Source organism: Phyllobates terribilis, unplaced genomic scaffold (assembly GCF_046119375.1).
Source record: "Phyllobates terribilis strain yellow unplaced genomic scaffold, ASM4611937v1 Scaffold_2__4_contigs__length_985480577, whole genome shotgun sequence".
Classification (NCBI taxonomy): Eukaryota; Metazoa; Chordata; class Amphibia; order Anura; family Dendrobatidae; genus Phyllobates; species Phyllobates terribilis.
The window spans coordinates 355,675,657-355,791,565 of NW_027362762.1; the positions used below are offsets into that span (position 1 = coordinate 355,675,657).

The following is a 115,909-nucleotide window of genomic DNA, read 5'->3' on the forward strand; positions in this document are numbered from 1 at the left end:
ATGTGGTACCGCTGTAAACGTACTGACCCGAAGAATAAAGCTACCTCATCAATTTTACCACACGCGGAACAGAATAAAAAATAAAAAAAAAAAACAATTCCTGAATTGTTGGTTTTTGTTTATTCTGCCTCCCAAAAATCAGAATAGAAAGCGATCAAAAAATGTCACGTGCCTGAAAATGGCACCAATAACAACGTCAAGTCATCCCGCAAAAAATGAGCCGTCACATGACTGTCTGCCAAAGTCTGGAAAAATTATAGCTCTCAAAATATGGCGAAGCAAAAACTAGATTTTACAAAAAATGCGTCTTTTAGTGTGTGACAGCTGTCAGTCATAAAAACCCCATATGATTCTGGCATTGCTGTAATCACACCGACCTGAAGAATAAAGTCGTCTAATCACTTATACCGCACAAGGAACGGCGTCAAAAATAAACTCTTGGGTTAGGATTGGGCTAGGGTTAGGGCTGGGTTTGGGGCTAGGGTTGTGCTGGGGCTAGGGTTGTGCTGGGGCTAGGGTTGTGCTGGGGCTAGGGTTGTGCTAGGGCTAGGGTTGTGCTATGGTTAGGGTTGTGCTAGGGTTAGGGCTGGGGTTGGGATTTTTTTCAAAAGTAAGAAAAAAAGATGACGATATGGCGACTAGTGTTGAGCGCAAGTGCTCGCTACTTGAGTTTGCATCGGGTGCTCTGGTATGCATTGAGTATCGTGGGTATTTGAGTGACATGCTCGAGTCTCTGCCCCATATGCTTCGTGGCCAAAAAAACTTTACGGGGATTGCCTGCCATGCACGAGCGATCCCCGCATGTTTTTTTTTGGGTGTCTAATAACCGTGAAACATGCGGAGCAGGGACTCGAGCATGTCACTCGAGCACACGCTGTACATGGTGCATACCTGAGTACCCGATGCAAACTCAAGTAGCGAGCACTTGCGCTCAAGAATAATGACAACTTATTCAATATGATGACCTAATGTAAACAAATTCTGTGCCGTACCTCTGGGTTCAAAATGTTCACTATACACCTTAATAAAATCCTTGAGGGGTATAGTTTCCAAAATGGGGACACTTGTGGGGGAGCTCCACTGTTTAGTCACATCACGGGCTCTCCAAACGCGACATGGTGTCCGCTAACAAATTGAATGGAAAATCGGCTCAAATTGTTAGCTGACGCCATGTTGCGTTTGGAGAGCCCCTGTGTGCCCAAACATTGGAGCTCCCCCACAAGTGACCCCATTTTGGAAACTAGACCCCCCAAGGCACCTATCTAGATGCATAGTGAGCACTTGGAACCCCCAGGTGCTTCACAAATTGATTCGTAAAAATGAAAAAGTGAAAAAAAAAACACTTTTTCATTTTTATGAATCAATTTGTGAAGCACCTGGGGTTCCAGGTGCTCACTATGAATCTAGATAGGTGCCTTGGGGGGTCTAGTTTCCAAAATGGGGTCACTTGTGGGGGAGCTCCAATGTTTGGGCACACAGGGACTTTCCAAATGCAACATGATATCCGCTAACAAATTGTCGGCTCAAATTGTTAGCGGACACCATGTTGCGTTTGGAGAGCCCCTGTGTGCCCAAACTTTGGAGCTCCCCCACAAGTGACCCCATTTTGGAAACTAGACCCCCCAAGGCACCTATCTAGATTCATAGTGAGCACTTGGAACCCCAGGTGCTTCACAAATTGATTCATAAAAATGAAAAAGTGTTTTTTTTTTCACTTTTTCATTTTTACGAATCAATTTGTGAAGCACCTGGGGGTTCCAAGTGCTCACTATGCATCTAGATAGGTGCCTTGGGGGGTCTAGTTTCCAAAATGGGGTCACTTGTGGGAGAGCTCTAAAGTTTGGGCACACAGGGGCTCTCCAAACGCAACATGGTGTCCGCTAACAATTTGAGCAGACATTTTGTTAGCGGATATCATGATGCATTTGGAGAGTCCCTGTGTGCCCAAACATTGGAGCTCCCCCACAAGTGACCCCATTTTGGAAACTAGACCCCCCAAGGCAACTATCTAGATTCATAGTGAGCACTTGGAACCCCAGGTGCTTCACAAATTGATTCATAAAAATGAAAAAGTGGGTTTTTTTTCACTTTTTCATTTTTACGAATCAATTTGTGAAGCACCTGGGGGTTCCAAGTGCTCACTACGCATCTAGAAAGGTGCCTTGGGGGGTCTAGTTTCCAAAATGGGGTCACTTGTGGGGGAGCTCCAAACTTTGGGCACAGAGGGGCTCTCCAAGCGCAACGTGGTGTCCGCTAACAATTTGAGCCGATTTTCCATTCAATTTGTTAGCGGATACCATGTTGCATTTGGAGAGTCCCTGTGTGCCCAAACATTGGAGCTCCCCCACAAGTGACCCCATTTTGGAAACTAGACCCCCCAAGGCACCTATCTAGATGCATAGTGAGCACTTGGAACCCCAGGTGCTTCACAAATTGATTCATAAAAATGAAAAAGTGTTTTTTTTTTCACTTTTTCATTTTTACGAATCAATTTGTGAAGCACCTGGGGGTTCCAAGTGCTCACTATGCATCTAGAAAGGTGCCTTGGGGGGTCTAGTTTCAAAAATGGGGTCACTTGTGGGGGAGCTCCAAACTTTGGGCACAGAGGGGCTCTCCAAACGCAACGTGGTGTCCGCTAACAATTTGAGCCGATTTTCCATTCAATTTGTTAGCGGATACCATGTTGCATTTGGAGAGTCCCTGTGTGCCCAAACATTGGAGCTCCCCCACAAGTGACCCCATTTTGGAAACTAGACCCCCCAAGGCACCTATCTAGATGCATAGTGAGCACTTGGAACCCCAGGTGCTTCACAAATTGATTCATAAAAATGAAAAAGTGTTTTTTTTTTCACTTTTTCATTTTTACGAATCAATTTGTGAAGCACCTGGGGGTTCCAAGTGCTCACTATGCATCTAGAAAGGTGCCTTGGGGGGTCTAGTTTCAAAATGGGGTCACTTGTGGGGGAGCTCCAAACTTTGGGCACAGAGGGGCTCTCCAAACGCAACGTGGTGTCCGCTAACAATTTGAGCCGATTTTCCATTCAATTTGTTAGCGGATACCATGTTGCATTTGGAGAGTCCCTGTGTGCCCAAACATTGGAGCTCCCCCACAAGTGACCCCATTTTGGAAACTAGACCCCCCAAGGCACCTATCTAGATGCATAGTGAGCACTTGGAACCCCAGGTGCTTCACAAATTGATTCATAAAAATGAAAAAGTGTTTTTTTTTTCACTTTTTCATTTTTACGAATCAATTTGTGAAGCACCTGGGGGTTCCAAGTGCTCACTATGCATCTAGAAAGGTGCCTTGGGGGGTCTAGTTTCAAAAATGGGGTCACTTGTGGGGGAGCTCCAAACTTTGGGCACAGAGGGGCTCTCCAAACGCAACGTGGTGTCCGCTAACAATTTGAGCCGATTTTCCATTCAATTTGTTAGCGGATACCATGTTGCATTTGGAGAGTCCCTGTGTGCCCAAACATTGGAGCTCCCCCACAAGTGACCCCATTTTGGAAACTAGACCCCCCAAGGCACCTATCTAGATGCATAGTGAGCACTTGGAACCCCCAGGTGCTTCACAAATTGATTCGTAAAAATGAAAAAGTGTTTTTTTTTTCACTTTTTCATTTTTACGAATCAATTTGTGAAGCACCTGGGGGTTCCAAGTGCTCACTATGCATCTAGAAAGGTGCCTTGGGGGGTCTAGTTTCCAAAATGGGGTCACTTGTGGGGGAGCTCCAAAGTTTGGGCACACAGGGGCTCTCCAAACACAACATAGCGTCCGCTAATTATTCAAGCAAATTTTACAATCAAAAAGTCAAATGGCGCTCCTTCCCTTCCGAGCCCTGCCGTGCGCCCAAACAGTGTTTTTTCCCCAAATATTGGGTATCTTCGTGCCCAGGGGAAATTGCACAACAAATTTTGGGGTCCATTTTTTCTTGTTACCCCTGTGAAAATAAAAAAAATTGGGTCTAAAGTAACATTTTTGTGAAAAAAGTTAAATGTTCATTTTTTTTCTTCCACATTCAAAAAATTCCTGTGAAGCACCTGAAGGGTTAATAAAGTTCTTGAATGTGGTTTTGAGCACCTTGAGGAGTGCAGTTTTTAGAATGGTGTCACTTTTGGGTATTTTCTGTCATAAAGACCTCTCAAAGTGACTTCAAATGTGATGTGGTCCCTAAAAAAATGGTTTTGTAAATTTTGTTGGAAAAATGAGAAATCGCTGGTCAACTTTTAACCCTTATAGCTCCCTAACAAAAAAAAATTTTGCTTCCAAAATTGTGCTGATGTAAAGTAGACATGTGGGAAATGTTATTTATTAACTCTTTTGTGTGACATATCTCTCTGATTTCAGGGCTTAAAAATTCAAATTTTGAAAATTGCAAAATTTTCTAAATTTTTGCCAAATTTCCATTTTTTTCACAAATAAACGCAAGTGATATCGAAGAAATTTTTCCACAATCATGAAGTACAATATGTCACGAAAAAACAATCTCAGAATCAGGGGGATCCGTTGAAGCGTTCCAGAGTAATTACCTCATAAAGTGACAGTGGTCAGAATTGTAAAAATTGGCTTGGTCATTAACGTACAAACCACCCTCGGGGCTTAAGGGGTTAAAGATTCAATAATAACAGGGTCTGTACCACACAACTGGCGTATAGCAAATGTGGTGCCAATATTCAAAAAGAGGACAAAAACTGAACTTGGCAATTATAGACCAGTAAGCTTAACCTCTACTGTGGGTAAAATCCTGGAGGGTTTCCTAAGAGATGCTATACTAGAGTATCTGAAGAAGAATAACTTCATGACCCAATATCAACATGGGTTTACGAGGGACCGTTCATGTCAAACTAATCTGATCAGTTTTTATGAGGAGGCAAGTCCTGGACTGGACCAAGGAAATGCAGTGGATGTTGTGTATATGGACTTTTCAAAAGCTTTTGATACGGTTCCACACAAAAGGTTGATACATAAAATGAGAACAATGGGGATAGGGGAAAATATATGTATGTGGGTTAAGAATTGGCTCAGTGATAGGAAACAAAGGGTGGTTATTAATGGAAAGCACTCAGACTGGGTCTCAGTTAACAGTGAGGTACCACAGGAGTCAGTATTGGGCCCCCTTCTTTTTAACATATTTGTTAATGACCTTGTAGGGGGCATACAGAGTAATATTTCAATATTTGCAGATGACACTAAACTCTGCAGGGTAATCAATACAGAGGAGGACAATTTTATATCACAGGAGGATCTATGTAAACTAGAAGCTTGGGCTGATAAATGGCAAATGAGCTTTAATGGGGATAAATGTAAGGTAATGCACTTGGGCTGAGGAAATAAAATGTATAATTATATGCTTAATTGTAAAACACTGGGCAAAACTGTAACTGAAAACACCTGGGAGTATTGGTGGACGACAAGCTCACGTTTAGTGGCCAGTGTCAGGCAGCTGCTGCAAAGGCAAAAAAAATAATGGGATGCATTAATAGAGGCATAGATGCTCATGAGGAGAACATAATTTTACCTCTATACAAGTCATTAGTGCGACCACACTTAGAATACTGTGTACAGTTTTGGTCTCCGGTGTATAAGAAAGACATAGCTGAACTAGAGCGAGTGCAGAGAAGAGCGACCAAGGTTATTAGAGGACTGGGGGGTCTACAATACCAAGACAGGTTATTACACTTGGGGTTATTTACTGTGGAAAAAAGAAGGCTTAGGGGTGATCTTATTACTATGTACAAGTATATGAGGGGACAGTACAAAGACCTGTCTACTGATCTTTTTACTCTGAGGCCAGAGACAGGGACAAGGGGGCATCTTCTACGTCTGGAGGAAAGAAGGTTTAATCATAATCACAGACAGGGATTCTTTACTGTAAGAGCAGTGAGACTATGGAACTCTCTGCCGCATGATGTTGTAATGAGTGATTCACAATTAAAATTTAAGAAGGGCATGGATCCCTTTCTTGAAAAGTATAATATTACAGGTTATATATACTAGATTCCTTGATAGGGCGTTGATCCAGGGAACTAGTCTGATTGTCGTATGGAGTCGGGAAGGAATTTTTTTCCCCAATGTGGAGCTTAGTGTTGCCACATGGGTTTTTTTTGCCTTCCTCTGGATCAACATGTTAGGCTATGGGTTGAACTAGATGGACTTAGTCTTCCTTCAACCTTAAAAACTATGTTACTATGTTACTTCCTCTGAAATAGGCCTTTCCCCACCTTGACAATAAAATGACTCCACATTCCTTGAATGCCATTTTAAGAAATGTTTTCATACTGCTCAGGGATGAAAATGTGTTTCCTTGAAGAGTTTGTCCCACAAACAAAGTACATTTTAACCCCTTTCCAACATGGTACGTAATAGTACACACCACGTCGGCACCCCCTGTTCAGCGTGGGCTCCGGCGCTGAGCCCGCACTGAACCAGGCACATTTCAGCTGATTTATACATACTCTGACAACGGCATTTTACTCAAGCTTCCGGGAAGCGCGTCATAGGCTACGCCCATTGGTGACCCCGTCACGTGATCGTGAGTCATTGATGGATTGGCGTGACAACTCGAGGTCTGCAGCAGACCCCTGTGGTAGTCATGTCTCGATTGCTATGAGCGCCACCCAGTGGTCGGCGCTCATAGCAAGTGAGCATTTCTACATAGAGGCGATCTGCTGTAGTAGAGGTGATTGGACAGCTGCTGCTTCTAGTCTCCTATGCAGACTATTGAAGCTTGCAAAAAGTGTAAAAAAAATGTTTTTAAAAATATTTAAAAAAGTTAAAAAATCTAAAAGTTTAAATCACCCCCCTTTTGCCCCATTCAAAATAAAATAATAAAAAATAAACCCCACATACACAAATTTAGTATCGCCGTGTTCAGTATCGCCCGATCTATCAATATAAAAAAAGAATTAATCCGATCAGTAAACGACATAACGAGAAAAAAATTCCAAACACCAGAATTACATTTTTTTGGTCGCTACAACATTGCAATAAAATGCAATAACGTGCGATCAAAACATTGGATCTACCCCAAAATGGTATCAATAAAAACGTCAGCCCGGCACGCAAAAAATGAGCCATGACCTGGCCCAAGATCCTGAAAAATGGAGCCGCTACGGGTCTCGGAATGTGGCGTCATTTTTTTTTTTTTCCTAGCAAACTTTGGAATTTTTTCCACCACTTAAATAAAAAAGAACCTTTACATGTTTGGTGTCTACGAACTCGTAATGACCTGGAGAAAAATAATGGCAGGTCAGTTTTATCATTCAGTGAGCGTGGAAAAAAAACCAATTGTGGAATTACATTTTTTTTTTTGCAATTTCACAGCACTTGGAATTTTTTCCCATTTTCCAGTACACAATATGGTAAAACTAGTGATGGCGTTTAAAAGTACTTGTCCCACAGAAAATAAGCCCTCACATGGCCATATTGAACAAAAAATAAAAAAAGTTCTTGCTCTGGAATAAAGGGGAGCAAAAAACGAAAACGCAAAAACGGAAAATGCTCCGGTCATAAAGGGGTTAATGAATAGATCTTAGAATAAAAATTAATTACACAATTTGGTGTGTTAGTGTAACACAGGTGCCGGAGTACAACGCACATAGACACAAGGCGGAAACAGTCAAGGGTTGATTTAACCACTTTAAATATATAACAATGATTATGTAAGGGGGTTAGTAACAAGAGTAATAAATAGTGATGAGCGAGCACTAAAATGCTCGGGTACTCGTTGTTCGAGTCGAGCAAATTGGAATACTCGGGTGCTCGGTCCGAGTAATGAGCCCAATGTAAGTCTATGGGAAACTCAAACATTTTTCAGGCGGCTCCCCCTGCAGTCTGCAGAGGGCTTAAAAATTGCCCAAATCTATGGGAACAGTGTTCAAATGACATGGGAACAGCATGGGGAAGACCCCTGAAAGCATTTCTGACTCCCAGGTCAATGCTGTCAACAATGTTGTCAGAGGTATTACGCCATTTTTACGGACTCACAATAAAACATACAAAAACGAAACCAAAATGGATTTCACTGGGAAATATGTTAAGGAACATCCTTTCCAGGGTAATGACTTGTATATAATGCAAAATAAATATACAAAAACAAAAATGCTCCTTCACACCTTGGGCTATGTTCACACGTAGCATTTTTGATGCGTTTTTGCACTTTTGCATTGCTTTCAACCAAGACAAATGCATTCACCAGGAAATGTCATTTTAACATTTTAAATCTTAGCTGGCCATGTGGTGTGTGACACATCATCAGACACATCGTGTTTCATTTAGGATGGAGGGACTCTGAAAGTCACGAAGCATATTTTTATAGGGCCATCAGGCGGCCCTTACTATTCTTAAAGGGCCAGCAGTCAGCCCTCGCTATTGCTAGAGAGCCATCAGCCAGCTATGCTTTGTTGTTCCCATTATTAACGAGTGGGTCTCCTATACTGTTATTGGGTATGCAGTGACTGCAAGGGCTGCCAAAAATTTGGATGCAACCCAATACCCCCTTGAAGAGACATAGAGGAGGGTCTCAGTAAAAAAAAAAATCCTATTATAAAGGAGCAGATCTCCTATAGTGGTAATGCCCATTCTGTGACTGCAAGGGCTGCCAAAATTTTGGAAAAACCCCACTAACAATTTAAAGACAAATAGAGCTGGGCCACAGTAACGACATATTCCCAATAGAAAGGAGAGGGTATGATATACAGTTATAGGGTATGCAGTGAGTCCAACGGCTGCCAAAATTTAGGAAAAACTCCACTAACAATTTAAAGACACATAGAGGTGGGCCTCAGTAATGACATATTCCCATTAGAAAGGAGAGGGTCTCCCATACTGTTTGCCTATGCAGTGACTGCAATGACTGTCAAATATTTGGAGGCACTCCAATGCCCCTTGCAAGAGATGTAGAGGTCGGAGGGCCTCCTGAAAACAATGTTCCCATTGTTAGGAAGTGTGTCTCCCATACTGTTTGCCTATGCAGTGAAGCAACAGCTGCCAAAAATTTGGGGGAACTCCAATGCCCCTTGCAAGAGACGTAGAGGTCGGAGGGCCTCCTGAAAACAATGTTCCCATTATTATGAAGTGTGTCTCCCATACTGTTTGCCTATGCAGTGAAGCAACGGCTGCCAAAAATTTGGGGGAACTCCAATGCCCCTTGGAAGAGATGTAGAGGTCGGAGGGCCTCCTGAAAACAATGTTCCCATTATTAGGAAGTGTGTCTCCCATACTGTTTGCCTATGCAGTGAAGCAACAACTGCCAAAAATTTGGAGGAACTCCAATGCCCCTTGCAAGAGACGTAGAGGTCGGAGGGCCTCCTGAAAACAATGTTCCCATTATTATAAAGTGTGTCTCCCATACTGTTTGCCTATGCAGTGAAGCAACGGCTGCCAAAAATTTGGAGGAACTCCAATGCCCCTTGGAAGAGACGTAGAGGTCGGAGGGCCTCCTGAAAACAATGTTCCCATTATTAGGAAGTGTGTCTCCCATACTGTTTGCCTATGCAGTGAAGCAACAGCTGCCAAAAATTTAGAGGAACTCCAATGCCCCTTGGAAGAGACGTAGAGGTCGGAGGGCCTCCTGAAAACAATGTTCCCATTATTAGGAAGTGTGTCTCCCATACTGTTTGCCTATGCAGTGAAGCAACAACTGCCAAAAATTTGGAGGAACTCCAATGCCCCTTGCAAGAGACGTAGAGGTCGAAGGGCCTCCTGAAAACAATGTTCCCATTATTATGAAGTGTGTCTCCCATACTGTTTGCCTATGCAGTGAAGCAATTGCTGCCAAAAATTTGGAGGAACTCCAATGCCCCTTGCAAGAGACGTAGAGGTCAGAGGGCCTCCTGAAAACAATGCTCCCATTATTAGGAAGTGTGTCTCCCATACTGTTTGCCTATGCTGTGAACCAACAGCTACCAAAAATTTGGAGGAACTCCAATGTCCCTTGCAAGAGACGTAGATATGTTGATATGGTACATATGGTGGTAATATGGTGGTGGAGGATGAGGATGTGGAGAAGGAGGATGGAGGAGGAGGAAGACAAATAGACAAAATCAGGAAGTGTATACCCACATCTGGGCGTGAAGACAGAGGTGCATGGGAATAGTGTTAGACCTCAAAAAAAAAGACACTGTATTTGAATTTATGTTACGCAGCTATCATTCGGTGGTGTTGAGAAGTCTGGCCCAATCCAGCCCTTGTTCATTTTTGTAAGAGTCAGCCTGTCAGCATTTTCAGTTGACAGGCAGATGTGCCTATCGGTTATAATTCCACCAGCGGCACTAAAAACCCTGTCTGAAAAAACGCTAGCGGCAGGCCAGGACCTCCACGGCGTAGAGAGCCAATTCATGCCACGTGTCCAGCTTGGATATCCAATAATTAAAAGGCACAGAGGAATCACGGAGGACATTGGTACGGTCAGCAAGGTACTATCTTCCAAAACTTTTCCCTCTTTGTGAGAGTACCCTGCGCCTCAGGGCCTGTGCAATGGGGGGGGTCTGAAAAAACTGTCCCAGGACTTTGACAATGTTCCTCTGCCTCCGCTGGATTGCATTTGTGTCTTTCTCGCCTGTACTTCTTGGATGTCGAACGAACTATGACCTCTGCCGCCAGCGTTTTCAGATGGGAATTTTTTTAATAATTCCGCAACAAGGGCATTCTGGTACTGCCCCATTTTATTAGGCCTGTCCAGCGTGGGAATAAGAGACAGAAAGTTTTCTTTGTAGCGTGGGTCTAGAAGTGTCACCCAACTGTCACCCAAAATTTGGATAATGCTCAACCATGTGTGCCAGACTGCAAAGAGGCAAGACTTCTGTGTCCTCTCCAAGAGGACGACTGACCATGCTCTCCTCCTCCTCCTCCTCTCTGTCCTCTGGCCATCCACGCTGAACAGACGGTATGACAGTTGTGCAGGTAGTACCGTCTATAGCGCAGGAAACTAGCTCCTGTTCTTCCTCCTCCTCCTCTTCCTCATTGTCACCCAATTCCACGTTGGGATGAGATGAACTTGGGCTGTGTGGAATCACCCTGTATGGTTCCTTGCTCCATCTCAACGTGCTCTGCCTGCAATGTATCCTCTTTAATTGTGAGCAGAGAGTGTTTCAGAAGACAGAGAAGCAGGATGGTGACCTTAATTATGGCGTCATTGCCACTCACCATCTTGGTGGAGTCCTCAAAGTTTTGGAGGATGGTACATATGTCTGACATCCATATCCACTCCTGAGGTCTTATGTGTGGAGTCTGAACTGAATACCGACAGCCTTGTTGATGCTGGTAGTCAACAACTGCCCTCTTTTGCTCACAAATCCTTCCGAACATCTACAATGTAGAGTTCCAACGCGTGGGGACATCGCAGATCAGTCGGTGATCTGGAAGCTGCAAATGCTGCTGAAGCATGTCAACGGCGGCGGAAGATGTAGTTGACTTTCTAAAATGGGCACACAGGCGGTGTACTTTGACAAGCAGATCGGACAGATCCGGGTAGGGTTTTAGAAACTGCTGAACCATGAGGTTAAGCACATGGGCCAGGCATGGTACATGTGTGAGCTCGCCTCGCCTCAGAGCCGCCATCAGGTTCCGGCCATTGTCACACGCGACCATTCCTGGCTGTAGGGTCAGCGGTGTCAGCCACAGATCTGCCTGCTCTTTCAGAGCTGTCCACAACTCTCCAGCATTGTGCGGTTTGTCACCTAAGCATATTAGCTTCAGCACAGCCTGTTGCCGCTTGGCCGAGGCAGTGCTGCAGTGCTTCCAGCTTGCGACTGATGTGGTCATTTTGGAGATGGAGGCTGAAGAGGAGGAGGTGCAGGAGCTGTAGAATGTGGGGGCAACCCTGATTGACCCAGGGCCCGCAATCCTCGGCGTCGGGAGGACGTGTTCCATCCCAAGGTCCGACTTGGTCCCAGCTTCCACTTTATTAACCCAGTGTGCCGTCAGCGAGATGTACCGTCCCTGCCCACAAGCACTTGTCCACGTGTCCGTGGTTAGGTGGACTTTCCCAGTAACTGCGTTATTGAGGGCACGTCTAATGTTGTGGGACACATGCTCGTGTAATGCGGGGACGGCACACCGGAAGAAATAGTGGCGGCTGGGGAAAGAGTACCGAGGGACGACCGCCATAATCAGGTTGCGGAAAGCTTCCGTCTCCATGAGCCTAAAAGGCGAGTAGTGTGGCCTGTGGGGCGTTGGCTGCATATTTGCGCTTGCGTTCCAAAGACTGGGGTAGGGAAAACTGAACGCTGCGCTGGGACAAGGACGTGGACGTGCTTGCTGATGGTGCTAGTTGAGAGTGTTCAATGACAGGTGCAGGGAGAGAGGCATCTTGGCATGTGCCATGGACAGGGGATTGGCGTACACGCACAACAGCGGAACAAGCAGTGGTGTCACCCGCAGACACTGTTGCTGGATCCTGGGGTTCGGCCCACTTAGTCGGGTGCTTTGCTGCCATGTGCCCGATCATGCTGGTGGTGGTCAGGCTGCTAGTTTTGCTACCCCTGCTGATGCTGGCCTGGCAGGTTGTGCAAATGGCCTTTTTGGGGTTATCTGCAGGGTCTTTAACAAATAACCAGACTCGGGAAAACCTAACATTTGTACTGGCAACTTTCGTTGTGTTGGTGTTACGAGGAACGCTTTCCTGCCTTGTGTCTGCGGCCACCACACTTCTTCTTCCTGCCTGGTGTGGTGCTATGCCTCCCTCCCCCTGTGTGATGCTGTCCTCGCACTGTATGTCCCCCTGCCTGGTTGGGTCAGTTACTACATCATCCACCACCTCGTCTTCCATTTCCGCACCCCGGTCTTTCTCCTGACTTTCTGGCAATTGTGTCTCATCATCATCATCATCCACCTCTTGCGACAGTAATTGCACTTTCTCACCATCGCCTTCGTATGACTGTGGCTGCTCCAATATTTGGGCATCACTACACGCGTTCTACTCTTGACTCGCTTGAAGCTGGCCGGGCCCGAATCTACAAATGGAAAAGTGAACTGCTCTTCTGAGTGTCCAAGTGTGGGATCAGTTGTCTCCGGGCACTCGGCATAGTGGGAGGAAGGAGGATCAGGGTGAGGAATATGTGGTCCAGACTCACGGCTGCTGAGACTTGACCGTGTGGAAGACAAGGTAGTGGTGGTGGCAAAGTGACTGGAAGCATTATCTGCTATCCAACCAACAACCTTTTGACACTGCTCTGGGTTCAGTATTGGTGTACTGCGGACCCCTAGTAATTGGGAAAGGAAGGTCGAGCGACAAGATGTGGGTGTTTGTTGTGTCACAATTTCAGCTTGCCCACGGCCACGTCCTCGGCCTCTGTATGCACCATCACGTCCACTTCCCCGTCCCTTGCCACGCACTTTGCCCATTTTTAATGGAGGACAATATTTTCCACGTTCACGAGAAATGGCTGATTTTGGAACGCAGTTATATGTAATACGTCTGACAGAGAACCACAATTTGAAATAGCAAGCCTGTAATTTACTAATATTTTTCTACACAGAGACCTAGTGTGAATAGCTTGACTGACACACTGCAACAGAATGGAAATGGAATAAATGTCTGATTTTGCAACAGTCTTATAGGCGATATGTTTGACAGCAAACCACGGTTTTAAATAGCTGGCCTGTAATTTACTAATACTATTCTTCACAGACACCTAGTGTGAATAACTTGACCGACACAATGCAACAAAATGGAAAAGGAGGCCAATATTTTCCACGTTCAGTTCAAATTTCTGGATATTTATCGCTGAAATATGAACAGATCTGGCTTTATTCTGCAGTGAGAACAAGCAAATGGAGCAGAAAAATTGTGTACTCTCGATTGCTTTTTAAGCAAATAACCAGGATTAAGATAAAAAAAAAATTTGCCCTGGCCCCTGATATCTGGGGCTATGTCTACAAATATCTGTAATTATTACAGCAGCAGCAGACAGGACATTCAATTGACCCTCTTGTGCTGTATCATACACTGCAGTCTGCCACATACACTGCCTGCCTGACTAGCACTGATTATATGCAGCTGGATTAGTCCTCAGAAGGACTGTTAGTTCAGGTGGATATATACAGTGGGTACGGAAAGTATTCAGACCCCTTTAAAATTTTCACTCTTTGTTTCATTGCAGTCATTTGGTAAATTCTAAAAAGTTTTTTTTTTTTCTCATTAATGTATACTCTGCACTACATCTTGACTGAAAAAAAACAGAAATGTAGAAATTTTTGCAAATTTATTAAAAAAGAAAAACTGAAATATCACATGGTCATAAGTATTCAGACCCTTTGCTCAGTATTGAGTAGAAGCACCCTTTTGAGCTAGTACAGCCATGAGTCTTCTTGGAAAAGATGCAACAAGTTTTTCAAACCTGGATTTGGGGATCCTCTGCCATTATTCCTTGCAGATCCTCTCCAGTTCCGTCAGGATGGATGGTGAACGTTGGTGGACAGCCATTTTTAGGTCTCCCAGAGATGCTCAATTGGGTTTAGGTCAGGGCTCTGGCTGGGGCAGTCAAGAATGGTAACAGATTTGTTCTGAAGCCACTCCTCTGTTAATTTAGCTGTGTGCTTAGGGTCATTGTCTTGTTGGAAGGTGAACCTGCGGCCAAGTCTGTGAGGTCCAGAGCACTCTGGCAGAGGTTTTCATCCAGGATATCTCTGTACTTGGCCGCATTCATGTTTCCTTCAATTGCAACCAGTCGTCCTGTCCCTGCAGCTGAAAAATACCCCAATAGCATAATGCTGCCACCACCATGTTTCACTGCTGGGATTGTATTGGGCAGGTGATGAGCAGTGCCTGGTTTTCTCCACACATACCGCTTAGAATTATCACCAAAAAGTTCTATCTTCGTCTCATCAGACCGGAGAATCTTATTTCTCATAGTCTGGGAGTCCTTCATGTGTTTTTGAGCAAACTCTATGCGAGCTTTCATATGTCTTGCACTGAGGAGAGGCTTCTGTCGGGCCACTCTGCCATAAAAGCCCAACTGGTGGAGGGCTGCAGTGATAGTTGACTTTGTGGAACTTTCTCCCATCTCTTTACTGCATCTCTGGAGCTCAGCCACAGTGATCTTGGGGTTCTTCTTTACCTCTCTCACCAAGGCTCTTCTCCCATGATTGTTTAGTTTGGCCAGACGGCCAGGTCTAGGAAGACTTCTGGTGGTGCCAAACTTCTTCCATTTAAGGATTATGGAGGCCACTGTGCTCTTAGGAACCTTGAGTACTGCAGAAATTCTTTTGTAACCTTGGCCAGATCTGTGCCTTGCCACAATTCTGTCTCTGAGCTCCTTGGGCAGTTCCTTTTGAGCTCATGATTCTCATTTGGTCTGACATGCACTGTGAGCTGTGAGGTCTTATATAGACAGGTGTGTGTCTTTCCAAATCAAGTCCTATCAGCTGCAATGAACGGCTGCAATGAAACAAAGAGTGAAAAATTTAAAGGGGTCTGAATACTTTCTGTACCCACTGTAATATAATGTAGACCCATATAATATAATGCAGCCTCATATAGCATAATGCAATCCCAATATAACATAATGCAGCCCCCATATAATATAATGTAGCCCCCATATAGTATAATGCAGCTTTATATAATATAATCTAGCCCCCATTTAGTATAATGCAGTCCCCATATAATATAATATAGCCTCCATGTAGTATAATGCAGCCTCATCTATAATATAACCGGAGATGCGTCCCTCTGTCTGAAGCCTTTATAGACTGCGCAAGAGCGACACACCTGCGCAGTGTGGCTCCAAACAGAAGAACACATGGAGCCGTTAAAGGTAAGAGGAGTGTGTATGGCACTGGAGATTGCAGTATGTGTAGGCACTGAACGCATACCGCGATCTCCGGCGCCATACTTACATACTTACCTGACCGGGAGAAGCGTTGCCGCGGTGCCTCTCTTCTCGTCGGAGACCGGGGCAGGAGTGAGGCGTCGAAATCGGCACATGCGCATAGCTCTATCCGGCGCCATTTTACTGAAGACACATTTGCAGTGTGTCTTCAGCAAAATGGTGCCAGACAGCGCGGTAGGGGCACATGATACTCCGGCGCAGCACTCCTCTCCCGGCCTCCAGCAGAACGGGACACAGCGCTGGAGGACAGGGAAGAAAGGTGAGTATAAGTGTTTATTTTTTTACGTGTGCAGCGTGATAGGGATGAGCAGTGCCATACATAGCAGGATTGGGGGGTGAGGGGACCATGCATACCAGGATTGGGGGGTGAGGGGTGCCATACATACCAGGATTGGGGGGTGAGGGGACCATGCATACCAGGATTGGGGGGTGAGGGGTGCCATACATACCAGGATTGGGGGGTGAGGGGACCATGCATACCAGGATTGGGGGGTGAGGGGTGCCATACATAACAGGATAGGGATGAGGAGGTACCATGCATACCAGGATTGGGGGTGAGGGGACCATGCATACCAGGATTGGGGGATGAGGGGGCTACACATACCCAGATTGGCGGGTGAGGGGACCATGCATGCCAGGATTGGGGGTGAAGGGACCATGCATACCAGGATTGGGGGTGAGGGGACCATGCATACCAGGATTGGGGGGTGAGGGGACCATGCATACCAGGATTGGGGGGTGAGGGTTGCCAGCATACCAGGATTGGGAGGTGAGGGAGTACCATATATACCAGGATAGGAATGAGGGGGTACCATGCATATCAGGATTGGGAGGTGAGGGGACTATGTATGCCAGGATAGGGATGAGGGAGTACCATGTATACCAGGATTGGGGGGTGAGGGGATCATGCATACCAGTATAGGGATTATTGGGTACCATGCATACCAGGATTAGGGGGTGAGTGGACCATGCATACTAGGATTGGGGGGTGAGGGGACCATGCATACCAGGATTGGGGGGTGAGGGGTGCCATGCATACCAGGATTGGGCTTGAGGGGTGCCATGCATACCAGGATAGGGATGAGGGGGTACCATGCATAACAGGATTAGGGGTGAGGGGACAATGCATACCAGGATAGGGATGAGGGGTACCATGCATACCAGGATTGGGGATTGAAGGGGGGACCATGCATATCAGGATTGGAGGGTGAGAAGACCATGCATACCAGGATGAGGAATGGGGTGCCATGTATACCAGAATGAGGGGTACCACACATACCAGGATTGGGGGGTGAGGGGATCATGCATACCAGGATAGGGATGAGGGGGTACCATGCATGCCAGGATTGGGGGGTGAGGGGACCATGCATACCAGGATGAGGGATAGGGTGCCATGCATACCAGGATGAGGGGTACCATACATACCAGGATAGGGATGAGGGGGTGCCATGCATACAAGGATAGGGGTGAGCAGGCCATGCATATTAGGTTAGGGATGAGGGGTGTCATACATACCAGGATAGGGATGAGGGGTACCATGCATACCAGAATAGGGATGCGGGGTGCCATGCATACCAGTATGAGGGATGGAGTGCCATGCATACCAGGATGAGGGGTACCATGCATACCAGAATAGGGATGAGGGGTACCATGCATACTAGGATAGGGATGTGAGGTACCATGCATACCAGGATGAGGAGTACCATGCATACCAGAATAGGGATGAGGGGTACCATGCATACCAGAATAGGGATGAGGGGTACCATGCATACCAAGGTAAGGCATGGGGTGCCATGCATGCCAGGATAAGGGATGGGGTGCCATGCATACCAGGATTTGGGGGTGAGGAGTGCCATGCATACCAGGATAGGGATGAGGGGGCCATACATACCAGGATTGGGAATGAGGGAGCCATGCATACCAGGATGAGGGATTGGGTGCCATGCATACCAGGATTGGAGGATGAGGAGGCCATACATACCAGGATTAGGGAATGAGGGGTGCCATACATGCCAGAATTGGGATGAGGGGTGCCATGTATACCAGGATGAGGATAGGAATGAGGGGGTACCATGCATACCAGGATTGGGAGGTGAGGGGACTATGCATGCCAGGATAGGGATGAGGGAGTACCATGTATACCAGGATTGGGGGGTGAGGGGACCATGCATACCAGGATAGGGATGAGGGGGTACCATGCATACCAGGATTAGGGGGTGAGTGGACCATGCATACTAGGATTGGGGGGTGAGGGGACCATGCATACCAGGATTGGGGGGTGAGGGGTGCCATGCATACCAGGATTGGGCTTGAGGGGTGCCATACATACCAGGATAGGGATGAGGGGGTACCATGCATAACAGGGTTGGGGGTGAGGGGACAATGCATACCAGGATAGGGATGAGGGGTACCATGCATACCAGGATTGGGGATTGAAGGGGGGACCATGCATATCAGGATTTGGGGGTGAGGAGACCATGCGTACCAGGATGAGGAATGGGGTGCCATGTGTACCAGGATGAGGGGTACCACACATACCAGGATTGGGGGGTGAGGGGATCATGCATACCAGGATAGGGATGAGGTGGTACCATGCATGCCAGGATTTGGGGATGAGGGGACCATTAATACCAGGATTGGGGGGTGAGGGGACCATGCATACCAGGATGAGGGATAGGGTGCCATGCATACCAGGATGGGGGTACCATACATACCAGAATAGGGATGAGGGGGTGCCATGCATACCAGGATAGGGATGAGCAGGCCATGCATATTAGGTTAGGGATGAGGGGTGTCATACATACCAGGATAGGGATGAGGGGTACCATGCATACCAGAATAGGGATGCGGGGTGCCATGCATACCAGGATGAGGGATGGGGTGCCAAGCATACCAGGATGAGGGGTACCATGCATACCAGAATAGGCATGAGGGGTACGATGCATACTAGGATAGGAATGTGAGGTACCATGCATACCAGGATGAGGAGTACCATGCATACCAGAATAGGGATGAGGGGTACCATGCATACCAGAATAGGGATGAGGGGTACCATGCATACCAAGGTAAGGCATGGGGTGCCATGCATACCAGGATAAGGGATGGGGTGCCATGCATACAAGGATTGGGGGGTGAGGAGTGCCATGCATACCAGGATAGGGATGAGGGGGCCAGGCATACCAGGATGAGGGATGCGGTGCCATGCATACCAGGATTGGAGGATGAGGAGGCCATACATACCCGGATTGGGGGATGAGGGGTGCCATACATACCAGAATTGGGATGAGGGGTGCCATGTATACCAGGATGAGGGATACCATACATACCAGAATAGGGATGTGAGGTACCATGCATACCAGGATGAGGGATGGGGTGCCAGGCATACCAGGATGAGGGATGCGGTGCCATGCATTCCAGCATGAGGGGTACCATGCGTACCAGAATTGGGATGAGGGGTACCATGCATACCAGGATAGGAATTCGGGGTGCCATGTATACGAGGATGAGGAATGGGGTGCCATGCATATCAGGATTGGGGGATAAGGAGGCCATGCATACCGGGATGAGAGATGGGGTGCCATGCATACCAGGATTGGGATGAGAGGTGCCATGTATACCAGATTTGAATGAGGGGTGCCATGCATACCAAGATTGGGGATGAGGGGTGCCATGCATACCAGGATTGCGGATGAGGGGTGCCATGCATACCAGGATTGGGGATGAGGAGTGCCATGCATACCAGAATAGGGATGCGTTGTGCCATGCATATCAGGATGAGTGATGGGGTGCCATGCATACCAGGATGAGGGGTACCATGCATACCAGGATAGGAATGCGGGGTACCATGCATACTAGGATAGGAATGTGGGGTACCATGCATACCAGGATGAGGGGTACCATGCATACCATAATAGGGATGAGGGGTACCATGCATAGCAGAATAGGGATGAGGGGTACCATGCATACCAAGATAAGGCATGGGGTGCCATGCATACCAGGATAAGGGATGGTGTGCCATGCATACCAGGATTGGGGGATGAGGAGTGCCAATGCATACCAGGAAAGGGATGAGGGGGCCATACATACCAGGATTGGGAATGAGGGAGCCATGCATACCAGGATGAGGGATTGGGTGCCATGCATACCAGGATTGGAGGATGAGGAGGCCATACATACCAGGCTTAGGGGATGAGGGGTACCATACATACCAGAATTGGGATGAGGGGTACCATGCATACCAGGATAGGAATGCGGGGTGCCATGTATACCAGGATGAGGGATGGGGTGCCATGCATATCAGGATTGGGGGATGAGGAGGCCATGCATACCAGGATGAGAGATGGGGTGCCATGCATACCAGGATTGGGATGAGAGGTGCCATGTATACCAGATTTGGAATGAGGGGTGCCATGCATACCAGGATTGGGGATGAGGGGTGCCATGCATACCAGGATTGCAGATGAGGGGTGCCATGCATACCAGGATTGGGGATGGGGAGTGCCATGCATACCAGGATTGGAGATTACGGGTGCCATGCATACCAGAATAGGGATGAGGGGTGCCATGCATACCAGGATAGGGATGAGGGGTGCCATGCATACCAGGATAGGATGAGGGCAGCACATAACAGGATGGGGGAACAGGATTGGGGAGCACAAATACCAGGATGGGGGCAGCACAAATACCAGGATGGGGGCAGCACAAATAGCAGGACAGGGGCAGCACAAATACCAGGAGGGGGCAGCACATACTTGCATGGGAGACCATATACCAATAAAAATGCTCACCACCCGGGCGTAGAACGGGTTCAATAGCTAAGATAATATAATGTAGCCACAATTTAGTCCCCCATTTAGTATAATGTAGCCCCCATAGAGTATAATGTAGCCCTAATATAGTATAATGTAGCCCCCATATAGTATAATGTAGTTCTCATACCATATAATACAGGCCCCATGTAGGTGGATGAAGGGAAAGATGTGGTCAGACAATCCGAGGTTAGGCAGGCCAGGTTCCATATACCGGTAAGTAGCCGAGGTCAGGAGTGGAGAAATTAGAATAAACAAGTAGGCTAATGGGGAGAAAAAACAGCACTCCGATTTTTTCTTGTAAGTGTATGGATAGGGTCCCAACCCTTAGGATACAAAAATTGAAGAATCTGGCACTCTTATCGGTGAGTTTTATTAAATAAGACTAGTGTGCAAATAAAACGTCATCTGACCTTCAACTATTACACACTAGGTAATTCATACAGGCTCAGGAAAATTCATAAGCAAAGCGTAAGAGAATCCTGCTCTTTGTATTTCAAATAATAGCATATGCCAGAGGGAAACCGAGCGCAGGATAGCAACGTCCGTCGCTAGGGTGACCAACCTGTGTCACCCTAGCACAGGTCGACACAGGCTTGTCACCTTAGCGACGGATGTTGTTATCCTGCGCTCGGTTTCCCTCTGGCATATGCTATTATTTGAAATACAAAGAGCAGGATTCTCTTACGCTTTGCTTATGAATTTTCCTGAGCCTATATAGATTAGCTAGTGTGTAATCAGGCTTGGACTGGCCCACAGGAGAACAGGAGAATCCTCCGGTGGGCCCCTGTGCAAGAGTGGGCCACCACCCTTCTCTATGAGCAGTACTAGGCATTATATACTTGAATCACTATGTACAGACAAAGGCTGCATCTAATTCATTTAACAATCTATCCAGTTCATTGTTGTATACATTTGTGATTGAGGATAATGTCACATTTGGATGTAGCTGAAAAGTGGGGCCCTGGCTCCCCAGTGCGATACTGTTTGCAACTGATGAAGGTCAGATGACCGAAACGTTTTAAACGAGTACTCTAGCCGGGTCAGAAAACAGGAGAGACAATACAACAGGGCACCTTACAGGAAACTAGACAGGAACTGAACTAGAACCTTAGATCAGGCAAGGAGTGGTGGGAGGAGTCCCCCTATAAACCCTCTACTGCTCGGGAATAGGCCAGAGAAGCTAATCTCTGCAGGACACAGAGGGGTTAAGTTCCTGCAGAATCTGGCCTTCCTCTCTATAGCTAGGTGGAGACTCACCAGCAGCAGGTGCATGTAGCAGTGTTGGAAATGCTGCAATAGGCAGCTCAGCACCACAGCTCAAGACCTATTAAGAAGTGCCTTCATTACAATAATAGAGCAGAGATTCTTTACATTCAGATCTCTCCCCATCCATCCTATCATTCATGTCAGTGAAGGGGAGTAGGGGATAATCTTTATTGCCAGTGCTGGTGTAATGGTACTTTATTCATTACTTTTGTTTCCTATACCAGGACAGAGTACTGATCAGGGCTGCCACTAGGAATTTCAGGGCCCCATACTGGCAAAATTTTCGTGCCCCCTTGAGTCTCCGTCCCAGGTTCCACCCCAGCTCTGCCTCCACCCCAGCTCCACCTCCAAACCTCGAACCTTCCACAGTCCCACCGTCCTCTCTTGGCAAAACTCCACTTCTGCACCACATCTTCACCAATCACACAATAACAGTTCCCATCGAACACCAGATCACATACATAGCCAGCAGCTTTTGTTTTAGCCAAAAGATTTTTTAAGCCGCCACCACGACAAGGTACACTCTTATGGCCGGGCCGTACTCTACTCTAACCTGTTAAACATTTCTTAAAATATCCAATACTCTTTTTAGGTATATCTATATTTAGTTTTCTTTAAGGGAATGTGTCAAATACATTTTTTAAAATGACCAGTAATATCACATACAAGGAACAAATACCGTCACACCATTACCAGACCACATATTACCACCACATAGTGACCGAAGAATACAACATACAGGGAATACCGTCACACCATTATCAGACCTCATATTACCACCACACAGTGACCAAGTGATACCACATACAACGGACAAATACAGCCACACTATGGCCAGACCATATATTACCACCACATAGTGGCCGAATGATACCACATACAACGGACAAATACAGCCACACTATGGCCAGACCACATATTACCACCACATAGTGACCAAATAATACCACATACAAGGAACAAATACCGCCACACCATGACTAGACCACATATTTACACTACATAGTGACCGGATAATTCCACATACAAGAAGCAAATACTGCCACACCATGACTAGACCACATATAACCACCACATAGTGACCGAAAAATACCACATACAAGGAACAAATACCTCCACAACATGGCCAGATCACATATTACCACCTCATAGTGACCAAATACTACAATACTGATCATTAATAAAAAAACACAATACTAATATTACCATAAGTGCTATAGTGTATGTGTACAGGTAATACATTGATCACCAGTGACATTATACACAGGAGCTCTGTATATAGTTTCAATGTACAGTGTAATACAGTGATCACCAGCGATATTATACAAAGGAGCTCTGTATATAGTGTCAGTGTACATGTAATACAGTGATCACTAGCGACATTATACACAGGAGCTCTGTATAAAGTATATAGTGTACAGGTAATACAGTGATCACCAGTGACATTATAGACAGGAGCTCTGTATATAGTATACAGTGTATAGTGTCAGTGTACAGATAACACACTGACTCACCAGTGATGTCACTAGTTGAAATCCTTCATCTTCGCTTTTCTCCTTAATCAAGTGCAGACCACCATCACTTCTTTCCTGCAAGGACTCGTTGCGGCATAAAATAACACAGTTATCTAGAGCACCGCTTCCAGAGCACATTCCCCAACTTCTACACTATGCAACTGAGTACAGACGTGCACCCACCATTAATATATAAGTAGTTTTTATGCAACCCACCATTCCAAATATAAATTGTAATCCACCACTTTGCCCCCACTAACTATAAATAGCCACTTTCCCCACCCAATAAATATATAAATTAATTAGCACCTTGTACTCTTTCCCCCAATTCATTACCAGTTACACTCCTGCATCCTTCCTCAACGCCCCCCTCTGTACCTCCCACTCCCCCAATTCATTATAATTACATGCCCCCTCTCTCTTCCACCCCATCCCCTATTCATCATTTACTCTTCACCACCACCAATTTATCATCATTTGTTGTCCCCCACCCTTGATTCATCATTTGCTCTCCCTACCCCCCATTCATCATTTGCAGTCCCCATCCCCCACCCTCAATTCATCATTTACTCTCCCCCCACTCCCAATTAGTCATTTGCTCTCCCCACCTCCCACTCCCAATTCATCATTTTCTTCTCCCCCACTCCCAATTCATCATTTGATCTCCTTGATCTCCCACCCTCAATTCATCATTTGCTCTCCCCACCCCCCACTCCTAATTCATTATTTGCTCTCCCCCACTCCCAAATCGTCATTTGCTCTCTCCCCACTCCCAATTCGTCATTTGTTTCCCCCCCTTCCAGTTCATCATTTGCTTTCCCCCACTCCCAATTCGTCATTTGCTCTCCCCCCACTCCCAATTCATCATTTTCTTCCCCCCACTCACAATTCATCATTTGCTGTCCCCAAGACCATTTAATTCATTCTATTAAAAAAAAAAAGTTTTCATACTTACCTCTCATACGATCCCCTGCAGCTCCACTACTGGATTGGCATCCTGACGCTCGATGCTGGCGAGTATGCACCTTCACCTAATTGTCACAGAAAAGGCGGAGGGACTCCCTTGGGGCTGCACAGCCATTCAGTTTTGACTTCCGTGAGAGCTACAAGGCTCCCTGCGTGAAGGAGATGTATGGCGCCGGCAGTGGTGCTCCGGCACAAGATACCCTGGGGCCCCGGCACAATATACCACGGGGCCCAGTGAGCAATAGCACAAGAGGTGGGGGCTCCTACTGGGTCTGGGTTTTTACTACTGTTCACCGGGCCCCATACAGCAGTAAGGGCAGTAATGTCCTGGTGCTGATGCTGTGTGTGAAGCTGGGGGAGGAATGTAAGGGATGTAGGCAGAGTTACAGATCTGTGTTCACTGCTGGCTTGCAGCCCAGCTCAAGGAATGATGGGAAATGTAGTAAGAAGAGAGCTGAGGAAACTGAACAGGAAGTGATCACTTTGACAACAGAGCTACAGCCAGCAAACAGGAAGGGAAGCAGAAAGGCATAAAAGAACATGAAACTTGGCAGAAAAGGTATATGGGGATCTTTAGAAGCATTATCCTTAAGCTTCTATGGCAAAACTAGTAATTGAGTCAGGATAGTGGACAACCTCTTTAACTCCTTGCTGACAAGGGACTTAATAGTACTTCACATGTCGGGTGTCAGTGCATGGAGCGTGCTCAGAAGCTAGGCCGCGCCATACCCAGTTGCACTACACAGCATATTCTCATAACACTCGCGAGCAAATCCTTTTAAATATAAGAAGAAAAAAAAGTAGAATATAAACTTCACTGCACTTGGATTTTTTTTCCCCTCTTTCAACTTCAATTTATGGTAAGATAATTTCCAAAGTACAACTCGATGTCTGTGTGGAAATAAAACAGAAGCGCAAAAACAAAAATATATCTGGATCATGAAAAGGTCAACCAGGTTTTAGTTCTGATTCCATTAGATTTTTGTGTCTTTATTTAGTATTACAGTGTAATTATGTTTTCACATCAGACAATTTACAGTACACTTTATACAAGTATGATTTACAAGTGTGTTAATTGATATTTTGCACTAACTTGTGTTGTGTAATCAATAGCAAGTGCACAATTTAATATACAAACAGTCACATTCTACATAGTACAGGACACAATGCATATTGTTTAACACATGGACTTGTATTAAACAATGTAAAAAAAAATTTAAAAAAAATGTGATGATGATAGATACGAATCATCTACAGGTGAATTTCTATGAAAATGGTCGCAATGTCAAATATAACTATAACTTTGATACATTTTTGCAATGTATGGCAGGAGCTGACTAGTACAGCAGATGAGCATGGCAGGAAGGCTGACGGGTGGTCTGGGTAGATAAGCAGGCAGGTACAGCTGGTAGCAAGACAGGTGCTCCGGATAGGCAAGCAGGCGGGTAAGGCGGATAGCCAGACAGGTGCTCCGGGTAGGCAGGCTGGCGGGCACAACAGGTAACTGGCAGGTGCTCCAGGTAGGCAGGCTGGCGGGCATGGCTGGTAACTGGCAGGTGCTCCAGATAGGCAGGCCGGCGGGCACGGCAGGTAACTGGCAGGTGCTGTTAGACAGACTGGTGGGCTGGACTGTTAGACTGACTGGCGGGCTGGACTGTTAGACAGACTGACGGGCAGGACTGACAGGCAGCGGGACCTGAAGGCTGAGGAAAGTGTTAGCACACAAAACAACAACCTTGCACTGGCACCTCCATTTTGGAGGAGGTGCCTTAAATAGGAGAAGTCCTCCGGCCATTGGCCGGGCACTCTTTAGGACGGCGTGCGGCACCTTTAAGAGGGAGGGAGCGCGCCCTAAGCACAGTGCCTGGGAAGCTGCGCGCAGTGCACGCTACAGCAGCAGCAGGGGAGCAGGAAGACGCCAGACCGGGACCACGGCGGTGAGGGGAACGGCGTCTCTGCCTGGCAGGAGGCAGAGACGCCGATGCTACACTAACCCTGTAAAAACAACCTCATTGAGGTCAGAAGATTGAACCATCTTCATTTTGGTGGGATATCCCAAAGTGGGTACTACTTATTGGTCTGCTGTATTGAGCAAACTTACATGGCTACTAATTTGTCCTTGATTCCTTCTGAGAAGGTCCTTCTCAACTGGGTGGTGTCAAGGCGATATTGGGATTGTTGCAGAGTGATCATGGATCTGAGAAGGCGTCCAAAACTATGGGTCCATCCTCTCATCAGCCAATGGGCCTTCAAAGGCTACTACCAGCGGCTTTATGGGGAGCTGCTGCACCACCCTGACAAATTTTTTTCCCGACTGCCGCATGCGTCTTGCCACCTTCGTCCCTGGCTAACATTTCTCAATAGAAGAATTAGCCATTGTATTTCCACAGAGGAACGTCTTGTTATCACCCTCAGGTAATTTTCAACTGCTCAGATTTGCTTGCAATGTCTCCTTTAATAAAGGCTGTTACCTTGATATGCTCTCACTTTTTTTGAATGGCCTCATGGATTATATCAGTCATTATTGTTTTTGATTCTGTTGGTACACAGTTAATAACAGAGGTGCTGCGGCCCTTCTTTTGCTGACTGCTATGCCTTACTCACAAGCTTGCTTGTATCTGTTGGCACAATGTTCCCCTAATGAAACCAACAGGTGTTGCACACAATCTGCTCTGCTAGGCCACTAAAATGGAACCAGTATGGTGTGCCTGCATTTAATGTTAGATATAATGGTTTTTGGTACCAATGCCTGCTTGAAGGTGCATAGATGTGTTTAGCAAATTTAATAGGTTGTGTGATTAGCGAATGGTTTTACTCATGTTATGGATGCCCTTCCCATCTCATAAATTATTTATTGTGGTAACCAGATAACATATAATTGGCATCAGTGTACATAGCAATTGCTCAACTAACCCTCAACAAAACCAATAATATTCATGCACCTTGTGACTTATAGATGATGCGAATGTGGCCCTAATTACAGAAGTGCTTGTGGTCCGTTACTGCAAATGTGTACATCATTTGTGTTACATTCTTTACCATTATGATAGATATTTATGTGTCCTTTTGTTTGTCCTACAGGTTTCTGGCAGTAGGCACTTCTTTCACAGCTTTGCATCTTGAATTTTTGGTTGGGAAGTCCACCAACTCCCTCATTGTCTGCTTAACCTGTCAGCACATCTAGGACAAACTCCACCAAGCTGTGATGCTGGAGCCTACCCCCAACACTGGGAACAGATTGCCAGGGTTTGGAAAAAAACTGCCAATTCCCCAACTGTATTGGGGCTCTAGATCGGAAACACATCCGTGTGAAGAAACCACCGCACTCGGGGGCCCGATACTAGAATTATGAAGAATACTTTTCTGTAGTGCTGTTGGACTAGGCAGACATCACCTATAAGTTTATAATAGATATCGGGGCCTATGGAAGAACTGAAGATTCTCGAATCTTCAATTCTTCCATAATGGGTCGGTGACTTCTGAGAAATTAAATAGGTGTCCCACACCATGGCTCCTATCTTCCTAGCGAGGAACCAGCTCCAAATGTAGTGGTTGCTGATGAAACTTTATTCAATTACTGGCTTTCCAGGGCCGGCAATTGGTGGAATATGCCTTTGGTATCTGGTGTGCAAAATGGAGGGTACTCATAGGTGACATTCAATTATGCGAGGCAAATGTGAATGATGTAATAAAAGCATGTGTCATCCTCCACAAATACACCCAGATGCAAGATTCTCCTGTCTATGTGGAGGCTGATGGAGATGACGCCCCAATTCTGCCAATGACCATCATGTTTCACAATGTCGCTATGCCTCTTCGGGATTCAGAGTGCGCTACCGTAATTGTATTTCAACTATTTTTTAATACCCAAGGGAGCAACTGCATGGCAAGACAGTTATATTACTTTTGTGATTTCTGTTGCTGGGACTGTGATATAAAACAACATTTACTTTACCAAATGTGTGTTGTGTAATTGATTGCATGTAAGTCGTAAATATCCTGTCCAATAATTAGAGATTCACAATGGTAGCAATTGCGACATCTTTTTTTTATTTACAAATATATTTTACAAATATTTAACTGAACCAGAATACTGGCTAATGGGAAGGGCAAAAATAAAAATTTGGTCAATCTTCCTGCAAAAAACAATAAACTTAAGAAATAACAAAAAAATAAAGGGTAACATATTTACAAAAATTAGTAAAATTCTAAATCATATTAATTACATAATACATTAATAATATATTATTTATAATATATATAATATAATTATAATTTATATATAATATACATATTACCGTATTTTTTTCGGGTTATAAGACGCACAAATTTGGGAGGAAAATGGGGTTGCCCTTATAACCCAAAATGAGCTTACAGGGGAGGTTGGCGGCGGTGGAGCGAGGTCACAGGAGGCAGGGTCGCTGTTTCAGGAGGTAGGCGGCAGCAGGAGCAGTGCGATGCTGCAGTGCCTGGTCGCTCATTTGATGTCGGCGCTGGTGAGCGGTGTCCCCTTTCACATTCAGTTCCCTGCTGTGGGCTTTGGGGAAATAGCCGCCGGAGGCGGCTCATGTGCAGATTGAGACCTCGGGAGACGCCCCACTCCTGCCACCAGCTTCCTGAAACAGCAACCTTGCCTCCTGTGACCCCGCTCCACTGCCACCAACTCCCCGGTAAGCTACCGTTAAAACAAATTATAAGACGCACAACCGTTTTATTAAAAAAATGTTTTTCCTATTTTCAACCCCAAAATTTGGGGTGCGTCTTATAATCCATGCGTTTTATAATCTGCAAAATACGGTATATGATATATATTAAATAATAATAATAAATAATAATAAATTATATTATATTCTAAATTAAAATGTACAAATTCTAAAAGGAAGTTGGTGATCTCATCAGAGTGGCATGTGTGGGGGAACCCTGCAGTTGGGGTGCTGTGTGAGAAGGCAGTAAAGTAGAGAAGGAAGAGAGGTGTAGGAGGGGAAACAGAGTTCAGCTGGAGGAGCGGCATGGAATTGGTGGCCAATATGAGCCAGAGTAAAAGGCTGCTCAGCCTGATAACCCTGTCCAAATGGGGTGGGATGTGGGGGGCACTAAAACCATGGCTTTGGGCTTAGGCTTATGACCAATGGTCTGGCTGGTAATAGCCAAGTTGGCCTGAGTCGGCCATTTGGGAATGGGCTGAAGCTGTTGGTTGGTGGGACAGCACTGGGGATGGCTGGTGATGTGCATTGGCGTGTGACTGTTGCCACCGCTAAAACATATTGAACACCTCCCTGGGGTCATTAGGAGGTGTTACTGCATCCAGCATGATCTGAAGGGCTGCTGTGGTCGAACAGGACAAGGAATGGTCAGTAGGTAGCCAGGCTGCGGCAGAAGGATTCCTCATCATCATCGTTAACACTGCGAGATAGATAGTCAAGCACCCGACTATCTATCCTGCCAGCTGTGTTGATGTTTGGGGTGGGGTGCTTCCTCTTGCGGGCCCTTCGCCCAACCAGTGCAGCTTGCAAAGGCAGCTTTTGGCTGCGGCTCTGTGCGTCTTCCTCCTAATGTCCCACCTCTGCAAGGCCGGATGATTTGGTGGCCTCCACCACCATGGGCTCTTTAGCAGCTTCCACATTCCATGTGTTGCTTTCAGAGCTGAAATGTAAAAATTAAAATTAGTACAATCCACATTAATGGATAATTAACATACAAAATATTGTACTTACGGATGCAGCTCCACAATGTGAGCAAAAAAATTACATCTTGCCTCATTTTGCTCTAGTTGTCCACCAGATTATCCCCAGAATATAATAATAATTTTTATTTCTATAGTGACAACATTTTCCACAGCACTTTACATTTCAGAGGGGACTTGTACAGACAATAAAGACATTACAGAGTAACACATGATTCAACAGATACCAAGAGGAGTGAGGGCCCTGCTCACAAGCTTACAATCTATGAGGAAATAGGGGAGGCAGAAAAGGTGTATTGTAAAAAGTGCTTGTATTGTACGGTCCAGCCATCAATATAATAAATATTGTATTCACATAACGCTGCATGAACCGATCATCAGCCAGTATGCGTATAAGTACAGACACAAAGGGCTATTGAGTGCATGGAGGGGGTGTAAACAGATGCTATGATGGACCAGATTTGGAAGAACATTTAGGCCAGTCTAAAGAAGTGCAAGGTGCTTGAAAAATGATGACCCCTGAAATGTCGCAGTGTCTCTGTTTCTCCCCACTTTCAGCTCCTCTGACTGTTTACACCGAAGTCTGTGGATTTTTGTTCACCGTGGTGATTATTACTATGATTATCTATTTTAAAGAATCACTCGGACCAAATTCTGATGAAACTCAGATGAAAATAACTGATGAAACCAGGTCTCGTACATGAAAAAAAATGACGCAAAATGATGCCTAAGGCCATGTTCACATATAGAATACATGCTGCTTTTTCCTGCTACTTTTTATCTACGCAATCTTCTCTGGTTGTTGCATTTTTGCTGCTTTTTTATGCGTTTTCCCCATTATTTGATGCGCTTTCTAAACAGATTTGAAGTAGCATTTTTTATAGTACAGAAAAGGTATGATTCTGCACTTACAAATGCAACAGCATTTTTTTTATTAGTTTTTTCTTCTTCAGGTCTACAGAGAAAAAAACGCACCGTAAAAGCACAGTTCTACAGTGTCTTTAGACGCACAGTGGGCAGGAGTTTTCATGAAATCATATTCACTTTTCTTGGGCAGTTACAATAAATGCAGCAGATTTTCCATTAAAAAAAATGAAGCAGAAAAAACTGTCAAACAAGGTGTGGGAAAGATTAAGTGCAACACGAAGGGAAGAAAGGAAGGGAGCCCAGACTCTAGGGAAAGGGGGAGTGGAGACCTCCTAGGCTGATCTGATATCACCCTGTCTCCCCTATCGTCCCTATATTGATTCCTCACCAATTGCCGCACAGGAACCTAAACCCTGTATTTCCCTAGCGCTTGGCCCTGGATAGGGAAAAGGGGGATGAGTACTAGTCAGTCCCCACTAGCAACTAAAGACAACAAGGGAGACACACACGGGGAAAAGAAACTTAGCTTGAGCCAACATCAGAGAGATTACACCAAACGTCCTCCTAGCACCAGGGAGGTAGTAAGCAGACTGCAATAGCTCCAAGCCTTCACAAGGAAACATGTGAATATCACCGACACCAACCTGCTGCAAACAGAAAGTATTTAAACATCCAGGACTGGGTGTCAATTAGCAGGAGGGAGGTAGCAGCTGGGTCCTACAGTGAGACAGATTCAAGAAGGTGTCTGTAATGCTAAACGAAGAGATCTTCTGTAACCAACTGCAGGGCGACTGTCTGTCACATCTGACATACCGGTGACAAAAACACAGCCTTTACGCTATGTGTGAACATGGTCTAAGTCCTCATACACAGAAATGCTTTTGATATCCATATATTAAATCCAATATATTAAATTGTTCATTCTTGCAATTCGGAGACCTACTGTAACGTTGCATTTTTGCAGCGTTTTTTCTGCGTGTTTTTCAAGGGTAAAAGCTACTGCAGTTTACAGTCCCGGAAAAATGAATGAAATCTCATGCACACGCTGCTTATTATTTCCTCGCAGATTTCAACTATCAATGTTTTTTCAACTCTGCAGCATATCAATTCTTTCAGTGTTTTTGCAGTGCTTTTCACCAATTCAAATCAACAAGAAAAAACGCAAGTAAAAATGCAGATCAAATGCACATAAAAATGCATAAAAAATATGTCAAAACTGCCAGCGTTGTATGCAGCGTTTTTCCTGCTAAAACTATGATTTTTGGTGTAGAAAAATCAGCTACAAATACTCATGCTGGGTCTATTGCAATAATTTGTCTATTAGATGGAACAGATGGGGATAGTGTACACAAACCATATTTTATCCTCTCATGGCTGGGATTACACCAATTTTGTCCAAACTAAAAGCACACTCAGGTATACCCAGTACATTAAAGATCCAGGTTTTAAAATATTACTTTGCTTTTTTTTCAGATGATTTCACTTGTCATTAACTTTGCAGTTATTAACCTCAGAACCGAATGTGATAATGTTGCTAGATTAATAATTAATCATTGAATTAATGAATTACAAGTGTGTAATGTTAGGATTAGAGATTGTGATCTTTGCCTCATTAAAGTTGGGTTATACACTGTGTACAGCAAAAAAAGTATAGCTCTATTTATGCCCCAGACATATTCAACTATATGCCTAAATACAGGAGCATCTCACTAAATTAGAATATCATCAAAAAGTTAATTTATTTCAGTTCTTCAATACATAAAGTGAAACTCATATATTATATAGAGTCATTACAAACAGAGTGATCTATGTCAAGTGTTTATTTCTGTTAATGTTGATGACTATGGCTTACAGCCAATGAAAACACAAAGGTCATTATCTCAGTAAATTAGAATACTTTATAACATCAGCTTGAAAAATGTTTTAAAATCTGAAATGTTGGCCTACTGAAATGTGTGTTCAGGAAATGCACTCAATACTTGGTCGGGGCTCCTTTTGCATCAATTACTACATCAATGCAGCGTGGCATGGAGGCGATCAGCCTGTGGCACTGCTGAGGTATTATGGAAGCCCAGGTTGCTTTGATAGCAGCCTTCAGCTCGTCTGCATTGTTGGGTCTGGTGTCTCTCATCTTCCTCTTGACAATACCCCATAGATTCTCTATGTGGTTAAGGTCAGGCGAGTTTGTTGGCCAATCAAGCACAGTGATACTGTTGTTTTTAAACCATGTATTGGTATTTTTGGCAGTGTGGACATGGGCCAAGTCCTGCTGGAGAATGAAATTTCCATCTACAAAAAGCTTGTCGGCAGAGGGAAGCATGAAGTGCTCTAAAATCTCCTGGTAGATGGCGACGATGACTTTGGTCTTGTGATAAAACACAGTGGACCTACACCAGCAGATGATATGGCTCCCAAAACCATCACTGATTGTGGAAACTTCACACTAGACCTCAAGCAGCTTGGATTGTGGCCTCTCCACTCTTCCTGCAGACTCTGGGACCTTTATTTCCAAATGAAAATTGTAACTCTGAGAACCTTGTGGAGTGTGTCAATGACTGCCTTCTGGACATCTGTCAAGTCAGCAGTCTTCCCCATGATTGTTGAGCCTACAGAAACAGACTAAGGGACCTTTTTAAATGCTTAGGAAGCCTTTGGAGGTGTTTTTTGTTAATTATTGTAATTTACTGAGATAATGACTTTTGTGTTTTCATTGGCTGTAAGCCATAATCATCAACTTTAACAGAAATAAACACTGGAAATAGATCACTATGTTTGTAATGACTATATAATATATGAGTTTCACTTTTTGTATTGAAGAACTGAAATAAATTAAAAGAGGTATATTCTGTGTGTAGGCGGCACTGGGATGGGAATAGAGCTGGAGTGCACGAGGCTTCAGATCTACCATAGCCATTTGCAAACAAACGCTGATTTTTCTGTAATGGAGGAACGGACCGACCATGCTGGACTTTTCTGTAAAAGGGCTACATTCACATATCAATAGGTTGGGGTGTGAAAATAGTTTTGGGTGATGAAATTCCATTTGAACTCTGCAGTAGAATAGAGAGCTCATGGTCTTCCTACCCTACTGCACTCCGACTCACCATGCTGAGATGATGACTGTGCCAGCAGGCTCGCCAGGATCCAGGGTTAGGTGAGTATATAGTTAGGTGAGTATATAGTGCGTATTTTTCGGGTTGGTAATTGCAGGGGAATGTGGGCCAATATACTGTGAGGAGGGGACTACTGTGGGTCATCACACTTTGTGGCATCATACTGTGCATAAGGGCTGTGGGGACATCATACTGTGTGTGGGCTGTGGCAACATCTTATTGTGTCTGGGGTGCAGTATAATGACTCCACTGCACCCCATACCAAATGATTGCCACCCCAACCCAATATACACAGTATGATGCCACCACAGCCTCCTACACAGTAAGATGCCACCACACTCCTCACATAGTATGATGCCCCCCATACAATATGTCACCACAGCCCCCCAACACAGTATGATGAATCCCACAGTCCCTCATGCACAGTATGATGACCCCACAGCTCCCCAAATACACATTATGATATCTCCCACAAACCCCCTATAGAGTATTAAAGCCCCCACATCCTCACACACCGTATGATGCCCAACAGCCACCCCGACTCTGGGACCCCATAATGTAAGAGAAGAAAATGTTTATACTCGCTTAATCCTGGTTCTTTGTCCACTGTAGCATTTGTCTCCTTTTCTAGCTTGTTTAATGGGCCAGCGCAGGTGGCATGATAAATTGATGTCATCACGCTGTATGTTGTTTCCCACATGGCACCGGTCCCTTGCAGGATGCATGCCAGTCTGCTGGAGTAAATATCTGGGCAGAGAACCAATGCTTCTCCGCTCCACTACAGCTGTTAAAAGTATTGGTGTCTTGAGGGCACTGATACTGATAGTTTGTTGTAAGCTATGTGGCCCATTACTGGACCTGCCTATCTGACATTTGACCGGAATTGTCAGATGGCCAGTTCTACTCAGAATGATATTATTATGCATATTGTTTTCTTCTAACCAAACTGATTTTGCTAACCGACAAAACAATCTTTTAATCCACAGAGGAAAAGAAGGCTGTAACAATGTGATATAGTTTACTTAAGCATGCCAAGCCTCAAGGCACTTCTGGGTTGAAGAATGCAATCTTGGCAAAGTGTGTACCATTGTGGATTTCTCTAATTGACAAGCAATTTGTATCAAGTTTAAATCTTTGCCATAAATAGTGGTTAAAGCAGCACTCCAGCAAATTTGTTTGCAAATATCGTACAGCATTCTTACAGAATAATTAATTAGCTCTTATGCATGCCTGGTTTATATCAGTTTTAGTTGATGTGCTGCGCCGAGGTTGTCAACAAGTTGTCTTCCCTTGTAATATGGGTCTGTAGCACCCCAGGAGTCCGGTTGCCACATTAGCATTGCCTCCCTCACAGGGGGTGATGACATGTCTAGAAGCAAGGAGGGGTCCCTTTATTAGGTAACACCAGCATTCAACACTTTTCCTGGCTCCAGACCAGAAGGGGGAGCTCTAACCCGGTTTAAAGGGAGCTTCCCCTTTAAATTGGAGCCTGGAGGCGGGGTTTAGAAAAGTCGGTTGGAGTTAGAAAAGTCAGTTGGAGACAGGAAAGCGACGAGGGAGAACCTGGGGAAGGGAGCTGTGACCAAGCTCGCCCCAGAGAAAAGCGCAAGAAACCGGATGTAGCATCGGCGTCTCTGCCTCCTGCTAGGCAGAGACGCCGTCCCTCTCACCTTCCTGTTCAGCGCGCGGCGTTCTCCTGCGCTCCTTCCCTCGCTGCTGCCGGCGCGCGCTACTTCCCGGGCACTGTGCTTAGGGTGCGCGCGCGCTCCCCCTCTCTTAAAGGGGCCGCGCGCGTCGTCCTAAGGGGTCCCCGGCCAATTGCCGGAGGACTTCCCATATATAAGGCACCTCCTCCAAAATGGAGGTGCCCGAGCAAAGTTGTTTGCACTGTGTCTCACCTGTGCTTCAGCCCTCAGGTTCCGCTGCTAGCCTGACTTCTCGTCCTGCCTGCCAGCCTGTTACTTACCTTGTCTGTTTGACCGCTCACTTGGGAGAGTCCACCAGTTACCTGACTGTTACGTGCCTCGTCTGTCAGACCGCTCACCTGGGAGCGTCCACCAGTTACCTGCCTGTTACCTGCCGCGTCTGTCTGACCGCTCACCTGGGAGCATCCACCAGTTGCCTGACTGTTGCCTGCCTCGTCTATCAGACCGCTCACCTGGGAGCGTCCACCAGTTACCTGCCTGTTACCTGCCTAGTCTATCTGCCCGCTCACCTGGGAGCGCCCACCAGTTACCTGCCAGTTACCCGCCTCATCTGTCTGCCCGCTCACCTGGGAGCACCTGCCTGTTTCCTGCCAGCCTGCCTGGAGACCCTGCCGTCATTTGTTGTGACCATCTTCCTGGTAAAACCTATAGACTGCTACCTGCCCTGCTTTCTCGAACTGTGTCCACCTGCCAGCTACCAGAGACTTCCGCCTGCTTACCGTGTCCATCCGCCATACCGGTCAGTCCCAGCCATCTGACCCGTGGGAGCCACCTGCTCTCTTACAAGGTCGTCCCCAGAGTAGCACCTGGTCCCTCAGCCCGGATCCTCCCTGGTCACGGTGTCGTTAGCTGCCGTACGACCAGGGTCGGTTTCGGGTGGATACTTAGTCACGCCCCTCTGGGTCCCTCCTTGCACCCCGGCACAAAGGTTACACCACCGGGCCCCGTAACAGTTTGCTCGGGCCATGGAACCCGGTGGCACCCAAGCTCCCTCGCTCTCTGACCTATACCAGGAAGTCTCCCGTTAGAGATCCCAGCAGGAGTCCATCCTGAACCACCTGCGGAATGTCCACTCCCGCCTGGACACACTGACTGCTCCACCAGCAACCACCGCTAGTTGCACGACTTGCACCCCGGCAGCGCCGCTGCCCATCAATACCATGGCATCCTGCTCCGGACCCCGGCTTTCTGCACCTCCTCGTTTCGGAGGCGACCCCGCTCAAGCTCGGGACTTCATAAACCAGTGCACCCTGCACTTTGAACTCTTGGCACATCACTTTACCACTGACCGGGCCAAAGTGGCTTTCATCATGTCCCATCTCACTGGAGAGGCACTGGCTTGGCTAAATCCCCTGTGGGAGAGAGGGGATACCCTAGTATCCAACTTGTCAGCTTTCCTCACTGCTTTCCAGAAAGTCTTTGATGAACCGGGACGAAAGACCTCATCAGCCTCCTCTCTGCTACATCTCCGCCAAGGGAGTCTCACCGTAGGCCAATATGCCATACGGTTCCGTACCCTCGCTTCTGAACTTGCCTGGGATAACGAGGTCCTGCTGTCCGTCTTCTGGGAGGGTCTTTCCGGTAGGATTAAAGATAAACTTGCCGGTCGGGATATCCCTACCACCCTGGACGACCTAGTGTCACTTGCTACCCGGATTGACATCCGGTTCCAGGAACGTACCAAGGAAACCACCCGCGAGAGAAAGTTTCCCCGCCTTGTTCCTAACTTCCAGAGACCTGTCTCTTCTTCAGTCACTCCCCGGGCGCACTCACCCGAGCCCATGCCGGTCGACCAGACCAAGTTGGTCAAATCCCGCCAGGAGTCACGCCGGGCCGAGGGGAGCTGTTTCTATTGTGGCAGCAAGGAGCACCTGATCCGCTCCTGCCCGGAGAGGCCGGGAAACGCCGGTGTCTAGGATCGCTCGGAGAGGTCGTCCTAGACAAAAGTAAGTCCTCTCCTCCCTGACTTTGTCTGTCTCTCTCTCCTGGGGAGAGGATCGGCACTTTGAAAACACTCACCTGGACTCTGGAGCGGCTGAGAACCTCATCTCCCAGTCCTTAGTAGAAAGGTACCGTATTCCCACCAAGCCTCTCCCTGAACCTTTGTCAGTTGCCTCCGTGGATGGTAAACTCCTTCCAGTACCCATCCTGCTCGTCACTGAACCCTTAACTCTGCAGGTGGGAATGCTGCACTCTGAGAAGATCTCCTTCCATGTGCTCTCCGGACTCTCTCACTCCCTGTTGCTAGGTCTACCTTGGCTCCAGACACATGAACCCGTATTGAACTGGCGATCCGGCGAAGTACTCCGGTGGGGTCCAGACTGCCATAGGACCTGCCTGGTTCCGGTCCGCCCAGCTCGCCCTCCGCCTACTCCAGCTAATCTTCCCGGTCTCCCGGCTCCATACTGGCCCTATGCGGACGTCTTCGGTAAAAAGGAAGCAGAGACGTTGCCACCCCATAGGCCATATGACTGCCCGATCGACCTGGTACCTGGCGCCACTCCTCCCCGTGGGCGTATCTACCCGTTGTCTGCGGCCAAAACGCGGGCCATGTCTGAATACATTGAGGAGAATCTGGCTATGGGATTTATCCGAAAATCTACCTCCCCGGCTGGAGCCGGATTCTTCTTTGTCAAAAAGAAAGACGGCTCGCTACGTCCCTGTATAGACTACAGAGGACTCAATCTAATCACTATAAAAAACAAATACCCCCTGCCACTCATCTCCGAATTGTTTGACCATCTCAAGGGAGCCAGGATCTTCTCCAAGCTGGATCTACGAGGGGCATATAACTTGGTCCGTATCCGTCAAGGAGTCTAGTGGAAGACAGCATTCAATACCCGGGACGGTCACTATGAGTACCTTGTGATGCCCTTTGGTCTCTGTAACGCCCCCGCTGTCTTTCAAGAGCTGGTCAACGACATCTTCCGTGACCTCCTATACTCCTGCGTAGTGGTTTGCCTGGACGATATCTTGGTCTTCTCTCCGGATCTCCCCACACACCGGAGGGATGTTCGTCAGGTCCTGCTTAGGCTCCGGCAGAACCACCTCTATGCCAAATACGAGAAGTGCCTCTTCGACCAGACCTCCCTTCCATTCTTGGGCTATGTTATCTCCCAGACAGGTCTACAAATGGATCCGGAGAAGCTCTCTTCTGTTCTAAAATGGCCCCGTCCAGGGGGTTTGAAGGCGATACAGCGATTCCTGGGCTTCGCTAATTACTATCGTCTTTTCATCCCACACTTCTCGTCCCGGACTGCTCCCATATCTGCGCTTACCCGTAAGGGGGCAAATCCCAAGGTATGGTCGCCTGAAGCCGAGGAGGCCTTCCTTTCCTTAAAGAGAGCCTTCGCCTCTGCTCCCGTCCTGCATCGTCCGGACTATAATAAACAATTCTACCTGGAGGTTGATGCCTCCTCCTCCGGAGCCGGAGCGGTACTCACCCAAAAATCTTCTACCGGGAGAAAGGTAATCTGCGGCTTCTTCTCCAAAATCTTCTCCTCGTCTGAACGCAACTACTCCATAGGAGACCGTGAATTGCTAGCCGTCAAATTGGTACTGGAGGAGTGGCGCTATCTGCTAGAAGGGGCTCTCTACCCGGTAATCATCTACACGGATCACAAAAACCTGGCATATCTCCAAAATGCCCAGAGACTCAATCCTCGCCAGGCCCGGTGGTCGTTGTTTTTTGCTCGCTTCGACTTCATTCTTCATTTCCGCCCGGTGGACAAGAACGTCAAAGCTGATGCCTTGTCCCGGTCCTTCCTGTCCTCCGATCAAGAGGAGGAGCCTACGCACATCATTGACTCCTCCAAGGTGATGAATGTGGCCCCCTTGGATCTGACTCGTCTTCCACCCGGTAAGACGTTTGTAGCAGTATCAGATCGGAAGAGGGTTCTTCGCTGGGGACATTCTTTTAAACTAGCTGGCCATGCTGGCCAAAAGAAGACCTTCCAGCTCATTTCCCGGCATTACTGGTGGCCTACCCTGCGTAAGGACGTTGTAGACTTCGTCGCGGCCTGTTCATCCTGTGCCCGTAAAAAAGTCCCCAGACATCTACCCGCAGGCCATCTCTTGCCCCTGCCCGTACCTGCTGCTCCATGGCAGCACATTGCTATGGACTTTATCACCGATCTTCCTGTTTCTGCCGGTTGTACAGTCATTTGGGTGGTCGTTGACCGCTTTTCTAAGATGGCCCACTTCTTTCCCCTGTCTGGTCTCCCATCTGCACCCGAGCTGGCTAAAGACTTTATCCGCCATATCTTCTGTCTCCATGGCCTACCCATCCACATCGTGTCGGATCGTGGGGTTCAGTTCACCTCACGCTTCTGGAGACCCACATGTAAGCTGCTAGACGTTACCCTGGATTTCTCCTCCGCTTACCACCCACAGTCCAATGGTCAAGTGGAGCGAATCAATCAGATCCTGACCAGCTACCTCCGGCACTTCGTTAATGCCCACCATTCGGATTGGGTGGATCTCCTACCATGGGCCGAGTTCTCTTATAATAACCATGAGAGTGAATCCTCTTCCCAATCCCCATTCTTTATTGTCTATGGCCAGTACCCCCGGATTTCAGTTCCTGTCTCCGCTTCTGTGGACAACCCTGCCGCAGAGTCTCTTGTCAGCGAGTTTTCTACTATTTGGGAGAGTACCAGGTCCGCTCTTCTTCTGTCCTCCGAGCGGATGAAGAGATATGCTGATAAGAGACGTCTGGATCCACCTCAATTCCGTCCAGGAGACAAGGTTTGGCTCTCTTCCAAATATGTGCGGTTCAAAGTACCCTCTTACAAGTTGGGTCCTCGGTTCATCGGACCCTTCGAAGTCCTCAGGCAAATTAACCCAGTGGCCTACAAATTAATACTCCCGGCCACCCTACGCATTCCCAACTCCTTCCACGTATCCCTCCTCAAACCCGTTGTCCTTAACACTTTTTCCGACAATCCAGGTACTCCTCCTACTCCGGTTTCTGCTGAGGACGTCTTTGAAGTGGAGAGTATCCTGGCCACCAAGAGGGTAAGAGGGAGAACCTTTTTTCTGGTGGATTGAAAGGGGTTTGGTCCTGAGGAAAGAACTTGGGAACCCAGGGAGAACATCAACGCTCCGCTTCTCCTTGAGAAATTTCTCTCTGGCCTAAAAAAGGGGGGCCTAAAGGGGGGGGGTACTGTTGCATCGGCGTCTCTGCCTCCTGCTAGGCAGAGACGCCGTCCCTCTCACCTTCCTGTTGAGCGCGCGGCATCCTCCTGCGCTCCTTCCCTCGCTGCTGCCGGCGCGCGCTCCTTCCCGGGCACTGTGCTTAGGGCGCGGGCGCGCTCCCCCTCTCTTAAAGGGGCCGCGCGCGTCGTCCTAAGGGGTCCCCGGCCAATTGCCGGAGGACTTCCCATATATAAGGCACCTCCTCCAAAATGGAGGTGCCCGAGCAAAGTTGTTTGCACTGTGTCTCACCTGTGCTTCAGCCCTCAGGTTCCGCTGCTAGCCTGACTTCTCATCCTGCCTGCCAGCCTGTTACTTGCCTTGTCTGTTTGACCGCTCACCTGGGAGCGTCCACCAGTTACCTTACTGTTACCTGCCTCGTCTGTCAGACCGCTCACCTGGGAGCGTCCACCAGTTACCTGCCTGTTACCTGCCGCGTCTGTCTGACCGCTCACCTGGGAGCGTCCACCAGTTGCCGGACTGTTGCCTGCCTCGTCTATCAGACCGCTCACCTGGGAGCGTCCACTAGTTACCTGCCTGTTACCTGCCTCGTCTGTCTGCCCGTTCACCTGGGAGCGCCCACCAGTTACCTGCCAGTTACCCGCCTCGTCTGTCTGCCCGCTCACCTGGGAGCACCTGCCTGTTTCCTGCCAGCCTGCCTGGAGACCCTGCCGTCATTTGTTGTGACCATCTTCCTGGTAAAACCTATAGACTGCTACCTGCCCTGCTTTCTCGAACTGTGTCCACCTGCCAGCTACCAGAGACTTCCGCCTGCTTGCCGTGTCCATCCGCCATACCGGTCAGTCCCAGCCATCTGACCCGTGGGAGCCACCTGCTCTCTTACAAGGTCATCCCCAGAGTAGCACCTGGTCCCTCAGCCCGGATCCTCCCTGGTCACGGTGTCGTTAGCTGCCGTACGACCAGGGTCGGTTCGGGTGGATACTTAGTCACGCCCCTCTGGGTCCCTCCTTGCACCTCGGCACAGAGGTTCCACCACCCGGCCCCGTAACACCGGACACCGGAGTCCGTGGTTGTTCGGGTACTGAAGTCCCGGCAGCTAAATCCGGAGGGCAGGAGACTGCAGGTCTCCTGGCCCCACCAAACGCTCGGCTTCTCAGCAGCATACTAGAGCCCGGAGCCGCCACGAAGGAGCGACACCTGAAAAAGGCTCGAGCTGCCTGCCATATGGGCGAGGATTAAATGATTGCTCAGGAAAGAGGGCCGCAGCATAGCTTTAGGCAGCAAGGCCAAAAAGGACAGCGCAGAAGGAAGGCCTACAACTCCACCTGGCAAGGTGGATCCCCAAATTGCTCCTAGGCCGCCCGGATATCCATTACCTTCTGTTACCAGTGCCCCGGTCTATACCATCAAACCTCAAGTAAAGGAAGAGGAAACTGCCCTTGTGTTGTCTGGTCATTATCTGCACCCTCAGCCCTGCACTACACTGTCCCTGCCGACAACATCTACCTTTTGAAATCACCATATACTGCCCTGGAGCTTAGCTCTGCCCGTGGAGAGCTGCACCAACTCTGCTGCGTCACCATCAGCCCCAGTGGATCTGCACCGCAGCGGCGGCCACATATAGCCACATACCACGGGTGGCATCACAAAACTTTTCCCCTAAATAAACTGTCCTTTCTTTTTTAATTACCGCCTAGGGCTGCGGACCGGGTCAAGCCCCCGTGGCAATCCCAAGGAACCGACCGACCCGGTGGCGAGTACCCCACGGTTCTAGGGGGCGCGTCAGGTCCTTTAATACACACTACATTTTCTATGATGCCAGAGTTCATCAAAATGCTCTTGCTCCTCTCTAATGCCAGCAGTGATAGATCAGTGACAAAAAACAGTTGTGCAGTAATGTACACAGAAGAGTCTCAGTGTGCCTTATATGATGTGATATGTAAGGGGGTGCGCCATGTGAAGAATGAGGTTCCTCAGCGTTGTGCAGCATTTGTGACCGGAGATTGCTACCTAGGGCCGGCTCCAGGTTTTTCTGAGCCCCGGGCGAAAGAGTCTCAGTGGGCCTGTTTAACACATACCACGATTCATGATGCACAAATACTGCAAAGAAATATATATATATAGTACAATGCCAAAGATTTCACTTCTTACATTACATGAGTGATATCTATTCCACAATAGCTCAGAACCCGGTGAATCGCTCCACACAGTATACTGGCCCCCATAAAATGCTCCATACAGAATACTGGCCCCCATAAAAAGCTCCATATAGAATACTGGCCCCCATATAACACTCCATACAGAATACTGGCCCCCATATAACGCTCCATACAAAATACTGGCCTCCATAAAACGCTCCGTACAGGATAATGGCCCCCATATAACGCTCCGTACAGGATACTGGCCCCCATATAACGCTCCATACAGGATACTGGTCCCCTTATAACGCTCCGTACAGGATACTGGTCCCCTTATAACGTTCCATACAGGATACTGGCCCCCATATAATGCTCCATGCAGTCTGTTCCCCTCACATAATTCCCTATGCAGGCTGTTTCCCCCTTATAATGCCCCATGCAGGATGTCACCCCTCATATAATGCCCCATGCAGGATGTCACTCCCCCCCATATAATGCCCCATGCAGGATATCACTTCCCCCCCCATATAATGCCCCATGCAGGATGTCACCCCCCATATAATGCCCCATGCTGGATGTCACCCCCCATATAATGCCCCATGCAGGATGTCCCTTTCCCCCCCATATAATGATCCATGCTGGATGTCATCTCCCCCCCCATATAATGCCCCATGCAGGATATCACCCCCCTCTCTTTAAAATGCCCCATGCAGGATGTCGCCCCTCCTCTTTATAATACCCCATGCAGGATGTCACCTCCCCCATATAATGCCCCATGCAGGATGTCACCCCCCCATATAATGCCCCATGCAGGATGTCCCCCCCCCATATAATACCCCATACAGGATGTCCCTTTCCACCCCATATAATGCCCCATGCAGGATGTCCCTTCCCCCCATATAATGTCCCATGCAGGATGTCCCTCTCCCCCCATATAATGCCCCATGCAGGATATCTCTTTCTCCCCATATAATGCCCCATGGAGGATGTCCCTTCCCCCCATATAATGCCCCATGCAGGATGTCACCCCTCATATAATGCCCCATGCAGGATGTCACTTCTCCTCCCCCATGTAATGCCCCATGGAGGATGTCCCTTCCCTCCCATATAATGCCCCATGCAGGATGTCCCTTTCCCCCCCATATAATGCCCCATGCAGGATGTCCCTTCCCCCCCCATATAATACCCCATGCAGGATGTCCCTTTCCCCCCCATATAATGCCCCATGCAGGATGTCCCTTTCTCCCCCATATAATGCCCCGTGCGGGATGTCACTTTCCCCCCATATAATGCCCCATGCAGGATGTCCCTTTCTCTCCCCATATAATGCCCCATGCAGGATGTCACTTCTCCCCCCCTCATACAAAGCCCTATGCAGGATGTCTCTTTCCCCCCATATAATGCCCCATGCTGGATGTCCCTTTCCCCCCATATAATGCCCCATGCAGGATGTCACCTCTCCCCGCCATATAATGCCCCATGCAGGATGTCCCTTCCCCCCCCATATAATGCCCCATGCAGGATGTCCCTTTCCCCCCATATAATGCCCCATGCAGGATGTCCCTTTCCCCCCCATATAATGCCCATGCAGGATGTCCCTTTCCCCCATATAATGCCCCAAGCAGGATGTCCCTTTTCCCCCATATAATGCCCCATAAGGATGTCCCTTTCTCCACCATATAATGCCCCATGCAGGATATCACCCCCCTCTCTTTAAAATGCCCCATTCAGGATGTCACCCCTCCTCTTTATAATGCCCCATGTAGGATGTCACCCCCCATATAATGCCCCATGCAGGATGTCACCCCCCTATATAATGCCCCATGCCTCCATACATTAAAAAAAAAAAATCAGTTACTCACCTCACTCCTCACCTGCTGCCGCTGCTCCGGACTCCAGCGTCGCCGGCGTCTTTCCACTCTGCGCTGCCTGTGATGGCTCAGGGAAGGGCGCGGTGGAAAGACGTCACCGCACCCTCTGACCTAAGACGTCACAGGGAGCGCGCAGCAGGAAGATAGAGGATCTGCGGAGGCACGGGGAGAGGTATGCATCCGGCTGCTGGGGCCCTGAGCAAGCGGTGGAGAAGGGCAGGCGCTGGCACCGCTCTCCTCCGACCATAGCCTGGCAGGGTGAGCGACCGTGAGTGGGCCCCCCGCCTGCTCAGGGCCCCGGCACTTGCCTGGGTGCTGACGCCGGCCCTGTTGCTACCTACTGTCCAAACTGAACTTAGCGGAACCGGGAGAAGTGTTTCAGGAAGGACGGATCCAATTGAGAGCACCAGGTCAGTCAACACCTGTGGCGCAGTTACCTGATATAAAAAACCAGAGTGACAGGGCGGGAGATCAGTTGGCACCAACAAATGAAACCAGCGGGATGTCTGCGCAGAGGAACCCCACAGCTGAGTCACCGGGACGAGAATGAGACAGGCGGGACGTCGTGAGCCAGTGAGATCCAGATGACGCTAGTCAAAGCCTGGTATCCAGACTACACCAGTCAAGACCAGGGGCCCAGCCCTAATCTGTCACAGCCCGATAGTCAACTATCACAGATCAAGCAGTGAGAACCAAGAGTGGGCCGCCATCCAGAAGTGGACATCCGCTGTGGTGATACGGCGGCGCGAGTGAACCCGGCCATTACTTCCGACACTGATGTACGGTACAGGGCTTGGTCCACGGCTGTGCAGCTGATGGGACGGGGACCGGCCATTGTGAGGAGGACTCAGAGAGCATTACTTGACTTTGTCAGGAGGACTTGCGGCCCAGCAGGAAATACTGGTGACCCCTGTTAGCGTCTATAACCTAAGTGGAAATGTGCTGAAGAGACATTCTTGTGTTGCCTTATAGTTGTGAGCGCCACCCTTGGAAGTTATCACACAAGGGACATTAGGGCGTCGCTCCTATTTGGAAATAGTCAGATAGGATAGAGAATCCATACTACAATTGTTAAAGTGTGTTTATTGTCATTTGTGCTCATATTGTATTACTTAATACAGTGTATTTGAATAATTGATTCCTTGCAAAATTAACCTTTGCATTCCCGTGTTAAGAGAATAAATAGTTTAGTTGGTTACTTCCCCCTTGTCCTTGTCTGCGTGTGGCAATCTAGTAACCTGTTTACATATACAGCAGTCTCAGTGTGCCTTATGTGATATATATAGACGTCTCAGTATATCCTATGTGCCATTCCAAAACTTTGATTTTCTAATGAAGCCATTCTTTTGCTGATTTGGAGGTATACTTAGGGTCGTTGTCACGCTGAGAGGTGAAATTCCTCTTCATCTTTTTAGCAGAGGCTAAAGGTTTTGTTGCAAAGTTGACTGATATGTAAAACTTTTCATAATAGCCTCCGCCTTGACTAAAGCCCCTGTTGCAGCTAACAAAAACAGCACCAAAGTATAATGCTGCCTCAACCAAACTTCATTGTGGGTATCCTATGTGATGTACACAGCAGAGCCTCAGTGTATCCTGTTATTTATACAGAAATCTCAGTGTATTCTATGAAACTGTAAATGACAGAGACTCAGCATATCCTATCTAATATATACAGCAGAGCTTTAGTGTATCCTATGTGGTGTATAAAGCAGTGTCTCAGTGTATCCTATGTGATGTACACAGCAGAGTGTGAGTGTATCCTATATAATGTATACAGCAGTCTCAGTGTATCCTATATAATGTATACAGCATTCATTCTTAGTGTATCCTAAGTGATGTGACGCGCCCCTGGGCCTGCTGTGTCGTGCGGCACCGCGCGCACGGGGGCTTACCCGGAGCCGGATCAGATGGGGACAGTAGTCTCGTGGCGGTGACCCGGTCCGTGCCCAGGGAGTCAAGCTGAGTGGCAGTGTTTGGCAGATGATACTGTATTGTTCGACTACGCCACCCGTTGAATGCAGCTATGGAGCTGCCGCTGCAGGGCAGACCGCTGAGGCAGGTGGTAGGATTGTGCAGCGTGGATGGTATAACCCCCAACGGGAGGGGTATGGCCTCAGGGCAGCTATTGTGAGTTGGATGAGGGGAGTGATGGTGCGGGTGTCCCAGTACTGAAGGTGCAGGTGTGACCATGAAACACGGAGGCTTGCAGTGCAGTTTCAAAAGCTTTACTCACTGTTCTTTATCCAGTCGCTTGTGCACAATAAGGACCACCCGAGTCATGCTGCGTCCACCAGGTCAGGGACTCGGCCAACTCCCAGGTAGTTCCAGAGCGTGGTCCAGAGCTCCCCTCTCTTCCTTCCTACTGGCCGTTCTCACCAGGGACCCACCTATGTCCGGCTTCCTCGGGCCTTATGGGGCAAAACCTCTCTCTGGCTTTCCTGACCCTATGTGGCGTGCCTTCCTGGTGGATGTGGCGAGGGGTCGTGCCAAAGCTTGACCACGACCTCCGGTTCCTGGCTAAGGATGATTGACCTCCACCAGTTTGGGATCCGGTACCCTTCTCTGCCAACCCTTCACCCGTTTTAGTTCACTCGTGGGATCTCAGGGTTCCCTCTCTCCTTGCGTCTCTGGGCCTTTCTGCCTCCTTCTTTCTGCTTCAGGCCTGGCCCTGGAGCTGGGCCCAGCCGGAGCCACAGCTCCCTGTCAGCCCTCTCTGGCTGAACTCTCTCTCAGAACAGACCCTGTCTCAAGATGGTGCCCACCTCTTATACTCCCTCTGACACCCGAGCCCAGGTGACTAGCACCCAATGGGCTCCTTCCTCTGCCTAGAGTCCCTCCCCTGTCTGCTCCTACACTACTGGGATGTTCCTCCCCCCCTCCCACTCCAGCCAGGGACAGACGCTGTCGTACCTGCACATCTATCTGGTGGGAGTACCATTGTTCTGTCCCCCGAAAATGGGATGTATGTAGTGCATGCAGCTACTGAGCTCTGTCCCACACTCCATCCTTACCCGGGAGTGGAATACCACACCTCTGGTTCGAGGTGCAATACCCCTGTAGCAGCCGAGTCCTCGGGGTGCTACATTCCCCCCTGGTAAATCACAGCACGTCCTCGGGCTGGAAAAGAGCATAACATAATAAAACATACAAAATTTTTAAAGTGTACACTCACATAAAAAAAAACATATTAACTTTCAATATAAAACTCTTGCATATAAAACATTCTCATATAAAACACATTCTTGATCTTCTGGCCACGGAGCAACTTGTGACCAGGTAAAGTGCAACAGTCACTAGTAGAAAAACAGTTCCTTATAAAACCAGTAGGGGGCGCTTTAGGAAGCGCAACTATTTACAGGGTATGGCCGCTCTCAGTCCTCGGCCAGTGGGGATTAGGAATGGCTGCTCACAGTCCTCAGCCTGGTTAGGGATAGGGACACACAGGTAAACAGTTCCACGCTAGTCCCAACGGGGACCACACTTCACTTAGCAGCAATTCACATAACAGTTCTTGTAACAGTTCTGGTACCCCGACGGGTAACTATATACAGCTCTTTTGTTTATGCTACTTCCCTTCAGTAGCGGTGTCCTCCAGCTCCTTCCGGAAGGTAGTCTTCAGACCCGTCCGGGTCCTCTTGATCTTCCTCATACCGCAGCTCTTCCTCCGTCAACCGGTGCACGTGAAGGGCATACGGTCCTCTGGCACACTGATGCCGGGTGAAGGTGACCTCGTCACCCGGGTAAAGGTCACGTCCTCGGTGTCCCTCCGGCAGATGGCTCTCGACATCCCTGCGGGTGACAAAGACGTCGCCGGGGGTTCTGTGATCCTGGATAAAGCCCCAACCGTGCTCCAGTTGAAACTTTATTACAGTCCCGGTGGCGCGGGGACCGTGGGCCGCACGGGGGTTTCGTCGGGTCCGGCGTTTCTGCTCCGCGCTTTGAACCTGCAGCCGCTCCTCGCGGACCCGCCTCTCTCGCCGTTCTCTGTTGAAGACCTCCAGTTGTTGTCGGCAGCACTCCGCACGCTGGGCTGCGGCCGCCCGGGTCTCCTGGGTGAACCCCATGAGATTTTCACCGGTGGGGTCCCATGCGAACTGAGCCTCCTCCAACGGGAGCGGGACGATTTTGGCGGGCGCTGGAGCCGGAATCAGGGGCTCACACAGGGGCCGTTCCCTCCGGAGTCGGGGGTTAATGTACTCCGGGGGCCACTCAAAGGGCTGCCCATCCGGGCAGGTATGCTGCGCAAACAGATCTTCACCCAGGGGCAGCACTGTGGAGGTCGAGGGCGCGGTGGGGGCATCGGCGCCCGGATTCACCAGGCCTTGCGACCAGGCCGGTGGCACTCTGAAGGTGAAGGGCACTTTAGAGACAGCAGCGCCAGGGGGTACTCGGCCCTGCGACCAGGCCGGGGGCACTTCCTCTTTTGCCGCGCTCAGGGTCAAGGAGCGTGGCGCGGAAGGGGGCGTGGCTGCGGCTCCTGCCGCTTGAGGCCTAGCTGGGAGCAGTGGCGGTGCAGCAACGGGCGCAGTAAGTAGAACTTCAGGCTCTGCGACGGGGAGCTGGGACAGGCTTACGGCCACGGGGCACGGGGTGGTGATGTCCCCTTTACCTGCTTCCATCTCTTTGGCTCCCTCCACGGCGTCGTCTCCGGCCTTCGTCCTTCCTGCACCATCTTCAGGGGCAGGCATGCTCCTCGTTGCGGGTGGCGTCCTCTGCTGGCGGGTTCCAGCCTGTTGGGCCATCTCCCTGCTCCACTCGGCCAGTGTTTCTTGCTGCACCCGGGCCATCCTCCGGGCCAAGGCCTCCAGCGCGGTCTGTGCATGCTCCCTTTCTCTGGGGAGCTGTGCCAGGATCTCCACCAGGCCTTCTGGGGTGGCAGTCTGCAACAGGCTCCTGACCACGGGGTCGGTGCTGCCTGACTCTTCCTCCATCTCCGGGTGCGATCTCTCCAGACTCCTCCAGGCTGCACCCATCCTCCCTCTTTTGTTCTTGATCCGCCCATACTGAGGGTGGTCCCGGGGCAACTTGGTGATTGTGAGTTCCAGGGGCAGTCCTCCCACGCTGATGGACATTTCTATCATTGCAGTCCCTGCTGGTGGGGGCGGTCTTTGCTTTTGGCGCTCTTCTGGGACCAGGCCCACGATGGGAGGTCGTCTCTTGCCACCCTCTGGCACGCCCATAATGGCGTCCGCTCTGCCAGGGCGGGAAATCGTCTCAGATGGCGGGAATCGTCTCCTAATGGCGGGAAACTCTGCGGATGGCGGGAAAAGGCTGCAGATGGCGGGCAAACGGCGGGAAACGACCCGAGATGGCGTCCGATGACGGGGACCCTCTGGAATTGGCGGGAGACTTCTTCTTACGGTACATGTAAACTTTTCTTCAGGCACGCAGTACCCGGTAGTTGCGGGCACGAGATCCTGCCGACTACGCCAAAGTTGACGCGCCCCTGGGCCTGCTGTGTCGTGCGGCATCGCGCGCACGGGGGCTTACCCGGAGCCGGATCAGATGGGGACAGTAGTCTCGTGGCGGTGACCCGGTCCGTGCCCAGGGAGTCAAGCTGAGTGGCAGTGTTTGGCAGATGATACTGTATTGTTCGACTACGCCACCCGTTGAATGCAGCTATGGAGCTGCCGCTGCAGGGCAGACCGCTGAGGCCGGTGGTAGGATTGTGCAGCGTGGATGGTATAACCCCCAACGGGAGGGGTATGGCCTCAGGGCAGCTATTGTGAGTTGGATGAGGGGAGTGATGGTGCGGGTGTCCCAGTACTGAAGGTGCAGGTGTGACTATGAAACACAGAGGCTTGCAGTGGAGTTTCAAAAGCTTTACTCACTGTTCTTTATCCGGTCGCTTGTGCACAATAAGGACCACCCGAGTCATGCTGCGTCCACCAGGTCAGGGACTCGGCCAAATCCCAGGTAGTTCCAGAGCGTGGTCCAGAGCTCCCCTCTCTTCCTTCCTACTGGCCGTTCTCACCAGGGACCCACCTATGTCCGGCTTCCTCGGGCCTTATGGCCCTGACCCTATGTGGCGTGCCTTCCTGGTGGATGTGGCGAGGGGTCGTGCCAAAGCTTGACCACGACCTCCGGTTCCTGGCTAAGGATGATTGACCTCCACCAGTTTGGGATCCGGTACCCTTCTCTGCCAACCCTTCACCCGTTTTAGTTCACTCGTGGGATCTCAGGGTTCCCTCTCTCCTTGCGTCTCTGGGCCTTTCTGCCTCCTTCTTTCTGCTTCAGGCCTGGCCCTGGAGCTGGGCCCAGCCGGAGCCACAGCTCCCTGTCAGCCCTCTCTGGCTGAACTCTCTCTCAGAACAAACCCTGTCTCAAGATGGTGCCCACCTCTTATACTCCCTCTTATACTCCCTCTGACACCCGAGCCCAGGTGACTAGCACCCAATGGGCTCCTTCCTCTGCCCAGAGTCCCTCCCCTGTCTGCTCCTACACTACTGGGATGTTCCTCCCCCCCTCCCACTCCAGCCAGGGACAGACGCTGTCGTACCTGCACATCTATCTGGTGGGAGTACCATTGTTCTGTCCCCCGGAAATGGGATGTATGTAGTGCATGCAGCTACTGAGCTCTGTCCCACACTCCATCCTTACCCGGGAGTGGAATACCACACCTCTGGTTCGAGGTGCAATACCCCTGTAGCAGCCGAGTCCACGGGGTGCTACAGATGTATACAGCAGTCTCAGTGTATCCTAAATGATGTATAAAGAAGTCTCAGTGTATCTTATGTGTGGGTCCTATTTTTTGTAGTATACAGGGGTTCAGCACACTTATCTACACATTCTTCCCAGACAAGGTGTTGATTGCGAGCTCTGCCTATTTCTTTCGCTTCCCCATTCAGATGAGACCTGATTTGGCACATGGAGTGGTTGGACATTAGTGTTTATTATGGACCATCCATATTGTGTCCCACCTTGATGTGGTTGGAAGGCTTTTGTGGTCTTTAATCAAAAAACGCTAATTACCTTATGTTGTTAACATTTACAGCGATATTGGAGTGCATGTATTCACTAATCACAGTGTGTGTAAATAATAATAAATAATCTTTATTTTTATATAGTGCCAACATATTCCCCATTGGGGCTCACAATCTAGATTCCCTATCAGTATGTGTTTGCAGTGTGGGAGGAAACCAGAGAATCCAGAGGAAACCCACTCAAACACAGGGAGAACACACACACTCCTTGCAGATGTTGTCCTTGGTGGGACTTGAACCCAGGACCCCAGTGCTGCAAGGCTGCAGTGCTAACCACTGTGCCACTGTGCTGTCCACGTGTATATATTTGTATATTGGCCACATAACGTATTTGTGCACCTGTACATTAGTTTAATACTAAAGGTGTGCCGGCTCTCTTTTTTTTTTAAGTACACATGAAGGATTGTCAACCATCCATAAATTAACAGTCTGAATAAATAGACTTGTCGGCAATTTTTTTGATGCTAGTAAATACTGTTTATGAGCTCACATGAAATGGCTGAGTTACACATATATTGTCAATCTAGGTGAGCCGGCACAGACATACCTCTGTGATCGGTCAACTTCGTTAACTTATCCCCATCTACCATTTTAGTGCCTGCTCAGACGAGTTTTAGCGCCCGCTCAGACGAGCATATACATTGAACAAATGCTATCCGATGTTTTATTAGATTGCACTCGGACCAATGTTATTCAATAGGGCAGTGTTGATGCGGGATTTTTTTCACTGGCAGAATCTGTCAGTGAAAAAAATGCAGCATGCTGCTATTTCACTTTGATATCAGATGCCACTCATCCAAAGTCTATGGGTGCATGGAAACCATTAGACTGCGCTCAGATGACATCTGAGTGCAGTCCTATTTCCACAGACTCATAGAAATTTTTATCTCTCCATTTTCTTCTCATCCGAGAGAACCGGATCGTACTATGATCACACTAGGATCAAAATCAGGTCAGAGATTGATCGGCATGTCAATAGCATAATCGGCCCGATTCTCTTGGATAAAAGAATGTACGGTGGTGTGAGCGAACCCTGAATGTAAGCTTTTTCATGAAATGCTGCAGCATTTCAGAGTAAAACATACCAGTTTGGATTAATGCAGCCGGTCTATAATTCATGCTGCCTGTGGTTTGGAGAATATGAATCAGCTGACAGGTTTCCTTTAAAGAAAAACGAAAAAAAAATTGATTTAAACTATAGGCAAAAAAAAAAGGATTTTTATCTTTTTCTTTAAATATGAGGCAGCGTACAGCTATATTTCTCATTCAAATCATTATTGAACAAGTCTCCGTGTTGTGCGGACCACTCAGTCCAAGGAAAAGATGGGACATGTGAACTACCCTATAAACTATTGTAGGTACACTCGTAGTGTCAGACTGAAGAACATTAGGCCCACCAGAATATTGGATTCTGAGGGCCAACTTTTCTCCTCCACTCAAGAGCCCCATAACAGCTGCAAGGTTTGCACTATGAACCCTCCTGAAGAAGAAGCCAGAGCCCACCAGAGGGTTTTCCAGTTCTCTGGTGGGCCAGTCCAACCCTGGGTACGAGTGCTATCCATGAAAAACACAGAGAGCGCTCGAATGACAAAAACTTACGTCTGAATGAGCCCTGACTCTGTGTACTATTATAATAATTATAATAATATTATTTCATGAGTGTGAAAACTAAAACTGCTGAACAGGTGAACATTTCACACACAATTCAAGAATTTTCAGTTCCAATTTTTTAGTTTGACATCAGTCATTTTGAGAATTTACGCAGTGGTTAAAACAATTACAGGGAAACCCTAAATCATTTGTATAGAGCAATATACTAACGAGATCTCCCTACTTGGATATGAGAGTCATTTATTATTGTTTAATTTCACCCATATTTCTATACCTTGTGCTAATCATATCGTTGTGAGTTAGTAAGGTGAGGGAATGCAAGGATTTAAATAGTACCTATCCCCAATGGGTGGCTGCCCTCTTTATTTAAGAAAATGGTGGGCAGCCAAACACTTATGATTTTACTATATAACACTTATAAAAAAAATGCTGCAAATTGTCCCTAATAAAAGGCTAAAGGATTTGACTAATAGCAAAAGTTGGGTCTCAACATCTAGGTTTTAGGACACCAGCATGAAAAGCAGGATCCCCTCACTGTGAAAGCACAAGATCTCTTGATAACGCTTTTTTAACTAAATCAGTACTGCCGGATCTTTTACCAAGCAGTTACTGATTGTTAACATAAAAATTAGTGTGGTTACTAATGATAACAGGTTAGTAAAGGATTCGGCAGAACTGATTTAGTTCAAAATGTAAGATCTTGCTCTAACATTTCTAACCTTGCACTTTCAAAACGAAGGGGCTCCTTAGGGATGTGTGATCCCACTCTGTATGATGTGATTATAGCGAAGGTTCTCCTTAGGGATGTGGGATCCAACTCTGCATGCTGTGATTATAGCGAAGGGGCGCCTTAGGGATGTGGGATCCCACTCTGAATGCTGAGATTATAGTGAAGGGGCTACTTAAGGATGTGGGATGCCACTCTGAATGCTGAGATTATAGTGAAGGGGCTCCTTAGGGATGTGGGATCCCACTCTGCATGCTGTGATTATAGCGAAGGGGCTCCTTAGGGATGTGGGATCCCACTCTGAATGCTGAGATTATAGTGAAGGGGCTACTTAGGGATGTGGGATCCCACTCTGAATGCTGAGATTATACTGAAGGGGCTACTTAGGGATGTGGGATCCCACTCTGCATGCTGAGATTATAGTGAAGGGGCTACTTAGGGATGTGGGATCCCACTCTGCATGCTGTGATTATAGCGAAGGGGCTCCTTAGGAATGTGGGATCCCACTCTGCATGCTGAGATTATAGTGAAGGGGCTATTTAGGGATGTGGGATCCCACTCTGCATGCTGTGATTATAGCGAAGGGGCTCCTTAGGGATGTGGGATCCCACTCTGAATGCTGAGATTATAGTGAAGGGGCTACTTAGGGATGTGGGATCCCACTCTGAATGCTGTGATTATAGCGAAGGGGCTCCTTAGGGATGTGGGATCCCACTCTGAATGCTGAGATTATAGTGAAGGGGCTACTTAGGGATGGGGGATCCCACTCTGCATGCTGAGATTATAGTGAAGGGGCTACTTAGGGATGTGGGATCCCACTCTGCATGCTGTGATTATAGCGAAGGGGCTCCTTAGGGATGTGGGATCCCACTCTGAATGCTGAGATTATAGTGAAGGGGCTACTTAGGGATGTGGGATCCCACTCTGAATGCTGAGATTATAGTGAAGGGGCTACTTAGGGATGTGGGATCCCACTCTGCATGCTGAGATTATAGTGAAGGGGCTACTTAGGGATGTGGGATCCCACTCTGCATGCTGTGATTATAGCGAAGGGGCTCCTTAGGAATGTGGGATCCCACTCTGCATGCTGAGATTATAGTGAAGGGGCTATTTAGGGATGTGGGATCCCACTCTGCATGCTGTGATTATAGCGAAGGGGCTCCTTAGGGATGTGGGATCCCACTCTGAATGCTGAGATTATAGTGAAGGGGCTACTTAGGGATGTGGGATCCCACTCTGAATGCTGTGATTATAGCGAAGGGGCTCCTTAGGGATGTGGGATCCCACTCTGAATGTTGAGATTATAGTGAAGGGGCTACTTAGGGATGGGGGATCCCACTCTGCATGCTGAGATTATAGTGAAGGGGCTACTTAGGGATGTGGGATCCCACTCTGCATGCTGTGATTATAGCGAAGGGGCTCCTTAGGAATGTGGGATCCCACTCTGCATGCTGAGATTATAGTGAAGGGGCTATTTAGGGATGTGGGATCCCACTCTGCATGCTGTGATTATAGCGAAGGGGCTCCTTAGGGATGGGGGATCCCACTCTGCATGCTGAGATTATAGCGAAGGGGCTCCATAAGGATATGGGATCCCACTCTGGATGCTGAGATTATAGTGAAGGGGCTACTTAGGGATGTGGGATCCCACTCTGAATGCTGAGATTATAGTGAAGGGCTCCAGAAGGATGTGGGATCCCACTCCGAATGCTGAGATTATAGTGAAGGTGCTACTTAGGGATGTGGGATCCCACTCTGCATGCTGAGATTATAGTGAAGGGGCTCCTTAAGGATGTGGGATCCCACTCCGAATTCTGAGATTATAGTGAAGGGGCTACTTAGGGATGTGGGATCCCATTCTGTATGCTGAAATTATAGTGAAGGGGCTACTTAGGGATGTGGGATCCCACTCTGCATGCTGAGATTATAGTGAAGGGGCTACTTAGGGATGTGGGATCCCACTCTGTATGCTGAGATTATAGTGAAGGGGCTACTTAGGGATGTGGGATCCCACTCTGCGTAGTTTGTAAGAACACAAGTTAATTCATTTCTTTATTAAGCAAAAGCTCTGCTGTTTTGCTGAGAAATCCACTTTAGGAGTGATATGCAAATGAGGCTAGAAGTAATCTGGAGGGGATAATAAGGCTATGTGCCCACGATGCAGAAATGCTCTGGATTTTTTCCTGAGCGTTTCTGCATCTCCCTGGCAGAAAAAAACGCATGCGGATTGTACATGCATTTTCCTGCCAGGGACATGCGGATGTGAAGCGTTCTTCACTTGCATTTCCGCATGCGGGTTGTCAAGCGCTTTCCAAGCGATTTTAGCATCACTTGGAAAGTGCTTGTCAACTTGGTCACACTATATAAATCCATGCAACTGGCATGGATTTATATAGTGTGACCCGAGAGAATGGTTAAAAATAAAAAAATAAACCTATACTTACCTTCCGATGGCCCCTGCAGTCTTGCTGCGCTCCTGTGCTGGCTGCCGGCAGATCGCGGTATGCTGTACTGAAGGACCTGCCGTCACATGACTGTGATGTCACCGCAGGTCCTTCAGTCCTGCGTGATCTGTCGGCAAGCACAGGGAAGGAGTCCGGGGGCCGTCGGAAGGTGAATATAATCTTTATTTTTTATTTTATTCTTTTTTTTTACAGCTTTTAATGGTACCTGGGTGTGGAGGAGAGTCTCCTGTCCTCCATACCTGGGTACCATCCGCACATTAGAACGTGCCAATTACGCAAGTACAGATGCAGTCTTGTGGAATTGGCGCGTTCTAATGCAAGTCAATGGCAGTGAAAAGGCAGCACTGCCGCAAAATTAATGGACATGCTGCGGATTTTTGAGCGCAGCATAAACGCTGCGGAAAAATCCGCAGCATGGGCATTGAAAATGCGGAATTGCATTGGAGACCATGTGGGAAGGTTTACCAAGGGTTTCTCAAGCGTTTACGCTGCGAAAATTCCGCAGCCTCAACGCTTGAAAAACGCATCGTGGGCACACAGCCTAATTATAATAATTTTTAAGGTAATACTAGGGATGGTGGCGCTAATAGGTTGGCTCTTTGGAACCTGCTGCAAGAAGGACAACTACCACAGTTGTCTGAGTGGAGTACTAGTAGTAAAAAGGGGGAACTTGCGTTGGTAACATAGCGTGGGGAAAGGATAGGAGATGGCGTCAATGGATATTAAAATAGAGCAATTTTATTCATATAAAAATATATATATTTTATAAAAATTGCTCTATTTTAATATCCATTGACGTCATCTCCTATCTTTTCCCCACCCTATTTTACCAGAGCAAGTTCCCCCTTTTTACTACTAATAATATTTTTTATTTCTAAAGCATAAAACATATTCCACAGCACTTTACATTTTAGAGAGGACTTGTACAGACAATAAAGACATTACAGAATAACATAACTCAGCAGATACCAAAAGTCGTGCGGGCCCTGCTCACAAGATTACAATCTATGAGAGGGAGCAATTCCACAGCATTGGCTGACGGCTTCATTTCCAGTCTAACTCTAAGATCTACCAGATGACATGATGCACCAGTACTAACTGTTAGTCATCCAGTTGAGACCAGAGTTAGGAAGACCAGATTCAGACGGCCATATATCTTAGACGAGGATCGCAACCCAATGCTCAGACTGGCCGTCTGGTCTTCTGACCGGAGTGTGACAGCATGTATTTGTATGCAACTGTCATGCACAGGTGGGAAGAGCCGACGGCCAGTCCGAGCATTGCGTTGCTATCGTCATTTGAATTATACAGCCACATGTATTTGTATGCAACTATCATGCACAGGTGGGAAGAGCCGACGGCCAGTCCGAGCATTGCGTTGCGATCGTCATTTGAATTATACAGCCATCTAACTCTTCCCTTAGCCTGAGTCGGTGGCAGTAGAAGTGTTCCTTCCTGCCAAGGGCACTTCAAACCTCAAATCACTTTTAAAGTGGATAACTCTGCTACAGAGCAGCGTTTTTTGTTTAATGAAGTTATGAATTCCCCTGCATTCTCATAACCTACACACGCATGTAATTGATTTGAGGGGTGAGAATGAGCAGTCAGATTCCCTCTAAAGGCCACGTAAATTGTCCAGGTTTCATAATACTCCTAATTCTTGAATGATTTTGAAGACTGATTTGGAGAGTATTATTATTATAGCATTTATGTCCCAAAATATAGTTACATAGTTAAATTAGGCAAGATTCAATTCAATTTACTAATCAAACATTGTTTTGTAAGGCCACTACAATGCAATAAAGAAAGAAACTACAAAACCACATATAAATACACAACTTGCAGACCACTTATCCCTTCCCTACTATTGGTCTGAATAAACTTTGTTAAAAAACTAAAGGTAAAGCTATATTTGGTAATAGTAATCAACCTGAAATAACGTTACATACTTGGAATTTTAAACTTGATTAATTGTATTATATATAAATATATTCTTACATTCTATATTTCATGATTCAGTATTTTCGTGTATTTTCCATATCAAAGACGTCAGTGGGAATCCTGTGAACAGAAGTTCTGTAACTTTGATTCATGAATAGTAAACAGTGGTTACGTGAGCATGTCCTCAGATTGTGTTTCCCCTTTTTTTTACAGATCAGTGTGCTCAAGCATTACGTATCATGGGGAAACCCATTGTATATGACATAGTTGGCAATCTAAGCAATGTACAGGGCAGCTGAGCTCACATATTCATTTATTCTTAAAGGGCACCTTTTACCCAGCACAAAATGACTATATTAGAAAACGTCCTACTACCCAACAGAGCCTGGTGCATGGAGTCTGTGTGGCAGCGCACAGAGACCATATGCCTCAACTTTCATGCACTGACGGGACAGACTCTGTTGGACTCTATACGTACTAAGATATTCTCCCTAAGAAGGTTCAGTAGAACATTGCACTTTTTGAAGTTCGATTTATACATAGTCAAGACAGAATAATCTCTGTGTGCCTTCCTATGATTTTGGAGTCATGAGGATGTACTGTAGAGGCCTCACTTCTAGGGCAGCCATATTACTAATTAGCTCTAGCCCATAAAGGGTCACCAAGAGAAAATATAGTAAAAGGATTTTCTACTTGCTGTCTAGTGTATAGTACTTTATCACTCAGTATTTGGTGATTTGGAAGGCAGAGAGTTCTACTTCTGTGACACCCCAGGGGTCTGGTTGCCACAGTGATAGAGATATTATGTCTGAGAGCAGGTGGGAGGTCCTTTGGTCAGGGATCCTGTGCATGCCACACCTCCTGCCCAGTCTTGGGAGGGGAAGAACTTCCCCTGTATAAACCCGGGGCTGAGGCAGGGTGAGTCAGACAAGGAGAGTGGAGACAAGAAGCAGCATAGGAAACAGCAGAGTTCCAAGGAGTCAGGGGCTGGCAGCTGCAGCGCTCGCCCTGACTAAGAAGATTCTTTACCGGACCCGGAGTCCGAGGCTGTGGGGACTAACTTCTACCCAGCAGCAGAATCCGTCAGGCAGGGGATTTCAGGTCCTCTGGCCCAGAAGCCCGAAGGCACGGTCACACGCGTGGGACCAGCACCGCCATCGTGGAGCGGAAGCCATTAGAAGGCCCCGAGTCACCGGCCATACGGGTGAGCACCACACGGTACACTCAGGGACGTGGGCTACTTACATCAGCTTCTAGCAAGGTAGCCAGAAGAGTACAGTCAGTTTGTGAGGCCTACAACTACGCCTGGCCAGGGGAGATCCCATCTGCTCAAAGACTGACCAGGCCCCGTTTGCTAGCAAGTACTCCGGGAGGGTCTATCGTTGTTACCAGTAAAGACCCTGAACTACACCGTACCGTCTCTGAGTGGTTCCTGCTACCCCCATCATCCACGTCGGCTGCCCTGAGGCCATACCCCTCCCGTTGGGGGTTATACTATCACGCTGCACAATCCTACCACCGGCCTCAGCGGTCTGCCCTGCAGCAGCAGCTCCCTGGCTGCACTCAACGGGTGGCGTAGTCATCAACTATTTACTACTAATAGACTGCCGTCTAGTTTGACTCCCTGGGCACGGACCGGGTCACCGCCACGAGACTACAACCCTCCACTGATCCGGCTCCGGGTAGGCTCCCGCATGCGCAACGCAGCGCGACACAGGCCCAGGGGCGCGTCAACTTTGGCGTAGTCGGCAGGATTTCGTGCCCGCAACCACCGGGTACTGCGTGCCTGAAAAGCAAAGACTGTTCAAACTTACCAGTGGTGAAGATTCCCGCTATCCGTGGAGGTTTCCCGCCATCCGGCGCCATCTTCTACCTTCTTCCCGCCATCGGTGAAGTTTCCCGCCATCCGGCGCCATCTTCGGCCTTCTTCCCGCCATCCGTGGAGTTTTCCCGCCGTTGGACGCCATCTTGGGGACGCCGCGCGGGAAGAAGAGGGGCGTGGACTCCGAAAGCGCGCGAGAACTGAAGCCCCGCCTCACGTCCGGACGTTGCGTAAGGTCCTGGAAGGAGCCCAGCAGACGCCGACGTCACAGGAGCGCGACGGAAGGTCCTCAACCCTGACGATCCACTGCGGAGCCGCGGCCTACGGAAGAGGATCATCGCAAGGTAGGCCACGGTCCACTAGGGGGGAGGAAGATGTCGGATACGGAGGAGAGCTTCACTGCCCCAACCCCCGCCAGCGCTACCGCTGCTGCAGTTATGCCCTTCACCATGCCCTATATCCCGGGAGCAGCTTGGCTACCCCAGTACTCAGGGGAGTCACATACCCTGCATGACTTTAGAGAAAAGCTGGATAGCCTCTTCCAGGTGTACCCCCTCACAGAAGAGCAAAAAGTGAGCATCCTGGTGGCCCAACTAACCGGGGCAGCCAAAAGGGAAGTAAAATCCTGGCCACCTGGGAGGAAGACTATCGCAGGGATACTAACCCGGCTGAAGGACACCTTTGATACCCGCACCTCAGCCGAGATTAAGCTTAGATTCTACGGGTGCAAGCAGCGAGCGCATGAGAGTATAAGGGACTATGCACTAAACCTACAAGAGGCCCTGAGGGCCATAAAGCAGACCGACCCTGATGGGGTGGGAAACGAGGACAGGCTGTTGACTGAACAATTTATAGAGGGTTTATATTGCAATGCCCACCGAACCCAGTTGCGGGCAATGGCCTTACAGGATCCCCATCTGGACTTTGCACAGTTCAAGGACAGAGCCATCCGGGTGCTCCGAGAACCGGCACCAGGTGGCGTTGTGACCCACAGACGCCCCACTACCACTTACTACCAGGAGGCGGCGCCCTTGTCAGCAGGGCCTGTGGGAGCTGATGCGCAGGCTTTGGACAATGACCCGGCTCCAGACCTACACCATCAGGTCCAAGAGCTAGCTAAGAGCGTTGCTGCGCTAACCCGAACTGTGCAGTCTTTACAGGTTTCCACCCCAGGGAAGATCCAGCTGGCATCCGGACCGGAGGACATCCCGTGGCGTCGACCAAGGAGGACCCCACCGGCCAGAGGAAGACCCAGTGACCGATACAGCGAGGACGGACGACCCATCTGCCGCCGCTGCAATCAACCCGGACATATGGAAAGGTACTGTTCTTTAAACGGGCACAACCTGGGGTAGAGGGCCAACCCCCAGGAAAAAGATCACCAGGCCCATCGAACTGGCGCGACAGATATGTGGGAGGACGTCCAGTCTTGCCTGTGGTACTGGATGGCATTCCCATGAGTGCCCTACTGGATACCGGGTCACAGGTCACCACCATCCCGTACGTGCTCTTCAAGCAGTACTGGAATGACTCGGATATTACCCACTACCCTGACGACGACTTGAGTATCATCGCCAGCAATGGCCAGCCCGTGCCACAGATCGGATTTAAGGAGGTGGCCCTCAAAATCGGTAGAGTCGAACTGGCCGCACAGGGACTGATCATTGTAGATATTGATAAACATGAGAGTCACCCAAAAATAACTCTAGGAACTAACGTAATTGAAAATTGTCTTGCAGAGGTGATTTTCCTTTTACAGCAGGTTGCCAAGAACGCCAGCTCCGGCGAGCAGCGGGTGCTCCAGAAAGAGATCCGGGCACTGATGCAACGGCAACAAGTGGAACTCTCCGGCGGTGAGATTGGTAGCGTAAGAATGTGTGACCCTTTTCCTATTGCCATGCCCCCAAAAAGTGAAATGATGATTTGGTGCCGGGCAGCTATTGGTCTGAGAGGAAGAGATTACCAGGCAATGGTAGAACCAGTTTACTCAGACAGTAGGCCCACCATTTTGACAGCACGGGGGGTGGTCAATGTACGCCATGGGAGGGTGCCCATTCGCATAATAAATATCGGGGAGAGGGAAGTGTACCTGCCCCGGTATGCCACGCTAGCCAAATTATATACCACTAATCAAAATTCTATACAATCTGTGGAACCCTTGCCTCCATCTCACCCGGAGGAAGGTAACGGCTCTAAGAAAGACATGGAGGACTGGTGTCAGCAACTACATTTGGGTACTGATTCCACTCCCTCACATCAGAAACAAGGAGTCTATCGGGTGGTTCAAGAGTATGAGAGAGTGTTTAGTAAACACCCGTTAGACTTCGGGCGAGTCAAGGGGGTAGAACACCGCATCCCCACGGGAGATCATCCTCCCATAAAAGAGAGGTATCGACCCGTACCCCCTGCACATTACCAACACGCCAAGGGGATGCTTAGAGACATGAAGGAGGCTGGGGTAATCCGGGATAGCTGTAGCCCCTGGGCAGCCCCACTAGTTTTAGTCAAAAAGAAAGACAACACCATGAGGATGTGTGTAGATTACCGGAAAATCAACCGTATCACACACAAGGATGCGTACCCCTTACCAAGGATAGAGGAGTCATTGGCTGCTTTAAGATCTGCTAACTTCTTCTCTACCTTGGATCTCACTAGCGGGTACTGGCAGGTTCCTGTAGCAGAGGCGGACCGGGAGAAGACCGCATTCACCACCCCGATGGGACTTAGTGAGTTCACCTGCATGCCGTTCGGACTCTGCAACGCCCCAGGAACCTTCCAACGATTAATGGAGTGCTGTCTGGGCCACAGAAACTTCGAGACGGTCCTGTTGTACCTGGACGATGTCATCGTATACTCCAAAACTTATGAGGACCACCTGAAACACCTGGCGGAGGTGTTCGAAGCTCTGGCGAGTTACGGCCTAAAGGTGAAACCCTCCAAGTGTCACCTCCTGAAACCAAAGGTGCAATACCTGGGACACGTGGTGAGCGCTGACGGAGTGGCTCCCGACCCCGATAAGATCACCGCAATTAAGGGATGGCCAAGCCCCTCCAGCGTAAAAGAAGTGCGGCAGTTCCTAGGGTTGGTAGGCTACTACCGAAGGTTTATTCCCGGTTTCACCAAAAAGGCAGCGCCTATGCAGGACCTCCTGATAGGCCAGTCCCGGAAGGCCAAGAACCAGAAGCCGCCCTTCAAATGGGAAGAGCTAGAAGAAGAGTCCTTCCGCCAGCTGAAGATGGCCCTCACGGGGGATGAAATCTTGGCGTACCCAGACTATAGCCAGCCCTTCATCCTCTACACCGACGCCAGTAACATCGGGCTAGGAGCCGTACTATCCCAGATTCAGCAGGGGAGAGAACGAGTGATCTCCTATGCCAGCCGAAAACTGCGACCCACCGAAAGGAACCCCGAGAATTACAGCTCATTTAAGCTAGAGTTCCTGGCCGTGGTATGGGCAGTCACCAAGCGCTTTAGGCATTACCTCGCTTCTTCCCGGTTCACCGTATACACGGATAACAACCCGTTGATACACCTGGACACGGCAAGACTCGGTGCCCTGGAGCAGAGGTGGATGGCCCGTCTGTCCAACTACGAGTTCACAATCAAATACCGGGCAGGACGCTCCAATACTAACGCGGATGCCCTGTCCAGGATGCCCAACCTGCCGGACGAAGGAGAAGATCCGGAGGGACTGGAAGAAGTTGAACTCCCTGCGTTCCACCGTCATGGGACTATCCAGTATTCCCACCGGGTAAGGGGTAAACAGGCTGCTACGTTGAACCCCTTACCCCACTACAACTGGGCGGAAACGCAAGACAGCGACCCTGCCGTCCGACTGGTGAAGGAGATGCTGACTCGGCCGGAGGCTCGACTTGAACCAGACGCTCCGGAGGAAGCCAAACAACTATGGGCGGAGAAGAGTCGACTATTCCTTTACAAGGGGAAGTTGTGCCGCAGAATGGTCAACTCCCGGACGCATGAACTACTCTGGCAAGTAGTGGTGCCACGAAGAGACGCAGCCATGGTGATGGAGGCATACCACGACGGAGCTGGACACTTCGGGTGGAAAAAGCTGGAGTTCCTGCTGCGCGAGCGGTTCCACTGGGTAGGCATGAGGGGAACCATCGAGAAGTGGTGCAGAGACTGTGGCCCGTGCAATCTGAGAAGGAAGGACCGGGCCAGCCAGAAGACTCCCCTGCAGTCCATCGTCACCCGGCAACCGTTGGAACTGGTAGCCTTGGATCATGTAAAACTGACCCCAAGCAGAAGTGGCTACGTCTACGCGTTAACCATCGTGGATCATTACTCCCGGTTCTTGGTTGTCGTCCCCGTCAAGGACTTAACGGCTCAAACAGCAGCTAGAGCCTTCCAGCAGCACTTCTGCCGTCCACACGGGTACCCGGACCAAGTGCTGACGGACCAGGGACCTGCCTTTGAAGCGGAGGTCTTCCAGGAATTCTGCAATCTGTATGGCTGCCGGAAGATAAGGACGACACCCTACCATCCGCAAACTAATGGACTTTGTGAAAAAATGAACCAGGTGGTAATGGATCTGCTAAAAACATTGCCCCTGGAAGAACGCAGTCTGTGGCCTGAGAAGTTGCCCGATCTGGAGGACCTATACAACCACATCCCGGTAGGTTCCACCAACTGTACCCCGGCTTACCTAATGAGGGCGAGACCTGGTAAGTTACCTGTTGACCTGGAAATGGGAGTCCTGACACCTGAGGACACTTCACCAGAAACAGACTGGGACACAGAGAGGCAGCAGCAGTACCGGAGAGTACAAGAGAGCGTGGAGCGAAGTCTCTGTCAGGCTAGGGAAAGACAAGAGAAGACTTACAACCAGTATGCTCCCGCTGTTCCCCTGGTACCCGGAGAGCAGGTCTTGAAGAGGAAAAGACGGCTCCACAAGTTGGATGACCAGTGGGAGGAGGACCCGTACACCGTACTGCCCTCAAGCCACGAGAACCCGAAGGTCTGTACCATCAGTAAAGACGGAGGGGAAACCACAGCCATTGTATCCCGGGACCACCTGAAGAAGTGTCCCGAACAACTGAGGAACCCTGAAGAGGAACAAGAAGACCATCGACCCGTGGAAGAAAGGGAAGATATGGTTAGTACCGTGCTCGGGGACTTCCCTCAGTCTTGGACTCAAGTCAATGGTGCAGTTGTGGTACCCGTACTCACCTTCCTCCAACCATCATCCCAAGAACCTACGGAGCAACGGGTAGAGCTGGAAGAACAGCCGGTCCAGGAGGCAGAAGACTCCACACAAGCAGAACAGGAGAATCAACCCTCTGCTTATAGTGAGCCTGCCGTACCCCTAGTGAGACAAAGAGCCGGTAGACAGCTGCCCAGTTTACCCTTGACAGCTCCTACACCCTGTAGTTCAGGGCCAGACAGTCAGCTCCGTAGGTCCACTCGGGCCACTAGAGGCCAGTTACCCGCACGCTGGAGAATTTAAAGTGTATAAATTGTTTTATTTATGTTTTTCTGTGTCTTGTTGCTTGTGTATAATTTTGTGTTTCTAGTTATTTTTAGGAAACCTTGGTGGATTTACCGGGAATCCTTGTATATAGTTGGAGCGTAACCCAGGATGGACTAGAGACTGTTAAGGACTCGGGGTAGGACAGACCCCTACCTGGTTACGTCTCCCTGTGTTGGTGAAATGGACACCTTTGCTTTTCTTCAAAGACTGCATCCGGTTGCGGACACGCCGTAACCATCTTATGTGTTTTTCTTATAGTATTGTTATTGTTATACTTTGTTATGTTTTTCTAAATGTGTTTAGTCCCGGAGTACTAAATTTCACTAGGGGGGAATGTGACACCCCAGGGGTCTGGTTGCCACAGTGATAGAGATATTATGTCTGAGAGCAGGTGGGAGGTCCTTTGGTCAGGGATCCTGTGCATGCCACACCTCCTGCCCAGTCTTGGGAGGGGAAGAACTTCCCCTGTATAAACCCGGGGCTGAGGCAGGGTGAGTCAGACAAGGAGAGTGGAGACAAGAAGCAGCATAGGAAACAGCAGAGTTCCAAGGAGTCAGGGGCTGGCAGCTGCAGCGCTCGCCCTGACTAAGAAGATTCTTTACCGGACCCGGAGTCCGAGGCTGTGGGGACTAACTTCTACCCAGCAGCAGAATCCGTCAGGCAGGGGATTTCAGGTCCTCTGGCCCAGAAGCCCGAAGGCACGGTCACACGCGTGGGACCAGCACCGCCATCGTGGAGCGGAAGCCATTAGAAGGCCCCGAGTCACCGGCCATACGGGTGAGCACCACACGGTACACTCAGGGACGTGGGCTACTTACATCAGCTTCTAGCAAGGTAGCCAGAAGAGTACAGTCAGTTTGTGAGGCCTACAACTACGCCTGGCCAGGGGAGATCCCATCTGCTCAAAGACTGACCAGGCCCCGTTTGCTAGCAAGTACTCCGGGAGGGTCTATCGTTGTTACCAGTAAAGACCCTGAACTACACCGTACCGTCTCTGAGTGGTTCCTGCTACCCCCATCATCCACGTCGGCTGCCCTGAGGCCATACCCCTCCCGTTGGGGGTTATACTATCACGCTGCACAATCCTACCACCGGCCTCAGCGGTCTGCCCTGCAGCAGCAGCTCCCTGGCTGCACTCAACGGGTGGCGTAGTCATCAACTATTTACTACTAATAGACTGCCGTCTAGTTTGACTCCCTGGGCACGGACCGGGTCACCGCCACGAGACTACAACCCTCCACTGATCCGGCTCCGGGTAGGCTCCCGCATGCGCAACGCAGCGCGACACAGGCCCAGGGGCGCGTCACTTCTCTCGCAGATCACCTGTGAAAAGTTGAAAAGTAGTGATGAGTGTGCATACTCATAAGTACTCGGTACTCGCCCGAGCATCTCAGTACTCGAGATGCTCGGAGCTCACCGAGTACTTCTGAGATGCTCGGGCGGATGCTCGGGTCCCCTCCCTGCATGTTTGGTGCTCTTTAGAGTGCCAATCAACATGCAGAGATTGTCTGCCACACACTGTAATGCCGCAGCCATGGTGGTTTTGACATTACAGTGATTGGCTGGCTGCACAGCGTCATCAGGTCTATATCAGACCTGGCGCCGCGGTGCTCCTCACTGTCACTCCGCAATCATCTAGTGTAGGGAGAGGTGCTGCTGAGCTAGGGAGAGATTTGGTTGTTTATTAGTTAGTGTAGGTATTCTACAAGATTCTCTACACATATCCATCTCAACTAACAGTCCTTCTGAGGACTAATTCAGCTGCAGAGATATCAGTGCTAGGCAGGCAGGCAGGGTATATAGCAGACTGCAGTGCATATAGCAAGAGGGTCCACTCCAGTTCTGTCTGCTGGTGCTTTTACAGATATTTGTAGAAATAGCCCCAGGTATCAGGGGCCAGGAATATTTTTTTTTATCTTAATCCTGATTATTTGCTTAAAAAGCAATCCAGAGAACACCGTTTTTCTGTGCCATTTGCTTGTTGGCACTGCAGAATACAGCCAGGTCCTTTCCATATTACAGCACTAAAAATCCAGCTATTTAAAACTGTGGTTTGTCCGTCACATGGATCACATATAATTGCGCTGAAAATTCTGCCATTTCTGGCCTCCATTAAAATTTTGTTTCAGTGTGTCAGCAAAGTTATTGACACCAGTTTGCTGTTAAAAATTGGGACATGCAGAAATAGAGCTGTTGCTTTAAAAGCATTCAGCAACTATTAGAAGTAACACAAGCACATGAGATAGGAAGTGTTGTGCTCCAGAAGCATCCAGCAACTAGAGTGGTTAACACAGTCACAGGAGAAGGGGAGTGTTTTAGCAGAGCCCCAGGGGGATTGTGGGGAAGTTGTTTACTGTCTGACTGGAGCCGAAGAGAAAGGTGGTGTGCGTGTTCTGCATCTGACAGAAGTGCCCCTGCAAGTGAAAAGGATTAAAGTCAGAAATGAAGCTAAGCATAGGTCAGGTAGAGTTCCTGAACTAGCAGTGCAGAGTATTGTCAAGCAGAAAGAAAAGGACTGTAAAAATGGTGAATGGTGTCACGGGGATCATCTCCCTCAGCAAACCCTCCCCCCTCCTCCATCTCACTGTGCTGTAAAGAATGCTGTGTTCATTAATGTGCCTTTGCATTAGAACTGTGCTGTCCTGTACTACTGGGAAGACTGTGAACTGCTGTGCTGCTAAGGAAACTGTACTGTTTGTCACTGGAGCCTGTTGCTCATAAGACTTAACTTGCACTGGCTGTGTGGCTTCTTATTAAATGCTACTGTTCTACCATTTATGAAGACTCTTGTTAAGTGTGTCTGGTCAACAAGTGAAACAATCTACGTGTCTGTGCCTGAGGGTCAATACCCCTGTGAGAAGCTGCAGCACATGGTCTATGGTCACCCTGAGTAACAGTTCCCCCAAGACTCCAAAGAATTCATGTAACCTGTCTCGCCCCTATCTAAACCTAGCGGCGTGTGTGTAACATTGGTGGCCCGTACGGGGAGTCCTGACCGGAAATTAGCATGTAGAGGAAGAAGAGGAAAAGTGTCTGGAAAAACACAGCAGCAAAGCACCTCAATTCAACTCTGCTACACCAGCTAAAGGGGACCAGCCCTAAAGAAAACTCACAAGCAGCAATGGATGTGGAAATACAAATGGACAGAATTAGTGAGCTGCTTCTTCAGTTAACCTGTGAAGAATTGAGAACAGTAGCAGAACATATAAAGATGTCAGAATAACAGATTTCGAAAGCACACAACCGCAGGCAACTGTTAGCTGCCATTAATGCAAAAATGGATGACCTGGGGGAGAAAGAAGCTGAAGACGTCATGGGGACATTCCTCCAGGAACTAACACAGTTTCTAACCAGGTTGAAGTTGGAGAATGGAGGGGCGGCACCAATTACCAAAAGTGGGAATCTCCGTCCACAAACTGAACTACAGGAATTGAAAGAACAATTCAAAGCCCTAACAACAGCCCTGCAGGAATCGAACAAAACCTCTGAATGGGTGACAGACTCAGACAGGACCCTTAACCTGCTCAGGTTAGATAAATCAGGGAGACAGTCCTCTCTAACACCACAAATCACCATAAGGAAAGAATTCAAGATCCTGGGACAGATTGGAGAGTGTGAACAGAAAGAGAGACTGTCTTATATTGTTGCACCAGATCAATGCAGGCTTACAGAAAGGCTACCAGCCAGATGAGAACGTTGAGGGGGTGGTAAAAGCAATCAGCCCAGGACTGAACCTCGGTAGTATGCTAGAAATGAAGAGTCAACTGACCTTGAAACAGCTGAAGATGATTTTAAAAGGGCACTATAAAGAAGAGAGTACTTCAGAATTGTTCCACCGACTCATTAACCTTTCACAGAAAAATAATGAATCACCCCAAAGTTTCTTGTTCAGAGCAATTTAACTGAAGGATAGATTGTTGTTTGCATCCAGAGATGTACAAGCGGGAGAGAAGTTTGATGCTGGACTAGTCCAGAAGAAGTTCTTGAGATCATTGGGAATGGGGTTAATCAGCAAAGACATCAAGTTGCAGCTGAAACAGTACCTAGTAGATCCTGGCTTTCTGGACGAAGTCCTAACTGAAAAAAATTAATGAGGCAGCTAGTTTGGAGTCAGAGAGCGAACAGAAGTTAAAGAAAGGCTCTGCTCCTAAAATCACCAAAATGAGTCAGCTGAAGTTGGAGACCCCCAGTGGCCAGTCCGAAGATCATCATGGAGACCCTCCAGTGCCGCCTCCAGGAGGGAACCTTAAATCACCAACAAAAGAGAGAATTGCCAGCGCTGATTGGAAGGAAGTAATAGGAGAACTGCGAGCCGAGTTGATTGAGGTGAAAAAGATGATTCGTTCCAGGCCAGAATTTGTATCCCTCAGACCCAGGAGGGGGTTCCAAAACAGAAGATACCCGGCTTGTGAAGCGTGCCGTTCATCAAATCAGAGTATAGTGTGTGTCCACTGTCTAAGATGTGGTGAGGAAGGACATTATGCCAAAGAATGCCAATGGTCACAGTTGTTTGGGTAAAAAGACAGGAGGTTACCAGTGCGGAGGAGGCCACAGAAGCAAATCCATATCTCACCAAACCCCGGAACGACGCATGAGGGAAAACGGCTGCATCAGTATTATCCCCAAGTGTGTTCTCGTCTACAACAGCTGCAAGAGAGACAGGGGCATCAGTTACTTAATGCCCAGTGCGAAGGTCAAACGATGTACTCCTGGGAGGAGGATTCCTCGGTCAGGAAAGATAGCCTCATCAGCCTAATCGGTGAAAGGTGCTTTATACAGTGCCAGCTAGATGGACTCCTGGTAAAAGCACTGTGGGACACAGGAGCTCAAGCGAGCCTTTTAAATGAAGAATGGAAAAGGTGCTCTCTGCCACATACCTGCCTTCGGTCGTTAAAAGAACTCTTAGGACCAGTGGAACTCCACAGTTGAAAATCAATTTGAAAGACACGACCCCAATAACCAGAAGTTACATGTCTGTGCCAAAACCATTACACCGTGAAGTGAAAGAGTATTTACAAGACCTAATCAACAGAGGTTGGGTCCAAAAGTCGAAGTCGTCTTATTCCTCTCCTATTGTTTGAGTTAGGAAGAAGGACGGTACGTTGAGACTCTGCTGTGACTAATGGGAACTAAACCGAAAATCAGTACCTGATACGCACCCAATACCAAAGATCCAAGATATGCTGCATAGCCTATCAGGAAGTACCTGGTTCTCTGTCCTCGATCAGGGTAAGGCATACCACCAAGGGTTTGTCGAAGAGTCCAGTAGACCCTTGATAGCATTCATCATACCGTGGGGATTATATGAGTGGATCCGCATACCATTTGGGCTCAGTTCAGCTCCAGCAGAATTCCAGAGGAGCATGGAGACATATTTAGAAGGATTGAGGGACGATATCTGCCAGCCGTACTTGGATGACAATGTGGTACACAGCAAAACCTTTCGGGAGCATGTTGAACATGTGAGGACCGTATTACAACGGTAACAACAACACGGAGTTAAGTTGACCCCAAAGAAGTGTGAACTGTTCAAAAGGCAAGTCAGATTTCTAGGGAAAATTGTGTCCAGAGAAGGATATACCATGGACCCAGCAGAAATCGCTCCGGTACTGGCCTTAAAAGACAAGCAGCCCTCTACCGTCGGGGAGTTGAGGCAGATATTAGGATTCCTCTCCTACTATCGTACTTACATTCGGAACTTCTCCAGGACTGCCGCCCCATTATACCTCTTCTTGGGGGGGATGACAGAGACGACAACACCCACGGAGAAAAAGAAGAACGCGGGTAGGACCGGGCTTAAAAGAAACAACGCCGATTTGTCCCAACAGACCATTTTCTGGACAGCAGACCACCAGGAGGTATTGGAAGAACTAGTAGACTACCTGGTAAAACCACCCATCTTGGGATATCCTGATTTCAATTTACCATTTGTTCTTCATTGTGACGCTTCTCATGTTGGACTGGGAGCTGCCCTGTATCAGCAGATTATCTCTTCTACAGGAAAGAGTTTGAGGTATACACTGACAACAACCCTTTGACCTATGTCCTTACTACAAACTGAATGCAATGGGTCAGGGATGGGTCGCTGAACTAGCTGACTTCAATTTCAGCATCAAGTACAGGCCAGCAAAAATGCAATGCGGATGCTGTCAGATTGTCAAGAATGCCACTAGAGCCTGAGGAGTTCATGCAAGAATGCTCGGAGGTCAGTCTGGAAGCAATTGAGAGCACTATACAAGCAGTACAAGCTTATCAGGAGGAAGACACACCATTGTGGTGTCCGTTGACGGTGGAAACTACCATAAAAGCGAGAGAACAAGATCACCCCCAGTCTATTCAACAACTACCAAAAGGGAAAATCCATAGAGTACAACGGAAAGATCAGATAATTGGTAGAATATTACTTTATGTGGACCAAAATCGGTTTCCAAGTAAACGAGAGAGAGACAATGAGTCACCAGCAGTATCTGTTTTAATTAAAGAATGGACGAAGCTCTACCTCAGTGAAGACGGTATCCTGTATCGTAAAAGAGGGCAAAACTGGCGTTTGGTACTATCCAGTGTATTCCATAGGTTTGTCTTCAAAGAACTCCATGAAAAGATGGGACACCTGGGAGTGGAAAGGACAACCAACTTGATGCGTGAAAGTTTATTCTGGCCGTACATGCAGAGAGATATTGAGAGGTATGTGACCAGGGAGTGTGGGTGTCTGAAAGATAAACATCCCAACATTTCAACCCGGGCACCTATGGGAAACATCCAAACTACTACGTATCCGCTCAATAGACTTTCTACATCTCAAGACGTGCAAGGGTGGTTACGAATACATTTGGGTGGTGATGGACCATTTCACTCGATTTCTCAAGCATATGCCACCACCAATAAATCAGGTCGAACAGCGGCAGAGAAGATCTTCAATTATTTTGCTTTGAGGTTTGGGTTCCCTACGAGTTTACACCACGACCAAGGAAGAGAATTTGAGAACCAGCTCTTTGCCAAGCTAGGAAAGTACTGTAGAATTCAGAGATCCCACACAACACCCTATCACCCAGAGGGTAATGGACAAGTGGAACGTTTTAACCGGACATTATTGTTGATGTTGCACACTTTAACAGCTGATGAGAAGAAAGACTGGAAGAGTTCTCTGTCAAAAGTGGTACATGCCTATAACTGTACAAAGAGCGATGCAACGGGTTACTCACCCTTTTTCCTATTGTATGGACGATCGCCAAGGCTTCCAATCGACATCATGTTCGATACTCCGATGTCAGAGACTTACAGAACGTATCCGGAATACGTTCGGAAATGGAAGGAACGGATGGCAGAGGCATACAACATAGCGTCCAAAGTGGTTAAGCAAGGACAGAGCAAGAGTAAGGAGTACTATGATCGAAAATGTTATGGAGCAGAATTGGCACCGGGAAGCTGGGTACTAGTCAAGAACGTACGTGAGAAAGGTGGTCCAGGAAAACTTTGTTCGTACTGGAAAGACAAGGTGTATGTGGTCGTAAGGAGGAAAGCTGATGACAGTCCAGTGTATGAAATCCAATTGAAATGGGACATAAGAAAACCAGAATAGTCCATCGGAATTTACTACTACCCTGTGATTATCTCCCACCACAACAAGACTTCCCAGAAGTAGACCGACATTGTTCGAGATCAACTAAGGGACCACCACAGACTGAAGCTCCGGAGGTAGATAGTGACCTTGAAAGTTCCGATGGAGAAGAGCACACCGTTATACTTCTCGAACCGGCAAGGAGAGGGATGTACCATCCTCAGGAGAGTGAACTAAGTCCTGAGGCTCCAGAGTTGGTACCAATGAGTACAGATGAAGTCCAATTCAGATCTGATGATCGAACACCGGTCCTTGAAGAGACCGATCAACACTCAGGAGGAGTGGAATTACCAGACCATGTGGAAACAGGTGACTCAGAAGAAGTACATGAACTTACAGATGCAGCTCCAAGAGCATCTGAGGAAGCACGGGAAATGAGTGGGGCGAAAGAAACTTCTGTGACCGAGGAATCCGTGGTATCTGAGGAACAACCCACCAGGAGGATGTCGCATTGAGAAGTGAGGAGGCCCGTGATGCTGACGTATGAGACACTTGGTGAACCGAGTCAAGTGCAAAGGACTATAGACTGGAAACAGGTATCTATGCCTGCGGACCAGGTAAGTCCACTTGAGTGGTATTCACCACCGAGAGGCAGTATGGAAGATGTTGCCTACTGGAAAGACTTGTTTTCATGCTTTGATTTTTCTTAAAAGACTTTGTAGAAACAAAGAACTGTTAAAACATAGATAGAGAGAGCTGGTTGAAGAAGTACGAAAAGCTACAGCTGAAGAGATGCTGATTGTTCTAATTGTGTTAATTGTTTATTTCTTACAGGCATCCTACAAGAAAAAGGTCGTAAGATTAGGTTGTTATCAATGTTTATGAATGTTATACCAATTTCACAATGCCGATTTCTATATAAAGCTATCCAACTTTCACCACTGTCTCAGAATTGGTCAGATTGACCAATTAAGATGAATGTCGAGGACGACATTCAAAAAGGAGGGAAGAGTGTGACATGCTGAAGTAGTGCTGTTGCTTTAAAAGCATTCAGCAACTATTAGAAGTAACACAAGCACATGAGACAGGAAGTGTTGTGCTCCAGAAGCATCCAGCAACTAGAGGGGTTAACACAGTCACAGGAGAAGGGGAGTGTTTTAGCAGAGCCCCAGGGGGATTGTGGGGAAGTTGTTTACTATCTGGCTGGAGCCGAAGAGAAAGGTGGTGTGTGTGTTCTGCATCTGACAGACGTTCCCCTGCAAGTGAAAAGGATTAAAGTCAGAAATAAAGCTAAGCATAGGTCAGGTAGAGTTCCTGAACTAGCAGTGCAGAGTATTGTCAAGCAGAAAGATAAGTACTGTAAGAAATGGTGTCACAGGGATCATCTCCCTCAGCAAACCCTCCTCCCCTCCTCCATCTCACTGTGCTGTAAAGAATGCTGTGTTCATTAATGTGCCTTTGCATTAGAACTGTGATATCCTGTACTACTGGGAAGACTGTGAACTGCTGGGCTGCTAAGGAAACTGTACTGTTTGCCACTGGAGCCTGTTGCTCATAAGACTTAACTTGCACTGGCTGTGCGGCTTCTTATTAAATGCTACTGTTCTACCATTTATGAGGACACTTGTCAAGTGTGTCTGGTCAGCAAGTGAAACAATCTACGTGTCTGTGCCTGAGGGTCAATATCCCTGTGTGCCTTAGAGAAGCTGCAGCACATGGTCTATGGTCGCCCTGAGTAACGGTTCCTCCAGGATTCCAAAGAATTCATTTAACCTGTCTCGCCCCTATCTGAACCTAGCGGCGTGCGTGTAATAAAATAGTTACCTACAGGCCAGCTATTTAAAACTGTGGTTTGTTCATCACACGAATCACATATAAGTTCGCTGAAAATTCTGCCATTTCTGGCCTCCGTTAAAATTTTGTTTCAGTGTGTCAGCGAAGTTATTGACACCAGTTTGCTGTTAAAAATAGTTACCTACAGGCCAGCTATTTAAAACTGTGTTTTTTCCGTCACATGGATCACATATAATTGCGCTGAAAAGTTGCGGGAAAGTGTCACAAGAGGTGGACGATGATGAGACACAACTGCCAGAAAGTCAGGAGGAGGACCAGGGTACGGAAGTGGAAGACGAGGTGGTGGATGATATAGTAATTGACCCAACCTGGCAGGAAGACATGCAGATCGAGGACAGCAGCGTAGAGGGGGAGGGAGGCAGAGCACCCCCACAGGCAGGAAGAAGCAGTGTGGTTGCTGCAAACAGAAGGTGGGAAACCGTTCCCCGTAACACCAACACGGCGGAAGTTGCCAGTACAACTCTTAGGTCTTCCCGAGTCTAGTTATTTTTTAAAGACTCTGCCAATAACCCCAACAAGGCCATTTGCACCACCTGCCAGGCCAGCATCAGCAGGGGTAGCAAAACTATCAGCCTGACCACCACCAGCATGATCAGGCACCTGGCAGCAAAGCACCCGACTTTGTGGTCCAAACCCCAGGGTCCAGGAACAGTGTCTGCGGGTGACACCACTGCTTCTTCCGCAAGCCAATCTCCTGTCCATAGTGCATGCGAAGATGCCTCCAGCCCTGCACCTGTCGTTGCACGCTCTCAACTAGCACCATCAGCAAGCACGTCCTTGTCCCAGCAAACGCAAATGCACAGCCAACGCCCTACAGGCCACACAACTAAATTCCCACATTTCGCGACTGCTTGAGCTCGAAATGTTGCCTTTTAGGCTCGTGGAGACGAAGCTTTCCGCAACCTGATGGCGGCGGCCGTCCCTTGGTATTCGGTCCCCAGCCGCCACTATTTCTCCCTGTGTGCCGTCCCCGCAATACACAAGCAAGTGTCCCACAACATTAGCCGTGCCTTCAACAATGCAGTTACTGGGAAAGTCCACCTAACCACGGACACGTCGACAAGTGCTTGTGGGCAGGGACGGTATATCTCGCTGACGGCACACTGGGTTAACATACTGGAAGCCGGAACCCAGTCGGACCTTGGGACGGAACATATTCTCCCAACGCCGGGGATTGTGGGCCCTAGGTCAATCAGGGTTGCCCCCACAGTCTACAGCTCCTGCACCTCATCCTCCTCCTCCTCTTCAGCCTCCATCTCCGAAATTACCACAGTCACAAGCTGGAAACACTGCAGCACTGCCTCAGCCAAGCGGCAACAGGGTGTGCTGAAGCTAATATACTTAGGTGACAAACTGCACAATGCTGAAGAGTTGTAAACAGTTCTGAAAGAGCAGGCAGATCTGTGGCTGACACCGCTGAACCTACAGCCAGGCATGGTCGTGTATGACAATTGCCGGAACCTGGTGGCGGCTCTGAGGCGAGGCGAGCTCACACATGTACGATGCCTGGCACATGAGCTTAACCTCGTGGTTCAGCGGTTTCTCATAGCCTACCTGGAGCTGCCGGATCTGCTTGTCAAACTACACCGCCTGTGTACCCATTTTAGAAAGTCAGCTACAGCTTCCGCCACCCTTGCCGTGCTTCAGCAGCGTTTGCAGCTTCCATTTCACTGACTGGTGTGGGATGTTCACATGCGTTGGAAATCTACACTGCAGATGTTGGGAAGGATTTGTGTGCAGAAGTGGGCAGTTGTTGACTACCAGCATCAACAAGGCCGTCATTACTCAGTTCAGACTCCACACATAAGACCTCAGGAGTGGTCATGGATGTCAGACATATGTACCATCCTCCAAAACTTTAAAGACTCCACCAAGATGGTGTGTGGCGATGACGCCATAATTAGCGTGACCATCCCGAACTCTACTCCCAATCATAGAGGATGCATTACAGGCAGAGCACGATGAGATGGAGCAAGGAACCATACAGGGTGATTACACACAGCCTAGCCTCATCTCATCCCAACGTGGATTGGGTGACAATGAGGAAGAGGAGGAAGGGGAGTGAGAACAGGAGCCAGTTTCATGTGCTATAGACGGTACTACCTGCACAACAGTCATACCGTCTGTTCAGCGTGGATGGCCTGAGGACAGGGAGGAGGAGGAGGAGAGCATGGTCAGTCATCTTCTTGATGAGGACACAGAAGTCTTGCCTGTTAGCAGTTTAGCACGCATGGCTGAGTATATATTTCGCTGCCTTTCCCGTGACCCTTGCGTTCTCAAAATTTTGGGTGACATTCATTACTGGTTGGTGACACTTCTAGACCCACGCTACAAGGAGAACTTTATATCTCTTATTCCTGAGGCGGACAGGTCTACAAAAATGGGGCAGTACCAGAAGGCCCTTGTTGCGGAACTATTAAAAAAATTCCCATCTGAAAACGCTGGCGGCAGAGGTCACAGTTCGTTGGACAACCAAGGAGTACAGGCGAGAGAGACACAACTCCAATCCAGCAGAGGCAGGGGAACACTGTCAAAGTTCTGGGAGAGTCTTCTCAGCCCCTCCCATCGCACAGGCCCTGAGGCGCGGGGTACTCTCACAAGGAGTGCAAAGTTTGGGAAGATGCTGAGGGAGTACCTTGCCGACCGTAACAACGTCCTCCGTGATTCATCTGTGCCTTATAATTATTGGGTATCCAAGCTGGACACGTGGAATGAACTGGCTCTCTACGCCTTGGAGGTCCTCGCCTGCTCTGCCGCTAGTGTTTTATCAGAGCGGGTTTTTAGTGCCACTGGTGGAATTATAACTGAGAAGTGCATCCTCCTGTCAACTGAAAATGCTGACAGGCTGACTCCAAATTTTTGGCAGCCCTTGCATTCACTGCATAGGCCAACACTATGGGAGACCCACTTCCTAATAATGAGAACATTTTTTCATGAGGCCCTCTACGTCTCTTCCAAGGGGCATTGGAGTGCCTCCCAATTTTTGGCAGCCTTTGCATTCACTGCATAGGCCAACACTATGGGAGACCCACTTCCTAATAATGGGAACATTGTTTTCAGGAGGCCCTCTGACCTCCACGTTTCTTTCAAGGGGCATTGGAGTGCCTCCAAATTTTTGGCAGCCCTTGCATTCACTGCATAGGCCAACACTATGGGAGACCCACTTCCTAATAATGGGAACATTGTTTTCAGGATGCCCTCTGACCTCCACATCTCTTCAAAGGGGCATTGGTGTGCCTCCAATTTTTGGCCGCCCTTGCATTCACTGCATAGGCCAACACTATGGGAGACCCACTTCGTAATAATGGGAACATTGTTTTCAGCAGGCCCTCTGACCTCCATGTCTCTTCCAAGGGGCATTGGAGTGCCTCCAAATTTTTGGCAACCCTTGCATTCACTGCATAGGCAAACACAATGGGAGACCCATTTCCTAATGATGGGAACATTGTTTTCAGGAGGCCTTCTGACCTTCACGTCTCTTCCAAGGGGCAATGGAGTGCCTCCAAATTTTTGCAGCCCTTGCATTCACTGCATAGGCCAACACTATGGGATTCCCACTTCCTAATAATGGGAACATTTTTTCATGAGGCCCTCTACGTCTCTTCCAAGGGTCATTGGAGTGCCTCCTAATTTTTGGCAGCCCTTGCATTCACTGCATAGAAAAACACTATGGGAGACCCATTTCCTAATAATGGAAACATTGTTTTCAAGAGGCCCTCTGACCTCCACGTCTCTTCCAAGGGACACTGGAGTGCCTCCAAATTTTTGGCAGCCCTTGCATTCACTGCATAGGCCAACATTATGGGAGACCCACTTAGTAATGATGGGAACATTGTTTTCAGGAGGCCCTCTGACCTCCACATCTCTTCCAAGAGGCATAGGAGTGCCTCCAAATTTTTGCAGCCCTTGCATTCACTGCATAGGCAAACACTATGGGATACCCACTTCCTAATAATGGGAACATTTTTTCTTGAGGCCCTCTACGTCTCTTCCAAGGGTCATTGGAGTGCCTCCAAATTTTTGGCAGCCCTTGCATTCACTGCATAGGCAAACACTATGGAAGACCCACTTCCTAATAATGGGAACATTGTTTTCAGGAGGCCCTCTGACCTCCACGTCTCTTCCAAGGGGCATTGGAGTGCCTCCAAATTTTTGGCAACCCTTGCATTCACTGTATAGGCAAACACAATGGGAGACCCATTTCCTAATAATGGAAACATTGTTTTCAGGAGGCCCTCTGACCTCCACGTCTCTTCCAAGGGACATTGGAGTGCCTCCAAATTTTTGGAAGCCCTTGCATTCACTGCATAGGCCAACATTATGGGAGACCCACTTCGTAATGATGGGAACATTGTTTTCAGGAGGCTCTCTGACCTCCACATCTCTTCCAAGAGGCATAGGAGTGCCTCCAAATTTTTGCAGCCCTTGCATTCACTGCATAGGCCAACACTATGGGATACCCACTACCTAATAATGGGAACATTTTTTCTTGAGGCCCTCTACGTCTCTTCCAAGGGTCATTGGAGTGCCTCCAAATTTTTGTCAGCCCTTGCATTCACTGCATAGGCAAACACTATGGAAGACCCACTTCCTAATAATGGGAACATTGTTTTCAGGAGGCCCTCTGACCTCCACGTCTCTTCCAAGGGGCATTGGAGTGCCTCCAAATTTTTGGCAACCCTTGCATTCACTGTATAGGCAAACACAATGGGAGACCCATTTCCTAATAATGGAAACATTGTTTTCAGGAGGCCCTCTGACCTCCACGTCTCTTCCAAGGGACATTGGAGTGCCTCCAATTTTTTGGCAGCCCTTGCATTCACTGCATAGGCCAACATTATGGGAGACCCACTTAGTAATGATGGGAACATTGTTTTCAGGAGGCCCTCTGACCTCCACATCTCTTCCAAGAGGCATAGGAGTGCCTCCAAATTTTTGCAGCCCTTGCATTCACTGCATAGGCAAACACTATGGGATACCCACTTCCTAATAATGGGAACATTTTTTCTTGAGGCCCTCTACGTCTCTTCCAAGGGTCATTGGAGTGCCTCCAAATTTTTGGCAGCCCTTGCATTCACTGCATAGGCAAACACTATGGAAGACCCACTTCCTAATAATGGGAACATTGTTTTCAGGAGGCCCTCTGACCTCCACGTCTCTTCCAAGGGGCATTGGAGTGCCTCCAAATTTTTGGCAACCCTTGCATTCACTGTATAGGCAAACACAATGGGAGACCCATTTCCTAATAATGGAAACATTGTTTTCAGGAGGCCCTCTGACCTCCACGTCTCTTCCAAGGGACATTGGAGTGCCTCCAAATTTTTGGAAGCCCTTGCATTCACTGCATAGGCCAACATTATGGGAGACCCACTTCGTAATGATGGGAACATTGTTTTCAGGAGGCCCTCTGACCTCCACATCTCTTCCAAGAGGCATAGGAGTGCCTCCAAATTTTTGCAGCCCTTGCATTCACTGCATAGGCCAACACTATGGGATACCCACTTCCTAATAATGGGAACATTTTTTCTTGAGGCCCTCTACGTCTCTTCCAAGGGTCATTGGAGTGCCTCCAAATTTTTGGCAGCCCTTGCATTCACTGCATAGGCAAACACTATGGAAGACCCACTTCCTAATAATGGGAACATTGTTTTCAGGAGGCCCTCTGACCTCCACGTCTCTTCCAAGGGGCATTGGAGTGCCTCCAAATTTTTGGCAACCCTTGCATTCACTGTATAGGCAAACACAATGGGAGACCCATTTCCTAATAATGGAAACATTGTTTTCAGGAGGCCCTCTGACCTCCACGTCTCTTCCAAGGGACATTGCAGTGTCTCCAATTTTTTGGCAGCCCTTGCATTCACTGCATAGGCCAACATTATGGGAGACCCACTTCGTAATGATGGGAACATTGTTTTCAGGAGGCCCTTTGACCTCCACATCTCTTCCAAGAGGCATTGGAGTGCCTCCAAATTTTTGTCAGCCCTTGCATTCATTGCAGAGGCCAACACTATAGGAGACCCACTTCCTAATAATGGGAACATTTTTTCTTGAGGCCCTCTACGTCTCTTCCAAGGGTCATTGGAGTGCCTCCAAATTTTTGGCAGCCCTTGCATTCACTGCATAGGCAAACACTATGGAAGACCCACTTCCTAATAATGGGAACATTGTTTTCAGGAGGCCCTCTGACCTCCACGTCTCTTCCAAGGGGCATTGGAGTGCCTCCAAATTTTTGGCAACCCTTGCATTCACTGTATAGGCAAACACAATGGGAGACCCATTTCCTAATAATGGAAACATTGTTTTCAGGAGGCCCTCTGACCTCCACGTCTCTTCCAAGGGACATTGGAGTGCCTCCAATTTTTTGGCAGCCCTTGCATTCACTGCATAGACCAACATTATGGGAGACCCACTTCGTAATGATGGGAACATGGTTTTCAGGAGGCCCTTTGACCTCCACATCTCTTCCAAGAGGCATTGGAGTGCCTCCAAATTTTTGGCAGCCCTTGCATTCATTGCAGAGGCCAACACTATAGGAGACCCACTTCCTAATAATGGGAACATTTTTTCATGAGGCCCTCTATGTCTCTTCCAAGGGGCATTGGAGTTCCTCCCAATTTTTGGCAGCCCTTGCATTCACTGCATAGGCCAACACTATGGGAGACCCACTTCCTAATAATGGGAACATTGTTTTCAGGAGGCCCTCCTCTAAGTCTCATTTCCCTGTGAATGCATTTGTCACGGTTGAAAGCAATGCAAAAGTGCAAAACCGCATCAAAAACGCTACGTGTGAACATAGCCCAAGGTGTGGAGGAGTATTTTGGTTATTTATTTTGCCTTATATATAAGTCATTACCCTGGAAAGGATATTCCTTAACATATTTCCCAGGAAAATCCATTTTGGTTTCGTTTTTGTATGTTTTATTGTGAGTCCGTAAAAGTGGCGTAATACCTCTGACAACATTGTTGACAGCAGTGACCTGGGAGCTTCCAGGGGTCTTCCCCATGCTGTTCCCATGTCATTTGAGCACTATTCCCATCCATTTTGGCAATTTTTAGGCCCTCTGCAGACCGCCGGGGGGAGCCGCCTGAAAAATGCTTGAGTTTCCCATAGACTTACATTGGGCTCGTTGCTCGGGTCGAGCACCCGAGTATTCCAATGTGCTCGACCCAAGCAACCAGCACCCGAGCATTTTAGTGCTCGCCCATGACTATTGAAAAGTGTAAAAACAATATACAGTTTTGTACAAAATAATAGTGTGTTTAAAACAACTGAGAAAACGCTCAATCCTCATAATAGCATTTATTTCCATATAAACAAAGGCTATGGGAGCGGCACATACAATTCCAAATGAAAACGTGAACAAAATAATAATTTTTAAACTGAAAATGAAGTAAAAGGAATAATAGGCTGCTTAAAAAATAGCAGTGTCTTGCGTTTTCATTTACAAACTATAATATTTACTGTATAAAGTGAAATTTGTTTCCAGACTTAGCTTTAAGGTTAATCACTGAACTAATATTTAATTCTAGAACCTTTATTTCTGATAGCTGCTTTACATCTCTGTGGTATGGAGTCACCTAATATCTGACATCTGCAAACAGATATTCCAGCCCAAGCTGACTGGACTACATTCCATAATTCTTTTGCATTCTTAAGTTTTGTATCAAAAACAGCATTTTTGATGTCACTCCACAAATTCTCAGTTGGATTGAGATCTGGCGATTGGCCTGGCCACTTCATAACATCAATCTTGTTTGTCTGGAACCAAGATGTTGCCCACTTGTTGGTGTGTTTGGTGTAGTTGTCCTGCTGAAACACCCATTTAAGGCCATTTCTTCTGCATCATAAGGCAATATGACCTCTTCCAGTATTTTGGTATATTCAAACTGGTCCATGGTGCCTAGTATGTAGTGTTGAGCGAGTATGTTCTGTTCCGAGTATGCTCGGGCCGAGCTCCGAGTATTTACAGCTGCTCGGTGATGTGTTTGAATCGATCCCGTGTGCATGATTTGCAACTGTTAGACAGCTTTATTACATGTGAGGAATGTGTAATAAATAGACATTCCTCACATGTAATTAAGCTGTCAAACAGTTGCAAATCATGCACACAGGAGCGATTCAACCATATCACCGAGCAGCTGTAAATACTCGGAGCTCGGCCCGAGCATACTCGCCGAAAGGGTTAACAGAACATACTCGCTCAACACTACTAGTATGCGATAAATGGGCCCAACTCCATAGTATGAGAAACATCCCCAAACCATTATGCTTGCATCTCCATGTTCTACAGTGTACTGTGGCTTGAATTCAGTGTTTATGGGTCGTCTCACAAACTGTCTGTGGCCTTTAGACTGAATAAGAACAATCTTGCACCTATCTGTCCATAGAATGCTGTGCCACTTTTCTTTTAGGCCAGTCAATGTGTTCTTTGGCAAACTGAAACCTTTTCAACACGTCTTTTTTTCAGCAATGATATTTTACAAGTATTTTTTGCAAATAGTTTGGCATCATGTAGGCATCTTCTGAAAGTTGCAGGACTCACAGGTAACTGAAGATCTTCTTTGATCTCCCTGGAGCTGATCATTGGATGCTTCTTTGCCATTCTTGTGACTCTATGATATATGCAGATGGTAGTATTTATTTTCCTATCACGTGTTTTAGATTTTGTATGCCATTTTAAAGCACTGGAAATCTTTTCATCTGAGCAGCCAATTATTTACTGCACTTCTTTATATGTTTTCCCATTTCCAATCAACTTCTTCATCAAAGTTCTTTCTCCTTCGGTACAATTTCTGAAACCACCCGTTTTACTCACTGAGCAAGGGCTAAAACATTTGCTGCCCTCTTTCTTTACATAAAAACCATAATTGACATCTGTTTCTTCAAAGAATTAATTGAACGTCACACTGCTATTAATTAGAAAACTCCCCTTTCATTAAATGAGTTAATTACACCCAATTAGCGGTGTGCATGTCATGACTGTCATGAATTTTTTCCCATGTTGTATGCTCTTTCATGCGAAAAACAGTAATTACACACATTAGCGATGTTAGACTGCTGTTATTTTGGATATAACTATATACACACACACTACACTCCTTTAATATATACTCCTTTTTTAGTGTATTTTTATGCCTAGTCCAGCACATTCAAATGATGTGTTCAGACCCCTTCATTTATTCACATTTTATTCTGGGTTTACTCTAAATTGAATAGTATTAATTACATGTTCTTATACACAACATACCCCCAATAATGCCAAAGTCAGATCAGGTTTGTTGAAATTTATGCCAGTTCCTTTCATTTTGGTCTGCTCTCAAACTCTGTTACTCTGTTGCTAATCATTGGGGGTCCAACTGCTGGGACCCCTAGATCTGAGCTCTGGTATCCCAAGAATGCTACATTCATTACCTATGAGACTGTTGAGTACAGCGCTCTGCTTTTTCTGACAATCACATTGACATGCACACATTGACAGGACTGCAGAGCCCCATTCTCCGGGTTCCAGAGCCCCAGTCTCGGGATCCCTTGAGGTTCCAGCAATCAGCAATTTATCCATACCTAATGTATAGGGGATAACTTGCCTTTTTTTGTGAACATCCCTTTAAGAACATTCACAGACATGCTCTAAAACCATATCTACATTATTTTTGATTCATGCTCAAGGTGGTTGTACTGTAGGTAGGTGAATCTTTTCCCCAGTCTGAAGGTTTTCATCACGAATTTCCTAAATCCTTTTTAACCTCTATTCTTAATAGTCTCTTAGTTTCTACTTCTTAAAATTTGCCTATAGCATAATGCTGCCACCACATTTTTTCTGTAGGAATGGTATTAGTCAGGTACCAGCAGTGTCTGATTTAATTCTGCTTGGCGATAAAGCAGAAAAGCTCAAATCATGCTGCTCAGACATTTCACTTTTCATGAGCCATGGAAACCCCTAGATTTTCAGTGTCGATGAGGGATCTGATTTGGGGCTTGTTTTTTGTGGGATAAGTTGAAGTTTTTATTGGTAATATTTTGGTGTATATAAGATTTTTTGATCGCTTCCAGTATAACGCTAGGATCACATTCTTACGTTTCCGTCTAAAACCCCCGAAAATGTGACTTACAGTATGTATAACCCTTGGTGGAACCACTCACTATAATGTGGCTGATGTTGTCACTTTGGATTTCGTTTGGCAATTGTTCTGGTGATATCTGTCTTTTAGGCGTAAACACCTGTGGTCAACTACACTTTTGTGAACTAAAAAGATGCCTAAAATGATGGGTCACTGTCAGAACAGAGGACAGACAGAGTAACTGCATCTGCCCAATTATAGTGAGTGGTTTAGTCGCTGGTTTCTTATGAATTACTGTTTGGGGGGGATTTATACAAAAACCCTGCGATAAGTGTTCAGTTCAAAAATAGTTTTTTTATTTTTATGCTTTTCACTGTGATTAGACAGATTTATTCTTGGGGTCAATGTAATTATAAAAATGCCAGATTTATATATTTTTTTGTATGTACAGCGAGACTTACAAACATCCAACTTACATATGACCCCTAGTTACGAACATTGGATGTTCAAAAAGACCCAAACTAATACCTCACCGCTGACCTCTCAGGCCACCAATCAGTCCTCTTCTTTCCATCGTTGTGTGCAGCATCTTCAGCCTATAGAACAGGACTCCCGGTGACATCCAAACTGGAGCTCACTCACTCGTCATTGCAACCTAAGGGCACGCAGTAACCTTCGGCCTGGACACGGCTGGAAGTCCGGGTGTATAGTGATGAGGTCGAGATGAGGAGTGATGAAGGAAAGAAGAGGACCAGATGGTTAGGTGAATATTGGTTAAAAAAAGAATAATATTCACCTCTCCAGACACCCCGCTGCTCATGGTCCTCTACTTTCCACCGTCGCACACTATATCTCCAAGACTTCCGGCCACATCCAGGCCCCGGAGGTCACTGTATTTCATATGGTCATGACATTGATGTAACCTCCAAGGTATGGACGTGACCGGAAGTCCTTGTATATAGCGAAAAGGCTGGAGATGCAGCGTGCGACAGTGGAAAGAAAAGGAGTGGCTAATGAATGTCGAGCGTGGGGATCAGTTGTGAGGTGAGTATTAATATTAGTTTGGGCTTTTTACAGCACAGTGAAAGGGAAACTGTCACCCCCTGGGACTTTTCAGACCTCTAATATGGGCATACAGGTGATATGGAAATTAAGTTAATAGGCGGAGATTTCTTCCCATCCCCCTGACAGGAAGCATGTCAAAACTAATTTAATAAAAAGCTATTTCAAAGCAAGCAAACCTCTAATATGAGGCATACAGGTATGTATAGAATCACATTTCTATCACCTGTATTCCCATATTAGAGGTCTGAAAAGTCCCAGGGGGTGACAGATTCCCTTTAAAACTTATATACATATCTATGTTAAAAACAAAGCTACAGAATATATCTAGTTTGAAACCCAGGAACTGCCTGTACTGCTATTTTTACACACCAAAAATGTTTTTTTTTCCATTGCCATATTCTGAAAGCCATAACTTTTCTTATTTTCTTTTTCAGAAAAAGAAAGCGATATAAGAGCTTGTTTTTTTGCAGGATGATTTGACGTTCTTAGTGATACTATTATTTTTACATATGACTTTTAGATCGCTTTTTATTCCATTTTTGTGTCAGTATGATGAAAAAGCTACATTTTTGGCGTGTTTTTTATTTATTTATTTTTACAATATTAGCAATATTTTACGATATGTTTTACACTACATAACTAACATGACAGGCTTTACAGTCCGGGTCGTCACAGTCACGGCGATACCAATTATGTGTATTTTTTTGGTTTACTTTTCTTTTTACACAATAGCTGCATTTTAAGTGGTGAAACAGCTACAGTGACATGTAAAGGTTTGGGCACCCCTGGTCAAAATTACTGTTATTGTGAACAGTTAAGCAATTTGAAGATGAAATGTTCTCTAAAAGGCCCTAAGTTAAATATGACACATTTCCATTGTATTTTAGGCAAAAAAAATATATACAGGGTGGTCCAAAAGTAGGTGGACAGAAAGTGTAATAAAGTTATGAAGGGGGAGATTTATCAAACATGGTGTAAAGTGAAACTGGCTCAGTTGCCCTTAGCAACCAATCAGATTCCAATTTTCATTCCTCACAGACTCTTTGGAAAATGAAAGGTGGAATCTGATTGGTTGCTAAGGGCAAATGAGCCAGTTTCACAGATCTAGTTTTCACAGATAGATCTCCCCCAAATCTGTTTTCTTTTCAGATAATTCAGATAACACATAATGTCCAAAAAAGTCCACCAGAAGAGCCTCTTTGGAATTGGAAATTTCACGAGCTTCTATCATGCGAATCCTGAAATCTATTGGGTGGAACGTTTATCGTCCACGTCTAATTCATGGTTTATTGGAGGATGATCCAGACAGGCGGCTGCAATTTAGTGAGATTATGCTTAACGAAATTGAAGAAAATCCAGTAATTTTAGATAACATTATGTGGAGTGATAAAGCTTCTTTCAAATTATCCGGCCGTATTAACAGATATAATTGTATTTACCGGTATAATGAGAACATGCATTTAACATTAGAGCAACAACTAAATGAGCCTGGTGTCAATGTTTGGGGTGATATTTCAAGTTTTGGTGTTTTAGGACCAATATTTTTTGATGGAACAGTCACAGGAGATAAGTATCTCAAAATTCTAATGAATCAAGTTGTTCCCCAGTTAGGCTGTGTGCCCACGTAGCGTTTTTCAAGCGTTTATGCTGCGGAATTTCCGTAGCGTAAACGCTTGTGAAACGCTAGGTAATCCGCACCCCATGGTCCCCAAGGTTCTATGCACATGCTGCGGATTTTTCCGCAGCATTTATGCTGCGTACAAAAATCCGCAGCATGTCATTTAATTTTGCGGAAGCGCAGCGGAATGGCCGCCATTGACTTGCATTGAGACGCATAGAATGCGCGTCTGTACATTTCTACAAGAGAATTCTATGCGTCTCTATGTGCGGATGGTACCCAGTTCTGTAGGATAGGAGACTCTCATCCAGACCTGGGTACCATTGTACCTGTAAAAAAAAGAATAAAATAATAAATAAAGTTTATACTCACCTTTCCGAAGGCTTCTCTGCATGCCGGCATCGCTGAAGGACCTTCGGTGACGTCACAGTCATGTGACCGCAGGCCCTTCACCGCTCTGTCTCGCGATATGCCGGCAGCCAGGAACCAGCCAGGAAGCAGCGCTGCAGCCACGCCGGGTCATCGGGGGTGAGTATAGCTTTATTTTATTTTTACGGTTCACACTGTATAAATCCATGCTGTTTGCATGGATTTATATAGTGTGACCTAGTTGTCAAGCACTTTCTAAGTGATGCTATCGCCTGGAAAGCGCTTGTCAATCTGCATGCGGAAACGCATGTGAATCCACATGTGGATCCGCATGTATTCTGCAGGAAAAACGCATGCACAATCTGCATGCGTTTTTTCTGCCAGGGAGATGCAGAAATGCTGCAGAAATTTTCTGCTTCATTTCTGCATCGTGGGCACATAGCCTAACAGCAACAGCCTAATTCAAATGACATTTATTTCCAACAAGATGGGGCCCCTCCACATTATTCAAGAGTAGTCCGTGAGTATCTTGATGAAACATTTCCTAATAAATGGATTGGTCGAAGAGCCCCACTTGATTGACTGGCACGTTCACCAGACTTGACCCCAATGGATTTTTTCTTTTGGGGAGTACTCAAGGACAAAGTTTATAGTCGAAAACCATAAAGTGTCGGTGATTTGAAAAATTGCATTTCAAGAAATTAATACCCAAAGAGACTTGTGCAAAAAAGTTTGTCGAAGCGTAAGAGGCAGACTTCAAAGCTGTGCAAATTGTAATGGAAAACAGTTTGAGCACCTGCGTTGATAAAATTTAATTGTCAATGTTATGCTTTTGTTAGTAAATATAATTTTATATACAGTACAGACCAAAAGTTTGGACACACCTTCTCATTTAAAGATTTTTCTGTATTTTCATGACTAGGAAAATTGTACATTCACACTGAAGGCATCAAAACTATGAATTAACACATGTGGAATTATATACTTAACAAAAAAGTGTGAAACAACTGAAAATATGTCTTATATTCTAGGTTCTTCAAAGTAGCCACCTTTTGCTTTGATGACTGCTTTGCACACTCTTGGCATTCTCTTGATGAGCTTCAAGAGGTAGTCACCGGAAATGGTCTTCCAACAATCTTGAAGGAGTTCCCAGAGATGCTTAGCACTTGTTGGCCCTTTTGCCTTCACTCTGCGGTCCAGCTCACACCAAACCATCTCGATTGGGTTCAGGTCTGGTGACTGTGGAGGCCAGGTCATCTGGCGTAGCACCCCATCACTCTCCTTCTTGGTCAAATAGCCCTTACACAGCCTGGAGGTGTGTTTGGGGTCATTCTCCTGTTGAAAAATAAATGATGGTCCAACTAAACGCAAACTGGATGGAATAGCATGCCGCTGCAAGATGCTGTGGTAGCCATGCTGGTTCAGTATGCCTTCAATTTTGAATAAATCCCCAACAGTGTCACCAGCAAAGCACCCCCACACCATCACACCTCCTCCTCCAGGGTTGTTTAAATGTTCTTTTGCATACTTCTGATGCTGAATTTTATGGTGAGGACGCAACAGAGGTTTTCTTCTGTTGACTCTTACATGAAGGCCATATTTGTGCAGGTGTCTCTGAACAGTGGAACAATGTACCACAGCTCCAAAGTCTGCTAAATCTTTCTGATAGGTCTTTTGCAGTCAAGTGGGGGTTCTGATTTGCCTCTCTAGCAATCCTACGAGCAGCTATCACTGAAATTTTGCTTGGTCTTTCAGACCTTATCTTGCCCTCCAGTGTTCCTGTTAACTGCTATTTCTTAATTACATTTCGAACTGAGGAGAGAGCAACTTGAAAATGCTTTGCTATCTTCCAATAGCCTTCTCCTGCTTTGTAGACCTTCAACATTTTCATTTTCAGACTTCTAGGCAGCTTCTTAGAAGAACCCATAGCAGCATTTTTTTGGCACAAAGTTAGAGGAGGCTGGGTTTTTATAAAGCTGGAAAATTTGCATCACCTGGCCTTTCCTAACAATGATAGTGAACAAGCCATAACCCTAACAGGCTAATTAAGGTCTGAAACTTTGGTCAAAGTTATCTGAGCACACAATTCTCCAAGGATGCCCAAACTTTTGCATCGGCCCAGTTTCCTTTCCGTAATTTTAAAAATGAAAAAAAAATGACTATATTTTTTTTTTGCCTAAAATACAAAGGAAATATGTGAACTTTAACTTCAAGCCTTTTAGAGATCATTTCATCGTCAACTTGCTTAACTGTTCACAATAATAGTAATTTTGACCAGAGGTGCCCAAGCTTTTACATGCCACTGTATTTGTGATTTTTCTCGTACCTTTTTGTGTTTTGTTTTTTATTTCGTTTACATTTTTGCACATTTTATTTATTTATTTTACCTAGTTACACTGTGGGACATGAATAGTTTTCACTTTGATCGTTGGTCTCATGCACTACAGTATGAATGTATTACAGTGTAGGAAACCTGAAAGTCTTTCACTGACACAGACTATTAGATTCGGTTGAAGGTAGGGTCTAACAGGCCACCGTGCCTTGAGGTCATCACAAGACCTCAGGTTGCCACAGCAACTATCCTCGTGACCAGCAATGGTGATTATTGGGAGCCGATAGGATTAAAGAGGGAGCCCTTTCCCTCTTTTAACCATCTAAATGCCGCTGTCGCCTTTGACAGTGGCATCTAAGGGGTTGATCGATTCATCTGACCTGATCAATTTTATGGTAGTGCTTTTGCTCTGTTATATAGTCAACTTTGACAATGTAAGGTTGTCCCTGGAAAAACCTCTTTAAATTTATTATACAATAAGGCTGTAATGTATCAAAATGTATAAAACACAAAGGGGTCTAAAAGGGGCACTATATGGCATTGTTATATGCTCACTTTATTCCACTAATACATGGTCCACACAATAGTATTTTTAAGCACTGTAGTCTACTGTCATGCATTAGAGTTTGGTGGCATTATTAAGCCAATATCATGAAACAATTTCTCTCGATTTTTCAAAAAATTCCATGTGCCACACATTTTCCCCAGAGCTCTCCACAGAGCATGTCTGGCTTCGGTCTAACACTTTACCAAATATTCTTTTTGAAAGCGGAATTACATCTGTTGTCAAGATGTTAGCTACTAATGTCAGCAAAAAATTCAATGACTCAGATAAGCTTTAGTAAATATTTAATCACAGCACATGACCCTAGCTACAAAGACCTGTTGTGGCTATAAACTCATGTGAAAAGACTGTTAGTATATTTAGTATATTAAAGTGAGTCTGTCACCAGGTATTTGCTTCCCTGAAAGCAGCATAATGTATTGCAGAGATTCTGATTCCTGCGATGTGTCACTGACAGGGCTACTTGCTGTAGTTTTTGTAAAATCACTGTTTTATTTTCTGCAGCTCTAGCAGTTCTCTGAATGCTGAGCTCTGTGTAACCCCGCCCACACCACTGATTGGCAGCTTACTGCCCATGGACAGTATACTCAGAAAGCTGCCAGTCAGTGTTGGCGGCGGGGTTATACCGAGCTCATGAATATGGAGGACTACTTGCCAGCAGGTTTACTAGTCCTCTAGTGATAATGTCCTGCTGATAAAACTACAGCAAGCAGTCCAGTAAAGTGACACATAGCTTGAAACAGGGTCTCTGTCTCTACATTCTCTGCTCTCAGAAGGGATAGTAAAAACCTGGTGATAGATTAATTTAAAAAAATAATAATAACTTGAAAATCCAGAAAAAAAATATAAAAATATAAAAAATTTTCAAGTGCCCCCCTTGTGACAGAGTCACTGGTATGATATACGAGGGGAGGTATGTGTCACACAGGTTGCTAGCCTGTTTGAACTGAAACCTATAAACTTTCTGCCAGCATGTTATATGCTGGGGGTTAACTCACTTAAAGGGTGTGGTTTTATGGGAATGGCAGAGGGTGGGAGGCCATTCTCCCACCTCCCCTCAGGGTGCGGCTGAGCAAGGTTTAAATGCTCAGTCACCATTTTTTTTCTGTTGTTGAGTTTGGAGTGACAAGATTCCAAACTGGAAGGTCACAGCTCAGAGAAGAGCTGAAAACTGGGACTACAACCTGTGTGGGCGAACCCCACACTGCTATGGACTGTGCTATCATTTATCTTTTGTTTTGTTGTTTTGCCAGTAAGGCTGTGCTTGTTTTTGCTGGAGCTGCAGGGCTTTATGCCACATAATAAAGCTTGCAGAGAAAACATGGCTCCTGAGTCTACTTCCGGAAGCGGCCGAGTGAGGCGTCTTACCACACCCTGATTTAATTGTTAGCATACCTTTGCATGTCTAAAGTGAATGGAAAGCGATCACAGTCCCCCACTACTTTCCCCCTAATGACATCCATGTCTCTTACACAAGGGTAAATAGATAGTGGGTGTCCTAATGGACGAGCCTAAAGATGTGCAACTTTATGTACAAATGCCAGAAATACATAAAAAATAGTAAAATGCAGCTCTGCTATTGCTAAAATAAGGTTGGTTTTACACTATGTTTCAAACTGCTTTGCCATCTCCATCAAGGATTTCCATCTGAAGGCCAGAAATATGGGATTCAGACAGAACCCTGAAGGAGCCACGATGGGGCAAACAGACTCTGTGAGACCGAGTCAGTAAAAGGGCACAAACCATAGTGTGAAACTAGCCTAAGTGAGCTACAGTACTCTTTCAAATCATTAGTATCCATCTATCACTAACCAAACATCTGTTCAATCAAACAAAGGAAACAATTTTAAAGTGTGTTTTAACATATATTCTGCACACTAAATAATCATCATTATTACCACATATCCTAATTTAAAGGGGATGTCCAGTACTCAGACATTAGCGACCTCTGCCTGGCTGCAGTGCTCACGTGGTAAAACACGGTCACACAAGTCTTAGAAGATTCAGTGCCGACATTGCTGGAATGGTGCCGACATAGCTGAAATGGTGCTGACATCGCTGAAATAGTGCAAACATAAATCATAAACTAAAAAAAGACCCACCTACTATATACAACATTTTATTTAAACTTTAGTAAAAAGGAGGGGCCTCACAGATAAATTAAGGTCACTAAGAAGGGGAAATACTGACTTTGCCCTACCGTGGTCTCTTATATTATCCCTGCCTTCCAGCGGAGGTTGGCACCCTAATATTGCGATATGGCGCCCTCGCTCCTCGTCGGTTTTTCCCTCCCTGGCCCTATTATGCCCTAAATATATATAACATAAGCAAAAAGTGCGTGAAATGAAGTGACAGGACAATAATAGTGCAGACAATACAAATATAACATCATGTCGCCAAAAAGATGAAGTCCACCCAAAGGATGATTTTGAGCATCAGCCAGAAATATCTGTTTATGTTTGGTCACTCTTAAAAAAGATTGGTCCACTTTTAGGACATCTGTTCAATTGGTGTAGTGTAACATCAAATCTCTAGTTGGTGGATTATGAATTAATTATTTTATAACACTCCATTCAATGTGGTATGGTATCTAGTGTCTGATCAATAGACCAAAAATGAAATCACTAAATGAGTTCTTATATAATCAACCAACAATATATACATAGTGACAAATAGACATTCCTGGATCATCAAGTTTAGGTAGGGCAAGGCCCAGTATTTCCCCTTTTCTGTGACCTTAATTTTTCTGTGAAGCCCCTCCTTTTTACTAAAGTTTAATTAAAATGTTGTATATAGTAGGTAGGTCTTTTTTAGTTTATGATTGATGTCAGTTTTGGGACCCTTATTTATCCAGTCTAGTTCACAATGGTGTCGATATAGCTGGAATGGCGCCAATGCAAGAGGTGGGTCACTATTATGTTACACTGGGGAATAAATTATTTAAAGGGAATCTGTCACCAGGTTTTTGCTATCTCATATGAGAAATGTAGGAAAAGAGTGTTATGTTCTGCTACCAGAGCTAAGGAAAGAGAGGAGATCTGTCCCTACGATAGAACTCAGCTTAATCCCTACGATGTAACAGGGAACCTGATCCTGCGATCAGACCTGCTAAAGTCCTAAGCTAGTCTGTACGGAGACCTATAGATGTGGGGAAGGAATCCCTACAAGTACTAAGGACTGGGAGGAATATGGGACACCTCCTAACAGAAATAGTAGCAGACAGACGAACAAAACAAAATATATAGAACATAGAGGTCAGTAGACCAAGCAAACAAACAGAGCAAGACACAGAGCACAGGCTAGCTAGAAAGTAGATATACAATGAAGTCCAGCAAAGCCAGAAGGGCGGAGCAGGATTAAATAGGCCAACAAGGTCATGTGACCAGCAAAGGAAAAAAAAACCTAAGAGCAAGGTTCTAACAGTACCCCCCCTTCTAAGAGGATCCTCCGGATCCCCTAGGACCAGGCTTATCAGGAAATCTCCTGTGAAACGCTCTGATAAGTCTGGACGCGGAAACATCATCCGACCTCACCCAAGAGTTATCCTCGGGACTGAAACCTTTCCAGGCCACAAGATACTGCAAACTACCTCTATACCGTCTAGAGTTAAGGATGCGAGAAATTTCATATTCCCCGTCCTCCACCACCGGACGAACAGAGGCAGAGGCGTCACAATCCGATACAACAGCTTTTTTCAACAGAGAGACATGAAATACCGGATTAATTCTCCAGGAGGTAGGAACCTCCAACCTAACAGCAGATTGGTTGACAACCTGAAGCACCTTAAAGGGCCCTACAAACTTGGGACCCAATTTCTTAGAAGGAATCCTCAACCGCAGATTCCTAGAGGACAACCAAACCATGTCACCAACAGCGAACAAAACCTCCTGTCGTTTCCTATCAAAGTAGTCTTTAGATTTTCTGTTGGCCTCCTGAAGATTACCACGCACATCCGTCCAAACTCTCTCCAAATCACCGGAAAAATTCTCCTCCTCAGGCACGGCAGATCCCAACTTGGAGAACGACCCAAACGACGGATGTCTCCCAGAACAACAAAAAAAAGGCGAACAACCAGCAGAAGAAGATGTATGATTGTTCAGAGCAAATTCAGCAAGTGGCAGAAACTCAGACCACCCCTCTTGATTGTCTGCCACAAAACAACGCAAGAACTGCTCAACATCCTGGTTTTTCCTTTCTGTCTGGCCATTAGATTCAGGATGATATCCGGACGAGAACGACAAATGAACTCCCAACCTATCACAAAAGGCACGCCAAAAACGAGCCACGAACTGAGGACCCCTATCAGAAACAATGTCAGTAGGAACGCCATGAAGTCTGACAATTTCCTTGACAAAGGCCTTAGCGAGAGTTTTAGCGCAGGGCAGTTTGACGAAAGGAACCAAGTGGCACATCTTGCCAAAACGGTCCACGACCACCCAGATGACAGTAAAACCCTCAGAGGGGGGAAGGTCAGTTATAAAGTCCATAGCCAAATGTGTCCAAGGAGCACTGGGAACCTCCAAAGGACAAAGCAACCCCGCAGCAGGAGTATGTGAGGACTTAGATCTAGCACATATAGTACATTGACGCACCCACTTAATGACTTCCTTCTGCCATCCAGGCCACCAAAAACTGCGACCCACCAGTCTCTTGGTCTCAGAGATTCCGGGATGACCTGCCAACCGAGATTCGTGACACTCAACAAACAAATCTCTCCTAAAGGTCCCAGGCACAAACAACCTCCCATGAGGAGTGTTAGAAGGGGCATTCTCCTGTGCTTTAAGAATCTCATTTTCCAAAACGGAGTCCAAAGCAGCTATCACAACACCTTCTTGTAAAATGTTCTCCTCTTTCTCAGCACCGACTATGGGAGAAAAACTGCGAGACAAGGCATCCGCCTTAACATTCTTAGTACCAGGGATGTAAGTAACGGAGAAATTAAACCGCGAGAAAAACAGTGCCCACCTAGCCTGACGGGCATTCAGGCGCTTGGCAGCATCAAGATATATCAGATTTTTATGATCCGTAAGAACCTGAACGGGAAATTCCGCACCTTCCAAGAAGTGGCGCCAGTGTTCAAATGCGAGTTTAATAGCCAATAATTCCCGATTACCAATATCGTAATTCAGTTCAGTCTCCGAAAAAAAATTTTAAAAAAAGGCACAGGGATGTAATCCATCCCCGTTATCCTGAGACAATACTGCGCCAACCCCCACAGAGGAAGCATCAACCTCAACCAAAAACGGCCTAGTCACATCAGGCTGCATAAGGATGGGAGCAGAGGTGAACCTCTCCTTGAGATACACAAAAGCTTCAATGGCCTCAGAAGACCACTGAACCGCATCAGCACCTTTCCTGGTGAGATCAGTCAGAGGTTTGACAATACTAGAAAAATTTTTTATGAATTTTCTGTAGTAATTGGCGAAACCCAAAAACCTCTGTATCGATTTCAAACCAATAGGCCTAGGCCATTCCTGCACAGCCTGAACCTTAACCGGATCCATCTCAAAACCTTTGCTGGAGATAATGTAGCCCAAAAAACTAATTCTCTGTACAGCGAACTCACATTTCTCCAGCTTACCAAAAAGCGAATTGTCCATTAATAACTGTAATACCTCACGCACGCTCCGCCAATGAGACTCCAGATCCGGCGAATAAATCAAAATGTCATCCAAATACACAACCACATTTTTGCCGATCAAAGGTCTAAGGATGTCATTAATCAGATTCTGAAAAAATGCAGGAGCATTAGTAAGACCAAAAGGCATAACCAGATTCTCAAAATGACCCACAGGAGTGTTAAAAGCAGTCTTCCATTCGTCACCCTCCTTCATGCGCAACAGATTGTATGCCCCCTTAAGGTCAATTTTAGAGAACCACTTGGCCCCCATTAACTGGTTAAACAGATCAGGAATCAATGGCAGTGGGTAAGGATTGCGTACAGTAATTTTGTTAATCTCACGAAAATCCAGACAAGGACGTAAACCGCCGTCCTTTTTTTTTACAAAAAAAAATCCAACCGCCACAGGAGACTTAGAGGGCCTAATGTGACCGGCGGCCAAACTTGTCTGTATGTATTCCTCCAAAGCCTTCCTCTCAGGAATAGTAAGGTTAAATAAACGACTTTAAGGAAGAGTCGCTCCAGGGACAAATTCAATAGAACAATCATAGTCTCTATGGGGAGGCAAAACCTGCGATTCCTTCTCAGAAAAAACTCTCCAAAAATCCTGAATAGGAACAGGCAATTCTCCCCTATCCAAAGCTGCAATACGCCCGTTACAACACTTGTCATAACATTTATGGCTCCAGGATTTAATTTCACTGGTAGACCAATCCAGTACAGGATTGTGAAATTTTAACCAGGGCAATCCCAATATTACTGGAGAAGGCAAGTTATTCAACACTACCAAATCCAATTTCTCATGGTGAACACCATTAATAGTGAGAGGAAATTCACAGACCTTGAGAGTAATATTCTTCAAAGGGGAACCATCCACAGAAACCACAGCAATGGGGGATGATAAAGGTTCAGGTTCTAAATTGAGTTTTTCCACGAATCCCCCATCAATTACATTCAGAGTAGACCCGCAATCAACAAACACCCGAAATTCCATTAATTTTTTCTGAGCAATCGTGGAAGCAGCTAAAAATATACCCTTGGAATTTAAACAGGCAATACGGGCATGACTGACCATTTTTTTTTCTTTCTTCATACGAAGCTCACAGCCTTTAATCAAATGACCAGATTTTCCGCAATAGAAACACAAGCCTTCAGAAAATCGACGGTCTTTTTCTTGAGAGCGAGGTGCCACCGATCCAATCTCCATCGGTTCACCACTGTTAGTACACACATTCTCATAACCAGAAACTGACATAGCAGAGGATTTGCTCTCATTAACCCTAGCACGCAGTCTCCTATCCACCCGTATAGCTAATTGCATAGCCTGTTGCAAATCTTCAGGTGTAGGATAAGCAATTAGCAGGTCTTTAACCCTTTCACTGAGCCCAGCAAGAAATAGACTTTTCAGAGCAGAATCGTTCCACCCTGTTTGAGTAGACCAACGACGGAAATGAGTACAATATTTTTCCACATTACCTGAACCCTGTTTTAAACGTCTCAACTCAGTCTCAGCTGATGCGACACGGTCAGGATCATCATATAATAGTCCCAAAGCAGAAAAAAAAACTATCCACTGATCTGAAGCATGTATCACTAGGTTGCAAAGAAAAGGCCCACTCCTGAGGCTCTTTGCGCAAAAGTGACATTATGAACCCTACGCGCTGGGATTCATCCCCAGAGGACTTAGGTCTCAAACGAAAATACAATAAGCAGGCATTTTTGAATGAAAAAAATTCTCGGTGTTCACCAAAAAATAAATCCGGCAAACATACCTTAGGCTCCAAGAAATGTGCTCCAGGACAGTTACTCACGTGCTGACGGAGCTAAGCCACCTCCATAGAGAGTCCCTGCAGGCGATGAACCAAATCCTGAACCGACACCATGATGGAACAGAAAAATCTTTCCTTAGAGAATTTGCTGGCTGGACTTACTGTTATGTTCTGCTACCAGAGCTAAGGAAAGAGAGGAGATCTGTCCCTACGATAGAACTCAGCTTAATCCCTACGATGTAACAGGGAACCTGATCCTGCGATCAGACCTGCTAAAGTCCTAAGCTAGTCTGTACGGAGACCTATAGATGTGGGGAAGGAATCCCTACAAGTACTAAGGACTGGGAGGAATATGGGACACCTCCTAACAGAAATAGTAGCAGACAGACGAACAAAACAAAATATATAGAACATAGAGGTCAGTAGACCAAGCAAACAAACAGAGCAAGACACAGAGCACAGGCTAGCTAGAAAGTAGATATACAATGAAGTCCAACAAAGCCAGAAGGGCGGAGCAGGATTAAATAGGCCAACAAGGTCATGTGACCAGCAAAGGAAAAAAAAAAACTAAGAGCAAGGTTCTAACAAAGAGACCATAGATGTATCACTTAAATTACTGGGTGCAGCAGTTGTGATACAATTAGAGTTTTTAGACGTGGCATGTAGCAGAGCTCAAAAAGCTGATCCTGTCCACACCACAGCTTTCTGTGTACATTGTCTATTGACAGTGAGCTGCCTATCAGAGGAGGCGTGGTTGGTCTAACAGGCATGTGACCTAGTCCAGGCAGTGATAATCTCCTGCTGATTAAACCTTCATTGTAATTAAACAGCAGCACCCAGCCTGATATATGACACATATCTGATAGTTTTAACCCCTAATGCATGCTGTCCTCAGAGTACAGAGGAAAAATCAGCTGACAGATTCCCTATAAGATGATAGACCCTATAAGGAGCCAGTGCAATCATTTTGACTACAATAAATAACAAGAATGGTAACAAGAATCTGTAACAAGAATGGTAATGTACAAGAGTGTACAAGACTGTAACGAGAGTGTTAATGTACAAACCTGCATACGTGCAGATCATCGAGGGCGTGTTGTTGACAACAAATGAATCACTGAACTCCTGTTCTGCTGTAACACCCGGGTAATTGACATTCTTCCTATTGGGTGTGGTAATGTTTGCAATAAAATGTAATAGATTGTCTATTAAAAGCAAACATATTTTAGACACATAACATTTGGTCACAGATAACCTAACATGTAAGTTGTGTGTTTTCAATTTAATCATGTTTATAGAATTGTTAATCATGTGCACTATGTGAGACAAGATGTCGCACTCCTGTACTTGGATAAATACCCTTTATTGTAGGTGGGTCTAATAAAATTGTACTTTAGTTAGTTTTAGTACTGGTTTATATTAAGGACATTGTAATATAATGTTTCCTGAGGAATAAACGCTCTAGATAGTTCTTTGGAACTAGACACTGTCCCTACAATAACAAGACATACATCTGTTTCACATTATTAAGCTGTGAAATAAAATGCATGGAAAGTCCAGTACCATCATGTCAATTTAAATATTGCCTTTAAAAAACTTGCTAAAAAGGATCTGTCACAAACATACATTTGTATTGGACCTGAAAATACTTTGAAAATTCATTTATAATCCTTTTCGGAAGTTTAAATCCAATCTCTGCCCACCAGGCCTGATTGACAAGCCCTCAGTGTCCCTGCTTCTGCTGAGATCTCACACTGCTCAGCACAAGCTGAAGCTGTCAGTCAGACTGTATGGGCATATATCTAATACATCTGGACTTTACATTTTACCGAGACTAAAAAAAATGCTCCATTGATGGAAAAATAAAAGTCACTGGTGTTACGCTCGCGCCCGGACTGACTGGCGTGAGCGTGATTAGTGATCCCACTGTACCATGAACCGAGGAGTGCCTGGAGGGGCGTTACTAAGTATCAACCCGATCCGACCAAGGTCGCACGGCGGCTAGTCGACTCTGTGGACCAAGGAGGAACCGAGCAGAGGGACCAGGTGCGACTCCAGGTCAGACCCCGGTCACAGTTGTTGACCCACACCGGGGAATGCAGGAACAGGCAGGTTAGACTGGCATACAGGCAGGTGGGTATTGGCAAGTACGGCTGGTATTCAGACAGGTGGGTACTGGCAAGTATGGCTGGTATGCAGACAGGTGGGCACTGGCAAGCACGGCTGGTATGCAGACAGGTGGGCACTGGCAAGCACAGCTGGTATGCAGACAGGGAGATACTGGCAAGCACGGCTGGAGTGCAGACAGGGAGATACTAGCAGGTTGGAGGGCAAGCTGGATAGGGTCCTGTACAGACTGGGAGACAGATACAGAGCCGCAGATGCGGTAGACAAGCAGAGTAAAGCGAAACCGCCGGAGTGGAGGACAAGGCAGAGCAGAGAGGAACTGCTGGTGTGGTGAGCAAGCAGAGCGGAGCGAAAACCGCAGGTGCGGTGGGCAAGGCAGAGCAGAGCGGTACCGCCGGAGCGGTGGACAAGGCAGAGCAGAGAGAAACCGCAGGTGCGGTGGACAAGGCAGAGCAGAGCGGAACCGCCGGAGCGGTGGGCAAGGCAGAGCAGAGAGAAGCCGCTGGAGCGGTGGGCAAGTCAGAGCAGAGAGAAGCCGCCGGAGCGGTGGGTAAGGCAGAGCAGAGGGAAGCCGCCGGAGCAGTGGGCAAGTCAGAGCAGAGAGAAACCGCCGGAGGGGTAAGCAAGGCAGAGAAGAGAGAAGCCGCCAGAGCGGTGGGCAAGGCAGAGCAGAGAGAAGCCGCAGGAGCGGTGGGCAAGTCAGAGCAGAGAGAAGCCGCTGGTGCGGTGAGCAAGGCAGAGCAGAGAGAAGTCGCCGGAGCGGTGGGCAAGTCAGAGCAGAGAGAAACCGCCGGAGCGGTGGGAAATTCAGAGCAGAGAGAAACCGCCGGAGCTGTGGGTAAGGCAGAGCAGAGGGAAACCACCGGAGCGGTGGGCAAGTCAGAGCAGAGAGAAACCGCCGGAGCGGTGGGCAAGACAGAGCGGAGTGAAACCGCAGGTGCGGTAGACAAGGCAGAGAGGACAGGGCTCTGTTCACATGGAACAGACTGGAAAATACAGGAAGATACGGAGGACGGGAAAAGGGACAAGCAGAACCAGATACACACAAGGTACTTCCTATGAAGTAGCGAGTGGACACAAAACTCACAAACAGAAGTACAGAGACAACGAGTTGGAGTTAGGTGAAGGTTCAGATACTGCAGGAAAAGGGAAGGTACGGACATAGAGACAAACAGGTAACAGGCTAAGATACAGTTCAGACAGGAACTGCTACTGCAATGAGATACAAGAACGAGCCTGGGTATACAGCCCCCAGAGAGGCGGGACAGACTAGAAGTCAGAGATAACAGGCCTGGGTATACAGCCCCCAGAGATGGCGGAAACGGACAAGAAGTCACAGATAACAGGTCTTGGTATGCAGCCCCCAGAGATGGCGGAAACAGACAAGAAGCAAAACTGGACCTTGCAACTTCAGAGTCAAGGAGCACACTGAATGTTAGTGTTGCTCAGGCACCTCCTACTGGGTGGAGGGGGCTTATATATCCAGTAACTCACAGCAATAGGCTGGAGACGCATTAGAACAATGAACACAGTAAAAACAAGACCCCAAACAAAAAACTGTGGAATTGCATTTTTTTAACCATTTTACCCCAATTTTAATTATTTTTTGTTTTTCAGTATTATATTATGGTAAAGTGAATGGTGTCAATCAAAATCACAAATCTTCCCACAAAAAAGTTTTCATAAAAGGGTACCTGTCACTATGATAATACAGTCCAATCTGCAGGCAACATATTATAGAGCAGGGGGAGCTGAGAAGATTGATATACAGTTTTGTGAGAAAAAATTCAGTATAACCTGGGTTTTAATTATTTAATCCTCTGCTCTTTCTGGGATTTTCAGTCCAGTGAGCGGTCCTATCAGTGACTGACAGCTTTCTCTGTATAAGTGTGCATACGGGGCTAACTGTCAGTCACTGATGGAACCGCCCAGTGGACCCAAAATCCCAGAACGAGCAGAGGATTAAATAATTAAAACACAGGTTATACTGAATCTTTTATCACAAACTACACATCAATCTTCTCTGCTCCTCCTGCTCTATAGCAATGAGCCTGCAGATTGCATTTTCATGGTGACAGGTTCCCTTTAAAGAAGGGGAAGAAAAAATGAAAGCTCATATAGAAGTTTACATTTACAAATAAACTTAGGCCCTATACAGCCCTCACCTCCACATGTACATTCAGTGGTGAACATCAGAGACATATGTGAAGAGATTTTCTAGCTATTATATAAAAAAAAATGGGAAGCAACACATGTACTAAAATAGGCAAATGGGGAACTAAAGCACTCAATATAAACAATCCTATTTTGGTGTTTTATTTTAATGTTGATTTGGAATCTGAGAGAAAAAAAATCATACCAAAGTCCTATGCTTGCTTGATTTGGATAAAATTGTCATATGACAGAAGGAAATGGGGCCCTACACAAGACCCTGCATTATGGTATTTACTAAACTGCTAAGAAACCTGAAAATTAAAAGAAAAAAAGGGGTTTGGTACCGTGTTAGCCAGTTGAAAAACAAAAATAAGATAATCTTGTAGTTATGATACCTTTTAATGGCTAACAAAAAAAAAAAATGATGTTACAAGGCAAGCTTTCAAGACAACTTAGGGCCCTTTTTCAGGCATGGTAATGGTATAACATAATATACAGTTTTGCTCAAAAGTTTACATACCCCAGCAGAATTTTTCCTTTCTTGGCCTTGTTTCAGATAATATGAATGATAACAAAAAAACTTTTTCTCCACTCATGGTTATTGGTTGGGTGAAGCCATTTATTGTCAAACTACTGTGTTTTCTCTTTTTAAGTCTTAATGACAACCAAAAACATGCAAATGACCCTGATCAAAAGTTCACATACTCCAGTTCTTAATACCGTGTATTGCCCCCTCTAACATCAATGACAGCTTGAAGTCTTTTGTTATAGTTGTGGATGAGTTTCTTTAATTTCTCAGATGGTAAAGCTGCCCATTTTTTTTGGCAAAAGGCCTCCAGTTACTGTAAAATCCTGGGCTGTCTAGCATGAACTGCGCGCTTGAGATCTCCCCAGAGTGACTCAATGATATTGAGGTCAGGAGACTGAGATGGCCACTCCAGAACCTTCACTTTGTTCTGCTGTAGCCAATGACAGGTCGACTTGGCCTCGTGTTTTGGATCATTGTCATGTTGGAACATCCAAGTATGTCCCATGCGCAGCTTCCGGGCTGATGAGTGCAAATTTGCTTCCAGTATTTGCTGATAGCGTCCTGCATTCATCTTTCCTTCAACGTTTACCAAGTTTCCTGTGCCTTTGTAGCTCACACATCCCCAAAACATCACTGATCCACCTCCGTGCTTTACTGTAGGAATGGTGTTCCTTTCATCATAGACCTTGTTGACCTCTCTCCAAATGTAACGTTTATGGTTGTGGCCAAAAAGTTCAATTTTGGTCTCATCGCTACAAATTACTTTGTTCCAAAAGTTTTGAGGCTTGTTTCTGTGTTGTTTGGCATATTGTAGACAAGATACTTTATGGTATTTGAGCAGTAATGGCTTTCTTCTGGCGACTCGACCATGCAGCCCATTTTTCTTCAAGTGCCTCCTTATTGTGCATCTTGAAACAGCCACACCGCTAGTTGTCAGAGAGTCCTGAATTTCAGCTGATGTTATTTGTGGGTTTTTCTTTGCATCCCAAACAATTTTCCTGGCAGTTGTGGCTGAAATTTTTGTTGGTCTACCTGACCGTGGTTTAGTTTTTACAGAGCCCCTGATTTTCCATTTGTTAATCACAGTCTGAACGCTGCTGACTGGCATTATCATTTCCTTGGATATTTTTTTGTATCCCTTTCCTGTGTTATACAGTTCAAATACCTTTTCCCGTAGATCCGTTGACAATTCTTTTGCTTTCCCCATGACTCACAATCCAAAAACGTCAGTGGCTGGATGAAAGATGCAAGAGTCTGTCTGGATCCCAGAAACTCACTCAGCTTTTATGCACCCTTCGATGTCATCAACTTTCATATTGTTGATGTTGTATCCTGGACCACAGAAATGTTTGGCCACCGGTACCTGTTTTTATTTTTATCTGTAATCGTATGGCGATGAGACCTCATCCTTGCTCTCAGTTTCTGTCCTGTTTAATATGACAATATGAAAGTCGTCATATTAAAACGCAACTTTAAATTGCAAAAACATCGAAGGGTCTGGGAATACAAACTAATTAGGGTCTTTCACACCGTACACACAGGAATAAATCTGTCAGGAGGATTTATGTCTCACTACAAAATCTGAGGAATCTGCTCAAGAGACAGTGAGGGCACCAGGCCTATGATCTTACATGGATATTGGGACCATAAAAGTTTCACACCACTAATCTAATCCACTTAAGGACTCACTCTCCAAGCTCAGTTTGTTTGTTTATTTAAATGTCAATTTATTATGCCATGCATCCGCCTTTCGTTTCTTTTTTTTTTCCTTTGTGTGCATATATTTGTGTTTCTTCATATATCATGTTATCCCATACCAGGGCTAAGGAAGGGACCTAAGTTGTCCCGAAAGCTAGCCTTGCAACATCATTTATTTTATTTTTGTTAGCCATTAAAAGGTATCATAACTACAAGATTATCTTGTTTTTCCCAATGAGAGAAACCTGAAAATTAGGCACATCATTGCTTTCTCCATCTACACCAACAGCATGAAGTCTTTTTTTCTAAGAACATAAGAGGGACAGTTTAATGATTTAAAGTGTTGTCTGGTCTTATGATATTGATGACCTGTTTGTAGGATGACCTGATGGATAGAGGTCCTACCAGTAGCATAGCAGAGGGGCAGAGGGTGCGGTCGGCCCCGTGCTTGGAGGCGCCCACCCGGAGCAACTGCTACTGTTAACTATATCAGCGTGCGCATATATAGTTAATCTCTGTGGTAGAGCAGGGAGACACGATCTCCCTGCACTACTGCTCTCTGTTCTGTAGACAGCAGGTGATGTGCTGGCATATTTACAGGACTTCAGAGTCCCGGCATGTACGATGACAGCACTTTGCCGGAGGACTCATCAGGATCCTGGATTAGGTGAGTATAGGATGCTTTTTATTTTATTTAAAACGTGCGATGGAATGTGGGGGCATCATAAAGAAAGGCGGCCCCTCAAAGTGTGGAGGCTACTGGGGGGCTACTGGGGGGGCATCATACAGCATGTAAGCTAATCCGGGGGCCCTTATACAGCGTTTGACCTAATGCCGGGAACCTTATACACCATGGGACCTAATGCCTGTGTTCCTTATACAGCATGGTAACTAATGCTGGGGCTCTTATATAGTGTGGGACTTAATCTGGGGGCCCTTATACAGCATGGTAACTAATTTGGGGGCCATTATACAGCTTGGGAGCTAAAACCAGGGCCCTTTTACAGCGCGGGAACTAATTCCGGGGCTCTTGCACAGTAATGGCCGAAAGTGTTGGCAACCTTGAAATTGTTCCAGAAAATGAAGTATTTCTCCAGAAAATTATTGAAATTACACATGTTTTGTTATACACATTTATTTTGTTTGTATTGGAACAACAACAAAAAAAAAGGCAAATTGGACATAATTTCACACCAAACCCCCAAAAAAGGACCTAATGGCAGGTAACTTATACAGCATGGGAGTCACTGCCGGGGCCATTATACAGCGTGGGAGCTAATGCCAGGCCCATTATAGAGCATAGATGCTAAAGCCAAAAGCACTTATACAGTGTGGGAGCTAATCTGGGGCTCTTATACAGCATGGCAACTGATGCCAGGGTCCTTATACAGCATGGGAGCTAATCCAGGGGCCATTATACAGTGTGGGAGCTAATCTGGGGGTCCTTATTCAGCGTGGGAGCTAATACGGGGCCATTATATAGCGTGGGATCTAATACGAGGACCATTATGCAGTGTGGGAGCTACTGTGGGGGGCTGTCAAACTGTGAGAACTACTTTAGGGGCCACTATACATTATGGGAGCTAATGTGAGGGACATTATACAGTTTGGGGACTACTGTGGTGACCCTCACACAGTGTGGGGCCACTATACAGTGTGAGAGCTACTGTGGGGGCAATTATACAGTGTGGGGTGCATCATACAATGTGTGGAACATTATGCGAGCTCCCTACGCTTCATGCAGTTATTACTTGAGGAAGAACAACAGTCACTACCCCTCCTAGCCGAGAGGCTTAAGGAACAGCTTGAGATTACAAAAAAAATTGCGCCAGAACCTGACTTTATTACCAAAGGGACCAAATTAAAAACTCTCTGGAATGCTTCCAGTATCATTTAAAAGAAAGTAAGCATAAGCAGTATTCCAGAGACATTCAAGATTTTAAAGACAATAAAGCCTATTTGGTAATTAACAATAGATCCACTAACCCCGATAGGGATACTGATCTGTCTTCCACTGAGACAGATTTCTCGGATTCAGAGGGGAGAGGACGAACCCCAAGAGGGAGAGGGCGGGGTAAGTGTCGTACACGTGGAACCCCAAGATTTAATGATAGACAACCAAACACATCAAACTCCCTTTTTTCAGATCAGTCCTATCCACTCAGGAACCGGCTACAACAAAATCACAATTGAAATATGAGATACAAATTATTAATTTTTTCAAAAGAACTCTCAGTGAGACAGAGATGGGCATTTTAAGCAAGGGTTTGTCTTTCATTCCCAGTTCTGATTTTGATTTATTCAGGTCCATTAAATTTCTCAACCTGTTCCTACGGAAGCTCAAATGGAGGAAGCACTTTATTAGGCAGGACAATCGGACATGCCTGGACCTACAGTACAGACCAAAAGTTTGGACACACCTTCTCATTTAAAGATTTTTCTGTATTTTCTTGACTATGAAAATTGTACATTCACACTGAAGGCATCAAAACTATGAATTAACACATGTGGAATTACATACTTAACAAAAAAGTGTGAAACAACTGAAAATATGTCTTATATTCTAGGTTCTTCAAAGTAGCCACCTTTTGCTTTGATGACTGCTTTGCACACTCTTGGCATTCTCTTGATGAGCTTCAAGAGGTAGTCACCAGAAATGGTCTTCCAACAATCTTGAAGGAGTTCCCAGAGATGCTTAGCACTTGTTGGCCCTTTTTCCTTCACTCTGCGGTCCAGCTCACCCCAAACCATCTCGATTGGGTTCAGGTCTGGTGACTGTGGAGGCCAGGTCATCTGGCGTAGCACCCCAGCACTCTCCTTCTTGGTCAAATAGCCCTTACACAGCCTGGAGGTGTGTTTGGGGTCATTGTCCTGTTGAAAAATAAATGATGGTCCAACTAAACGCAAACCGGATGGAATAGCATGCCTCTGCAAGATGTTGTGGTAGCCATGCTGGTTCAGTATGCCTTCAGTTTTGAATAAATCCCCAACAGTGTCACCAGCAAAGCACCCCCACACCATCACACCTCCTTCTCCATGCTTCACAGTGGGAACCAGGCATGTAGAGTCCATCTGTTCACCTTTTCTGCATCGCACAAAGACACGGTGGTTGGAACCAAAGATCTCAAATTTGAACTCATCAGACCAAAGCACAGATTTCCAATGGTCTAATGTCCATTCCTTGTGTTCTTTAGCCCAAACAAGTCTCTTCTGCTTGCTGCCTGTCCTTAGCAGTGGTTTCCTAGCAGCTATTTTAACATGAAGGCCTGCTGCACAAAGTCTCCTCTTAACAGTTGTTGTAGAGATGTGTCTGCTGCTAGAACTCTGTGTGGCATTGACCTGGTCTCTAATCTGAGCTGTTGTTAACCTGCGATTTCTGAGACTAGTGACTTGGATAAACTTATCCTCAGAAGCAGAGGTGACTTTTGGTCTTCCTTTCCTGGGGCGGTCCTCATGTGAGCCAGTTTCTTTGTAGCGCTTGATGGTTTTTGCAACTGCACTTGGGGACACTTTCAAAGTTTGCCCAATTTTTCGGACTGACTGACCTTCATTACTTAAAGTAATGATGGCCACTCGTTTTTCTTTACTTAGCTGCTTTTTTCTTGCCATAACACAAATTCTAACAGTCTATTCAGTAGGACTATCAGCTGTGTATCCACCAGACTTCTGCACAACACAACTGATGGTTCCAACCCCATTTATAAGGCAAGAAATCCCACTTATTAAACCTGACAGGGCACACCTGTGAAGTGAAAACCATTTCCGGTGACTACCTCTTGAAGCTCATCAAGAGAATGCCAAGAGTGTGCAAAGCAGTCATCAAAGCAAAAGGTGGCTACTTTGAAGAACCTAGAATATAAGACATATTTTCAGTTGTTTCACACTTTTTTGTTAAGTATATAATTCCACATGTATTAATTCATAGTTTTGATGCCTTCAGTGTGAATGTACAATTTTCATAGTCATGAAAATACAGAAAAATCTTTAAATGAGAAGGTGTGTCCAAACTTTTGGTCTGTACTGTAGGTATAAATAGTGAGATTCTACCAGATGTGAGACTACTGAATAGCCTGGGGGACATTAATCCTAATCTTGGTGGTTTGGGTCCTTTTACCTCATTGAAATTGAAGAGCACTAAACCCCCCCACACTAATGATATTTCAGCGATTGACGTTTTCTATAACCTGGTGTCTCAAGACCTGAAAAAATTGAGTGGTCAGAGGAACCAGTTTGAATTTAATTGCAGTAAAACAGAAATTCAGAAATTCAGGTTTTGAGACACCTTGAAAGTAACAACAGTGTTGTCATTAAACCCTCTGACAATGGTGGCAACATTGTTGTTATGGATATATCTCACTACAAACAGATCTTTGAAGACCTTCTTAGTGACAAAGGGAGCTATGAAGTATTGTCTTATAACCCCACAAATGAGTATACCAATGAACTGAAGGGAATTCTTGATGAAGGTCTGGCAAATAAGGTGATTTACAAAACGGAATATGATTACCTGTTGCCAACACATGCAGTCACTGCTACTTTCTACTGTCTTCCGAAAGTACATAAGGGTCTAACTCCCCTTAAAGGTAGACCTATTGTCTCCGGGATTGATAGTCTTACCCAAAACTGTGGAATTTATCTTGATCAAGTGCTCAAACATTTTGTAACAGCTTTACAGTCCTTTGTGCGTGACACTCCGGATCTATTGCTCACATTAGAAGGTATCTCAGTTGACCCTGATGCAACATTAGGGAGCATCAATGATGAAGCTTTACATACTTTGATACCCCATGAAAAAGGTTTAACAGCAGTGCAATACTTTCTTGGGATGAGAGGATGTCAATACCAGTTACATAATGCATTTGTGATGAGACTGTTGAGCTTCTGTTCGACACGGAACTATTTTTTGTTTCACCGGAAGATCTACCACCAGCTCAGGGGCACCGCCATGGGAAGTCCATGTGCGCCAACTTCTGCCAACTTGTTCCTGGACTGGTGGTAGGCAACAACGGTATTTGGAGGTGATCTAGATGTATTTACGGATAAGCTTGATTTATGGACACGTTATATTGACTATGTCTTCCTGATCTGTAGAGATGACCAGATTGGGTTTGGTAACTTTATGAACGCACTCAATCAGAATGAGATTGGGCTTTATTTCACCTCGGTCCTTGATAAACCATCTTTACCGTTTTTGGATATCAGTATCATAAAAAAAGTGGACGGAGAACTAACCACCCAGACATTTAGAAAACCTACAGCGACAAACTCCTTTTTAAACTGGGGGAGTAAAAAGAGGTATTCCCAAAGGGAAATACTTGAGACTCAGGAGAAATTGCAATGACGATGACACATTTAGACGTCAAGCTGATGAATTACGTGGTCGCTTTAAAGATAGAGGCGGCTACCCAGATCACATCTTGAGAAAAGCCTTTAATGAAGCTAAAAGCAAAAACAGGGCAGAACTTCTCAGACCAAAAGAAAGAACCACTGAAAGTAACTGTACAAGATTCATCACAACATTTGATAACGGTTCACAAAACATTTGGGACATACTTACCAAACACTGGTCTATCCTCTGTATGGATAGCGATATCGGCAAACAATTTCCGGATAGCCCACCGATTACCCACAGACGAGGGAGATCAATTAGAGATTAGTCCACAGTCATCTTCACACGCCTCAAACTCAGACCTGGTTGTCCAATCGTAAGGGTTGCTCTAAGTGTCATAACTGTGTAGCATGTCGACATCTCCAGACAGGTACACATTTTCGTGCTAATGCTACCAACAAGACATACGAGATAAAACACTTTATCAACTGCCGTATTAAAGGCGTATTAAAGGCGTCATATATAAAGCAACTTGCAGGTGTGGAATCGAATATGTGGGTAAAACGATCCATGAGTTTAAACGACGGATAGGCGAGCACATAGGAGATGTCGAACACATCAGAGACACACCCTTTGCCAGACACGTAAACAACTGCCATATAGGTGACGTTAGTTCCCTAAAGTTCATGGGAATTGATCATATTCCAAAACCACAAAGAGGCGGGGATTGGGACAGATTCATCTTACAAGCAGAGACTAAGTGGATATTCTATCTTAATACTATGGCGCCAACAGGCTTGAATGATCAGCTTTCCTTTACGTGTTTTATTTGATTCCTGGTCTTTAATTTAATTTAATTCACCTTTTTTTTTATCATTTAATGTTCACATACGTTTATTCCACACTGACAAAGATAATCCTATTTTCTTCATTCTTACACTTAAAAAATTCTGGCATCTTTTATGATTGCTTGTATATTTTTCATCCACTGTAACCCGTGTCTGATTTTTAATACTAAGTAGATATGGATGACTACCCATTCTGTCCTCTGCCACTGTGCATGATTCAGCATCAGCACATGTGGTGGAGACCCCCAGGGACAACTAGGGATAGTACTGCCCATTGGTCCCGCTGCGGCTGCTGAAATACACCAGGTGAATCCCCCAGCCTTCTATATGGAAATCCATCTTTTGGTGAGACCATTCCATTTATTAATTATTATTTGAATATTCTAATCCACCATAGGGGTAGCAATCACATGATGTTTTTTTGTGCCACTGCATATGAACATTTATTTCTGTTGAATATTCAGATCCACCACTGGGGTGGTTGGTAGTCGTTATTGCCTGAGTATATTCACATGCACTATACGAATATTATATGGTTACTTGTATGTAACTCCGTTTTCACTACCTATTTTGAAACCGTCCTCTTGGATGAGATTTGTGCATGGAATTGGTTGTTTACTTAGACCATCTGTTCAAACTCAAGTTTGGACTTTTGTATGATTATACCTCTCTCATGGTGGTTTGGGGGGCTACATTGTCTATTTATAAGGGTTATACCCCTGTGTGAGACAGTAAAGCACTTTCCTACAATCTAGTATTTTTAAGTGTTTGTTGATTGTTTCAAGCTTTTTAATTAATAATCAGTAAAGGTTATATTTTATTTGCCTGCTGTTTTCTACACCTGATTTTGGTAAATTTAATAGTGTTTATCACTACTAGCTCTCCATTGATATTATGGGGTGTTGACAACATACTGTTTATAGAGGAGCTGTGGGCGCCGGTTTTTGTATCACACAGCAGGTGCAGTAATATGGACACATACGGCAGCAGCGACTCAGTATTGGGGAATCAGCGGCTCAGTATTGGGGTGTCAGCATGATGAGGAGCTTGTCAGGTTGGGAATAGATGGAGACACTGTTGGAAATGTCAGAAGTCAAATGTGCCTTTGTTGTAATCTTTGCAGATGAGTTGTGACTGGAGAAGTTGTCGTGTCAGACTGAGCAAGATGGAAAATGCGGGAATATTTTCCATAACTAATTAACGTGATATTTCCTCGCCCTACCTATTTGGATGAGCTGATTAACTCAGTATGCACACAGCTGGGTATACATAAGTTTATTTGCACATGTATATAGACTTGTGTTTATTATTGTTTCCTTCAATCTCATCTATTGATTAAGGGATTCCTGTCTGGTTTCAGCCGCTCTGTGATTTTCTCTTGTTTTATCTAATTTTAAAATAACTTTATTTTTTTCTTTGCACCAATAAGGAATTTCACTGCTCAAAAAAATAAAGGGAACACTTAAACAACAGAATATAACTCCAAGTAAATCAAACTTCTGTGAAATCAAACTGTCCACTTAGGAAGCAATACTGATTGACAATCAATTTCACATGCTGTTGTGCAAATGTAATTGACAATAGATGGAAATTATTGGAAATTATCAAGACATCCTCAATAAAGGAGTGGTTCTGCAGGTGGAGACCACATCTCAGCACCAATGCTTTCTGGCTGATGTTTTGGTCACTTTTGAATGTTGGTTGTGCTTTCACACTCGTGGTAGCATAAGACGGACTCTACAACCCACAAAAGTTGCTCAGGTAGTGCAACTCATCCAGGATGGCACATCAATGCGAGCTGTGGCAAGAAGGTTTGCTGTGTCTGTCAGCGTAGTGTACAGAGGCTGGAGGCGCTACCAGGAGACAGGTCAGTACAGCAGGAGACGTGGAGGGGGCCGTAGGAGGACAACAACCCAGCAGCAGGACCGCTATCTCCGCCTTTGTGCAAGGAGGAACAGGAGGAGCACTGCCAGAGCCCTGCAAAATGACCTCCAGCAGGCCACAAATGTGCATGTGTCTGCACAAATGGTTAGAAACCCACTCCATGAGGATGGTATGAGGGCCCGACGTCCACAGATGGGGGTTGTGCTCACAGCCCAACACCGTGCAGGACGCTTGGCATTCGCCACAGAACACCAGGATTGGCAAAGTCGCCACTGGCGCCCTGTGCTCTTCACAGATGAAAGCAGGTTCACACTGAGCACATGTGAGAGTCTGGAGACGCCGTGGAGAGTGATCTGCTGCCTGCAACATCCTTCAGCATGACCGGTTTGGCAGTGGGTCAGTAATGGTCAGTAATGGTGTGGGGTGGCATTTCTTTGGAGGGCCGCACATCCCTCCATGTGCTCGCCACAGGTAGCCGGACTGCCATTAGGTACCAAGATGAGATCCTCAGACCCCTTGTGAGACCACATGCTGGTGCGGTTGGCCCTGGGTTCCTCCTAATGCAGGACAATGTCAGACCTCATGTGGCTGGAGTGTGTCAGCGGTTCCTGCAAGAAGGCATGGAAGCAATGGACTGGCCCGCCCGTTCCCCAGACCTGAATCCGATTGAGCACATCTGGGACTTCATGTCTCGCTCCATCCATCAACGTCACGTTGCACCACAGGCTGTCCAGGAGTCGGCGGATGATATGTGTGTGATTTTGTTATCAGCACATTCAACTTTGTACAGAATAAAGTATTCAATGAGAATATTTCATTCATTCAGATCTAGGATGTGTTATTTCAGTGTTCCCTTTATTTTTTTGAGCAGCGTATATTATTTTATTTGGTCTGTGTCACTCCTAAATTGTTGTAGGTTTAAGAATTATGTTTCGGAAAGCCTTTACAGAGTCAGGTTATTTATAGGTATTCCCATAGAATAACTGGTGGAGCATCATTTAAAACCTGCATTGTGTCATTATTCTGCTATTCCACCTATAAATACATAAAAGTATAAATGGTAACATAATTTCATAGGCTGCGTCCATTTATAGTTAAAGTCTCCACTATATGGACAGTGTAAAGTTCCCTGATAATTACAAAGTGAATGTAATCCTTGAGATATACTAACAGAAATAGACATAACATGAGTGAACACAATCAGAAGAGTCAGCAAACCTTAGAGGTATAAAGGTCCATTTACACAGGCCAATTTCTGGCCATAAAAAGAAAGTGCTCATCGATTACATAGGTTTACATACATGGGTAAAACTTTTTGGTTTTGGTTGAGATTCATTTTTAGAGTTTATTCACTCTTCTTGATAAGAAAAGGATTAAACTGAATGGTGATTGTGAGGATATGTTGGCTAGTGCTGCACCTAGAGTTTCTCTCACTACAAAAAAAAAGTAATTACTGTAAAATTGCAGGGAGCGTCATTTTCTATTTCCTGGTTTTGTGTCTAAGGCAGAAGGGAAGAAATGCAAATAATGGCCGAAAGTGGCACTTTATACTCTAAATTAACCTTTTTCAATGAGTAGTCACTCAAATAGGACTGACTGCAATCTATGTACATTGAGCCAAAAAAGACCCATTAAATGTATAGGATGCATTTTCCAGTGTAAAAATATTTGCATTAAATGCAAGGTGAACCAAAATGGGGGTAAGGAGGCAACAGATCTCCTCTAGGTGACGAATCTGAGCCCTCTAGCTCTACGTCTGAGCTAGTACATTACTGCCATTTTATAAAACCATTATATAATTTTAGCTACGTGGATAGCTCATGTTACATTTATAGTACAACCCCCTCAATGTCCGGGATCTGGAGTAATGCATCAATATAAGCTCTGATTACAATGAATATACAGGGTGGTCCAAAAGTAGGTGGACAGAAAGTGTAATAAGGTTATGAAGGGGGAGATTTATCAAACACTAAATTGCAGCCGCCTGTCTGGATCATCCTCCAATAAACCATGAATTAGACGTGGACGATAAGCTTTCCACCCAACAGATTTCAGGATTCGCATGATAGAAGCTCGTGAAATTCCCAATTCCAAAGAGGCTCTTCTGGTGGACTTTTTTGGACTCTGAACAAATGTTTCAGCAACAAGTTGTTTATTATCTTCTGTACAGACTGTTTTGGGTCGACCAGTTTTTGGAGCATAAAGGATTGAGCCAGTGGCATTGAATTTGTCATGAATGCGGTAAATGGTTTGTCTCTTTGGGTCTTGAGTACCAAATGTTTCAACCCAATTTCCTCTAACGGTTTCAGCATTTTGAGATTTCCAATACTCTTGTTAAAATCCATTTTCTTTGATCTGTATTTAAATTATTTGCCATTATGTGTTATCTGAAAAGAAAACAGATTTGAGGGAGATCTATCTGTGCAAACTAGATCTGTGAAACTGGCTCAGTTGCCCTTAGCAACCAATCAGATTCTACCTTTCATTTTCCAAAGAGTCTGTGAGGAATGAAAAGAGGAATCTGATTGGTTGCTAAGGGCAACTGAGTCAGTTTCACTTTACACCATG

At 46.4% G+C, this 115,909-nt stretch overlaps 1 long non-coding RNA gene across 2 annotated transcripts; it reads right to left on the minus strand.

Moving 5' to 3' along the window:
• Nucleotides 1–28,530: 28,530 nt before the first annotated feature.
• Nucleotides 28,531–99,907, minus strand: LOC141252078 (uncharacterized). Of its 2 annotated transcripts, none has more exons than XR_012313556.1 (3): nt 99,840–99,907; nt 85,975–86,124; nt 28,531–30,034 (listed from the first exon to the last, which is right to left on the minus strand). It is a non-coding gene; the product is annotated as an uncharacterized lncRNA (long non-coding RNA). The 2 variants fall into 2 exon arrangements; XR_012313551.1 differs by having other exon boundaries at nt 85,968–86,124.
• Nucleotides 99,908–115,909: the final 16,002 nt, after the last annotated feature.